This window comes from Lepus europaeus, chromosome 1, assembly GCF_033115175.1.
Source record: "Lepus europaeus isolate LE1 chromosome 1, mLepTim1.pri, whole genome shotgun sequence".
NCBI classification, from domain to species: Eukaryota; Metazoa; Chordata; class Mammalia; order Lagomorpha; family Leporidae; genus Lepus; species Lepus europaeus.
Window position 1 is genome coordinate 3,209,688 of NC_084827.1, and position 103,887 is coordinate 3,313,574.

The 103,887-nt window shown below is 48.7% G+C and overlaps 1 protein-coding gene across 6 annotated transcripts; it reads left to right on the plus strand.

Annotated features, from left to right (window-relative positions):
* The first annotated feature begins 4,780 nt into the window (after nucleotides 1-4,780).
* AGK (acylglycerol kinase) lies at nucleotides 4,781-102,824 on the plus strand. Of its 6 annotated transcripts, XR_009865543.1 has the most exons (18): nucleotides 10,452-10,812; nucleotides 10,964-11,081; nucleotides 37,848-37,887; nucleotides 41,212-41,291; nucleotides 47,444-47,519; nucleotides 55,363-55,455; nucleotides 59,753-59,785; nucleotides 60,921-61,015; nucleotides 69,893-69,962; nucleotides 77,420-77,499; nucleotides 78,430-78,507; nucleotides 84,553-84,610; nucleotides 89,167-89,314; nucleotides 89,682-89,779; nucleotides 97,375-97,445; nucleotides 99,005-99,089; nucleotides 100,078-102,164; nucleotides 102,345-102,824. XR_009865543.1 is itself a non-coding variant. In XM_062187379.1 (17 exons), exons 2-17 carry the CDS (start codon nucleotides 10,981-10,983, stop codon nucleotides 100,213-100,215), a joined length of 1,344 nt encoding a protein of 447 aa, XP_062043363.1. In that variant the 5' UTR covers nucleotides 4,781-4,828; nucleotides 10,964-10,980; the 3' UTR covers nucleotides 100,216-102,824. The 6 variants fall into 6 exon arrangements, 5 of the variants coding, with proteins under 5 accessions (XP_062043363.1, XP_062043304.1, XP_062043588.1 ...); XM_062187379.1 differs by lacking the exon at nucleotides 10,452-10,812 and adding an exon at nucleotides 4,781-4,828 and having other exon boundaries at nucleotides 100,078-102,824; XM_062187320.1 differs by having other exon boundaries at nucleotides 100,078-102,824.
* The last annotated feature ends 1,063 nt before the right edge of the window (nucleotides 102,825-103,887 follow it).

Genomic DNA, 103,887 nt, shown 5'->3' on the forward strand with positions numbered 1-103,887 from the left:
GGAGGGGGCCCGGACTGAGCTCAGGCCTCTCATTTCAGCCTTGCCCCAGCTGCTGGGGTGTTTGGGAAGTAAAGCAGCAGATGGAAGAAGTCTCCCTCACTCACTCGCTCTCAAATAAAATGCAAATGCATTTTTTTCAAAAGGGTTAAGCATACCAGTGGTGACAACTAGCTTTTTTGCCATTGATTGTCACCTGTTTCACCTCTTTTGAAAAGCAATGTCTTTATTGTATCTCTTACCCACTGAAAGTCGGTGGCTTGCAATTTATTCAGTGCCTGTAGCTTCAGGGAATGGAAAATGTGGACAATAAGAGGATCTATTATTTCCCATAACAGGAAGTCCAGCGTGTGGGGAAGCTGCAGACATAGTGCAGTCAAATCACTCGGCTTGACGACATCACCAGGGACCCAAGTTCTTTCCTTCATCGTCCTCTGTCTTCGCTCCAGGCTGGCTCCCTTCAGGATCAACAGTGACCACAGCAGTTTCAGGCATTATGGACAATATGGTCCTGTCTAGAGGGAAAGATGGGACCATTGCATTCTTTATTTTTTTTTTTACAGTTTTATTGAGATAACGCGCATACCATACAACTCTCTTGATGTCTTTGATTCACTGGTTTTGAGTATACTCATAGAGTTGTGTGACCATTACCACAGTCAATTTGAGAACATGTTCGTCAGTCCTAAAAGAATTCCCATACTATTATAGTCATTTTCCATTTCCCCTAAAACTTCCCCCAACCCCAGCCACAGGCAACCTCTAATCTACTTTCCGGCGCCATGTCTTGCTCGGTCTTGGATGTTTCATGCACATGGAGTCATAAAGTATGTAGTCTTTGGGGAACTGGCTTTATGTTTTTAGTGTTGATCACCGTTTCTTTCTTGAATCCCCTGTTTTCAGAAGGAGGTAACTTTCCCTAGAGATTTCTCAGCAGACTTCTCCTAAGGCTGTGGTCTAAACTGAGCTATCGGATCGACTCCTAACCTAAGAACTGGCAGAAGAAGAATTACTATTGGGGCCGGCACTGTGGTGCAGTGGGCTAATGCCCTGGCCTGAAGTGCCAGCATCCCATATGGGCGCTGGTTCAAGACCTGGCTGCTCCACTTTCAGTCCAGCTCTCTGCTATGGCCTGGGAAAGCAGTAGAAGATGGCCTAAGTCTTTGGGCCCCTGCACCCGCGTGGGAGACCTGGAAGAAGCTCCTGGCTCCTGGCTTCGGATCGGCGCAGTTCCAGCCATTGCAGCCAATTGGGGAGTAAACCAGTGGATGGAAGACCTCTCTCTCTCTCTGCCTCTCCTCTCTGTGTAACTCTTTCAAATAAATAAATAAATCTTAAAAAAAAAAAAAGAATTGCTATTAAGGATTATCTTAATGAGTGCCAACCGAGCCCTCGTAATGGAGGTGGGATTGACTACTTACCTGTGACGTAGGTCCAGGCAGGCAGTGGCAGGGAAGGTGAAGGGTAGATGCCTGAACAAGAGTTGGTTCCTGTTAGGAAGGGAGGGTGGGGAGTGGGTGTTGGATAAGGAAGTACAAGGTACACCATACTTTGCCAGTGCAACATAAGAGGTGCAGGTAGAGCAGACTCAACAGTGAAAGGGCCCATCCTTACCTGGTTTGCTTCTGCTCCACTCTTCCACTCCTCCTCTGTGTTTTGCACCTACAACCTACAGACTCTGGGGCAGTCTTGACTTGACAGTGAGCCACGTGTCTTGTAGGAGCCACTGCATACCCTACCCCTGCTATGGAGTCTACCATCAGGGTTAACCAAGTTGGCCAGCCGCAAGGGCCTCATGGAAGTGGCAAAGGCAGGGAGGGGTAAGCAAGAGGTGAGAACCCCCTGGTGCCCTCTTTGCAGGAAATCAAAGGACAGTTTGGCAGCCACCTTTGCTGTCCCCGCTCTGTGTCATTGACATCTGCAACTGGGAGGGAAAGTCTGAGCCTTGGGTCACCTAACTGTGAAGATGCAGTCTGAGAATTGCATCTTTGTGGCCGGCGCCGTGGCTTAACAGGCTAATCCTCCACCTTGCGGCGCCGGCACACCGGGTTCTAGTCCCGGTTGGGGCGCCGGATTCTATCCCGGTTACCCCTCTTCCAGGCCAGCTCTCTACTGTGGCCCGGGAGTGCAGTGGAGGATGGCCCAAGTCCTTGGGCCCTGCACCCGCATGGTAGACCAGGAGAAGCACCTGGCTCCTGGCTTCGGATCAGTGAGATGCGCTGGCTGCAGCGGCCATTGGAGGGTGAACCAACGGCAAAGGAAGACCTTTCTCTCTGTCTCTCTCTCTCTCACTATCCACTCTGCCTCTCAAAAAAAAAAAAAAAAATTGCATCTTTGTGTGAACGTCACAGACCTAGGTGGTGTAGCTCACTGCACTTCTAGGCCATACACGCTTTCTCTATATGGTATAGCCTTCTGCTCCCAGGACCGTGATGAACAAAACAATACGAGATCACAAGAGAAAATGAGCGATCAAGAGACACAGTGTGAGGCCGCTGCCAGCATCTACAGTAAATATCTTCTCATAAATAGAAAATCATTCTAAAATAAGTCTTTAAAAATGTTAAGTACATAAACCAGTAGTGTAGTTGTTTATTATCATGATCAAGGATTAGGTCCTGTACGTAATTTCATGTGCTATAGTTTTATGCAACTGGCAGCAAGGGAGGCTCGTCGGCACCAGCACCACCATAGATATGAGTGGTGTGTGGTGTTCTGAGGTCACAACAGCTACGTCGGTAGATGACCGGCATTTTCCAGCTTTGGTTGTGGACCGCCACCATGGATGCTGTTCTTCATTGGCAGAAATGTCGTTACACAGGAACCTGGGTCCCTGGTTATGTCGTTAAGCCAAGTGATTTGACCGCACTATATACGAGTATATATACGAGTATATATATATATCTTCTATATATGAGTATATCGTATATCAGCTGGACTGAGCTGATCTGAAGCCAGGAGCCAGGAGCTTCTTCCTGGTTTCCCACGCGGGTGCAGGGGCCCAAGCACTTGGGCCATCTTCTGCTGCTTTCCCAGGCCATAGCAGAGAGCTGGATAGGAAGAGGAGCAGCCGGGACATGAACCGGCACCCATATGGGTTGTCAGCACTGCAGGCCGAGGTTTAGCCCACTACGCCACAGTGCTGGCCCTCGTCCTACTTCTAAACAGACATCATTTCCCTCTATCATCCTCAATATCAGGCTCTGCTCTAATGGGAAGCTACAGGGATTCAAGGATGGCCTGTTGTCATTCTGGGCAGACGCCTCAGACACGGAGCTGTAGGCACGGCTTCCTGGGAGCGACTGGACACCGTCAGCAGTTACTCCTATGCCCTCACGGGAACATGGGTTTACAAGCAACTGCAGTTCATGCTTTCAGTATGCTCAAAGTGTTACCGATTTGCTTATTAATATGAATATATTAATATATATTAACATATATATTCATATTAATAAGCCGTGTGGGCTCTTGCCGCATAGTCAGACAATTCTGAATACTGGCACAAACAGACCAGGCAGCATGTTACGTTTTCAGCTTTTATTCAGTGACAGCAATGCATAGGAGAGCGAGGGCCCTGTCTAAAAGAGAAAGGGGAATCTGGCGTCACATCAAGCACCAGTGGTGGACATGCAGGCCGGAAAGCATGGAGCAGGTGGCCCCAAGGCTTGGGGGCAGCAAGGGGTGGGGCAGGGAGGGCAAAGGACAAGGCAAAGTGAAGACAGGAGAAAGGGCAAAGAGGGGCGGGCCCACCGCAGGCACTTCCCAAGGGGAGCGGTTAATTCGCCTGATCGGCAGGTGGGCATACAGGTGTGGCCAGTAGGGGCCTGAGCTCACACAGGGGGCGTGGGGAAGGCGTGCTCTTCCAGCTCTCGAGCCTAATCGACTTCATCCTCTGTGCCTGCCTACAACAAAGGCTCTGTCCTGAAGGGCATTGTCCGTCGGTGCAGCCGCAGCACCTGCCCAGGGCCTGGCACACAGGTGCCGCTCAGCAAGTGTTGAACGAAGGATGAAGGAAAGAAAGGCGCGGCCAGTTCCTGGCTTGATCCCCACGCCCACGTGGGGGCTGAGGGCAGCATTCAGGGGTCCGCACTGGCCCCGGCTTCCCTGTCGCTCTCTGGGGCTTTAGAATCTGTTCTCTGCGGCCACAGAGATGTGTCCGCTGTCAGCCAGACCACATCACACACACAGCCCAGTGCACCGCCCCATGGCGCGTGCTGTCAGGGCCAGGAATACAGCCACTCTTCCCACCCTGCTGGGTTTGCGGTCGGCCTCGACGCGGTGGCCAGGAACCGACGACCAGAGGAAAACAGGCTCGCTTACGAACAGGTGCAGGGCACGCCCGGCGGGGTCGCTCGCCAAGCCGGGGCCTATCCAGCACCTAGCGGCAAGGGCCTCCGACGGACACGGGGAGTTCGGGGTCCCTCCCGGGGGGCGGGGGGCAGGGTGCGCCCATGGGACGGAGGACCGAGCGCCGTGCACCTGCCTCCCGTGCTCGGCTGCGTTTGGGGGCCGGAAGGCTGGGGCGCGGGGCGCTCCCGCACCTGCGGCTCCTCCCGCACCTGCGGGCAGCGCGGCGCGCCTCTCCGTGCCTTCCGACCGCCTCCAGGCCCCGAAAGCAGGGTCGGCCCGGCAGGCGCTCCGGGACCAGTGCCGGGCGACTCGCGGGCGGAGGGAGGCAGCCCCCGGGGCTGGGCCCCCGCCGACCCCTTCCCCGGCGCCCGCACGCGCCGGCGCCGGAACCCGAGGGCGGCGGCCGCGGTTTCCCTCGAACGAGCGGGGGAATCTTGAGGGAGCGCACAGGAAAGGCGGGGCGAGCGCGGGCGCGGCGCCGGTGAGTGCGGCGGGGCGGCCGGGGGGCCGGGGGGGCCGGGGGAGCGGGCGTCGAGGCGGGCGGGGGGCCGGGGGGCTGAGGGTGCGGGCGGCGGGGCGGCCGGGGGGCCGGGGGGGCCGGGGGAGCGGGCGTCGAGGCGGGCGGGGGGCCGGGGGGCTGAGGGTGCGGGCGGGGGGCCGGTGAGTGCGGCGGGGCGGGCGGGGGGCCGGGGGTCTGGGGGGCGGGCGGCGGGGGGAGCGGGCGGGGAGCCGGGGGGGCCGGGGGGCCGGGGGAGCGGGCGGGGGGCCGGGCCGGGGCGGGGGCCGCGGCGGCGGAGGGGGCGCGGGCGCGCGTGTGCGGGGCTCCGGTCCCAGCGCGCCGTTCGCCTGCGGGCCGTCGGCCTGGTCAGCGGTGCGGGGTGCGGCCGGGAGCGGCCCGCCCGTGGGTGGCGGGAGGGTTCTTGCACTCCCGGCGCCTTCCTGGCTCTGGGGGAGGACCTGCCCGCGAGGGCGCTCACCCCACTTCCACTGCGGGGGCGGGGGCCTGGGAGTGGTCGCTCTCTGGAACACAGTGAAAGCTGCCCTTAAGATACGGTAACTGGATTTTAGCTGAGATGTGTAGACTGATGAGATTGGGGAGCGAACATTCCCCCGGCTACTTCGAAGGGAACATATGTATGTTATATGATGTCATGTATGTTATGTAGCCGAGGATTGCATATGGTGATGAAAACGTTTCAGGTGCGGGTGGTGGCCCCTCGCTGGTGCAGCCAGAGCAGGTGTAGGTGGTCAGAGCAGGTGTAGGTGGTCAGAGCGGGTGGTGGCCCCTCGCTGGTGCAGCCAGAGCAGGTGTAGGTGGTCAGAGCGGGTGGTGGCCCCTCACTGGTGCAGCTGACCAAGCTAGCCCTGGAATCCAGGTCCAGGCTGTGACCTGTGTTCCTTTGGCCTCGTTTTTGTAAGCCAGTAAGGACTCAGAGCGGGCTTCTAAGCAGGTTCGTCACCTCTTAGATTGTTCTCCATCTTGCTGGCATTCTTCTCATTCCATGGTCACATTGCCTGTTGTTTTTTTTTTTAATTTTCAATTTTTTAGATGTATTTATTGTTTGGAAGAGTTGACACAAAGAGAGGGAGAGCCACAGAGAGAGATCTTCCATCTGCTGGTTCACTCCCCAGGTGGCCCCAGGGACTCCCGGTTAGGCCAGGCCAAGCCCAGAGCCAGGAGCCTCCTCCAGGTCTCCCACTTGGGTGCCTTGCCTGATTGGTATCTGCGATCAAACTTGAGTTGCTTTACGAGGATGAATACCAAGTCTTCTGCTACCCGGTTCCTCCTGGCTTCAGGTGCTAAACGCTGACCTCCCGTGGGTGTGTCCATTTGGTTGCCCCTCAGACGTCAAACGCAGTGTCTCCTCCAACCTGCACACACGGTCCCCATACATGCAGTCCAGATCTAAGGGACTGAAATCATCTATTCCTGGCTCAGTTCCTCCTCACTGCTTACCATCAGTGTATCATCACGTGCTTCGAATTTCCATCAAGACCTCCAAATCCTCTCTTCATCTCTCTTGTACCTTCAGGTACCTCGAGATGACACGAATAACTTCCTAAGGGCTTTCTTGATGTTTATTTCAGCGTCTACCAGTGCACTTTCCATCCTGCTACTAAGTGATCTTTGTACAGTTCCAATGTGATTGTATTTCATCATAATAGCCAAAGTGCTTAGTACAGATTCTAGGTCTTTTCCAGTCTTCCTCCCAGCCCCTAGTTCCTTATCTGAAGGCCAGTGGTTACGGTTCTAAAAGGTCTCCCCACGGCAGTCATGGGCGTGCTTGTTGAGAACGAAGGTAACGGCTCAATTCCAGAACACGGGAGATTCTTGTGTGGAGGGGGTAATGCCCAGATGTGGGCCTTACTCTTTAGGGGCTCAGGACGTGCTGCCCCAACGTGGCGCCTTGGCATTTGAGGGAACAGCAGAGGCAGAGCTCACTCTAGGACTCTCTACGTTCCTCCCGCGCTCCTCCCCAAAGCTGGCCATCAAAGAATCCTCTGGCCGTTGTGTTAGACCCTCCTGTACCCAGAGGAAATGAATGCCCTAATCTCCGAAAACAGAAGAATCCCAACAGACCTTGCTAAGTCGCCATGTTTATTACTTTTAGGTCATAGCTTCTGTCCACTCTTCTCAAACAGCATAAAAGTACACATTTCTGTTTCCTGGAGTCTTCAGAAGTGAAGACTCCTGTGTCACGTAAAACTTACATTAACTATATTAAGCCGTCTTTTGCTGTAGGGGTCTCAGCTGTGAACCTGGTGATGGGTGAGAGAAAAGCCTCTTGCTCTTACACTGCCTCCTTGTGTGTCTGATCACGCCTTCCTGTTTGTCCTGCCCTGTGTACTGTCTTAGTCGGGGCTGCTTTAATAAAAATACCATGGGCTGGTGGCTTAAGCAGTGGCTGTTTATTTGTCCTAATTCTGGTGGTGTGAAGTCTGAAATCAGGGTGCTTGGTAATGGCTCACTCTCTCTCTTCTTGCTGTATTCTCATGAGAGAGGGTGAATGTATAGATCTAGGGATCAGGGCTTTAACAAGAACGGGGGCTGCAGCACCACCACGGCTTACTAGGCTAATCCTCCGCCTGCGGCGCCGGCACACCGGGTTTTCGTCCCGGTCGGGGCACCGGATTCTGTCCTGGTTGCCCCTCTTCCAGTCCAGCTCTCTGCTGTGGCTCAGGGAGTGCAGTGGAGGATGGCCCAAGTGCTTGGGCCCTGCACCCCATGGGAGACCAGGAGAAGCATCTGGCTCCTGGCTTCGGATCAGCGCGGTGCGCCGGCTGCAGCGGCTATTGAGGGGTGAACCAACGGCAAAGGAAGACCTTTCTCTCTGTCTCTCACTGTCCACTCTGCCTGTCAAAAAAAAAAAAAGGGGGGGGGGCACACGTATGCAGCATAGAATACATGCAGCTCCTCTTTTGCTCCTGATGACTCGGGGAAGCCGCCCCTGACCATGCACCACCCCTGATGCCCAGTCAAGGTGAGCTCTGGTTTTGTAGGCTTGCACCGAGCCCGTGTTCCCCACCTGGCATTCACCTGCCTGTGTTGCAGCTATAACTGTGACAGGGTGTGGCTCTGTCCTGGTGCCTGGCAGGTGCTTTGAAAGGCCTCTGGGATGAAGGAGTGCTTCAAAGCCAGATGGAGGGGAGTTGAAGAATTAAATGAACCTTTGGGAGCCTCGGTACCAGCCTGGCTGGCATGAAGATTCGCAGGAAGGCGGGCTCCCTGGCACTGGCTTCATTGTTGCTGGTGATACCTTGTTTTTTTTTTTTTTTTTTTTTTTTTTTAAAGAGTATTTATTGGAGAGGTAGGGTTACAGAGAGAGGGAGAGACAAGGAGAAAGGTCTTCCACAAGCTGGTTCACTCCCCAAATGGCTGCAATGGCTGGAGCAGAGCTAATCCAAAGCCAGGAGCCAGGAGCTTCTTCTGGGTCTCCCACTCAGGTGCAGAGGCCCAAGCACCTGGGCCATCTTCTACTGCTTTCCTAGGCCACAACAGAGAGCTGGATGGGAAGTGGAGCAGCTGGGACTTGAACCGGCGCCCATGTGGGATACAGGCGCCCATATGGGATGCCGGCACTGCAGGCAGAGGCTTGGCCCACTATGCCACAGTGTCGGTCCTGATGTTTCTTACCTTAAGAGGAATTTTAACCAGAGGAGGCCAAAGGAAGAATTAAGAGTGAGACCTTTTGGTGGAGGTAGCATGGTTTTTATTTTATTTGGTCTATTTACATCACATGCCGTCACAGATCTTATTTAATGTACATGTTTAGCAAATAATTACTATTCATCTTAGAAAACTCAGGAAATACATTGCAATTAAAATGTAAAATAAATAATAACATTCCATTAACTGTCCCACAGGAAATACTTTAAGATTTTTTTAAACTTGCAATCTTTTTTTTTAAAGATTTATTTATTTGAAAGACAGAGTTACAGAGAGAGGTAGAGACAGAGAGAGGTCTTCCATCTGCTGGTTCACTCCCCAGATGGCTGCAACGGCTGGAGCTGTGCCTATCCGAAGCCAGGAGCCAGGAGCTTCTTCTGGGTCTCCCATGTGGGTGTAGGGTCCCAAGGACTTGGGCCATCTTCCACTGCTTTCCCAGGCTGTAGCAGAGAGCTGGATTGGAAGAGGAGCAGCCGGGACTAGAACCGGTGCCCATATGGGATGACGGCGCTTCAGGCCAGGGTGTTAACCCACTGCGCCACAGCGCCGGTACAATCATTTTTTGAAATAAGAGTCATCTCCCTTAAAATTTTTTATTTATTCATTTGAAAGGCAGAGCAACAGAGTGATTGGTTGGTTGGTTGGTTGATTTTGTGACTGCTGGTTCTCTCTGCAGTTAGGTCTGGGCCAGGCTCCGGTAGCCGGGTAACTCCATCCTGGCCTCCCACATGCGTTGCAGGGACTCGGGCACGTGGGCCTTCATCTGCTGCCCTCACAGGCGTATTAGCAGGGAGCTGGATCAGAAGCGGAGAGGTCAGGACTTGAACTGGCACTCGGATGTGGATGCCTGCATCTCAAGTGGTGGCTCCACCCACTGTGGCACACACTGGTCCTTTTCACTCATTGTATTTTTTAAAGATTTACTTATTGGAAAGGCAGAGTGACAAGGAGGGACTCTCATCTGCTGGTTCACTGCCCAGATGGCTACAACTGTTGAGGGTAGACCAGGCTGAAGCCACCCGCCAGGAATTCTCTGGGTCTCCCATGTGGCTGTCAGGGGCCCAAGTACCTGGGCCGTCTGCTGCCTGCCCAGGGCATTAGCCGGGAGCTGGATTAGAACAGAGCAATGTCGTCCCCACTCACTTTTAACTTAGTTGAAATATTACCAGTTATGTTTATTGTCTTGTTTATTTTACTTAATATATTTGAGGTTTTTCTACATCGGTAAGAATTCTTTAAAAATTTTTAATTTGCACATAACGTACTCATTAAACAGACTCTTCTTAAGTAGCTATTACGTGTGGGATACAACGATGACCAGGACAAAGTTCCTACTCTGAGGAGTTTGCATTGCAATGAGATAATCTAATAGATTATCAACTAAATATAAATGTCATCAAATGACAAGTGTCACGAAGAAAAACAGATACTGTACACATCATCCCCCATTCGTAAAGTTGTGCTAATTTACCTTAGAGTGTGTGAGTGAGAGGCTGGCGCTGTGGTGTAGCGGGTAAAGCTGCCGCCTGCAGCGTTGGCATCCCATATGGGTGCCGGTTCGTATCCCAGCTATTCTACTTCCAATCCAGCTCTCTGCTGTGGCCTGGGAAGGCAGTGGAGGATGACCCAAGTGCTTGGGCCCCTGCACCGACATGGGAGACCAGGAGGAGGCACCTGGCTCCTGGCTTCGGATCAGCGCAGCTCCGCCAACTGGGGAGTGAACCAGGGGATGGAAGACCTCTGTCTCTGTCTCTCTCTGTCTCCCTCTCCCTCTCCCTCTCCCTCTCCCTCTCCCTCCCCCTCCCCCTCCCCCTCCCCCTCCCCCTCTCCCCTCCTCTCTCTGTGTAACTCTGACTTTCAAATAAATAAATCTTAAAAAGGGTGTGTGAGTGTTTCCCTCATTTTATTTTGCCGGCAGTAAAAACCACCTACGCAGCTTGTTCCCTAGGAGTGCTGCGAGTTCTTTGTCATCTGCATGCCTTCACCTCACCGTGTGCTCCTCCCCTGCTGCGAGTCTCCTGTGTGTGTCCCGCTCACCTCCCTGTCCAGGGCCCATCTGCTCGTCTCCCTGTCCAGGGCCCAGTGCGCGCTAGCGTTTGGATAAGCCCTTTGCGTCGCTCGTGCGTTGTAGGGCCCCTTGTTTTGCAATGGGCAGGCGTGGAAGGATGGCAGAGTGAGACTGGAAGGCAGGAACAGCAGAGGGAGCTGGGCTCCCCGTCTCCTGCCTTCCCCTCTAATGCAGTAAGGAAAGCGGATCAGACCAGGAAGAAGTGGAGTGTCGGTGGGCTGCTGTGGAGGTGAGGATGAGGAGGCCAGAGAGTGATAAGGAAGCGGAGGGGGGACGGACAGCGGGAGTGAGAGAGGATGGAGGCGTGGACCACAGAGTCCTAGCGGTGCTCTACGTGCCTTGAATATTACATTTTCTTTCTTTTTCTCCCTCTAACCTAGGAAGGCCTTAGGAGAAGATGACTGTGTTCTTTAAAACACTTCGAAATCATTGGAAGAAAACTACAGCTGGGCTGTGCCTGCTCACGTGGGGAGGCCACTGGCTCTATGGAAAACACTGGTAAGTATCTGACAGCCCCCCCACCTTCACCCCCAGCAGCAGAACTGCCAGACAGGGCCTGAGCGTCAAGTCGTGTCCAGCTGAGCTTGTCTCCGAAATGCCGCATACGAGAAACACGTTACACACGCCAAAGACAAAGGCTGCTCATTGCGAACGTTGTCTCATCGCCCCAGTATGCAGCTGTTACTCCCCTACTGCAGAGGGGCTGGGAGGAAGCTGCTGTTACTCATTTGATTACAGTTGAGATTGAGACCCCTCCTGGAGAGAGAAGTTAGCAGCAGGCAGGGACTGGGAGTCGGGTCTCCCCGGGATGTCACCGAGTCCGTCTCTCACTGCAGCCTCGTTCCCCTGCCTGGCCCGGCCCGGCCCTGCCGCGTCTCTCCCCTGTGACTGGCTCCATGCATCCTATAAGCCTAGGGTAATTGAAACGAGACAGGACTTGAGCCCTCTGTCTGAATAAGGAATTCCAAGGAATCGGGTGTTATTATTGGCCTTCCGGCAGGGAAGGAGAAGGGCCAGAGCTCCTCTTTTGGTTTAATGGGATAAGAAGATTTAAATAGAGGAACTGTTCAGAGTTACACAAATCTTTGAGACCGCCAATCACACTGCAGTCTCTCGGGGGTTAGGACTTTGTTTCAAGAGCACAGCAACACTGAACTACAGGTGTCTTAAACAGCTGTTGGGCTAACAGAACAGAGGAGCTGTGCGTTGTCTTGGGAGGCTGCACGTGGGGAGGAAGTTCAGACTGACGCTTTGTAAGCATCCTCAACTCGCCACCTTCAGAAGCGACTGCAATGCAGCCTGCTGTTTGCTGTGTGTTTGCTGTGTGTTTTGCAGCCGTGGAGAAGTTAGGACAGATTCTCTTTTCCAAGTATTTGCAACGCTAAGTAGCTTGCATCTAAAGAATAGACCCAAGAAGTTTAAAATTGTTGTGTGAGAAGAGTTTGAGCAGAGATTCTACAAATGGGGAATACAAGGCGTATATTGTTTGACTTCTCCCCAACATTTTTTAAATTTCCAATTTCACAATTCTTTTAAATTTACAAAACAGAAATTGAGTTCCCCTGTGCCCCCTCCCCGGCTTCCCCTGCTGTGAACATCTTGTATTAGTATGTTGTGTTTGGCATAATCCATAAACTACGCTGAGCTTCTGTTACTAACATCTTGTATTGCATAACTGAGTAGAACTGACACTAATGATCCCGCCCAGTTCCCCATATATTTTTTTACCCCAGCTCCCTGTCTCCCTCCTAGCCTGTCGACAGTCTGTGTCCAGGTTGAGAACCCCTCCCCTGCTGTGTGAGGGAGAACGTGGGGTGTTGTTTCTGTGTCTGGCTTGTTTCGCGCAGCCTGCTGTCTTGCAGGTGCATCAGTTTTGCTGCAGACGACAGGATTTCGTCCTTGTATGGTGGAATAGTTTTCCTTAAGCCCTCAAGGGAAGGCTGCTGCGCCGCCTCTCCACAAGTGTCCAGTCTAGGCCGTGGCCAGCGCAGCCAGGGAACTGCCCACCCACTGAGACTGGGGCGGGTTTGGGGGGCTCACTGGGTCCCCGTCCTGTGTGTTTATAGAGATACCATAATTTCTTGTGCATGTAGTCTGTAGACTTTAAACAAGGCCTGTTAGATGTCAAGCATGAACAGAAGCCTTGCTCTGAGTTTGAGCTAAGTAAGGGTGAACCGGAAGTGTGGTAGGAGCCTGGAGACCTCACTCTGCTGTCTGTACCTTTGCTTTCCGGGTTACTGCCCCACATAGAAGCCCCCGTCGTCCCCTTACCCCTCCTGTTCTCACCCCTTTCTCCTGTATGCTTGGGTACTATTAGGCGCCTTTTACTTTTAAATCATGATTAAAAGGCAATACCGGATTTGCCGTGGTAGCCATTGATAACTGTAGAGTGCCGAGGTGTTGAGGATGTTCACGTTGTTGTGTAATTGATGCCCAGAGCCTTTGTACCCACTAAGCAGGGCCCTGTTTCTCCCTGCCCCCCCCCCCCCCCAGCCCCTGGCAGCTCCGTTCCTGTCCATTTCTGTGAGTTTGCTTTATATAACCCTGAGAAGTGGAATCATACAGTATTTGGGTTTGTGACTGGCTGGTTTCACTGAGTGAAACACCCGGGTAATAGCATGTGGCAGGATTTTTTTTTTTTTTTGACAGGCAGAGTGGACAGTGAGAGAGAGAGAGAGAGAAAGGTCTTCCTTTTTGCCGTTGGTTCACCCTCCAATGGCCGCTGCGGCTGGCGCACCGTGCTGATCCGATGGCAGGAGCCAGGTGCTTCTCCTGGTCTCCCATGGGATTTTTAACATTTTTATAGTGGAATAATATTCTATTCTGTGTATATTCCATATTTTCTTTACCTGTTGGTCTGCCAGTGAACATGTGGGCTACGTCTGTGTCTAGATATTGTGGATCGTTGTATGCTTAGCTTGGGTGTGCAGATACCTGAGATCCTGCTTTCAGTGCTCTTGGATATATGCCCCGACGTGGACTGCTGAGTTATATTGAGTTCTGTTTTTAATTTTTGGGGGGCCTTCATCCTGTTCTCCATCGCAGCTGCGTTATTTTGAAATCACACCAGTAGTACACTAAGGTTTCAATTTTTGCATATTCTTACCAACACTTGTTATTTTCGTTTTTTTTTTTTTTTTTTTTCTGATAATGGCCATTCTAATGAGTTGATACCCCTTTGAGTTTTGATTTGCATTTCTCTAATTATATAATAGCGATGTTAAGTACTTTTTCCTTGGAACCTATCACTCCAATTTGCTCTTCACTTTTTTCTTTTTCTTTTTTTTTTTTTTTTTTAAGGGAAAGGGTTTATTGGGGAACACCCTACAGACCAGAGTGAAGGGGCGGCGAAGGAAAAAGAGGAGACTGTAAGAGAGACCAAGAGAGCAGGGAGCAGAGCCGAGAGAGCACGTGTTCAGGAACAGGCCCTTTTAAAACTTTGCCTGAGGGCGGGCATTAGGATGGGGGTGGAGCCTGGCTCAGGTAGCTGGGCTGTGTGGCCACCTGGCTAAAACTGCGCCAGTTTCCTAACATTCCCCCCTTTTGTTTTTTATAAAGCAGGATTTGTATGGGTTACATTAGTCCCAAAAGTCCAGGAGGGGTAGAGGGACGATGATCTGTCTTTAGAGCTACTTCCTGCTGACATGGGGTGATGAGGTACTCTTTGCTGGCATGGGGCGATGTCTCAGGCCGCTGTCTCCTGGGTGGGGAGCCGAGTATATTCCTGTAGCAGCATTTGGTTGACCACCTGGTTGTTGAAGGCCTTCGTTTGTTCCATTATAGCTTGCTGTAAACACTTAGACACTCAAAATTTGGAAGGCCGATGTGTGGATGGAGATCGCAGAGCATTCGGTGGCTTGGAAAGAGTTCCGGAGGTGTGCTTCGCGACCGGCAAAAATCCAGGACCCCAGAGCACTGGAGGATGCTGGATTACCAATATGAGGCTATCTGAGTCACGGCACCAATGTTATATCTTAATGTTAGCCGTCGCAAAGCACACCGGACACCGGAGTAAGGGAAAGGGTTTATTGGGGAATACCCTACAGACCAGAGTGAAGGGGCGGCGAAGGAAAAAGAGAAGGAGACTGTAAGAGAGAGAGGAGGGAGAAGAGAGACAAGAGGAGGAGAGAAGCCAAGAGAGCAGGGAGCGGAGCCAAGAGCTCTTCACTTTTTTCTTTTCTTTTTTTTTTTTTGTTTGGTATTTCAGATTCCTTGATTCAACACCATTATACACTCTTCAACTCCATTTTCCTATGTGGCCTTTCCTTTTTCTTTTTTTTTTTAAAGATTTATTTATTTATTTGAAAGTCAGAGTTACACAGAGAGAGAAGGAGAGGCAGAGAGAGAGAGAGAGGTCTTCCATCTGCTGGTTCACTCTCCAGATGGCTGCAATGGCTAGAGCTGCACCCATCTGAAGCCAGGAGCCAGGAGCTTCTTCTGGGTCTCCCAAGGACTTGGGCCATCTTCTACTGCTTTCTCAGGCCACAGCAGAGAGCTGGATTGGAAGTGAAGCAGCCAGGTCTTGAACCATCGCCCATATGGGATGCCGGCACTGCAGGCAGCGGCTTTACCACTGTGCCACAGTGCCGGCCCCCCTATGTGGTCTTTCCAGTCTTTCATTCAGAGCTACTTATTCAATAGATTTCCTCTCCTCCCCGCCTCCTCGTGCCGCGTTCTATCCAATCTCCATTAGAAGGGTTGTCTCCGGTTCTGCTCATCTGTGTCCTGGCCCACTCAGCCTCACACAGTCGACTCTCCTTCACACAGTTACTTGCCTTGCATTTTGGCCTTACATTCCTGTTTTTCTTTTCCTGCTTCTGGCGGTCCCTTCCTGTTTGTCACTATTGCTGCCGGCTCGGGTGTTGGAAGAGCAGTTCTTGCCCAGGGTCCCCTTCTCACGTTGTCCTCCCCATAAGATCTTAGTCTCTTACACTGTCTTCATTTACTGGCTCTGTACATCCAAATGCCAGGTTTCAGACCTCTGTATGCAGTCATGCCTTGTTATCTGAGTGGGGTTGGTTCCAGGTTCTTCCACTCTGCAGGCACCAAAATAGAGAATGCTCAGGTCTCTTGTACGAAATGGCATAATATTTGCACAAAACCTATACACTTTGATGCATTTCTCAGAACATATCCCATCATTAAGTGACCCCTGACTGTATGCAATGCTGTGATACTATGGGGCTGGCACTGTGGCATAGGGGGTAAAGCTGCCGCCTGCAGTGCTGGCATCCCATATGGGCGCTGGTTCGAGTCCCAGCTGCTCCACTTCCCACTTCCTTGGGACCCCGCATCCACGTGGGAAACCCAGAAGCTCCTGGCTCCTGGCGTTAGATTGGCGCAGCTCCGGCTGTTGGGGCCATCTTGGGAGTGAACCAGTGGATGGAAGACCTCTCCCTCTCTCTCTGCCTCTCTATAACTCTGTCTTTCAAATAAATAAATCTGGAAAAAAAAAATGCTGATGTTTGCAACCTGCCTTTGCCTCTGTACATGTGCTACACAGAGCTGGAACGGCAAAGTTGGCTGCTAAGTCGTTGTCCTTCGTTTTCCGCCGAGAGAGCAGTGAGGGTTCTCAGCCCTCAGTGATTTCTCCCTGCCTTAGCTGCACCCCTGAAGCCTGGCAGCTGGGCAGCTGAGCAAGCCTGGTGTGAGAATCCGTTGCAGGGGTGGGGTGTGGCCTGGCTGGCCAGCTCAGTGCCCCAGAGTCTGAAGAGCAGAAAGAAAAGACCGCAGGACAGACCGGTCAGTGCAGTCGCCCTCGGGATCGCAGGGGCGCTGGTCCCCGACACCAGCATCCGAGGACGCTCGAGTTCTGTGGCTGGAATGGCGCTTAGCACATCCTGCCCTGTACTTCAGATCACGACGAGGTGGAAATTACTACTGATTTTAAGAACTGAGGGCATTGGATACTTTTTTAATCTTTGCCTATAATAACTAATACAGTGTAAGTGCTATGTAAATAGTTGTTGTTTAGGGATTGATGATGAGGGGAAAAAAGTCTATATGTTCGGGAAAGATGCAGTATTTTTGCATAGTTCCCATCCTTGGTGGTTGTATCTGTGGCCATGGAACCCAGGGTCAGGGAGGGCTGATTATATGTCCAGCTGCTTGTCTACTTGGGTGCTTCACAGGTGTCTTAAACTAAGCACTCCAAATCTTCCCTGGCACACCGCTCTTTTGCAGTAATTGGTACTGCTCACCATCCAGTTCTCCAAGTCTGGAATTTGAACATCATCCTCTGTTCTTCCTGAGCCTCATTTCCACACCCGGGTCACACATGCTAAGTGACTTTTCTCCCCCCTGGGTGTTCAGTTTCTCTTGTCTGCCCCCCTGTCACCAGCTTCATCCCCATGAGCGTCCTCTCTTGCCTGGATCCTTACTCGTTGACCTCCTGTCCGTTCACCTTGCACCTGCTCTTGCCTGTCTGATCGGTTTTGCAGCCCCTTGCCAGGCTGATCTTGTACAAGGCTGGACATGTTGCTTTTGTACTGAAGTCCAGAATTCTCACACGCCCCACAGAAGTTTGGCCCCATCTGTGTGCGTCTCTAGCCTTGTCCCGTTCCACACGTTACCATGTGGAGCTCCCGGGTGTTGCACAGTGGCTGCTCTTCCTGTTACAGGATCCTTGGCCCGTGCTAGTACTCGTTGTCTCCTCCATGAATGCTCTCCGGCTCTCTCCTTGCTAGGCAGCTACCATTTCTGCAGGTCTCGAGTGTTACTTTTTCAAGGAAGTCTTCCATGTCCCCTCCAGTCTGAGTTAGGTGGTCTTCCTCCGTCTTCTCCATAGCACTGTGCACTTCTCCTGTGTAACACTCATTCCTATGTTGATGTTTGGTTCCATTGGTTTCTTCTAAGATCATAAAGGCAGGGCCCCTGTTTGTCTTGCCTGGTGTTGTCCTGAAGGCCCAGGCCATAAAAAGTAATTGATGTGTATCTTCTGTATGGAAGAAGGGATAAGAGGAGAATGAAAGCAAATATCAACTCAGAGAGCAAATATGGAGTCACTGCCTGGCCACTTCTGAACTCATAAATCCACGGTGCTGGATTCTGACTCCCTAGGTGCTAGGATACCCTGACTCCCTAGAGAAGTTACTCTTCCGTTTTCTACGGCATTTATTTTGATTATCCACGGTCTTGCTCCCTTCCTGTCTTCTCCATCCTTCTCCTTTGACAGCCTTAACCCCACTTCTAGGAGAAAATAAGAGCCGTGGGGCAGGTACCCCGGCACGCGTCAGTGCCCTCTTCCTGTCTTGAGGGTGGGGCACCGTCTCCTGTGCCGGGCCCCGCTGGCCGGCCCCACTTCCTGCCCACCAGCAGCCCCCAGCCCTCCTCTCCCCGACGCTGCTCCTCTGGTCCCTCACCTGTTTCCCGAGTTCCGTACTTTGTGCATCTTCCTCCGTTTGTCAGAATTCTCCCTGGCTTACACATGTCACTCAGCTGGCAGTGCTCCCGTGGCTCAGTTCCTCAATAGCGGAGTGTACCTGTGGCAGGCTTTCGCTCTTCTCTAGCCCAGCGAAGAGGCTGGTGGTACGGCAGCGGGCAGTGTAGGACAAAAGCTGTCCCTGGAGTCGCACAGAAGTGGTCACTTCCCAGCAGTGTGACCCCGGCCTCTGTTGGTCCTTAGTCTGTAGAATAGCGATCTTTCCTTGGGGCATTGAGGATTAAATGAAATGATAACAGTTAAAGCTGTTGGTGTGCTGTCTGCTAGACATAGAGGATCAGTGAATAGCAGTAATCGTGCGTGAATTTGGGGAAGTAGATACTCGGTGCTTTGGAAGTTACAATGCTGCTGGCGGCTGGGCAGTGAGGGGCTAGGGACGCAGCTACCGGGGAGGAAGACGGGACCTAGTAAGTTGGTGCGGTAAGATCTGGTTTTACGTTTATTTCACCTTCCGTGTGTAACAAGACGGTTGTAAGACTGACACAGCCACCGCGGAAGAGGCAGGGCGCAGGCAGGCAGAAGCAGCGAGCTGTGTGGGCTCAGAATGCTGCCTTCACCTCTGGGGACCTGTCTGGCCCTGGACTGTTGGCCTTGGTCTTGGCTGGTGGGCCCTGGCGTGACTCTCAGCCAGGCCCGTTGTCTTGGAGGTTCCGGGTGGCTCTGCTCCTGTGAGTTCCGGCCCCTGACCCCTGCTCACCCCTTTGGAAGTTCAGGGGGCCCCACTCCTGTGATTCCCGGCCCCTGGCCCCCGATCGCCTCTTCGGAGGTTGGGGGGGGCTGCTCCTGTGAGTCCCGGCCCCTGGTTCCCGCTCACCCCTTCGGAGGTTCGGGGGGGCTGTGCGCCTGTGAGTTCCAGCCCCTGATCCCTGCTCACCCCTTTGGAAGTTCAGGGGGCCCCACTCCTGTGAGTCCCGACCCCTGGCCCCCGCTCGCCTCTTCAGAGGTTGGGGGGGGGCTGCTCCTGTGAGTCCCAGCCCCTGGTTCCCGCTCACCCCTTCGGAGGTTCGGGGGGGCTGTGCTTCTGTGAGTTCCAGCCCCTGATCCCTGCTCACCCCTTTGGAAGTTCGGGGTGGCTCTGCTCCTGTGAGTCCTGGCCCCTGGTCCCCGCTTGCCTCTTCAAAGGTTGGGGGGGAGCTGCTCCTGTGAGTCCTGGCCCCTGGCCCCTGCTCACCCCTTGGGCTCAGCTTCTGACAGTCATGCCACACCCTCCCCCCCAATGTGAGCCAGGACTCCCTGTCGTCTGCTTCCCCAGAGCGTCCTGTCTCTCAGCCAGACTCCCGGTACCTTCCTGCAGATTCTTAATCTGCAAACACTGTGCATCCACCCATGTTACCCGATACAGTGACGGGCCATGGTCCTGGGCCTACTTTCATAGGCTTTTATTAATATCGGAGGTTTTCTCCCCAAACGTGAGAACGTTAACCTTGATTACTGTATGCTAGCTTTTTTCTAAGCATTGGTGCAACCACCTTTCCAATTCTGTGGTCAGAAACAATTTCCTAGGAGAGGTGAAAGTGAATGGTTATGAGTTTGCCTGAGGGATGTGTTCAGTGTCATTCAGTTTTATTGAGAACTTAGTAATAATGATAATAGCTAATATTTAGTCAGAGATTGCCATGTGCCAGACACGATTCTAACACTTTACAAGTACTTTTTTTTATTGTGGTGATAATTTGATGAGCTGGCTATCAGTCTTAACACAGCTTGAAATTCCTAGCCCTACGCAGATGAAGAAACTGAGGCCCAGCAAGATGAAGCACTGTGCCCAAGGTCACATAGCTAGCAAGCACCAGAGCCACAGTTCTAAGCCAGACATCCTGATCCTAGATAGACTAAAGGCTGCCATGTCCCAGGTGCCCCGAGAGGTACAAAGAGCTGTGAACCGAGACCACCTGAACCATAAGCCCGTGTGGTGTAAGTGGAGTCGTCGCAGTCTGGGCTCCCGGTCAGGCCTGAGTTCAAGTCTTGCTTGTGCCACTTTCTGGTTGTGTGACTTGGAGCAAGTTATTTAAGCTTGCTAAACATCTCTCCATTCAGCACATTACTGTGATGTTCAGTAGTCACAGCTCCTGGTACACACTGCAAATAACACCCAGGCAGGCATTTAGCCTAGGCCAAGCTGCCAGTCCAGCTGCCCGTGTGCATTGTTGGAGCACCAGGGTTCAGTTCCCGGCTCCGGCTCCTGACCCCAGCTTCCTGCTAATGCAGACCCTGGAGGCGATGGTGATGGCGACGACGGTGATGGCCCAAGTGATGGGTTCCTGCCATCCTTGTGGGAAACCTGGGTTAAGTTCCCTGTCCCAGTTATGACCCAGGCCATTGTGGACATTTGGAGATGGAACCAGCAGTTGGAAACTTTCTCTCTCTGCATCTTAAATTAAAACATACATTCACGCATTTCTATTAGAGATGTGTGAGGTAGTATGTGCTTGTGTCTTATTTGGAGGGTGCAAAGAAAATGTTAGAGATACCTGAAGAAAAAAAGAATTTTAAATAGCATTATTATGTACATTTTAATCAGATAAAAATCAGAATAATATTGTGGCTCCCCATGTAATGTCACCCAGCTGTGACAAATATCCACACTGCACTTTTAACTGATATTGTTGGAGGCTACTGGTTTGGAAGAGGCACTTGCAATGGGCCCAGCAGACCAAATCTGTGTAGAGTTCACTCACAGTATCAGCTTTGGTTGGTGACAGAAGGCTCTGTAGCTCTTTTTGCTGCAAACAATCAACTAAGCTGTAGCCAAATAAGTTCTGACAGTGAGATCATGTTTGGGATTTGTTTTCACACATTCCAGTAAGAGATAAAGTGGAGGACGCAGGAAAATGAGATTAGTGTCTTCAAAGGGATAAGTCCTTAGACCAAGTGAATTTGGTAGGGTTTATTTGAGCAAAGCAAAACTGATTCCTGAGTTGAGGGCTCTGAAGAGAGCCATGTCTGAGAATCTCCAGCAAAGCCACCTGACAGCACTCGCGCAGAGCAGAAGTGAGGCCTGGGAGAACTGTTTTACACGTAGTTTTGTTCAAGACAACATCAAAGCAAGCTTCCCACACTGCATTTTGTGTCTTCTGAGTCGCGTAAGCTGTGACTCCCCCCCCTTTGTAACAGTGTCCATCTGTTCTAGAAACCAGGCACACGTGTGCCCTATAACGTTTCATCGGTGGGTAGGCCCAGCAGAGTGTTAGAGCAGTGCAGAGCCATGTGCAAGCCTGAAGTGGAAAGCGAAAGAAGCAAAACTGACCTTGACGTCATTTAAAATTGTGACTATTGTTTTCATCTTGGGTTTTTTTGCATTCCTTTTTATTTTGTACAATGTATTAAAGTATTTATCTCTTACTGCATTTTGGTGTACCCTTAAGTGTCGCACCTGAGGCCTGTCAACACCAGCCATGGATTGTCCCTCCTGTGTCTTGTTGACTGGTGATTAGATCCAGATTCCAGGTCTTCTGTGGCTGTAAGGGGTCTCCTGGGAGCTTGTTAGATTGCGGACTCTCGGGCTCCATCCTGAACCTGCTGAGTCAGACCCTGTGCTCCGCTCAGATCCCCAGGTGATCTGTCTGCACATCAGCATCTGAGAAGCCCTGCGCTGGAGGCGTAGATTCCGGTGGAATTTATTGGCAGAACATTGGACACGTGGGGTGGATTTCGGCTATTGCTTTAGGAGGCACCCATGGTGTCTGGGTGTCCTGCCCCGGTGATGTTAATGTTGATGAGTGGATTCAAAGGAAGTCAGCCTCGCCCTCCACGAGTCAGGAAGGTTCGCTTCTGAGACTTGGAAAGAGCGAAATGGTTTAGAGCCTGGATCTGAACTCTGACTCGGCGCTTCCCGGGCCTCCAGCGAGTTCGTGGCTGGGCTCTGACTGCACACAGGAGACCGTGGTGCCAGCTCACTGCAGTGCCCTGCAGGGGCTCGCAGAACCGGGCCTCGTCCATTGGCTGCTCTCGGCGGAAACCAGGCTTCCCTTCTCTTGTGGCCTTGCCCGCCTCACAGCAGACGTCGTTTGAGTTGCAGAGCGAGTGGGCCAGAGTGCTCCGCGGTATTGGTGACATGAGCACAAGCGGAAACTGGAAATGCACAGTGTGTTTTTGGAGGCTGGCAAAGAATTTACCTTGGTTGTAGAGTTGCATGCTTGTTTGTAAGGCAGAGAGAGGCAGGTAGCTCCTATCCACGGTTTACTCCCCAAATGCCCCAACAGCTGGGGCTGCACCAGGTTGAACTGGGACCTGCATCCAGATCTCCCAGGTCGGTGGTGAGGACCATGTACCTACCATCGTACAGGGTGCACACTAGCATGGAAGTGGGATTGGCAGCAGAGCTGGAGCTCAGGCCCGGCACTGTGATGTGAGGTGTGCCAAACGCCCACCTCCAGTGAAGGTTTTCAAGGGGAACAGTGTGCAAAGTGGCACTTAAGAAGGATACGTTTGAAGAAGAGGATAAAGGCTGGGGCTGGTGTGGGGGTGTAACAGGTTAAGCTGCTGCCTGCAATGCTGGCATCCCATTTGGGCGCCGGTTTGAGACCTGGCTGCTCTACTTCCAATACAGCTCTCTGCTAATGCGCCTGGGAGAGCAGAGGATGGCCCAGGTCGTTGGGCCCCTGCACCTACGTGGCAGACCTGGATGAAGCTCCTAGCTTTAGCCTGGCCCAGCCCCAGCCATTGTGGCCATTTGGGGAGTGAACCAGTGGATGGAAGACCTCTCCCTCTCCCTCCCTCTCCCTCCCTCTCCCTCCCTCTCCCTCCCTCTCCCTCCCTCTCTCTCCCTTCCTCTCTCTCCGTAACTCTGCCTTCCAAATAGGTAAGATAAATCTTTTTAAAAAAGTCTAAAAACTGGGAGGGCATTTCCTTCGTTTAGGTGAAAGGCATTGCAGGCCTGACTAGTGGCTGGGATTGGAATGGGAAAACCACGTGGGTGAACCAGGTTGTGGTCGTGTGAATAACACATGAGCACGGGCACTGTGTGGGTGTCTGGTTTGGATTTTGCTGCTTAGCTGTGTGGTCTTTATGAAGGTGCTTATCCAACTTAACCTCTCAGCCTCAGTCGTCTTACCAGTATAACGAGGATAATTTTACCTGTTTGGCATGTTGTAAGGCTTGTTAAATAAACTTGAAGGAGGCTGTTGATTTGGCTTGGGCTCCTGCACTAAACACTGACAGCCCAAACCAATAGACACTGTGACCGTAGTGGCTGAGCGTTGGTGACTGCAGGAGGCCCTGCCGTCAGTTAACTGGAATCAGTTAACTAGTTAAGCTGTGGTCAGTTAGGTTCTCTGTGCTGCACTTCTGTTTTCCTACAAATGCTGTCTGATCATGTTGTTGGCTGGAGTTCTTAAAACTAGTGGCTGCTTCTCAGAATGGTTTTGTTTTGCTCAGATAAACTCCACTAAATTTAATCTAAGGAATTTTCCTTTTTTCTTGAAAAGAAAGCCGAGAGAGTTAAAGATGATCCATTTGCTGGTTCACTCCCAAATGCCCACAGCACCAGGGCTGGGCCAGGCCCTAGCCAGGAGGCTACAATTCGGTCTGCGTCTCTGCTTGGGTAGCAGGGAGCCAGGATCACCTGCTGCCTCCTAGGTTGCTCATTAGCAAGAAACTGGAATTGCAAAGGGAGCTGGGACTTCCAGGTGCCCCAGGATGGGTTGCAGGCATCTGAAGCAGGTGTTCTAGCCTCTGTGCTAAGCACCTGCCTGCCCGTAAGGGATCTTCCACTCAGCACTGAACGAGGTGGTGTAGGTCAACCGCCTGTTGCTCTGTGCCCGGACTGTGGTTTGCCGTCAGTCAGTGCTGGCTGTTATAAAACCACACGATTGGCTGGGTGTTTTCTTGGGGAAGCACAAGCCAGGAGAAGTAATGTTTTGGCTCCACCACTGGGATACTTGGTGATTTAGGAAGAGGAGAGCTGCCTGGGAGAACTGGTTTGAGGAGGGGGTGTTAGGTTCTGTTTGCCACCTGTTGAGTTTGAGCCCAGAGCAGGACAACCAGGGGCAGGTGTGTTAGATTCCAGGGGTCAGTTATGCATGAGCCACACTTGAGAGTAGACTCATATTTTTCCTTTTGGTGCAGATTATGGTTTTGTGACCTCCCAGGCTTCGGTATCTGAGGTTTCTGATAAACAGGTGTTTCACTGTGAGTCAGTTCAGATCCGCCTCTGACATCGCAGTCAGCGCACCGTGGCCCAGCTGCTTCACGGAGCTGAGGCTAGGGAAGTTTCCCCACTCGTAGCTTTTCCCATCTCAGACTTACTGACATTGGAAGGAAGCAGTTTGAGTTTGTTTTGCTGTTTTAGCCATCTTGAAGTTCATCTTTCATCAAGCGCTGATGCCAAAATTGGGGTGTTTGTGTGTGCTATTTAAATAAGCTCATTTATGGGCAATTAAGTAACACGCATGTCAGCCCAGATTTGACAAGGGAAAGGGGAATTAAAAAATAAAATGAAGTTTAATTATAGTCTCCTTCCTTTCAACTCTTCTGTTAGATTATCTAGAAAACAAATTCCTTAAAAAAAAGCTTGCATTTGCTTCCTCTCATGTCTGTGGCCTGCAGGGGGATGAGATGGAAAGGCAGAGGTATATTTAACTCCCATTTTGTTTTGCTGATTTCCTGAGATGGTCAGGGATTTTTATATCCGTGTTAGTTGTCCCAAAGACTGCAGAGAGAATAATCCCAGCTGATGATCAGCATAACTAACCCCCCCCCCCCCAGGTGGTAACTGACACCTCAGAACTCATGGTGCAGAACAGTGGAACACTGACGAGAAGAGCGACCGAGGGTTCATAGGCCAGAAGTTGTCCTTATCCTGGAGCCCAACGAGAATACCATTTTGTGCATGCTGCTTATAGAGAACAACTTGTTTGGTGGCAGGGAGATGGGGAAGAACTCTCTCATCCTGTGCTGTCTTATGAGTAGTATCATCTCCGTATAATCTGTGTTCTTTTTGTATGTACAAGGACTGGAGTGCCTTGTACATAACAGCCTAATTTATGTGCTTGTAATTGTATATGTAAATGTGTAATGGCCGATGGATTGCAAAGAACTAGTATTTTGGTTGTCACCAAAACCTTACCTGATGGTGGTCCTGTCTGGCCTTGAGCATAAACATGGCGGCCAGTCAGTAACGGGACTTTTTTCCAACGTCTGCAGAGCTTGGCCAGCACACTTTGGCCTCTGTGACCATCAGAATGCCGAGAAAGCCCAGGGCTAGAATGAGAGTGTGAAACCAGAAGAGCTGCACGTGTTAGGAAGAGGGAGACGAGGGCCTTCTCCACTGTGTTGGCTCGGTCCACAGGAGGAGGAGGGGACTGAGACCTGACCCTCAGTCAGGAGCAGTTGTGTGGGCCAGGGACAAGCCCAGATGGAGAGAAGCCCTCAGGGAGTGTCCTTGTGTTAAGTAATTTCCTGTCCTGAATTGGAGGCGGAACACAGCGTGTGGAGAAAACCCGAGACATCACAGGGGATTGACATATTCCCAAGTTGTAGCTGGTTCCATGGAAGCGTATGTGAGTGTGTGCTGGCGTGGCTGGGATCTAATGAGATGGGAAGAACTGGAGGCAAGGCCTTGCCATGGAGAGCAGAACAGATGTTTCTGGCTTGATGAATAAAGAGTGGGGTTAGACTTGGTTGGTCTTTTTTTTTTTTTTTTTTAATTTTTTAAAATATTTACTTATTTGAGAGGCAGAGTTACAGATGGAGAGAGGGAGAGGTAGGAACTTCTTCCAGGTCTCCCACGCGGGTGCAGGGACCGAAGCACTTAGGCCATCTTCACTGCTTTCCCAGGCCATAGAGAGAGCTGGATCAGAAGAGGAGCAGCTGAGACTCGAACTGGTGCCATATGGGATGATGGTGCTGCAGGCTGAAGCTTAACCTGCCACACCACAGCGCCGGCCCCTTAGTTGGCTTTTTCCTAAGACCACTTGTTGTAAAGAAAATGTGATGGTGGCAGTAGTGTGAAGATGAATTGAGGTGACCACATGGTGGCATTGGCTGGTGATGTGACGCTGCAATGGAGAGTGCTTTATGGACTGCATGTTGATCACTCTGGAACGTCTGTCGAGAGCAGATAGAAGCAGAGGATTGAGGGGGAAATTGCCAGATTATGAATCAGGAAACTTAAATTTTGGTTTTTTTTTTTTTTTTTTTGGTTTTTTTTTTTTTTGTTTGTTTGTTTGTTTTTTTTGACAGGCAGAGTGGACAGTGAGAGAGAGAGACAGAGAGAAAGGTCTACCTTTTTGCCGTTGGTTCACCCCCCAATGGCCACCGCGGCCGGCGCACCGTGCTGATCCGAAGCCAGGAGCCAGGTGCTTCCCCTGGTCTCCCATGGGGCACTTGGGCCATCCTCCTCTGCACTCCCGGGCCACAGCAGAGAGCTGGCCTGGAAGAGGGGCAACAGGGACAGAATCTGGCGCCCCGACCGGGACTAGAACCCGGTGTGCCAGCGCCACAGGTGGAGGATTAGCCTATTGAGTCGCAGCGCTGGCCAGAAAACTTAAGTTTTAATGCTACACCTTTGGACTGGCGTTGTAGTGCAGCAAGTTAAGCTGCTGTCTGCAATGCTGGCATCCCATAGTGGAGCACAGGTTTAAATCTTGGCTGCTCTGCTTCCAACTCAGCTCCCTGGAAAAGTAGTTGATGGTGACCCAATTACTTGAGCCCCTGCTACCCACGTGGGAGACTAGGGTGGAGTTCCTGACTCTTGGCTTTGGTCTGGCCCAGCCCTGGCTGTTGTGGCCATCTGGGGAGTGAACCAGCCGACAGAAGATCTCTTTCTCCATATCTCTACCTCTGTCACTTTGCCTTTTAAATAAATAAATCTTAGAAAACTTGTGTCTGAGACAAATCACGAGGCTAGAAGTTTTCTCAGACTAGATCTGTGGTTATTTTCGAGGTACTGGAAGGAGATGAGAGTACTCTGGTAAGTGAGCAGTACACAATTGTGCGGGGCTTAGACTTGAGACTTGGAACCACACATGTACTGTGTTGGGGGTGGGGTGGGGGGGCTTGCTCAGGAGAAACACTGCTCGAGTGACCTTTGTTTCTGACGCGGTTCGCCAGGTTACTTGGTTGGTGGGGATCCCGTGTGTGTGTGTGGAGGGGATTGTGCCAAGCACTGAGGAGGATGGTTCCCAACCTGAGAAGCTGAGGTCTCCAGGAAGTGGAATGTGGGCTGGGTTGTAATGTAGGGTTTGTATACATTGACAGATAAATAAATACAATACAAATGGGGGTTGCAGACCTGAAGGTTAAGCCATGGTTAGATGGTGGGCGTGTCCACACCTCTCCGGTGATCTCAAATCTTCTGTATTAAGTGGGATTAAGGCCGTCTGAGCAGGGGCGACGTTGAAATGTGAGCTGGATGAGCATTGTTTGTGGTACTTCCTTCCTCACTGCTCGGGGTAACCGATCATTCAGTGCTGGATTATTCATTCTTCCTAGGAAGGAACCTGACCGCCTGCCTCCTTTCTTCTTTCCGTTTAGCAGTTAGGTTCTTGGGAAAATGCTCTTGGCTGGCTTTGTATTATCAAAAACGTTGCTCCTTGTGTTGTTAACTGTGGCGCCCACCAGAATCCATTCCCAGGCACCATTTGACTGCACAGTTCCCGAAGGCAAGGGTGCTACACTTTTCCTAGTCCAGGCGTCACTGCCATGCACTTGTCCTTTCCCGTTGATGGTAGAATTTTTCTTTTGCTTAAATCCTGAGTCAGCAACGCGGATGACGGAATTTTAATGCCATTGATTAGCTCTGTGTATGCTTGTTTCCTCTGTTACGTGCTCCGAGGAGTTGTTAGTAGGACTGCTTTCTGCCGTCATGACAGAGGGAACTTCTTCATTGTGTTGTGCTTGGGAGAGAAGATAGACGGCGCCTCAGGAGCAGGCAGCAGAAGCCCTCAAATCCTTTAAGTCACTACGCCCTGGCTTCCTGGCACAGAGATCGCAATGCACTTGGAACTTCCTGACTGGGAGAGTGGCTCTGCTTGTGCAGGGCACACCTACTTCAGACACCAGCTGAGCTTGTTTTAGTGAGATGCTTTGGGGTGGGATCCCTGGATGACTTCAGAATGGGGACAGGTGGCCAGAAAAACAAACGCATTCTTTGGGCTATGTGGTGGGACTGAGCCCTGAGCCTGTGATTCTAGATTGGGGTGGAAAACATCTAAGTCCTGCAGAATCGTTCTGGTCTTGCCCTGCCAAGGCAACTGCTTGCAGGACTCAAATGCAAGGTGAGGTTAGAGATAAGAGTCTGTTCGTTATGCCAGTTTTCCGGCTTTGTTTCGATGATTGCCCCATCCCATCATGGAGTCCAGGGCATCATCCAGCTGGACACGTCTTAAAAATGGAGCTCATTGGCCGGCGCCGCGGCTCACTGGGCTAATCCTCTGCCTGCGGTGCTGGCTCCCCGGGTTCTAGTCCCAGTTGGGGTGCTGGAGTCTGTCCCGGTTGCTCCTCTTCCAGTCCAGCTCTCTGCTGTGGCCCGGGAGGGCAGTGGAGGATGGCCCAGGTCCTTGGGCCCTGTGCTCGCATGGGAGACCGGGAGGAAGTTCCCGGCTCCTGGCTTTGGATCAGTGCAGCGCCAGGCGTGGTGGCCATTTGGGGGGTGAACCAATGGAAGGAAGACCTCTCTCTCTGTCTCTCTCTCTCTCTCTCTAATTCTGCCTGTCAAAAAAAAAAAAAAAAAAAAAGAGCTCATTGTCAGTTGGAGTGAGGCTTTTTTGTTAGCTGGATCAAAAACCTGCCATTCTTAATCAACTTTCAGTATGCTCCCAAAATTCCTAATGCAAATATTCACAGAAGCAGGAGAAGAGAAAGTGCCTGTGTTAAGCTAAAAGTCTGAAAAGGGTATGGAAGATGACTTTATTATGCTTACATGGGTTCCCGGGTGGACTTGGTGTTAAGCAGAATGCTAGCCAGAGTTCATTCTCTAATACAGTATCCATATGGGATACTGACGCTGCTGGCTGCGCCTGTACCTCGGTGTCTCCCCTCTACCCGTGTTCTTTAGAAATACCTCCTCTGGCCTGCTGGGTGGAAAGAGCACATTTTGGATCGAGAGATCTCTTTTCCCCCAAGATGCTGGCTTCTCAAAATGAATGCATTCCTCTTGCCAACACTCAGTCAACCTCTGGTGAAATACAAGGTCAAGAAGCAAGGGCCTGATTATTTGTCCAGTAGCACCTATTTTCTGCTAACTTTACTAAAAAATCTAAACACCCACAGAATGATTACCCAGTGACTAAATGGGCCTTGGTCAGTTCAGGTGTCTCCCTGATTTCTTTGTCCCCACAGGTCACCAGATCTGATTCTTTGTGTTTCTTTTCCTAGTTTACTTCTGCTTCTTCCAAAGAAGAGTGTGCTTGTATTTGTCTCTTGACTTTTCGGGATGCTGACATTAACTACTACACTAACAGGATGTTTTTCTTTTTTTCCTCCAGTGTTTCTGCACAGATGTTTCTGTTATAGGTTGTAGTTCAGGCAGTTCGCTCAGAGATTCCAATAATTATGGGATTTTTTTTCTTCGATTATTATTTGATGCCATTTTTTAAATTCCCCACCAGTGCTAATGCATGCTAAATGTTTTAAATAACTGAGAAAAATATTGTTAGGCTGCAGGTTGTGGATAAACTCAAATTCGGTGTGAAATGTTTATAGAATGGAGGGATTAACCATCTAAACTTTCATCGATGTGTATTTTGTGATTTGTCAACACAGGGATGACCTTATTTCCTTATTCCGTCTAGTGTTAACTGGCATCTCCATGATTACTCATTATTGAATACCAGTTTCGCGTGATTTGGTGTTTTATATTTGTACTGATGACTGGTGATGTATCTGTAACTTGTATCTTTCAGTTGTATGGGGTTTTCCTTTACATGGATTGACGCTAAGGAAACAGTGTGATGTCTTTTTGGTAAACCGCCTGCTGCATCATTGTGTAACCCTTACAGTTCTTCTGACCTAAATCCTAGTTAATCAGAAAAAAAAAATCATTAGCATTTTCATTGTTTCCTTGGTATTCTCACTGGTTACACTATTTTCTCTCTCAAAATGGATGATTTTTAGGCCCCAGAGATCAAATGCTCTTCCGTAGGCTGCGTTTGCTCCTGCTTGGTCACCTGTATTTTGGGCAGAATGATCCACTTTTCCCATGTACCACGAGAGGCTCGCTGCAGTGGCCATGGTCTGAGCGGGAGGTTGGGTCGGGCGTGAGCAGGGAGGTGCTGTGTGTGTAGGGAAAGCTCTCCCCCTCTGCACTCCCCTCTCAAATTCGTTTCATCTTTGCTCCCATTTCCTTCCCATCCGGCTGCTCCATGGACAACCACTGGGCGCAACCACTGGCAACATAATGATTAATTATTCTAGGAAGCTTGGAGAAGTTGACATGGTTGTTATCAGCATCTAAACTGGAAATCTGTTTTGAGTAAAGCAAAAACTGCGTTTTCACATACTGAAGGAAGAGCTGGTGATAGAAATCGCTATACGATTTGCTTCTAGACTGTAGTGGGAAATATTCTTTTTGGGAAATGGGGTATGTCAGTGTGAGTTTTCTCTCAGTGTTAAGTTGTTATTGAAATAACTTATCTTGTTTTGCAGTCTTAAAGTAATAAATAAAGCATTTATGGCTTGGAATAAATTGAGAGCATCCTGTTACCTGACGTAGCAGCCAAGTTGGTATTCTTTTAAAGCCTCAAACAGTGACATCAGCAAATTTTTTCTTATCCAGAGGCTTCTGATTTCTTTGTCAAAGAACCCACATTTTAGGTCTGGGCAGACATTCAGGGACTTTTTTTGATATGAATACATTTTGTAGCACCTTTTTAATGTGTTTAGCTTCAGTTCTCAGGAGACAATTTGTATAATGGAAAAAATATGGGGTTAGAATTTATATACAGTATTTTTGTCTGCTTACAGGGTCTCTGGTTCATATTTGGACTTCTGGAATTAACAGAGTAACAATTAACAATCTGGAACTTTCTGAGGACCAGACTCAGTTCATCAGCCACTGGGCAGTTCTCGTAGTGCATCCTGCTGCACCAAAACGAACTTGTCGGCCTCTGTAGAGGGCCTAGTTCCCCTCCTTTCCCCCCTTCCCTCTCTTCCTCCTTTCCTCTCTTATTTGAGAAGCAGAGTTACAGAGAGAGGGAGAGACAGAGAAGTCTTCCATCTGCTGGCTCACTCCTCAAGTGGCTGCAAAGGCCGGACTGGGCTGATCCGGAGCCAGGAGCTGCTTCTGGGTCTCCCACGTGGATGTAGGGGCCCAAGCATTTGGGCCATCCTCCACGGCTTTCCCAGGTGCACTAGCAGGGAGCCGGATCAGCAGTTAAGCAGCTGAGCCTTGAACCGGTACCCGTATGGAATGCTGGCTCCACGCTAGTTCGATTTCTATAATGCGTGTGCCTATGCGCGCGCACACACACACACATCCTGGGATTTTCTTATCTGGTGACATTCCCATAATGGTTGGGCATTTTTGTCTTGTCCTGCACTGTAGCGACGCCTACGCTTGTCCTCTGGTGCTCACACTGACAAACCTGGCCAGCTGGTGTTTCAGGAGTCCCCTTCAGTTTTTGGGGAGGACAAAGTCCGGCTGTCTGAGCACTGAGTCTCCTGCTCAAACATTTGCCACTTACTTATTAAACAAGTGTTGAGTGCCCTCTGTCTGAAGAGTCAGTGCTGTGGGCTGGAAGAGAGAATGGGGAATTGTCTATGACTTCTGGCAGCTTGTAACCCAGGAGGGAAGATAAAGCAAGAATTCTAGGAATGGTTCGAGGGCCTGAGGGTATTGTATTTGGCCTGTTTTTAAGGAGAGGAATGAAATGATCACATTGGGGCAGGCAATTGGCGGAGTGATCAGATCCGCACCCCATTGTCCGGCTTCCTGTGGCTGTGCACCTTGGGAGGAGGCAGCGGTGATGGGCTGGGGACTTGGGTGGCTGCCACCCACACGGGAGATCAGCCGTGACTTCTTCCTTACTGGCTTTGCCCTCGCCCAGCCTGGCTGCCGCGGTCATTTGAGAAGTGAACCAGCCGATGGGAGAAGTCTGACTCCTCTCGGTCTCTCCCTTTACCTTTCTGCCTTTGAAATAAATAAAATTAAGGAAAAAGTGACGAAATCCTTGTTCAGTAGGCTCCACTGTGTCTATTAGCAATAGTAAAACAAGCAGTTAGAGCAGGAGCAGCATTTAGGGGAAATACGGAAAACTTGACCTCTTCCCGTTACGCAGCAGATTTTTTCTGACTTTCAAGTGAGGTGCGGTGTCAACTTACTAGAGTCATTTGGCATTCTCTGACGAACGTCCCAATATTCCTGCGCTTTTTCTCCTTCACTCTGCTTCTGTACTGTATATAATTTTATCTAGTCTGATGCTTCTCCTGCCATTTTGGCCAAGTTGACTTTCTGGGATCCCAGCCCCGTGTTTCTCACCGTGCCTTAGACCCTCTGCTTGGCCTCCCAGCTGTCCAAGCCTGTTTCCTCTTGCATCTGGGCCTCCTGCTCTGTTCCATCTCCTTAACGGCACTGCCTGCCCCCAGATTGCTCAGTGCACAATGTGGGTACCGTTTTTGATCCCTCCTTTTTTTTTAAGATTTATTTTGAAAGATAGATAGAGATCCGTCTTCCGTTCACTCCCCAGATGACTGAACAGCCAGCCCTGGGCCAAGTGGAAGCCAGGATCTTCTTCCAGGTCTCCCAAGTGTGTGGCAGGGGCCCAAGGACTTGGGCCATCTTCCACTGCTTTCCCTTTTTCCATTAGCAGGGAGCTGGATGGGAAGTGGAGTAGCTGGGACTCGAACCGGCACCCATATGGGATGCCCGCGCTACGGACAGCGACTTTACCTGCTATGCTACGACGCTGGCCCCTGATCCCTCCTTTTCCATTAATTTCCACGAGCCGTCCCTGAAGTTTATCTCCTGCTGTGTGTCCTCCTTGTTGCTCTACCGCGCTCCTGTTCCGGTCACCAGCACTGAACCGCGTGACCGAGCGAGCCTCCTTGGTCTCCCCGGACTCAGTCTTACCTTCTGACCAGTGCCTGCCTTCAGTCTGCAACCAAAGGGTCCCTGTGAAATGCACATCTGGCCACGTCAGTTCTCTTCAAACTCTGATGGCTCCTCTTGGTCCTTAGAACAAAATCCAGAATGCCCTGAGCAATGAGCAGGCCTTTGGGGCCCTGGTCTTCGCCTGGTTCTCGGAGTCTCGGGCCTGGCAGCGCCTGCACGGCTTGCGCCCCCAGCTGTCCTGAGCTGCTCATGCGCTGGCACGGGCATCCGTTTACGTGCTGTTGCCTTTGCCTGGGTTCTACTCCCTGTTTTTGCTTGGCTATGGCTTATTTCTGTGCTGGACCTCGGCGTCAGTGTCGCTGTCTGTAAGGAACGTCTCTACTTCCCTCAGAGCTTGGTTAGACACCCCTGTTGCGTGGCCTTTATGGAGCACATAGAGGTCATACTGCATAGTGATTGCTTGTTGACGTGTCGTCTTTCCCTTCTATGCTGGGAACGTCACGAGGGAGGAAAGTGGGACTTCTTCGCCGGCATATTGGCGCCTGGCGTATTACCTACCAAGAACTGGTCCTTTACTTGGCTACCAGTCCTCACCAAGAGCTGCTGTTGGCCGGTGATCCTGAGGGACCCTGCTCATTGTGCTGTGCTGGCACTTAGGTTAAATGAGTGTTTTCCTATTTTTGGGAGCTTAATCACACCTGAACTTTCAAACAACATTATCTAAATGTAAATTGTGGAAGTTATATTGGATGAGGCTAGGAAGCAATTTATAAATTTAATGTATCGTGAAGTATACCTTTGAATTGTCCACTCAGTGTTGACTGAAGTCAAGAAAAGGCATTTGGGCAGTTCCGTGGAGTCGGTCGGCAAAGGGCTGCAGCCCGGCGTCCCGGCCCGCCTTGCCCGCAGCCCGGCATCCCGGCCCGCCTTGCCCGCAGCCCGGCGTCCCGGCCTGCCTTGCCCGCAGCCCAGCTTCTCATCTCTGAGTGGTGCTGTGTATGACGTGGTGACGCCTGCCTTGCAGCGCTGTGACGGAGATGAGACGTCGATGAAACGACTGCTGTTGGGTAGTTACCGTGTGGTTTTAAGTCACCTTCAGTTCCAGCTCTGCCGCTCTCACTGAAACGCTTTGGGTTTCCTTTCTGAAATGGCTTTCCGAGCTTGCTCGGATGTCGGACAACCTCAGTGGAGACATCTTTTTTTTCTTTGAGGATGTGTTTGATGTTTAGGAACAGCCTTGTTCAAAGTAGGATCAAGATAGTTACCACTGCTTTTGATATTGAAGTGAAGTGTGATGATGAGATTTTCTTCTGTAGTATCCAACGTGGTGCGTATTCCACCTTTCTTACAGGTGGCACTAACAGTGTATTCTACTTGGCACGTTAAATTCAGAGTTAATTCTCAGACTTTGACTATGAAGAGCACTCTGACAAATCAAGCAGCGTTAAGATCTTTAGATACGTTGTCGCAGCCATCACAACTCGGCTTGTGGCAATAAAGAGTTGGGGGGGGGGGTATTTGGTGATGATGACTTAGAGGAGCCTGATGCCTTTGGATGTCTGTCTGTCCTTTGTGGAAGGGCTCTGGAACCGCATGGCAAAAATGAGGCGAGACTGGCAGGGAGGTAGAGACGGGTTTGCAGCCTTCACAGAATCTTTCAGAGCTTGTGCGGGAAAATCCAGAGTGAGTTCATAGTGTAAAGGGTTGGAGGCACAAAGTAATGTTTCCCTAGCAAACAGCAAAGCACAAGGGTGGAAGGGTGTTCCTGGGGCCGTGTAGAAGGTGGGCTGGGCATCAGCGCAGTCCAGGGAGAGCCAGTGGCCAGTGGCTGTGCCCACTCACAGTCCAGTGTGACTGGCGTTCAGTTTCGGCTCTCCTTGTATATGGACAGACGTGAAGTATTCGTAAACTACGAGGGGTTGTCAGTGTTAATTGTTTTAAACTGTCTTACTGGTTTTTACCCACATTGACCCTATTGTTTGTTGTTGCTCTAAGATGACTCACTGATGACTGATGGTGAGGGAAACGACAGCAGAGCAAGGGGCAGCAAGAGCGTGCCTGTGTTCTGGGGGAAGCGGAAGGTTGCACAGCTCTGCTTGCCGCCCGGGCGGGAGCAGAGTCTCACAGGCACTGGGACTGGGCCTTGTTGTGAGGACCCAGACCCCACCAGGCACTGATTCCCTAAAATCTCTACCGAACAACGTGGGCTTTGAGATACTGGTTCTCGTTTAACGGACGCTTATTCTTGGGCTTCAGACTTGCAGCATTGGTACTCTGCCTTGGGTAGTGGTTTCCTGTTGTGAGAGATTGCTCGATGAAACTCAGGCTTATTCTGCAGCTCGGCTAGGGGAGACAAGTCAGTGAGCAGCTCTGACTGGCTGTGGACAAAGGCAACCGGTTGTTTGTTTTCATTTATTCTCATTCAAATTTCAGTACCACAGTGGACTTTGAATAACTGAAAGTAGTGCAGAATTCAAGGTCTTTGATGTTAGAAAAAGCAAGGAAGAGAACATGGCCTTTCCTTTCTTTGAAATTTTTTCTGCTAGGTTGGTTATTGGTCATCTTTTCTAGGTATTAGTTGCTTTTTTATTTTATTTTATTTTATTTTATTTTTTTTATTTTTTGAAAGAGTTGGAGGGAGGGAGGGAGAAGTAGAGATCGTCCACCCTCTGGTTCACTCCCCTGGTGGCCACAACAGCTGGAGCTGGGCCAGCCTGGAGCTGGGGAGCTTGTTCCTGGTCTCCCACACGGGTGCAGGGCCTAAGGATTGGACCACCTTCTGCTGCTTTCCCTGGTGCGTTAGCCAGGAGCTGGATTGGAAGTGGAGCAGCCGGGTCTTGAACCGGTGCCCCCAACCCTGGCCCCATGTAGGATGCTGGCATCTCAGGCAGAGGCTTAACCTATGCCAAAACACTGACCCCTAGTTTCTTTTTTTTGACAGGCCGAGTGGTTAGTGAGAGAGAGAGAGGTCTTCCTTTTCCGTTGGTTCACCCCCTCAGTGGCCGCTGCGGCTGGTGTGCTGCGCTGATCTGAAGCCAGGAGCCAGGTGCTTCTCCTGGTCTCCCATGCGGGTGCAGGGCCCAAGGACTTGGGCCATCCTCCACGGCACTCCCGGGCCACAGCAGAGAGCTTGACTGGAAGAGGAGCAACCGGGACAGAATCCGGCACCCCGACCAGGACTAGAACCTGGTGTGCCAGCACCGCAGGCAGAGGATTAGCCTAGTGAGCCGCGGGGGTGGCCGTGACCCCTAGTTTCTTAACTGGGGTTAAGCAGGTTCAAGTTGTCAATGTGTGTAGCACTGACTCTTAATGGAGAAGATCCTGGAGCTGTCTAGGCAGTTGGCGCTATTTAAAGTCCTCTCTGGTTTAAACCTCCTTTAGAGCCCTTTTTAATTTAATTCTTACTTATTGCTGAATAAGCTAGGTACTTTGGTTACATGACCAGGAAATTTTACTTTTTCACATGGATACCTCAAGAATTCGTTTAGTCATGCTAAATCTCACATCTTTTCCATTTAATTATAGTTTGCTAACTGTATTTTTCCATTTTAGAGACTATTAAAACATTTGCATCCATTAACCAGTACAAATATGAGCATTTAAAAAAATAATTTTTAGGTCATCAAATTCTGAGAGAAGGTTTTTATTTTTGGAAGCCAAAATTTTTCCTCTTGACAAAATTTTCCATTTATTATATAACTGAGTGTTTGTGATAAAACAAGGGACTTATATAAAATAGTAGCAAAAGCGAGTAAACATCAGATTTCTGGCAAATGACCTCAGTAATTTCCATTGAATATGAATTCCATTGAATGCAGGAGGCAAATGACCTGAGTAATTTTCCCTGGTTAAGAAATTGTGGGAAGTAGGGAATGCGTGTGCGGGCGTGTGTGTGTGTGAATTTTTCATCCTTGTTTTAACAGATTCCCACAGACTTAGAGGTTCAACAGTGTCTCATCACGCACTCTGTGGGTTCGCAGCCTTGTTGGTGTTGCCCGGGACCCTACCTTCTGGGGCTCTAGGAGGCTGTCCATTCCCTGGCCTTCCTGGTTGCTGGAGCTACGCATGTCTTGATGCCTGCCCACCCTCCATTTCCAAAGCCATCAAGGCTGTGTGCTTATGACCCTTCTTTTTCTTTTTGTTTAAAGATATATTTATTTATTTGAAAGTCAGACTTACACAGAGAAGGAGAGGCAGAGAGAGAGAGGTCTTCCATCCGATGGTTTACTCACCAATTGGTCACAACGGCCGGAGCTGCGCCGATCCGAAGCCAAGAGCTTCTGGGTCTCCCGTGCAGGTGCAGGGGCCCAGGCACTTGGGCCATCCTCCACTGCTATCCCAGGCCATAGCAGAGAGCTGGGTCGGAAGTGGAGCAGCCGGGACACGAACCGGTGCCATATGGGATATCTGCACCGTAGGTGGCAGCTTTCCACACTACGCCACAGTGCCAGCCCCTTCTTTGTTTCTGGTAACATTTGGGAAGGCTGCTGTGCTTTAAGGACCCTGTGCTTAGACTGGGCCTGTCCAGAATCTAAAATAATCTCCACATCCAAGGTCCTGAATTTAATCCCAGCTGCAAAGTCCCTGTTGTGGAGTGAAGTCACGTGTCCTCTGGCGATGAGGATGTGGACGTTACAGGGGGAGGGACGCTGTCCTGCCAGCCGTAGTATGGAGATACTTGCATTTAACACAAAATTTCATCCATAGAAAGTGCCCGTGGTTTGCTACCAGGTCCGTAAGAAGCGTCCACATGGCGTCTTGAGGGAAGAGGGGTGTGGGTCAGGATCTCGATCTGTCGAGGCTCATGGCCGTTCTGCTTTGTTTCTTTCGACAGCGATAACCTGCTGAGGAGAGCAGCCTGTCAGGAAGCTCAGGTAACGCCACTCTCGGGGCAGAGTTGGGGCTCCCTTATCTCCACTGTGCAGGAGACCCAGGCTGCTCCAGGGACCTGGGCAGTGTCGTGTCCAGTGTTTTGGCTCCTCTTCCTCACAGTCGGGGGATGAATCGGCTGAGAGCCAACTCTGAGTAGAAGGGGAGGAAGCTGTCCATCTGCTGAAGAGCAGCTCTGACGCCCACCCCTTCAGACTGGGTTGCTTCTGGATCATTCCCAAGAACGCATAACTGGACTGGCTGGAGCTCTGGGAACTTGTTTCTGCAGTTGTCCTTGAAGATCTGGCTACACTGTGAATCACCACTGATCCAATACCCCCCAAGGATATCAGTTCAAAACAGGTGTTAGCGCTGAAAGTCAAATCCTCTTCAAATGGTTGATTCATAGTTTTAAATCCCATCTGTGTAGCACAACTGGCTCTTACCATGTGTACTGCTTGCCCAGCTCCATGAGGTTTACTTAAATACTCGCTTGTCTGGGAGTATATTTATAGCTGAACGGTGAATGCTTTGAACTGTAAGATCGTAGTTCTCCTCCCTTCCGGTTTGTGAGTTACACCTTGGGCTGAATGTCTGGGACTCAGTTACTGTTTGGTTATGTCAGTGAAGCTTATGACGTCAGAAGTACCACGAAAGAAACGTGAAGGTCAAAAACAGCAAAGGGATAAAGAATTTAGTCGGAGAAGTGTTTTTTTTTTTAATTTTTTTTAATAGAAAACATTTAATAAATACAGATTTCAAAAGTACAACTTGTGGATTAGTGGGTTCTTCCCCCATAACCACCCTCCCACCTGCAAACCATCCCATCTCCTACTCCCTCTCCCATCCCATTCTTCGTTAAGATTCATTTTTAATTATCTTTATATACAGATCAACTCTAAGTAAAGATTTCAACAGTTTGCACCCACACAGACACAAAGTATAAAGTACAGTTTGAAGACGATTGTTATCGTTAATTCTCATAGTACAACACTAAGGACAGAGATCCTACATGGGGAGCAAGTGCACAGTGACTCCTGTTGTTGATTTAACAAATTGACACTCCTATTTATGGCGTCAGTAATCACCTGAGGCTCTTGTCCTGAGCTGCCAAGCCTATGGAAGCCTCTTGAGTTCACAAACTCCAACCTTATTTAGACAAAGCCATAATCAAAGTGGAAGTTCTCTCCTCCCTTCAGAGAAAGTTACCTCCTCCTTTGATGGCCCCTACAAAAGTGGTTTTCAGAGTTCATGCTTGTTTCCGAAATAAATGACCATGAAGACAGATACTATTCACAAATTTAACTCTTTAAATTCATGTTTTAAGCATTTGATTTTTTTTTTTCAGTGTGTTATGATTCTAAGTTGTTTTGGAAACCAATTCAAATAAACTTAAGTAATAACTGAGGTGGTCACTGCCCCAAGCTGGCCGTTAGCAATGGAGACTCCTCTTGGGAGAAGAACTTGAGCTTTGAGTACATAAGATTCTAGGAGCTACGAAATCAGGACAAGGAGGAATAATCTAGTCGTGTAGATCTGGAATGCTGGAGAGCTTTATTAATTAAATCATTTCTGGCCACATTCAAGAAAGAGTATAAGTAAGAAAAGAACAAATTATAGTATTTGGACATTTGTTGGCAAAATGCTAAATCTAACACTGAAAACAGAAGGAAATGATAAATACCAGCACCTTTCTATATGTAATAAATGTATATTAGAAAGATTTATTTACTGGGGCCATTACTGTGACACAGGGGGGGTTAAAGCCCTGGCCTGCAGTGCTGGCATCCCATAGGGGTGCTGATTCAAGTCCTAGTTACTCCACTTCCAGTCCAGTTCCCTGCTGATGTGCCTGGGCACACAGCAGAGGATGGCCCAAGTGCTTGGGCCCTGCACCCACATGGAAGATCAGACGAAGCTTCTGGCTTCAGATTGGCTCAGCTCCAGCCATTGCAATCATTTCGGGAGTGATCCAGCAGATGGAAGACCTCTCTCTCTCCCTCTCTCTCCCTCTCTCTCCCTCTCTCTCCCTCTCTCTACCTCTCTCTACCTCTCTCCCTCTCTCTGTAACCCTTTCAAATAATAAAATCCTTTTAAAAAGATTTATTTATTTGAAAAGCAGAGTTGGAGATATCTTCATTCACTGATTCACTCCCCAAATGGTTCCAACAACTGGGGCTGGGCCAGGATGAAGCCAGGAGTCAGGAACTCTGTCCTGGTCTCCCAGGCACATTAGCGGGGAGTTGGATCAGAAGCAGAGCAGCTGGGACTCAAACCGGTGCTCATAGAATGTTGGCGTTGCAGGAGGCAGCTCAACACACTTTGCCACAAGTCTGGCCCTAGAAACGTTCTTCAAAGCAAGAAATAATCAGTCATGAGAAAGAATCTAGTGGATTGTCGGGTAGATTTAGTGAGTTATTTGATAAGCAATCTTTGCATAACTTCAGTTTTTCTCCTGACTCTCCTTTCTGGAATTCTAGAATCGTAGAACTTGCTGCCTTGGTCCAGACCTCCCCACCATCCAAGACTCTGATCTTGGCCCCTCTTGGTGCTGTCGCTCTCGTTCTCTTTGTCCACTGCATTCTCCAGTCCAAACCGAATGGCAGCTGCTCCCACTCAGCCCCCATGTTCACTCCCAGATCTAGTTCTCTGCCTCACCCTTCACTGTTCTTTAGTGCTGAGACAATGAAAGACTGAATTTTGGAGTTAGGTAAAAATTCTTGGCTTGTGACATTGAATAACTTAACTTTTGGAATCTTGGCTTTCTAATCTTAAAAATGAGATTGTTTATACTCTGTGGTTTCTGAGAACTGAGAATTGTGTGTGTAAATGCAGCTATTCGGGGCTTAGTAAATACTGCCTGCATTTCTGTGTGAGCTGCTGCTGTTCAGAGTCGCAAAGAGGAGGAGGCAAATAGAGGGCTTCATTTCTCGTTTGTATAAAGATATGAAGATGAGTTGGTAGTTTTATGAACAAGCTATACTAATAAAAGTTGAAGAAAAGGATTATACTCAGAAAACTAAAAACACTCCCTCCAGACAGCCTGTGGTGTTACAGGTTTTATGTTTATAAAAAAACCTAACCATATCTTACAGAGAAAAGAAAAAGTTCCTCCAGTAGGTGAGGCAAGGTGTTTATTCCAGTATAAAATTGAGCCTTCTGCCATTAAATAATGGTACACATTTGATGTTAATATGTGATCATAAAAGATACGGCATCCACTCTGGGGAGAAAACCAAATCTGTAGGAGTGAGTGTTTTGGAATTAAAGAATGTGTGTGATCTGAGTGAAAGGACATTTATAGAAAGCTGTTCTTTTTTCTTTTTCAGGTGTTTGGCAATCAACTCATTCCTCCCAACGCACAAGTGAAGAAGGCGACGGTCTTTCTCAATCCTGCAGCTTGCAAAGGGTAGTTCAGTCTGTGCTGTTCTGTGTTCAGCTTTTCTAAGGGGAAAAATCACAGCCCATCAAGCAGCTGGTTAGATTGTGTGGAATTGGAAGAAGTAGCTTCCGTACTCCTTTAGCACTAAGATTCATCTGTAATGTAGAAATAACACCTAATAAGAAATAACTATAAAGCTAATTGATGCTTAGCCCAGTTGTCTAATTGAAGTTTAATAAGCATTGAGAGTTAACACACTCAAGGAAGTCTTATCTGCTTGAACATAGTCCCCGTGGGAGCGGCCGCTCTGCCGTGTGGCGTAATTGTTGGTCCATTTCTGTCGGTAGGATGTTCAGAGATGGCTAGGAGCACCGGTGGCTTTGGAGGGCAGAACATTCTTCCCGGAAGGCTTGGAACCTTGAGCTGGGTCTTGGGGAAGACTCTGTCCTCCTGACTGAGGAGGTGGCCCCTGGGGCGCGAGGGCCCTGCTTGTGCCCTTGTTTTACCACAGGGCAGTCTGCGAGGAGACTGGGGGAGTAGCTGGGGTGCCGGTAGATAGTGATGGGTTCGTGGGGTTCACTGCGCCAAATGTAGCACCGAAGGGGGGAGGCTGCGGGGGTTGGGCAGCTGGGAGTTCAGTCTGTTCTCTGGCAGAACCGCGCCGGCAGTGTTAGATGACAACTCTCACTTGGAAAGGTGAATACAGAGACGCCTGATGCCCTTGGAAGAAATCACTTAAAGCTTGTTAAAAAAAAAAAAGTTGAGGAAGAAAAAAAGTGGTATCTCTTATTTTCCTTCTGTCCACAACAGCTCATGTGGGCTTTCCTGAGGATTCGTCGTGCGTCACCTAGTGACAGGGACGTCCTGAGAGGTGCATTTTTGAGCAATCTGGCTGTACATTTCATTTCGTTCATTTTGTTGTGAGGTTTCATTGAGAGCACGTACACTAACCTAGATGGTATAGCTTATTACACACCTAGGCTGTCTGGTATAGCCCATCGCTCCCAGGTTAGTGTGCTACTGAAGCAGATATAGGCAGTGTGGGAGTAGTGGTATTTGTGTATCTAAATACAGAAAAGGCGCAGTGAGTACGGTGTAGGGCCAGGCATTTCCCCTGACCGTGAGGGTGCTGGTTAGGATGCCGGCCGTGTTGCAGCAACTCGATTGTATGTCTTCCCTCAGCTCCTAACTCTGGCTTCCTGCTATTGCAGACCTTGGGAGGCCGTAGTGATGGCTTAAGTAATTGGCCATCTGCCACCCACATGGGAGACTTGGATTGCGTTCCTGGCTCTCAGCTTTAGCTTTTGCTCGGCCCCGACTGTAGCTGGCATTTGGAGAGTGAACCAGCGGATAGAACTTTCTCACTCTTGTCTCTTTGCCTCTCAAAAAATTTAGAAAATATGGCATGAAAGATGAAAAGTGGGGTCTGTGCAGTACACCTCCCACGACTGGGACTGGCCGTTGCTGTGGGCGAGTCGGGATGAGTGCCTACGATGTTATACGCTACAGTAAGAAGTGTGCGTGGGGCCACAGTGGGAGTATACAAATCTTTCTTCAGTAATCACTTTAGCTCACTGTAACTTGTATGCTTCATAAACTTTTTTTGACTTCTGTACTAACACTTAGCTTAACTTTTTAAACTCTTCTGTTAAAACTAAGACACAAACATGCTAGCTTTGGTCTGTCCGGAGTTGGCCTTGTCCGTATCACTGACTGCCACAGCTTGTCCCACTGGGAAGTCTTCAGGAGTGGTCACGTGTACAGAGCGGTCATCTCCTGTGGTGACAATGCCTTTTGTGGAACAACTGAAGAACCTGCCTGAGACTGTTCTTATAACGAACTTTTTGAATAAGGAGTACGCTCTACCATAATGACTACAGTGTAATACATAAACCAGTGGCTGAATTTTTTATTATCACTATCATGTATTTCAGGTTGAACCTCTGTAATCTGAAAATCTGAAGTCTGAAATGCTCCAAAATTTGAAACGATCTCAAAGTTTCAGATTTTTTTTAAAGAGGTGTTTATTTGAAGGGCAGAGAGAAAAGGAGAGCGAAGTCTTCCATCTGTTGGTGCACTCCCCAAATGGCCGCAATGGCTGGAGCTGAACTGATCCAAAACAAGGAGCTAGAAGCTTCTTCTGGGTCTCCCACATGGGTGGCGGGGGCCCAAGCACTCAGGCTATCTTCCATTGCTTTCCCAGGCCATTAGCAGGGAGCTGAATGAGAAGTGGAGCAGCTGGGACTTGAACTGGTACCTGTTTGGGATGCCAGTGTTGAATGCAGTGGCTTTACACCCTATACCACATCACCAGCCCAAAAAGTTTCAAATTTTATAATGTTTTCTTTTCTTTTTTAAAGATTTATTTACTTATTTGAAAATCAGAGTTAGAGACAAGGAGAGGCAGAGAGAGGGAGAGGGAGGGAGGGAGAGAGAAAGAGAGGTCTTCCATCCGCTGGTTCACTCCCCAGTTGGCCGCAACAGCCAGAGCTGCTCTGATCCAAAGCCAGGAGCCAGGTACTTCTTCCTGGTCTCCCATGTGGGTGCAGGGGCCCAAGGACTTGGACCATCTTATACTGCTCTCCCAGACCATAGCAGAGAGCTGGATCAGAAGTGGGGCAGCCGGGACTCAAACCGGCGCCCATATGGGATGCTGGCACTGCAGGCAGCGGCTTTACCCACTACGCCACGGCGCCAGCCCTGGAACATTTTCAATTTGAGATTTTTGCATTAGGATTGATCGACTGGTAAAACTTATGCAGGTATTGCAAAATCTAAAAATCTGTGGATTGAAACTTCTGACTCCACTCGCTTTGGATAAGAGATACTGAACCTGTATGTGCACAGTTGGATGTGCTATGCATTGCTATAACCAGCAGCGTAGCTTTGTTTATCTGAGTCTCCCACGTGGGTGCAGAGGTCCAAGAACTTGGGCCATTTTCTGCTGCCTTCCTGGTCACATTAGCAGGAAGCTGGGTTGGAAGCGGAGGGGCGGGACTTGAGCTGGTGCTCCCGTGTGGGATGTGGCGTTGGCAGACGATGGCTTAGCCCACTGCGACAATACTGGTCCAGATTGGATTCTGAAAGATCTCAGTAACATTAAAACGAGAACAGCGACCACAAAACTGGTTGGGAGCAGACTGTAAGGATGAGGTCAGTGTTGTCTGAGTCTGACACAGCTCTGGAGTCGGTTTCTCTCGACATTTCTTGGGAGACAGTGGGGATTCACAGACAATGAAGACAAATTATTCCTTATTTAAGGAAGTAAGTTTTCTTTATTTGAAAGGCAGAGGCAGACAGGGAGACCGATCTCCCACCTGCTGGTTGAGTTCCCCCAGATGCCTGGGCCAGACTGCAGCCAGGCGCCCAGGACGCAGCCCGAGTCTCCCTGTGGATGGCAGGGGCTGCACTACAACGTCAGCACCTGCTGTGTCTCTGGGTGCACGTAGAGGAAGCTGGATTGGGAGCAGAGCTGGGACTGCAGCCAGGGGCTCTGATGCTAACTGCTGGGTAAAGTGCTGGCCCATGCTGCAGTTCTCATCCACGGTTTCAGGCGTCTACCCAGGTTGCCTCGGTGGGCTCATGTCCCTGCTTAGTTGAATGTTTGCCCAGCTTTGTTAGAGCTGCTTCCCTCCGCCTGTGAACACAGCAGTCATAGTGCCTGTTGGTTATTGTTGGGTAATACCAGTGCCGAGCGTTACCACCAAGTAAACAAGCTTAACCCCAGAGCCAGCCAGCATCCCATATGGGTGCCAGTTCGAGTCCTGGCTGCTTCACTTCCAATCCAGCTCTCTGCTGTGGCCTGGGATAACAGTAGAAGATGGCCCCAGTCCTTGGGCCCCTGCACCCACATGGGAAACCTGGAAGAAGCTCTGGGCTCCTGGCTTCAGATTGGTGCAGTTCCGGCCATTGCGGCCAACTGGGGAGTAAACCAGCGGATGGAAGACCTCTCTGTTTCTCTCTCTCTGCCTCTCTGTAACTCTTTAAAATAAATAAATAAGAAAACAAAACAAAAGCTTAACCCCAACTGAACACCAAGATCACTGCTTAGTCCGTGCTGGCCTGTGGCAGAGGACCACAGAGAATTTGGTCTGGGGCCTGGTCTGGGAGCTGTTAGGCTGCTAACTAGCTCTGTGAAACTGTGGGAGTCATTTCTTAGATCCTTAGTTGCTCACCTCTAAAATCAGAAAGGAAATGGCAGGTACCGGATAGAATGGGTGCCTTTGCTTTAAATGAGATACTGTGAAGCCGTGATCATCATTCCCATTTCCTGGTCGGTCTTCGTGGAAGCTGCCGCTGCCCGGTCTGAGCTGTGTGGAGGACATCCTCCACTTTGCTCTCCCATCTTCCCTAAAGCTCTCCACCTCTCTGCTGGCCTCCTTAATGCCTCTTGCATGTTCTGTTCCTGTACGAGAGACCTGATAAAGTAGCAGCTTGCTAGTTTCTGATGAAGCACGGCGATTTGTTCAGACTCTGGTCTGCTGTGTTGGGCTCCCGTGTCTACGACACCTCTGCCTTTTGCGTGTTTCTGCAGTGCTTTCAGATGTCGACACGTAACTGCACTTGCACTTTCCAGGGTGGACTCTTGTTCGAGGTTGTGGTGCCTCTGTCCGAGGGCAGGCGAGGACAGCGCCCCTGGAGAATGGCCCCCTTTTCTGGAGGCAAGCCCGCCTGCTCCGCCGTGGTCTGCCACGCTTCGCGAGGCTGCAACTGCTGCACCGTGGTGGCCGTCAAGGCTCTTCCCTGACAGATGATTTATAATTTATCATGGAGCTGGTTTAAGACTACATAAGAGCTTTAAGAAATAAGATGACACTGTTTAGCATTAATTAATAATGCATGAAAGAGTAATTGTGTGGACATCTGAGAGCCTGGAAATTGCTCCAAGTACATCAAGTTTTCCTTCAGCCTTGGTGCTGTCTCACCCCTAATTATGTAATAAATAATAGATTTTTCCATCTTTTAGAGGGCGCATTGGGAATAAAAAGGATTCACCCTCGTTTTAGAGCTTTTCTGAACCTGTGGCGTTGTAGAGATGTGGATGACAACCCAAGTGTTCCACTCTTGGTCTTTGTTGGAGATGTTAGCTTTGCCTATTGGTGTGGCACATCACCTTCTCCAGGGTTTGCTTTTAGGAAATGCATCAAGGACAGGCCACTCAATTGTTACACTTCACTACCTACTAGACTTTGAGACCAGTCCCTGGGCAGGGTGGGGGAGGGAGGGCTTTATAACTTCTGCAGTCCTTGCTCCCCAGCCGTGTTCTTTAGTCCTGACCTGAACTGGACGTAGTTCCCTTCCATAAGACGTCACAGTTGGATCACTTCCTTTTCCTCAGACTGCATGTCTGCGTTTGGGACGGGGCGTTCCTTCACAGATCGTCCGTGTCCACTTGGTGTGCCACGTGGAATCCTGGGGGCTAGGGCATTCCAGCGTTAGCAAGATTGGCTGTTCTTCAGGGCCTCCTGTGCAGTTCCAAAGGCAGTCTTGGCCATGTGTGCTCCCACAGGTGGGCAGAAAGTGCCGGAGTCCGCAGAAGGACGTGGCTGTGCCTGCAGGGTGGAGACGTGCCGCTGGCCAGTCTCCTGTTGCTACATTAGGTCGTTTCTGACTCGATCTTTCCTGGCAGAAATTCTGCTTTCGTGGAAAAGATTTTTGCTGTGTATCTGGGGATTTCACTACAAGCTGTAAATTCAAGGACTGGAGAAAGCCCTAGTATTTGAAATTCTTAGAACGGATGTTTCTTGCCTCACAAGATGTTTACTGAGCTAGGGTTGAAAGCACTGTTGGATTGACTCTGTTCTCTTGGGCCGGATGAGAAATGTTACAGGAAGTCACTTCCCTTTTCCCACGAGGATACAAGTTCCACGAGGCCACGTGGTTTGGTCTGCTTTGTCACGCCGTGTCCCCAGCTCCTCCAGCCCTGTCTGTCATGCAGTAGAGGCTGTTGACAGGCATTGAGTGTGAGCTATGATACGCGAATGGGCACAAACACGCTCAGACAGGGCCAGCTCGTGGAGGGTGTGAAGGTTCTAGTCCTCAGTGCATAGAACTCATGCTCCTCATTCAGCCTCCTGCGCTTGACCATGTCACATGGTCTACCTAGAGAACATGCTTGGGCTTCTTATCCTGCCCCTGAGAACCTGTGGTAAATGCTGTGCTTTCTCTCTCGTCTGCAGCAAAGCCAGGACTCTATTTGAGAAAAATGCCGCCCCGATTTTGCATTTATCTGGCATGGACGTGACCGTCGTCAAGGTGAGAATGGCTCTGGTGGCTTGTTTTGCCCAAGCTGCCACTCCTATGACATGCGCTCTCCTCTTGACTTCATAGCAGAAGGCACTTGTTACTAAGACAGGAGCAGAAGACTTAGTGGGGTGTCCCGTTCTGAGAATTAATGAGAGCGGTTTTATTTTTTCTAAACATTGTCACATTGTCAGCTTTTTATTTTCAGAATAGGACTGGCTGAGGCCTAGAGAGCTTGATACGTGTCACCTGAGAGGCAGGCTGCAGGGGCATTCCTTGTGGAAGATGGAAGTTGTTAAACCTAAGACATCTTCTCCTGGGGTGGGTGATGTGCACTCAGTGGGCTAGGCCACCACTCGGGACACCTGCACCCCAGAGAGAGTGCAGTCTGTGTCCCAGCATCTCTGCTCCCAGTCCTTGCTGCTGGGAGGCGGCTGAAGGACTTGGACCACCGCCACCTACGTGGGAAACCCAGGTAGTGTTCTGGGATCCCGATGTAAGCCTGGCTGTTGTAGGCATTTGGGAAGTGAACCAATGGACGGAAGGTCTCTCTGTCTCTCCTGTCTCTTTGTCTCACTCCTCTTTCCAGGTGGATGAAAATAAAACTCTTATAGAAGAAGGTTTTTCCTGAAAAAACAGACCTTCGTGATTGAGTAGTAACTTTCTTGTTTCACAAATAGGTAAAAATTTTTCTCTCTGGTAAGGAGTTATCTCTGATGAGGAATTTAATATTGTAGATCTCAAGAGTTTATGAGATTAGGGGCTGGCGTTAAGGCACAGCACGTTAAGCCACTGCCTGCAACACCGGCACCTCGTTTGGGTACTGGTTTGAGTCCCAGTTGCTCCACTTCCAATTTAACTCCCTGCTAATGTGCCTGGGAAAGTAGTAGACAATGGCCCAAGTCCTCGGACCCCTGTACCCATGTAGGAGACCCAGATGAAGGGTTCTCTCTCCCTCTCCCTCTCCTCCCCCCCCTCCTCCCCCCTCTCCTCCCCCCTCTCCTCCCTCCCCTCTCTCCCCTCCCACTCTTCCCTTCACCCCCCTCCTCCTCCATGTGTTTCTAACTCTGCCTTTCAAATAAATCTTAAAAAATTATTAAGATTAGAAAAGGCAACAAAAATGAGTTAGAAGAAATTGTTTGATTTCAGTAGATGACTCAGAATACCACTTTGTTGAATTTTAATTGACTTATGTGTGGAGGTGTACACAGGAGTATGTGTTTAGTGAAATTAGAAATCCCACACTCTGTAGATTTGTCTATTGCCCAATGTAGTTTTGTCCATTTTTGCTCCTTGAGAATGTTATTAGGTACAGTAAAGTTTCAGTTTACTTGATTTTTCTTGCATTTTGACCCTATGATAGAGTGACTCTCTTTAGCATTAATACTAGCTTTTGCTGTCATTCTGTATTACCTGGTATCAGTATTAATTATATTAGCTTCTTGGCCGGTGCCATGGCTTAACAGGCTAATCCTCCGCCTTGCGGCGCCGGCACACCAGGTTCTAGTCCCGGTTGGGGCACCAGATTCTGTCCTGGTTGCTCCTCTTCCAGGCCAGCTCTCTGCTATGGCCCGGGAAGGCAGTGGAGGATGGTCCAAGTGCTTGGGCCCTGCACCCGTATGGGAGACCAGGAGAAGCACCTGGCTCCTGGCTTCAGATCAGCACGATGCGCCAGCCGCAGTGGCCATTGGAAGGTGAACCAATGGCAAAAAGGAAGACCTTCCTCTCTGTCTCTCTCATTATCCACTCTGCCTGTCAAAAAAAAAAAAAATTATATTAGCTTCTTGTGTATTTTTTGCTGTTATAATATTTTTTAAAAAGGTCTATTTGAAAGGCAGAGTGAGAGCTAGAGAGATCGCTCTTCCGTTGCTGGTTTACTCCCTAGCAGGCCACAGCAGCCAGGTCTCTGCCAGGCTGAAGCCAGGAGCCAGGAATTCTGTCCAGGTCTCTGACATAGGTGGCAGAGAACCAAGTCCTTGGGCCATCTTCTGCCTTCCCAGGCGAGCGGAAGTGGAGCAGCCAGGCCTCAAAGCGGCACTCCGGTACGGGGAGCTGGTGTCTCAAGGCGGTCTGACCTGCCGCACGGTGCGGGCCCCACCGCGGTGCTGTGATTATGCACCCCTTTTCTTTCAACGTTTTTGTGGTCTGCATATTTAAGTTGCATTATGATTAAGGCATGAGAACAGGATATTTTAAAGACTTGACACTCCCCTCGGTATCTAGCTAGGGAGTGAGATCTCTCACACACCTCTCTGTGGCCTAGGTAGAGAATGACGACTCTGAGCGCCTCTTGTGTCTTTAGGGTGCCGTTCACCTCTGCTGGCCCTGCAGTCTCCCGTAGGCGTCTTTATATGGCCGTTGTGTTCCCTGAAGCTAGTGTCATTATCTCATATACCCCTTTGTCTTTTAACAAATCAGGATACAAATTATTCTAACAAATAAGGATACTTTTCTGTATAACTTTTTCTGTATAACTGCAGTGCGTTTTTATATCCAGTGAAAGTAACAATTCTTTTATGTCCTCTTATGCTAGCTAGCCCATGTTCAAATTGTCATGTGACCCATGTATTTGCAATTTCCCCCATTTTAGATACTTATTACTTGCAAGTACTTAAGTATTATGTGTGTTACATGCACAGAAACTAGAAATTTAAAAGGATGCGGTTTCAAAGTTGGGAATAATATTTTCTTATACCTCAAACAAAACAGAATTTGTTTCCCATCTTTTCAATGAGTTTTATTTCTGAATATCAAATTTACAAAAACGTTGTAAAAATAATTCAAATTCCTGTATCTACTATATCCAAACTCCCCACTTATTAACATTTTCCATGTCTGTGCACCCTTTCTCTCTACATATATGTGTATGCATATTCACATATAATTCATACATGTATATTCACACAATATACATGTGTATGTATATTCACATACAATTCCTATATTGTATGTATGTTCACATGTGTGTTCATATTCACATATGAATAGTTTAAGACTAAGTTGAATAAATACTGTCCCCTTATCTTTACATTTCTGTATTCCTAAAACCAAGGGCTTTCTTTTACATTACTACAGAGCAGTTTTCAAAGTCAAGGTAACTTTGACATGGTATTGTTATCTAACTTGTAGATTTTATCCAATTGAACTGTTCGACTAATGCTGTTGCTAACAAAATATTTTTTCTTGTTCCACATCCAATTCAGAATTGTATGTTAGATTTAATTGTCATATAAGGGTCTATTTTTCTGCATATCTTTATGCGTTTATGTTTATCTTACTTTTAAAATATTTCAAAATATATCTTATAATTGACAAACATTGACTGTATTTAGCATGAAAATGATGTTTGGAAATATTTATACAGTGTATAATGGATAAATTATTAAGCTATTACCATATGCATTAAAAAGTTCCTTAGGACAAGTATTTGGTAGCGTGGTTAAGGTGCCGTGTGGGTGGGGGTCCCAGGTTCAGTTCCTGGCTTCTGGCCTCAGCTGTTGTGGTCCTGTGGATAGGAGCTCTAGGCCTCAGCTGTGAGACTGAACATAACTTGACAACTCAGGTTCTCCAAGAGGCAGCCATTACCCATCTTCTCCTGTCCACGGATTCAGATTCTCCGTTTCTAAATGCAGGTAAAAGCTGGGATAGGCACGATGTCCATAGTAAAAGCCTGGATAATTACGTTCGCTCCTTAACTCCTCAGCCCCAGTGTCCTCACTCCTCCTCACGCCTGCATTTCTCCTGGTGTGAGGTTTCTGATGCCGTTTTCTTTTTTATTTTTATTTTTATTTTTGACAGGCAGAGTTAGAGAGAGAGACAGAAAGATCTTCCTTTTACTATTGGTTCACCCCTCAAATGGCCGCTACGGCCCGTGTGTTGTGGCCAGCATGCTGTGCCGATCTGAAGTCAGGAGCCAGGTGCTTCCTCCTGGTCTCCCATGGGGTGCAGGGCCCAAGCACTTGGGCCATCCTCCACTGTACTCCCTGGCCACAGCAGAGAGCTGGCCTGGAAGAGGGGCAACCGGGACAGGATCGGTGCCCGGACTGGGACTAGAACCTGGTGTGCCGGCGCCGCAAGGCGGAGGATTAGCCTAGTGAGCTGCGGCGCCGGCCCTCCGATGCCATTTTCTAAGAGGACGCTGTCAGGCCTGTGAGTTTAAAAGCTGAGAGACGGTTCTAATTTTGAGAGCTCGGACATAACCCTTAACATGGCAGGCTGTGGGTTGAGCCACTGTTTGCAGTGCTGGTATTCCATATTAGCACTGGTTCAAATCCTGGCTGCTCCACTGCTGATCCAGCTCCTTGCTAATGCATCTTGAAAAGCAGCAAAGAATGGCCCACGTGCTTGGGACCCTGCACCTATGTGGGAGACCTGGAGGAAGCTCCTGGCTCCTCACTTGGACCAGCTGGGCTCTGGCCATTGTGGCCATTTTGGGAGTAAACCATCAGATGGAAGCGCTCTCTCTGTCTCTGTCCTCTCTCTCTCTCTCTCTCTCTCTAACTCTGCCTTTCTTAGGGAAGGAGAGAGAGAGGGAGATATCTTCCATCCTCTGGCTCACTCTCCAGCTGTCTGCAACAGCTGGAGGTGGGTGGATCTGCAGCCAGGAGCTCGTGGGTCTCCCAGGCAAGTGCAGGGGCCCAAGCACTTGGGCCATCTTCACTGCCCTCCCAGGTGCATTAGCAGGGAGCTGGATCAGAAGTGGAGCAGCCAAGATTCGAACTGATGCTTGTACGGGATGCTGGCGATGCAGGTGGCGACTTTACCCACTATACCACAGTGCTAGCCCCCACATTTAAAATATTTAAAAATAAATTTTAACATATAGATTCAAAAAAAAATTTCTGCGGCCGAGCAGGGTAAGAGTGGCAGGGATGCTGTTTAGTTGAGGTGCTCAGTGAAGGCTGGGCTGATCCTATGAACAGAGGCCTGAAGGAGACGAGTGAGCCATGCAGATGCTCCAAAGGGAATGCAGGCCAAAGATGCGGCACGTGCAAAGGCCCTGCTGCAGGCGTGTGCTCAGCATGTTTGGAGTGGAGTGTGCGGAATGCGGATGTGAGAGGGGTGCGGTTAGAGGAGGAGAGGCGGCAGCAGCCTGTGTCAGTTACGGATTCGGTAAATTGCCTTTCATCTCCCTCGCTTTACGTCGGATGAGGCAGAAGGGAGAGCCGTAATGAAATGTCCCTGGTTATCTGCCAGCGATTTGACCTCATTCCATTAAGCATTTCACTGTAGGCGTAGATCGTCATTCGGTAGCTAACCCACTTAACCGTCTCCTGGCGTATGGTTTCTAGGTGTTTTTATAGCCTGCCCACAGGGCTGTCATCAGGACTTGCCAGGAGGACCGGATACACTGTCTCTGGTTTGAGACCACTGATCCAGGCTCTGCCAAAGGAGGAAATGAGGACAGTCTGACACACTTTGTTCTCAGCAAACCCAGGCTGCTTGCTAGCAGCCACGCTTGTGTGTTCAGAACCAACCTGTAATCAGGGTTTTAACTTGTAGTCAAGATATTCGCAAATACGTAGCTGGTGAAGCCAGTCATTGCGTCTTTAGAATAAAAGTACAACTGTTCGTCATACAGCTCGACGGTGGAATGCTGGGGACTGCTCTCTCCTGCTCTCAGCTGTGAGTTAATGTCATGCTAGGACCCGCTGCCCAGGGTGCTGTGGTGTGTGCTCACGCCAGTGGGCTGTCCAGCCCAGGGCGGTTCTGCAGACCCAGCACAGTGGCACAACACCTGTGCTGATGACCTGCAAGCCCCTCCTGCTCATGTGGTGAGCACTCACACGACTCACGTTCGCCGTTTGATCCTCAAGGACCAGCCTGATGGAACAATGTGTATTGGAAGGTGAGGGGCAGAGGGACTGGCAGAGAGCTCCGGTGCCCTCCTCGGCTGTGCCGGCCTCTCACCAACCTGGAAGCTCCCTAGACTGTGTCTGAGGGTTTATGGAGTCCTTGTTACGTAGCCGTGGTTGAGTAAGTTAGGGGTGGCTGCCGAGCGAGCCTGACCTCAGGGCCCTCGCCCCTCTCTTGGGGAGGGGTTAGAAGTTCCAACCATCTGACCACCTTGCCGGCCCTTCTGGCCACTAGACTGCATCTTGAGACCATCGAGGGGCCCACAGGAGTCAACTCATTAACACAAGCTCTGGTATGGCTGGGACAGGCTCGCCGTGAGTACTGAGAGGCCCTCTCATCTCAGGAAAGCCCAGGAGGTTTAGGAGCTCTGGGCCAAGAACAGGGGACAGAACCCATGCAGATTTTTTATTACAGCTCTGATGCTGCAGCCCAACTGAAAGCTAATCTTTCAGATGAACAATCTGAACATTAATTAATAATCTTTGCCTATTAGTTTCTCTAGAGTACTGTCAATTAGAGGAAGTGTTTCCTATTTGAGAATTAGTTGCATCATGCCTGTTAAGATGTAGGGTTTGGTTATAGAGGTGTGCATATCACTGGCGACATACATGCTTCGTTGTAGTCTGTGTATCTGCAGTGACGTGCTCTCAATAAAAATGATACAGCTGAGGTACTGTTTTGTACTACGTAGGCCTAACTCTGTGTGTGCGATCAGAGCAACCATGATAGTCTCCTTTTATTTAGTACAGCACCAGTTATGAATATTTACCTTGCTAGATGCTTTACATACTGCTTTTGTTTGTTTTGTGTATGTGTGTGGGGAGGGGTGGTTTGTGTGTGTTTTAAAAGATTTATTTATCTCATTTGAAAAGCAGAGTTGGGGCCAACGCTATGGAGCAGTAGGTTAATCTTCTGCCTGTGGTGCCAGCATCCCATATGGGCACTGGTTCTAGTCTTGGCTGCTGCTCTTCTGATCCAGCTCTTCTATGGCCTGAGAAATCAGTAGAAGATGGCCCAAGTGCTTGGGGCCCTGCACCCGTGTGGGAGACCTGGAAGAAGCTCCTGGCTTCCACTTGGCCCAGCTCTAGCCGTTGCATCCATTTGGGGACTGAACCAGCCGATGGAAGACCTTTCTCTCTGTCTCTCCTTCTCACTGTCTGTAACTCTACGTCTCAAATAAATAAATAAATAAATAAATAAATAAATAATAAAAGGTAGAGTTATGGAGAGGGAGAGGCAGAGGTATTCCATCTGCTGGTTCCCTCCCCAAATGGCTGCAGCGGCTGGAGCTGGGCCGGGCTGCAGCCAGGAGCTTCCTCCATGTTCCCTGCCTGAGTGCAGGGCCCGAGCACCGTGGCCGTCTTCTCCTGTCCTTCCCGGAGCACTAGCAGGGAGCGGGGTCGGAAGTGGAGCAGCCGGGAACCCAATTGGCACCCATACGGGACGCTGGCTCGCAGGTGGTGGTTTAATCCACTGCATCACAGTGTCAGCCCCTACAGACGGCGTTAACAGTATGATAAGGAAGCTGTAATTACCCCCTCCCCCCAGTATATATAATTGATAAGGAAATGAAGATCCTGAGTGTTTAAGGCCATTCAGTAGCAGAGTTGAGATTTGATCTGGGTCGTGGGCTCCCAGATCTGGGCGTTTTCATTACGTCTGCTCCTTGTTTGCATACACACTGGGCTTCCTGCTTCAGCTGGAGCGCAGTGGGTGAGTGCTGTAATGGGATCGGCAGTAAACGGGAAGAGCGTCCCTTGACGAGCTGGCTGGCTGACAGGCCAGTTAGCAGGTTTGAATTTTAAAGAAAGGAGCTGACTGTATGGTTTCTGAGGTTCTCGTCTGGCTCTGAACTATAAAACTATACATAATGATATGAGCTGTTTTCATATCAATCAGTTGTGTTCAGTTTAAGAAGTCAATGTAAAACTCTTATTTTAGCCTTTGGCCTTGTGATCCGACAGTGGTGGGTTTGACCAAGGCTTCTTCTGTATTTCAGACAGATTACGAGGGACAAGCCAAGAAACTCCTGGAGCTGATGGAAAGTACAGATGTCATCATTGTCGCTGGAGGAGATGGGACCCTGCAGGAGGTATGGCTGTCTTTCTCTTTGAAGCACTTTGAAGGTGAGAAAGCTGGAAATGAAATTTAGAGCAACGAGATAAAGTAGTTACGACTTCAGGAAATGACTTCTTTGATTCTCTTAGGGCTGTTGCTCTGAGACTCGCGGAGCTTTCAACTTTCTTTGTGTACTTTTATTTCATTGCTTTTTATAAACTCTCCATGCAGCACGTGGAGGGTTTATATGTTAATCAAATTTAAGTTTAATAAAACAGACAAAACGATAGTGGGGGAGTAAGCTTGTTATGTTTTGAGGATTCATATAAAGTAGCCCTGCTTGTAATGGAATCATGGTTTTATTAGGAGGAGGATTTTTTTTAAGATTTTTTAAAAAAATTTATTTGAAAGTCAGAATTAGAGGGAGAGACAGAGACAGAGGTCTTCCATTCGTTTGTTCATTCCCCAAATGGCTGCGATGGCCAGGGCTGGGCCAGGCTGAAGCCAGGAGCCCAGCTTCAGGGTGTCCCACATGGGTTTGGGACCCAAATGCTTGGGCCATCTTCCACTGCTTTCCCAGACACGTTAGCAGGGAGCTGGCTCCAGAAGTGAAACAGCCAGGTCTTGAACTGGCATATGGGGTGCCAGCATCACAGACGGCTGCTTAATCTTCTGTGCCACAACACTGGCCCCGAGGACTAGTTAGTAAAAATTAAGCTGAAGGGGCTGGTGCCATGGCTTAGTAGGTTGACCTTCCACCTGCGGTGCATGCTTCCCATATGGGTGCCCTAGTCCCGGCTGCTCCTCTTCTGATCCAACTCTGCTATGGCCTGGGAAAGCAGTAGAAGATGGCCCAAGTGCCTGGGCCCCTGCACCCACGTGGGAGACCTGGGGGAAGCTCCTGGCTCCTGGCTTCGGGTCCACTCAGCTCTGGCCATTGTGACCATCTAGGGAGTGAACCAGTGGATGGAAGATCTCTGTCTCTCTCTGCCTCTATCTGTAACTCTGCCTTTCAAATAAATAAATAAGTCTTTAAAAAAACTAAAAATTACTCATAAGAAGATGGATTCATCCACTCACACTTCGTTTCCATCATTTATCATGTTATCGAAGTGCGACATAGTAGGACGAGGTATAAAGGTGCAGAAGTGTGCGTCTGCCTTTGTTTTAATGGTAGATGGCTTCAGTGAGGTAACACCGCACAGCTGCTGAAGTGGCCAGATCCAGGACACTGACAGTGTCAAGGGCTGGTCAGGCTGCTGGCCACAGTGCAGAACGGTAGACGGTCCGGGACAGCTGGGTGGTTTGTTGCACTGAACGGATTTTACTGTGTCATCCAGTGAGCGCACTCATTGATGTCTGCACAGAGCAGTGGAAAACCTGTGTCCACACAAAGCCCTACACACGGTGGTTTGTGACATCTTCGGTCACGATTGCCAGAACTTGGAAACAACCAGCGTGTCGTTGAGTGGTGAATGAATCAGGCGTGGTTCTTCCAGACAGCGCCGTGTTACTCAGCACTGGAAACACAGGAGCCGTCAAGCTGGGGGAGGTTCGGGGGAGCCGGTGTGCGTGTTCTAAGTGACTGAGAGAGGCTGATCCGGAAAGGCTGTTGCTGTGTGCTTCCGGCCTTTTGATGTTTGGGAGAGGGGAAGTGATGGGGACGATAGAACGTGTTTGTTGTCGGGGGTGGGGTGGTGAATGGGCAGTGAGGACAGCCGAGAGGATACTGTAACGGGGGGTGCGTGTCATCGTACGTGTGTCAGAGCCCACAGACAGAGTGAAACTGAGTGACCTGCGGACTTTGGGGGGAGTGTGCTGGTGCAGGCTCATCAGGAGAGCAAGTGTGCGTCCATTCTGGTCAGGGATGCCAGCCGCGGGAGATCAGCCGTCTGTGGCCGCAGGGGGACAGGCAGAGTCAGTTTACCTTCCTCCCAGTTCTGCTGTGAGCCTACTGTTGTTTTAAAAAATAAGTCTCACTATAAAGAAATGTTACATGCTCGAAAAGATAAATATACTTACTGATTAAATATTACACAATGCATACCGGGAACAAATGTGCACAGTTTCCCGTTACACTTTTTAAAAAATAAAACAGCAGTTGAACAACAATGGCATGCGTGTCCTTGCTGCTCTGGTCCACTGTTCCCTGCAGAGGTCCCCTTCTCACGCCGACGCGTGCTGTCGTGTGTTGGAACCCCCGGACAGCCCAGCGCAGGTGGCCTTGCCCAGTGCTCAGGGGTCCTGTGTCCCACAGTGCGCGTCGGTGTCTCCCCTCTGTTGGCCTCCTGTCTCTGATGGCTTCACTGGTGCCCAGGGATCAGAAGCCAACAGCAGACAGGGCACTGTCCTAAAAATTCTGGGAGCCTTTTAAAAAGCTGTGCTGATGACCTTGTGACTGTTTTTATGGCTTTGTAATGAAGTGTGAACAGTACTGATAACACGCCAGAAAAGAATGAAGTGGACCACTTGGTCCCCCACCTAATCCTGGAATTCAGTGAGGCAGGAAAAGACGAGAGAGATCTGCATCAACCTTTACTTTATAAGATGTTCTTAAAGATACCAGATTATGGCCGGCGCCGTGGCTTAACAGGCTAATCCTCCGCCTTGCGGCGCCGGCACACCGGGTTCTAGTCCCGGTTAGGGTGCCGGATTCTATCCCGGTTGGCCCTCTTCCAGGCCAGCTCTCTGCTATGGCCCGGGAAGGCAGTGGAGGATGGTCCAGGTGCTTGGGCCCTGCACCCACATGGGAGACCAGGAGGAGCACCTGGCTCCTGGCTTCGGATCAGCGCGACACGCCGGCCGCAGCGGCCATTGGAGGGTGAACCAATAGCAAAAAGGAAGACCTTTCTCTCTGTCTCTCTCACTATCCACTCTGCCTGTCAAAAAAAAAAAAAAAAAAAAAAGAAAAAAAAAAAAGATACCAGATTATGTTTGAGGATACTTCCAAACGTTTGTGAAAAACAGAATTAAAAGATAAGTTTATTTTGATGTAAAAGAAGTTTAAATTCATGTATCTTTTTTTCCTAAAAAGCATTTTTCATGAACTTTTTGGATATCCTATAAATGCATGGATTTCAAAATTCTCTACACCAAAATCAATTTTTTTTTTAAAGGATTTACTCATTTGAAAGGCAGAGTTACATAGAAAGAGGGAGAGATCTTGTATCTGCTGGTTCACTTCCCAAATGGCTGCAATGGCCAGAGCTGGGCCAGTTTGAAGCCAGGAGCTTCCTCTAGGTCTCCCATATCAGTGCAGGGGCCCAAATCCCTGGGCAATCCTCCACTTCCTTCCCAGGTATACCAGTAGGGAGCTGGATTAGAAGTGGAACAGCCAGGACACAAACTAGCGCCCATATGAAATGCTGGTGTCACAGGCCGTGGCTTTACCTGCTCCACCACAACACCGGCCCCCAAAATAAACTTAATTCTATTGTCCATGGACTTTTTGAAGTAGCTTCATGTTTGGTAGAATTACAGTGATATAAAAATTTGCATTGCTTTTTAAAAAAGGATTAGGGAGAAATATTCCAAAATAGAAATAAGTGATTAATATTTGTTATCTGTAGTGGATTTATGGGAACTTAATTCTTCTATTTTTTAGTTTTTATAAGAATACTATTCCTGTTGTTTTCCTACTCATAATAAGAAACATTTATTTACTGAGTACAGAATTCTCTGAGTATAGCAAGGTGGGTTTGTTTTTTCCTGTATGACTACTTCATTATATAAACTAGAGTCTCTTGTCTAATTGATATGTATTTCACATTTATGTAGAGCCTAACATATAGATACCAGTAAGGTTATGTCACATAGAACTTAAAATACAACTTTAATAGTGTGATGTAGAGTTTTTATAATTGTTGTGTCTTAGCCTTACTGTTGATCATAAGTTGAGAATACAGTTTATTTTAGCTCTGACTGTATTGGAGAATGCTGTCTGTTTTAAGATCTAATACATCATTTAAAAAACATTTCGTAAGAACTTATTTGAGAGGCCAAGAGAGAGCTCTTGTCTAGTGGTTTGCGCCCCACATACCATCAGTGGCCGTGTCTGGGCCAGGTCTCATGTGGGTGGTCAGAACCCAAACACCTGAGCCAGTACCACTGCCTCCCAGGGTGTGCATTGACTGGAACTGGGACCTAGAGTCCAGCACAGGCACTTGGTTATGGGATTCAAACGTCTTAACTACTAGGCTAAACACCCACTCCCCAGTTCATCTTGTAACATGGTTTCTAGGACCAAAACAAGGGTACGTGTTTGGTCTGAACATTGGATCCATTTCCTTTATGATGAAATACGTGCTTATAACTTTTTTTTATGTCTGCAGGTGGTTACTGGACTTCTTCGAAGAGCAGACGAGGTGAGCTGTGAAGAGAGAGTAGCTGTGCTTTAGCTTGTACTCTTTCATTCCTTTACCACTCTCTCCTTTTACCTCCGGCCACCTCCCTCGTTACGTTTCAAAGCAGGCAGAGTCGGGCTTTCTTGGATTTTAGGCCAGAAAGTACGGCTGCCTGTGTCATAAAGGTCTTCATTCGCTTTGGTAGTCCATCGTATCCAGTAACTCTTACCAACTGTTGTTGAAAATACAAAGTCTTCCTGTGCAAACAGATTGTAGCCATCCAGCAGTTATATGAATGAAATGTTTCTGCTGATGCCTACAAACATCAAACAATGGAAAAGGCAACTTTCTGATTTTCCACTTCTATAAAGTTTTAAAATTGAGAAAACAGTACTACAGATTGTTAAGGAATGTCTCACTCTGTAGTAAAAGAATAATAACCTAGGTGAAAAGGAGTTGCACCTATCTCAGAATTGTGGGAATAGGAATGATTAGAACAAACTCCCAATTGTATCTATCATTTTATTAAAATTTCTGAAGCAAGTTGGCCAGTGGTAACATTTGTTAAATGTGGTTTGTGGGCACATGGTGTTGGCAGTGTTACTTTGTGCACTTCCTACAATAGTGTAAAATATTTCATAAGTCACAGAAAAGACCCTTCTCGGCCCTTTGTGCTCCAGAGTCTTGCGGTCCCTTGCGGCCTCTGTACTGTTGTGGCACTTAACTAGCTGCTGTGCCTTCTGTTACCTGAACGTGCGCGTCGTCTGCCTCGCTGACACTGGAGATAGCTGTAAAGCGCTCGCGCCTCGCTGGGCACTGTGCACGTGGTAGACACTCCCAGTTGAACTTCATCTGCAACTGTGAAACACGGGTAACCGTGTGCAGTGATCTCGTGTCTGCAAATCCTCGTTCTGTCGACCAGTTTTCTTTCCACTACTTGTCACTAGTGGGTACTGAAACTTCCCTCTGAACTGTAGGTCACTTGTTGCATTGATTGCTGCTCACTGTGTGTTATTGGATTGCTGGGGTAGGGGTGGGGAAGCGAGCGGGAGGCAGAGCGGGCTCAGTGCTGTGTTGCGGCGGGCACACCTGCACATCGGTGTGAGGACTCACTTTGTGACTGTAATAGTACAACCTCCTCCTCCTCTCCTCCCAGGCGACCTTCAGTAAGATCCCCATTGGATTCATCCCACTGGGGCAGACCAGCAGTTTGAGTCCCACCCTCTTTGCCAAGAGTGGAAACAAAGTCCAGTAGGTGTTCAGTGTGGAGTATTAGCATTTGTGGGTGAGCAGGCCTGGGAGTGAAGAATGCGTGCATGCATGTGTGTGCATGTGCGCGTGTACATGTGTATGTATGTGTGTATGTGTGCGTGTGTGTATGTGTGCGTGTGTACACGTGCATGCACTTGAGTTCCCTGAAGCTTTACATATTTGAGAGAAGGAACTGTGTCAGAGTTCCACCTCTCCGTTCATCGGAGAGTTTCTCAGAACTCTGATAATCTGGTAGGTCCAGGTCAGGTGTGGAGATGAGTACTGCAGGTCCCGTGTCAGTTGTGAATGCCGTATCCCTGATCCAAGCTCTCTTTGTGCCTTTTCATAGTAAGATTCTTCAGGGAAGATGGATTTGCACTATTTGGTTGCTTTGAATATACGTGGTGACAAGCAGCAAGCTCCTTGTAAAGACTAAACTGGTAGCCTTGGCTTCATTACCTTGATATTGTGCTTGGCTAGAATAGTCCAGTCCTGGTGGGAATGCTAAAAGTGGTAGACAGTATGGAAGAAGCAGACAGAGAAGGTGGTGCAGCTCTGATGGTAAATTAAATCGCCGTGAGTCTCACAGTGCCGGCCGAGTTACTGCCCTTGTTCTCCGTTCTTAAAAGCATTGGTTGGGTGCCCTGAGCGCTGGTTTCTCAGGAGGGTGGGGATCTTGAATTGGAGGCCTGGCTCTCACGCTGGTCAGTGTGCAGTCCTGGGCGGATCTGAATGGTCCCCGCTAGGAAGGTGTCTTAGGGAGCAGCTGTATCGTTCCAGTGCGCCGTGAGACGCTGGAGGTGTCAACGAGTGAACGTGGTTGAATGAATCTGTTTTCTCTTCCTGATTATAACCTATCAATGCCTATATTTTAGTTATGCTGTGGAATTCCTTGATTGGGTTAGTTTTGTGAACTCATTTTTCTTGTGATTTTTGGAGTCAATTGTTATTTTTGACAATTCTGTATTTTTCATATAAGCCATGGCCCGTATATCAAATACTAGGCATGCACTTAAGATGTTTATCAGACCTTCATTCAAACTCCTCTTATACTTCAAACTTTAATTTATCTACTCACCGACCATCCTGAGGCCTAACAGGAGAGATCATTTCAGCTAACCATACTTTTTATTTTTAGTTTAGAATTTTTGAGCAGCTATATATAATGACAATGAATTACTGAAATATTTTTGCTTATCTGAAATAAATGGTCCCTGGTTTGGCTTTTGGTTACATTAGAGAGCTTATTTTTCCCTTGGGTCAGTATAGATTATTTGAACTGCTTTAGTGAACATTTTCAAAAACAAATGTCAGTAATCAGAGAGATACCATTTTCCCTGGAGCATCCCTTGCCTGTCCAAAAGCCAACTTATATGCAGTGCAGCAACTGTGAGAGCCAGAGATAGCATTCAGTTTTAGGGGAGCTGGTTTGCCTGTAATTAAACTGCTGTAGTTGCTGCTTCTATTGATAATTTAAAGATTTCTGAAACTGAATTTGTAAACATGCCACAGGGCTCTTAGGTAATCAAGTAAGCGAACCGTGGGTTCAGATTTTCTGTAGACTTCTTAACAGCGCAGGCGCCTAAGGCTGTTTACAAAGAACGAGGCTTTGCTCTTCGTACTGCTGTCAAGATTGTCGTACCGTAATTACTACAAAGGAAAAAAGAATCCTGCATTCGGAGTGTTGGGGGTAAATAATCCTTAAAGTGCTGTTCGCTGCTCCGTGTGGCTTCACTAACAGCTGTAAGTTACTGCTGGAAGTGATAAGTCTGAAGTTTTGTTCTGGTTGTCTTTTGCTAAGCAATCTAGAAAAAAACTAATGTAAAGAGCGTTTTCGAGCTGTGGTTTTCTTTTTCTAAGACCAGTCTTTCAAAGGCACTTACCAGACGTCTTGCTGTGCTGTCTGCTCTGCAGGATGAGCCGGGCCTTAGGATCCTTTCAGAAGGAACCTGTTCACACAAACAAAGTTCATCTAAACTGGTGAAGGTGCTGCTTTCTTCTAAACTACATCTTCTTTTTAACTGCTTCCTACTTCCCAGGCAGCATTTGTATTGGAGGAAAACAATGCATGCAAATTTGCTGATAAACAGAGAAAGTGTAACAGTTTGAACTTGCTAATCTTCTCTCTGTGCGCTGACAGAGCGAGTGTGAGAACCGAGAACTTGGGCGTTTGAGTGACGTGTGTGTTGTGGGGATTTTAAAGTTTCTGAAGTTCTGCCTGCCTGATTCACTGACTGGGTGTTTACATGTTAAGCCTGACCACACTGATGGCGGAGGGCCTGAGGACGACACAGCTTTTAGATGCGGGATCTCCTTTTGGGAATCCGTCGATACCCGTTTGATGTGGCCAGAGCAGCCTCACGTGAAGAGGGCCCATCTTTGGAGTTAGACCTAAAGTCGAATTTCACTCTGCCTCGTGCTTGCTCTGTCACTGTGGGGATTTAATTTAATCTCTGTGAACCTCACTTTCCTTGGCTGTGTTTATCAAATTCACGATAATTACACCAGAGAAAACTGAAAATGCTAAACGTCAGGACTGCTGGGTATCCGTAGTTATGCACGGTCAGGTACCTGGCACACTGAAGACTTCAGTTGGGAGGAACAGAAGCTGATGATACGTAGGTGAACTGTACCTTTTCTGATTCCAGATTTTGTAATTAAAACAAATGTAAACAAAACCTGAGAAGTTTCCATTCTACTGATAATTGATTCACCTAGAAAAGGTTTCTAAGAACACTTTATAGACATTCGAGTCAGGTGCCATGGAAAGATGACTTTTTCTCCCAAAGATACAGTATTGACTCGACCTGCACATCTTCTTTGAATGGCAATTACATAATTTCTAAATAACTCATATCTTATAGTATAAATTAAACTCCAGACAGAATATTTACTTTCATTTTATTAATACTAATTTTCCTAAAATAATTATATAACGACAGTAAAGGTGGTGGAATAATAACATTGCTGAATATAAGAAACATTTGAAATATTTAAGGATAAATCTAACAAAATGTGTAAGATTTTTATGCTGAAAATGTAGAACTTGAAGGCGAGAAATCAAGAAGACCAAAATAAAGGTATTGTCTGTGTTCCTGGATTGTAAGACTCAATACTAAGCTGTCAGTTCTCCAAACTGACCTGTAACGTCAGCACAACCCCAATCAGGCTTCCAGAAGGATTTTTGGTACGAATTGACAGATTGATTCCAAGATTTATGTGGAAAAATAAAGGGATTAGAACAGTCAAAAGAATTTTGGGACAGAAAGCAGTTTGAGAGCTTATCAACTTACACTGTTCTGCTCTCTGAAGAGGTAGTGTGGTGTTGGCAAAAGAGACATAAAGATGCGTGGAAGAAAAAGCCCAGAATTAGGTCCACACACGTATGGACAACTGATTTTTCAACAAAGGTGCCAAGGGAGTTCCGTGGAGAAAAGACAGTTTTTTCAAGAAGTGCTTATGGGACAGCTGGACAACCATATACAAAGAGAATAACCTTCAGCCTGTCCATCATATTGTATATAAAAATTAACATGAAATGGTTCATAGACCCTATCTTTAAATCCTAAAATGGTAAAGCTTCTAAAAGAAAACCTTCAGTGAATAGGTAAATGCAAATTAAAGTAAATCCATGAAATGCCTCTACGCATCTATTAGAATTGCTTATGGGCCGGCGCCGTGGCTCAACAGGCTAATCCTCCGCCTTGCGGCGCCGGCACACCGGGTTCTAGTCCCGGTCGGGGCACCGATCCTGTCCCGGTTGCCCCTCTTCCAGGCCAGCTCTCTGCTGTGGCCAGGGAGTGCAGTGGAGGATGGCCCAAGTGCTTGGGCCCTGCACCCCATGGGAGACCAGGAGGAGCACCTGGCTCCTGCCATCGGAACAGCGCGGTGCGCCGGCCGCAGCACGCTACCGCGGCGGCCATTGGAGGGTGAACCAACGGCAAAAGGAAGACCTTTCTCTCTGTCTCTCTCTCACTGTCCACTCTGCCTGTCAAAAATAAAAAAATAAAAAATAAAAAAAAATTGCTTATGCAAAACAAAACAAAACAAAACAAAAAAAACACCAAAACCTGAGTGCTAAGTAGACGCAGCAATTAAAACTCAGTTGAGGTACTTCAACAAGTTTGTGGGAAAACGGGATTAAGTTTATTCCTGGTACAAAAAAATTTTGGAATCCATGCCTAATTTTTTCATAGTACCATTTTCCACGAACTTTTTGAAGACCCATTATTGATTTGTGGGTGGAAAGCAAAATGTTATAGCCACTGTGGAAGAAAAGTTGACAGTTTCTTACACAATAAAACACATACTTACCATATGCACACCAGTGACATTTCTAGATGTTTCCCCAAAAGAAATGAAAATGTCCATTTAAAAATCTATATAGGAATATTTATAGTAGCTTCATTCCTAACTGGCAAAATCTGGGAACACTGCCAGTCATCTATTGACAAATTCATCAACACAAACAAATCTCAAACTCATATTAACAGAAAAAACTTGAATTTCTTGATTCTGATGTGTGACATTCTGGAAAAGTCAAAACCAGGAGCTGCTGGTCGGGGCGATGGATTGGCTACAGGGAGTCTGAGCTGTTGGAAATGTTCTGTCTTGGTCATGGTGGTGGCTGTGTGACCGCATGTGTTTGTCAAAATGTATACAACAGTGTACTTCAGCAGGGTGAATTTCACCGTGCATAAGTGATACTCCACAGGGCTGACGTTAAAAGAGAAGTCATGTGAGGAGCTTGGAAGCAGCCACTCTGCCCTAACGGCAAGTAAAAGCTGAGCAACAAGAAGACTGAGCACTGCTCTGGATCTGAAGGGGAGGGGCAGGTTCAGGGCGGACAGCTGCCCCCAGGACTAGAGACGGGCAGGAGCCATGATTTGGTGGAGACTAACGGCAGAAGCCACCGTGGGAACTGGTGCTGCCGTGGGAAAGCCTGAACTGAGCCTGGCAAACGCTGGACATCAGTACGGTCAACTCAGAATTACAGAGCTGCAGGGGACCCAGCTATTGTGAAGTGTACCTTCAGAAGCTCGCTCAGGACCCTGCAGTGAATATCAGAGAAATCTCATGCTTTTCACATAGGAAAGGAGAAGAAGGGAGCCATTTGAAGTACGCCAGAGCAGATTGGTTTTCAAAGCCTACTCTCAGGAGAAACAAGTTGACCAGAGCCTGACCTAGTGGAGCGTTTTCAGGGCTTAATTAACCTGGGTGAAGGAAAATACCTGACTCCAGTCAGTTCTAGCCATCTTGTCGCACCTAATGAGGGGGAAAAAGGAATTAAACTAGAAAGGTAACTGGAAAAATCTCTAAATCCATTGAGGTTATACAACATGCTTCTAAATGACACATAGATCAAAGGAGAAATGAAATTGCAAACAGGAAATCAATAGAAAAACAAACAAACCCAATGCTAATTATTTGAAAAGATTGATGGGATCTGTAGCCAAGCTAAGGGAAAAAAAGACACAAATTCTCAGTATTGGTAATGAAAGAGGACATCACTACAGATCTAACAGAAATTTAAAAGGATAACTTGTGGACAATTCTGCCCACAAATTCCTGGAAAGACATAATTGTCCCAGACCCACACGAGAAGTAGACAGCAGGTGAATGTATTAATAAACTGTGGTATGTGCAGACTCTGGAATGTCATTGAGCAGTGAAAAACGAGCCGGCAAGTCTGAAAATGCCTGGAGGAACAACCTTCAGTGCCTCTCACTGAGTGAAAGAAGGCTCTCTGGGAAGGCTACATCCTGTGATTCAGCTGTTTGGTATCCGAGAGGCAGAACTGTGGAGCCAGGAGAAAGGATTCGGACGACCTGTGAAAGCATCCTGTAGGATACGTCAGCGGTGGATACACTGCACACCTGCAGAACGTCTAATACCAAGAGTGACCCTGGAGTTCAGGGTGATAGTGAGGTGTTAACGTAGGTTCCTCATTGTAGCAAACGTACCAGCTGCTCTGGTGGGAGATGCTGATGGTGAGAGAAGCTGTCCGTGTGTTGGAGCAGGAGAAATGTGGGAATCTCTGTACTTTCCTTTTAGTTTGCTAAGAGAGCCTAAAACCGCTCTAAAGAAGTAAAGTAAAAAAAAAAAGTTAAAAAATCAGTTTTTTCAAACTGAAGTAATTCTGCCTTCTTAGTGTTAGTTAAGAAGGAACTATTAATTTCTTCTCAGTTTGGCTAACATCAATGTGGACTTTATGTGGCTACCCTTTTTTATAGTTCATTTCAATTATGTACTAACCCTTGTATCCCATTATTAAAGTTCATTCATATGGGATAATTTGAGTATTAGGCTAATAACTATATTACATTAAAACATCAAGTGTATATTTAAATCTTTGAGCTCTTAGGGCTAAGAAAATAAAAGTGAGAAACTGGTGACTTTGGGATGATGGTAGGGAATCGGCTTATTTTGAACACTGGTTAAAATGAATTTATCCTGACATTGTGTGACCTGTTCTTTGGGGTATCCAAATTAAGGATGGATGCAGAGACTCTTTGTAGCCAGATGAGAAATTAGAAGGGGTAGCAGAATTGAAAGGTCACTGGTTAGTAACTGTTAATACGTGTAGGCGGTGATTTTCAGAGCTTGCCACAGTCGTGTGAATTGGCCAGGGTAGTGTCTGAGCCGGCACACCACCACGTGTGGGGAGTGTTTTTCCCAAAACTCAAGAAGCCGAACTGGATACACGTTTTCTATCCTCAGTACAGATTTTCAGAAAACACAAGAAATGTAGATATGTTAATATTATGGTTGGCCGGCGCCGTGGTTAACAGGCTAATCCTCCGCCTTGCGGCGCCAGCACACTGGATTCTAGTCCTGGTCGGGGTGCCGGATTCTATCCCGGTTGTACCTCTTCCAGGCCAGTTCTCTGCTATGGCCTGGGAAGGCAGTGGAGGATGGCCCAAATGCTTGGGTCCTGCACCCGCATGGGAGACCAGGAGAAGCACCTGGCTTCGGATCAGCGAGATGTGCCGGCCGCAGCGGCCATTGGAGGGTGAACCAATGACAAAAAGGAAGACCTTTCTCTCTCTCTCTCTCTCTCTCTCTATCCACTCTGTCAAAATATATATATATATATATTATGGGATGCAGTCAGTAAAATCCAGACCCTCATAAACTCAATAAAACAAACCATCTCTTCAAGTAGGAAAAAGTAAAGGAGAGAAAATGAACCTATAGGCTTCAAGAGACTTGAGACATAAACTAAGTACAATGGATACATCTTTTTTGGATCTGACTCGAACATATGAGTTACTTGATTAAATGTAACCATTGACTGAATATCTGCTGCTATAAAGGATTTTTACTGTTGGAGGTGTGATAGTGTAACTTATGTTATTTTTAAGTGTCTTTTGAAACACACAATGAACTGTTTATGGGTGAAGGGTATCCAGGATTTACTGCAGTTGGCACAGGATGGGGGTGATAAGTAGGGAGAATGAAACGAGATGAGCTTGGTCGTGAGTTAGTAGTTGTTGAGGAGTTCGTGTTGCTGGGCTCTGTGCTATCTTATAGACTTGAAATTCTACAGCATATAGTCATTCAGATAATTGGGAGCCTATTATGTGCCGTGCACGGCTAGGCTTAATTATATTTTGCTTGATAATTAGATGTAAATTATCGCTAGCCTGGTGGAAATGTTGTCCAGAAGGAGGCAGATGAAAAAGTAAAGAATCATGAACTGTGACCCACTGTGAAGAGAAAGTGATAGTTCCCTGTAGAAAGTTAGAGAAGGGCCCACGTCTGGGCTTGCTGGCGTGGGCCTCTCTGAAGGCACACAGGCGGTAGACTTGCGGGCAGGGGTCAGGGAGAGGACATGGCCGTGTGGGTCGTGTGGGTCTGCTGCTTGTCACGGCTGTGAGAGGGTGTCTTCAACCATGTCTGATTGTTTCTTTTGACAGTGTTGCGGATTACGTGTCTAAGTTTGAACAAGTGTGAACTCCAGAATTGCGTAGTGAGCACTGTGAGTGGGTGTCAGCAGTAATGTGTTTTGATTCATCGTTACCTATAGATTTTTGATGGCTACCAAAGTACAAATAAGAACACATTTTTGTCTTTGAATAACAGAATCATCAATTAAAATGAAGCCTACTTCCTGGTAATCTTGGAAAATAAGGGAAATATATTTTGGGTTCTGGGTTATATTTTGCTAAGAAAACTACAACAAATCCTGTCATTAGTTACCCTTCTGGCTGTTAGGGTAAAAAGAAATACTGTTTTTAGAAGTGTGTCAGTTCTAAAAATGAATGGAAGATTTTTTTATTCATTTAAGTATCATTTTCCAGTGTTAAATATGCAGGCACAATGTGGAGACGCAGCAAATGTTAAATCAGTAAGTGATACCTTGTATGAACTTCTCCTCCCCAAGGCCTGCTCTCTCTGAGCCCTAGTCAGAGCCTTCTACTATAGCTGTGCCCACTAAGTTTGCAGTTTTTGAAAATATTCCTTTCCTGACAGTGCTCTGAGCAAGAGGGTGTGTGTGTGTGTGTGTGCGCGCGTGCATGTGTCTATGGCCAGGTGTGTGTGTGTGTGTCTGTGGCCAGGTGTGTGTGTGTGTGTGTCTGTGGCCAGATGTGTGTGTGTGTATGTGAGCATGTCTGTGGTCAGGTGTGTGTCTGTATGTGCGTGTGTGTGTGTGTGGGCGTGTGCGTGTGTCTATGGCCAGATGTGTGTGTGTGTGTGTGTGTGTGGCCAGGTGTGTGTGTGTGTGTGTGAGCATGTCTGTGGTCAGGTGTGTGAGTGTCTGCATGTGCGTGTGTGTGTCTGTGGCCAGGTGTGCGCGCGTGTGTGTGTGTCTGTGGCCAGGGGAGGTGTTGCTTGGTTTTCACAGTGCCTGCTTTCCTTCCCGTTCTCTTTCAGACATATCACAGATGCCACGCTTGCAATTGTGAAAGGAGAGACAGTCCCACTTGATGTGTTACAAATCAAGGTAAAGTCTTCAGAGTCTCAACAATGATCGAAGTAATACTTAGATACTATTACAGAAAATATGGCAGTTGAAATTAAAATGAAAACAGTCCACTTTCCCTTCCTATTCAAAGTCTTACCCCCAGAAAAAAATACTTTCACCTGTTAATTCTAGTTGCTATAACTAATTTACTTGTGTTACTGCTTTTTTAAAAAGTGGAAAAACATAAGTCAGAACCACCACGTTAACCATTTGAGGTGTGGGGTGTGTTGCTGTGGAGCCGGGAACGCTGCTTCTTGGTTTACCAGTTCCAGACTTTGATCCTGTGACTTCTTGATTGAGTGAAGATACTTGGAAAAGTTCATAGAAAATGTGTATTAAGAAAATGTATGCATTGGCTTCACATTTTTTGCTACCAAAATAAAGTTATCTTTTAATTCCATTTGAACCAAAATGAACTTTTAATTTCCCACAGTTTTTTTTTTTTTTTTTTTTTTGACAGGTAGAGTGGACAGTGAGAGAGAGAGACAGAGAGAAAGGTCTTCCTTTTGCCGTTGGTTCACCCTCCAATGGCCGCCGCGGTAGCGCGCTGCGGCCGGCGCACCGCGCTGTTCCGATGGCAGGAGCCAGGTGCTTCTCCTGGTCTCCCATGGGGTGCAGGACCCAAGGACTTGGGCCATCCTCCACTGCACTCCCTAGCCACAGCAGAGAGCTGGCCTGGAAGAGGGGCAACCGGGACAGGATCGGTGCCCCAACCGGGACTAGAACCCGGTGTGCCGGCGCCGCAATTTCCCACAGTTTTTGCAGTGCTCTCATAGGTAAGAATTCCTGTGCATCTCCTCCTGGTCTGTTTCGCTGTTAGTTCCTCTGTGGGTTCCTGTGAACTGTAAGGAACCATCTGCCGTGGTGGCTGCTTAGAGCAATGACAGAGCTGAATGAGTACAGACCTGGGCGGTGACCGACTTCCCCTTCGCCCCGTGCTCCCCCAGAGCTGAGACCTTTCCATGCAGCCTGTCTTCCCCAGGCTGTAGGTTGCTTCATCGGCTGACAAGCTTAAGAGAGTTACGCTTTTGTAGATTTTCTGGCTTTTTTTTTTTTTTAACCTTTTTAAAATGGGAACACTGTTCACGTAGCTTCTCCCATCCCGGGTGGGAACAGAACCTCTGTTGTTCTGTTAGGCTGTCCAATGTTTCCTTGCTGACTTGTTGATGAACTCATGGTTTTAGAAATCACTTAGTATTTACTGATTATGCTCACTGAAGGCGGTCAGAGGCAGTAAGGCCCAAGAGCAGTGAGCTTGCCCATCTCTACCGTTCGTTCCTGAGAAAAATAACCGGGACCCCTGAGGGGATGGCTTTCAGAGGCAGGGCGAGAACAAGGCGAAGAGGGGCCAGCGCTGTGGCATAGTCGGCTAAGCCTTCGCTTGCGGTGCCGGCATCCTCTGTGGGCACTCGTTGGAGTCCTGGCTGCACCACTTTGGATCCAGCTCCCTGCCATGGCCTGGGAAAGCAGCAGAAGCTGGCCCAAGCGCTTGGGCCCCTGCACCCGCATGGGAGACCCAGAAGAAACTCCTGGCTTCGAATTGGCCCAACTCTAGCTGTTGGGGCCAAAAGGGAAGTGAACCAGTGGGTGGAAGACTTTTCTCTCTGTCTCTACCTCTCAGAGAGAGAGAGAGAGAGAGAGAGAGAGAGAGAGAAAGAGGCGAAGAAGTACTCACAACCCTATGGGCATCACAGAGGCGTAGGAGCCAGCCCAGAGGTGTCCTGCTCACTGATGTTAGGAGGGTTTGAATGTCAGAAAGAATAATGCGGTGGCTATAATGCCATGAATAAAAATAAAGGGTCCCTGACTCCCCGGTAATTTATTCACAGGGTTAGCTGTGCTGCAGAACTTGTACACACAGGCACGTACGGCCACTATCAGGAAGTGTTGGCAAACCTATGTGAAGGGCACAGGTGTTCAGTGTACTGTTAAAGTATTTTTGATTTGTCCAATAACCATTCCAATTCTTGATCAGAATCTTCTCTTTAAAAATTTAATTCATAAAAAAACAATTATTTGGCTGGCGCCTCAGCTCAATAGGCTAATCCTCTGCCTGCAGCGCCGGCACCCTGGGTTCTAGTCCCAGGAGGGGCGCCGGATTCTGTCCTGGTTGCTCCTCTTCCAGTCCAGCTCTCTGCTGTGGCCCGGGAAGGCAGTGGAGGATGGCCCAAGTGCTTGGGCCCTGCACCTGTGTGGGAGACCAGGAGGAGCTCCTGGCTTCAGATCAGCGTGGTGCGCTGACTGCAGCAGCCGTTGGAGGGTGAACCAACAGAAAAAGGAAGACCTTTCTCTCTCTCTCTCACTGTCCACTCTGCCTGCCTGTCAAAACAAAACAAAACAATTCACCCCCAGCCCCCAGAAAGACCAAATTCCTAAGTAGGCAGAGCCGTGAAGTTAAATAATCCTATGGATGTTGAGCCCTGTGTACTTCGCTCATATCATATTTCCGAGAGGAGGAGTCCACCTTGTCATCATTCCAGACTTGGTCCCGGAAGGTCCTGTGTGTCGAGTTTGCTTTGAGCATATTCCCAGCTGGTGAACCCAGGAGCCCACAACCTGGCTGCCTCTTATGTTCCTTTTTTCTTCATGCAGCAATGTCAGAACTGTCCATCACAACCTCCCTGGTCATGACAAAGTGATTCAATTTCTATTTCATCTTTTAGTATATAATAAAATTGTCCTCAAAAAATGGTTCGGCTATGCTGAAAGATGTTCCAGCCTACGAAAGGTGTTATAGATGCTTATCTATGAAAATATTATTTTCAAATATTACCAAAGGAAAGCAGTTAGCATCTTAGTAATGGAGTGATTTACTGTGTCTTATACATACTTAAATTTAACTGGAATATCTTGCCTTGCTTATATTTAAATCTCTTGTCCCTCTTATCTTTTTCTTTCAAATATACTGACTTGGTGAACTGATGAAACCAGTGTTAAATTTACTACAGGCTCCGCATTTTCATGACAGCCCAGGAAACAAAACTTTGAATCCAGTCCTAGAACATGTGCCGCAGCAGCCTCTAGTTTGGTTTCTGAGGAACCCAGCTAAGTTGAATTCTTGTTCTTTTTTCCCCTCTTTCTGGAAATTGCTTTCAGAGCATGGAGAAAAGCATTGCAAGCCCAGGCCTGATGCTGCATCCTTCACCTTGTGAATGATAGCCCCAACCCCATTAAACTTGTAACACAAGATTCTCCAAAGAGAAGAGAAATTGTAACAGTGCCGTATGCTCAGCTTTTACACTGACCAGTGTTCACACCTCCAGCTCTGTATGTCAGCAGGAATATTTTGTCCTTGTAAATAGAAGACATCTGGTGATACTAGTAATTGTCCTGGAGACGGAACTAGGATCTAGGTTTACCGCCTCAGTCGGTTGCGTTTTCCACTTCACGCCTTGTCCAGGTGGTGTAACAGGTGGCACCATCCTGGGACTTTTAAAGAGCAGTTTTTCCAACAGAAATATCTGCACTGCCTAAGAGCTGGCTTTAAAGAAACTGCCAGAACAGGTTAAATTGTTTCAACTTTTTTTTTTTTTAAATCAGATGTTTAGATGCTGCCAACCCACAGCCAAATGGCCTGTGCCAGAGAGGGGGTTGGGGGGCTGGAGTAGCTCCCTCTCCCCTGTCGTTCCTGGCTAGCTCCGTGGTTTCTGTTTTTTCAGACCCTGGCTCTAACCATTCTCTTCAGAGGTGCTTGGAGCAGCTTGAGAATTCCTTCTACCTCCTCCTCTTCTCCTGATCCCGGATCCCTGAAATTCCTAGATGAGGCAGAAATTGTCTTGTCCTTCAATCTCTGCGTTGTATCCCAGCCAGCTCCTCTGCAGACCACCAGGCCCTTTTCTCTGGGGGTTTTGCTCTGTTCACACCTGTAAGTTGAGACAGCACATCTGGAAGATCTGTGTGTCTGTTTTGTTTTTTTCTTTTTTCTTAAATTTTATTTAAGTTACACAAGTTTCATGTATTTCATAAGTACAGATTGTGTTTGTTGATTGACATATTCATCTCATCATCTGATACCTGCCAGGACCTGATGTTTTGTCTCTTGGCTCCCCCTGTGTCCATCTGGCCTTGCTTGCCTTTACTGTGCTCGTGTGTACTCAGCAGAGGGACTGGTCTCTATATCACTTACTTGCATTTCACGTCTGAACTGCGACAGCCATGGTCAAGTCACTGTCTGAAGATACACAGATCGTGTACGTCTGGATGCTCACTTACTGTCCAGAGCCATTCTTACCCTCCTCAGGGAAACCTTGGGGTTACGGGCTTTTCCCTCAACCCTAACAGGAAATCCTGCAACGCTTCTCCCAGATGAAGAGAGCAAACAGTGTTTTTTTGTTGTTGTTGTGGTTTTGGTTCCCCCCCCCCCCCTCCCCCGACAGGCAGAGTTAGAGAGACAGAGAGAAAGGTCTTCCTTCTGTTGGTTCACCCCTCAAATGGCTGCTATGGCCGGCACACCGTGCTGATCCGAAGCCAGGAGCCAGGTACTTCCTCCTGGTCTCCCATGTGGGTGCAGGGCCGAAGGACTTGGGCCATCCTCCACTGCCCTCCCGGGGCACAGCAGAGAGCTAGACTGGAAGAGGAGCAACCGGGACAGAATCCAGCACCCCAATTGGGACTAGAACCCAGGGTGCCGGCGCTGCAGGCGGAGGATTAGCCAAATGAGCCGCGACACCGGCCTGAAAGCAAACAGTGTTAGAGTGGTCAGCAGGTCCCACCTGCAGCACACACTTCAAAACATCGTTTCTCAAGTAGCCGTAGTTGTGCTGAAGGGTCCTTCAGGAGGGGCTGGCCCATTAGCTCAGGAATGCTTCTTTAAAAAAATTATTTGAAAGGCAGAGAGAGGGAAGGAAGGAGAGAAGAGGAGAGGAGATCTTCCATCCACTGGTTCACTCCCCAAATGATCACAGCAGCTGGGGCCGGGCCAGCTGAAGCCAGGAGCTTCCTCCGGGTCTCCTACATGGGTGCAGAGGCCCACACGGTTGGGCCGTCTTCCTCTGTTTTCCAGGCACATTAGCAAAGAGCTGGATTGGAGCAGCTGGGACATGAACCAAAACTCATATGGGATGCCAGTGTCCTGGGTGGTGGCTTAGCCCACGGTGCCACAACACCAAACCCAGGAAAACGTATGTCTCTCCCTGTAGAAATTTATAATGCACATTGGCATATTAAAGACTTCAGAGTTTCTGTCAAGACAACTTGTTTCCGATTGGATAGCTTTGGTGTTCACTAGCTTATTTCACCATGGCATCCTCTGTGGTACCTTCTGGAGTGCTTGTTAATGTACGTTAATGTTGAAATGTTCGTCCAAGGACACAAAGTTGCCGTCAGACAGCAGGGGTAGCTTTGGGTCTGACTCACAATAATAAAAACATTTCAGCACAGTTAAGATTGCACTTCAAAGTTCTCACCACAAAAAAATAAGGGAGTTGGTGGATATGTTAATTGGCTTGATAGGATAACTTTGCATCGTGTATGTACACGAGATCATCACATTGAATCCCATAAATGTCAGTTAAGATAGTGAAAGCAAACAGGTTTCTGCTTCGTGTTGCCGTGTGCAGTGCTTGCCCTGACCCATCGTCGGTCACTGTCAGTAACCAGCAGTCACCCCTCGCTCAGTGTCTGAATTGTGTTTGATTTCCTCCCCACCCGCCGCCTGCTGTTTCTGGCCCCTGTCGGTGTGGAGGAGGAAGACTAGAGGAGAACCTTTTACTTACCAAGCAGTGCGCCCTCGCTCTTCCGGGTTCTGCGGGGATTGTTGGGGTGCCTCCCCATGACATGGTTTTCTGGCGTTGGAAGTCTTTCCTGGCTTCACTACGTTCCCAGGTTCGGTACCCGCGGTCCCTGGTCCAGATTCTGAGATGAGGCTGTCAGATGGCTCAGAGTCTGTTGCGTCTGCAGGGTCCACTTGGCACCAAGGGGACAGATGAGTCCTGGCCGTGCGGCCAGCGAGTTCCTCACATCCCGTCTCCACCCTGCCCCTCTAGTTCCTTTCTTCTTTCTATCTGTGCAAAGCAGATGCCCAACACTGGGATGAGAGGCCAGCATCTTTTTTTTTTTCTTTAAGCGTTGTTTTAAGCTTTATTTGTTTGAAAGACAGAGTTACAGGGAGAAGTAGAGACAGAGGTCTTCCGTCTGCTGGTCCACTCCCCAAATGGCCGCAATGGCTAGAGCTGAGCTGATGTGAAACCAGGAGCCTGGAGTTTATTCTGGGTCTCCCATGCAGGTGCAGGGGCCCAGGCACTTGGACCACCCTCTGCTGCTTTCCCAGGCACATGAGCAGGGAGCTGGATCGGAAGTGGAACAGCTGGGACTCGAACTGGCGCCCATATGGGATGCCAGCGCTGCAGGTTGGGACCTTAACCCACTGTGCCACAGCACCTGCCCCAAGAGAGGCCAGCGTCTTGTAGGTTTCTCCTGTTCATGATTCTCCCTCACTTGGCTTTGCAGAGTTGGAATGGGAGTACAGTGGAGTTGGAGGGCTGCACCCCTTCCACAAGGAGAAGGCTTAGAGTGTTTCTCTAGGTGAGCAACTTCCAGTGCCCAGGATTCCCATCAGTTCTTAATTTTCTGCTTATACTGGTTGTGGTGGGGCGATGACTTGGTTCTAGCAAATTAAAAAAAAAATGAGAGTGAGACAAAGAGTGCCCATCCACTGGTTTGCCACCCAAATCCAGTGGCAGCCAGCACAGAGGTGACGCTGGAGCCAGAACCTGGGAATGCAATCCAGGTCTCCCATGTAGGAGGCAGGAACCCAGGCACTCTGCTGTATTACTTGTATTTAAGTATTACTTTAAGGAAGGTTGCTTATGGAGTCCAAACTCTTAGGGGCAATGGCTTTACTGTGTATTTTTTTGTAAACTTCATTGTTATGAATTGCTTAATTCACTTATTTGCTAGAAACTTGCAGTGTTTGACCACAAAGCTTTGGGCTAAATTCACATCAGGTTTTTTATGGTGTGCTGTGACAAATACTTGACTGAATTTTCAGATATTCAGGTACAACATTCTGAAGTATCAGGAATCTGATCTCACTTGAGGGCTCTTGGCCTTCCAAAAAGAACGCTGCTTAAATCATGTTCGTGTTGGACAAGTATGAGGCACTTGAAAAAGTTCATGGGAAAGTGGAATTAAAAGACGCTTGTGTGAGGAGAGGAACGGCTGCTGACCGAGGCACTCCCTAAGTGACAGTCTGCAGGTGGCAGCGTGTTCCCTCGCAGCAGATTCACGAGAGCTAATATAAAACAACTTTCTTCTTCTTGCATGGCTTCTTCATGGCCTTCTGGGCACTCACAAGGTTCATTTCTTTAAAGTTGGAACGTACCTTTTAGAGTTCGGGTCTGACAGGAAGTAGGCCGTGAGCATTTGCTCGTGCCTGCCCTTGGAGAGTTGCCAGTTGCCGTACTTGTTAATCTAAATGAAGTGCATTTAACTTCCAGGGTGAAAAGGAACAGCCTGTGTTTGCAATGACTGGCCTGCGCTGGGGATCCTTCAGAGATGCCGCTGTGAAAGTTAGCAAGTAAAGAATGACCATCCCGATGTGTGACGATCTTTACAATGTCTTTGCTGTCCTGGTCTTTGAGGTTTTAATGTGCAGTGATCTGCTGGGGTTAAGTCTGGTGGGCCTGGAGGTGGAGTTGTGTGTGAATAACGAAGGTTGATACAGGTAGAGGTTATAGAGGTCATAGGTTCTGTACTTAAGAAGGTAGAGGTTATACCCTGGGGGAAGGCACTAGCTTGCTGGGAGTTGAGAGAGGCGTGTGGTGCTCTCTTCGGAGGGCAGCCTGCAGTTGAGTGTAGCTTAGGCTCAAGCTAGACTGAGTGGAGAATGGGATTTCCTGTCCTCCTGCTTAGCTGGGCACCAAGCAAAAGGCGTGCCTGTGCCATGGCCTTCTGCAGCTCAGACTATTCCAGAGAGGTGGTGTTTTTTTCTTTCTTTTTGAGAGACCACAGGCCGCCTCTCTTAAGGAAGGGAGGCAGGTACCTGGCTGTGTTAGGGAATAACAGACCTGTTGAGTGGCCGTCTTTTCCTGGAAAAGGGCTTACTCCTGGAGATCGATTGCTTGAAATGAAACTTGGCTTGGGAAGAGAGTGTGACCAGGTCCACTGATGTCGAGAGGTAGAACAGGGACACTGTGAGGTTCACTTCACACCTGGGGGCTGGTGTTTATGCATTACTTTTCTTACAAAATGAGGGCTTCCAGTTTTAGTATAGTTTAACTGAATTACGACTGATCTCCCACAGCTCTCAAGAAATCCCTCTACGTGTCGTGGGCCAGCCTGCCACACGGATTACAAAAATGTCTCACTTGTTGCATTTTATCATTTCTGCTAATGAAATCCCTGACAGAGGAATGTCAGAGGGAGATACTATTGTATTATATTACACACTGTATTCTTAGTTTACGTCTTTATTTTCAAATGTGCTCTGATTTGTTGATGCCACCAGTTACTCTGTGTTCGATCCACAACCTCAGATTTCAGGAGCTCACCAAGAGGAATTGTTTAGCATTCCCGGAAAAGTCTGGTGAGAACAAACTGCTTTCCAAATGCTTTAATTAATAACTAAACACAAACAGGTCAGCGTTTTAGGAGTATCTTGCCCTTTGTTTCTGAATGGTGAATTCTAACATTTTAGTGATGGGTGTAATGCCCGGCTAGTGCTATCTGCTGAGTTGCTTTGTGATAAGGAAGAAACAGTAAGGACACAAGGAATCACCTCCTTACTGGCCACGGGAAGACTACAAGCATAGTGTCAAAATGTGCTGCTGGTGGAGATGGAAGAACTGCCGACAGTATAGAAGTTAGCTGCCTGAGCTGGAGGTGTTTCTGTTTGGCTGACTGGTTTAAAAAAAACAAGCAAACTCTAAGGAAACACATATATATGGGGAAAAAATCATATGAGCAAGGATCTCATTAGTAGCATGAACTTGAATAATAATTTAGAATGGTTCTACATTGCCCATTGGATTTTTTTTTTTTTTTTAAAGGAATACAAATTTTGTAAGTACAACTTTGGGAATATATTTATTCTTCCCACCATACCTGCCCTCTCACCCACACTCCCACCCTCTCCTCTCCTCCTCCTCCTCCCTCTCCCCTTGCCAGTCCCATCCTCCATTGAGATTCATTTTCAGTTAACTTTGTGCACAGAAGACCAACTCTATACTAAGTAAAGATTCAACAATTGGCACACACACACACAAAAACTGAGAACCAGTTTTACAGTTAACTCATAATACAATTCATTGAGGACAGAGGTTCTGCTTGGAGAGTTAGTGCACAGTGACTCCTTTTAATTTAACAGTTAACATGCGTATGTATGACGTCAGTGCCCACCCAAGGCTTTTGACATGAGCTGCCAAGGCTATGAAAGCTGTCTGAGTCCACAAACTCCATCAGTATTTAGACAAAGCCATAAGCAGAGTGGAAGTTCTCTCCTCCCTTCAGAGAAAAGTACCTCCTTCTTTGATGGCCACTTCTTTCTGCTGGGGGTTCATGCGCAGAGATCCTTCATGTAGGACATTGTTTGCCCCAGTGTCTTGGCTTTCCATGCCTGAAATGCTCTCACAGGCTTTTCAGCCAGACCAGGAAGCCTTGAGGGTTGATTCCAAGGTCAGAGTGTTACTTAAAGTGATAGTCATTCTGTAAGTCTGCTGGGTGGACTGCTTTCCATGTTGGGACGTTCTCTCCTTTTTAATCCTATCTACTGTTATTACCAGACACTGATCCTATTTGTATGATCACTTTAACACTTAATATGATCACTTTAACAATTAAGATGGAATTTTTACCACCAAGCTTAACGGGATTTGGAATCCTATGACAAGTTTTTAAACTGTACCTTTAGAAGTAACTCCGTAGAAATGTATGCAGAACTATACAGCTTTACAGTTACAAACTTCCTCCTCCCTCTCTTATTCCCACTCATTTTTTACTGTGATCTATTTTAAATTGACTTTATACACATGTGATTAACTCTGTATTAAGTAAAGAGTGCAACAAATAGTACGATGAAAAAAAACTGAAACTGAAACTTGTCAAGACAAGGGTAGCTCAAGTCATTGCTTCTCGAGGGTCAGTTTCACTTCTGCAGGCTCCCTTTAGGTGCTCTGTTAGTTCTCACAGATCAGGGAGAACATACGGTGTTTGTCCCTTTGGGACCGGCTTATTTCAGTAAGTATGATGTTTTCCAGATTCGTCCATTTTGTTGCAGATGACTGGATTTCATTTTTTTTTTTTTACCACTGTGTAGTATTCCATGGTGTACGTATCCCATAATTTCTTTATCCAGTCTTCAGTTGGTGGGCACTTAGGTTGTTCCATGTCTTAGCTATTGTGAATTGAGCTGCAATAAACATGGAAGTGCAGATAATTCTTTTTACTGATTTAATTTCTGTTGGGTAAATTCCCAGGAGGGGGATTACTGAGTCATATGGTAGGTCTATATTCAGATTTCTGAGGTATTTCCAAACTCTGTTCCATAGTGGTTTTACCAGTTTACATGCCCACCAACAGTGGATTAAGGTGCCTTTTTCCCTACATCCTCGCCAGCATTTGTTGTTCGTTGGTACCTGTATGAGAGCCATTCTCACCGGGGTGAGGTGAAGCCACATTGTGATCTTGATTTGCATTCCCCTGACTGCTAGTGATCCTGAGCATTTTTTCCTGTGTCTGTTGGCCGTTTGGATTTCCTCTTTTGAAAAATGTCTGTTTAACTCCCTGGCCCATCTCTCTTTTTTTTTTTTTTTTTAAGGTTTGTTTATTTATTTGAATGTCAGAGTTAAACAGAGTGAGAATGAGAGGCAGAGAGAGAGGGAGGGAGGGAGGAAGGTCTTCGATCCGCTGGTTTACTCCCCAGTTGGCCGCAACGGCAGGAGTTGTGCTGATCCGAAGCCAGGAACTTCTTCTGGGTCTCGCATGTGGGTGCAGGAGCCCAAGGACTTGGACCGTCTTCTGCTGCTTTCCCATACCATAGCAGAGAGCTGGATCGGAAGTGGAGCATCTGAGACTTGAACTGGCACCCATATGGGATGCCGGCACTGCAGGCAGCAGCTTTACCTGCTACGCCACAGCGCCGCTTGGCCCATCTCTTAACTAGGTTGCTTGTTTTGTTGTTGTGGAGTTTCTTGATCTCTTTGTAGATTCTGGTTATTAATCCTTTATCAGTTGCATAGTTTGCACGTAATTTCTCCCATTCTGTTGGTTGCTTCTTCACTTTCCTGTTTCTTTTGCAGTACAGAAACTTTTCAATTTGATGTAATCCCAGTTGTTAATGTCGGCTTTGACTGCCTGTGCTGCTTGGGTCTTTTCCATGAACTCTCTGCCTGTGCCAGTGTCTTACAGGGTATCCCTAATGTTCTCTTCTAATTTGATGCTGTCGGGTCATAGATTTAGATCTTTAATCTGTGAGTGGATTTTTGTAAGGTAGGGGTCTTGCTTCATACTTCTGCATGTGGAAATAGTTTTCCCAGCACCATTTGTTGAAGAGACTGTCCTTGCTCCAGGGATTGGTTTTAGCTCCTTGATCACAGGTAAGTTGGTTGTAGACGCTTGGATTGATTTCTGGTGTTTCTGTTCTGTTCCATTGGTCAATCCATCTGTTTTTGTAGCAGTACCAGGCTGTTTTGATAATTAACTGTCTTGTAGTATGTCTTGAAATCTGGTATTGTGATGCATCTGGCTGTGTTTTTGTTGTGTAGGATTGCTTTAGCCATTCAAGGTCTCCTGTGCCTCCATATGAATTCCAGCATCATTTGTTCTAGATCTGAAAAGAATGTCTTTGGTATTTTGATTGGTTTTGCATTGAGTCTGTAAATTGCTTTTAGAAGAATGGACATTTGATCATATTGATTGTTCCAATCCATGAGCATGGAGAATTTTTCTTTTTCTTTTCTTTTTTTTTTTTTTTTTGTATCATCTTCTATTTCTTCTTTAATGTTTTGTAATTCTCATGGTGGAGATCTTTGACCTCCTTGGTTAAATTTATTCCAAGGTATTTGATTTTTTTTTTTTTTTTTTTTTTTTTGTAGCTATTGTGAATGGGATTGGTCTTAGAAGTTCTTTCTTGGCCGGCGCCGTGGCTCACTTGGCTAATCCTCCGCCTGCGGTGCTGGCACACTGGGTTCTAGCCCCATCGGGGTCCGGAATCTGTCCCGGTTGCCCCTCTTCCAGTCCAGCTCCCTGCTGTGGCCCGGGAGTGCAGTGGAGGATGGCCCAGGTGCTTGGGCCCTGCACCCGCATGGGAGACCAGGAGGAGGCACCTGGCTCCTGGCTTCGGATTGGTGCAGTGCGCTGACCATAGCGGCCAGTTGTGGGGGGTGAACCAACGGAAAAGGAAGACCTTTCTCTCTCTCTCTCTCTCTCGAACTCTGCTTGTAAAAAAAAAAAAAAGTTCTTTCTCAGTCGTGGCATTGTTTGTGTGTACAAAGGCTGGTTTTTTTGTGTTTTGACTATATATTCTGCTACTTTACCAAAGTCTTCCCTGAGTTCCAATAGTCTCTGAGTGGGGTCCTTTGGCTCCTCTCTATATAGAATCATGTCATCTGCAAATAGGGATAGTGTGACTGCCTCCTTCCCTATTTGTATCCCTTTGATTTCTTTTTCTTGCCTGATGGCTCTGGCTAAAACTTCCAGGACTATATTGAATAGCAATGGTGAGAGTGGGCATCCCTGGCTAGTACCAGATCTCAGTGGAAATGCTTCCAACTTTTCCCCATTCAATAGGATGCTGGCAGTGGGTTTGTCATAAACTGCCTTGATTGTGTTGAGGAGTGTTCCTTCTATACCCAATTTGTTTAGAGTTTTCATCATGAGAGGGTGTTGTATTTTATCAGATGCTTTCTCTGCATCTATTGAGAGAATCATGTGGTGTTTGTTCTGTAGTTTGTTAATGTCTTGTATCACATTGATTGTTTTGCAAACATTGAACAATCTCTGCATACCAGGGATAAATCCCACTTGGTCTGGGTGGATGATCTTTCTGATGTGCTGTTGGATTCGATTGCCTAGAATTTTGTTGAGGATTTTTGCATCTATGTTCATCTGGGAAAGTGATCTGTAGTTCTCTTTCTCTGTTGCACGTTTTTCAGGTTTAGGTACTAAGGTGATGCTGGCTTCTTAGAATTTGGGAGGATTCCCTCCCTTTCAGTTGTTTTGAATAGCTTGAGAAGAATTGGAGGTAGTTCTTTAAATATCTGGTAGAATTCAGCTTTGAAGCCATCTGGTCATGGGCGTTTCTTTATTGGGAGGGCCTTTATTACTAATTCAATTTCTGTCTTGGTTATGGGTCTGTTTAGGTTTTCTTTGTCTTCATGGCTCAATTTAGGTAGGTTGTATGTGTCCAGGAATCCACACATCTCTTGTAGGTTTCCCAGTTTGTTGCCATACAGCTCTTTCAGAATGGACTAGAAGGTCTTTACCCACTACACCACAGCATTGGCCCCCATTCACAATTTTTGACCCTTTTTAATTTCCCTTACCAATAAAGAGTCATCAGTTTATACTGTGTCATAGATAGTCACTTTCTGTTACCTCTTTTGGTCTTATTTCTTCAAATCATATGCACTCAAGGATAGGGATCTTATACTGTGAATTTCTTCTGTTTCATTCAGGTACATAGCTGGTGCTAAGTAAATACACAATGACCAGAATCACTAGTGCACAGTTAAGGTGGGGTGATTGGTAACAGAGAGAAATCTGGGAGAGGAATCTACGTATAGTAGTGTCTAATTCCAACTAAGCACCTTCCCTGTCTTCAGTATCTTTTATGTATTTAGATTTAGCAAAATTCAGAGATCCTGTTCGTTCCCATGTAGCATTTGACATCTCAGAGCTTCGTAACATGAGTGACATGAAATGGCTCTGTTGTACACATTTGGCCTGTGTGTATGAGAGGAGACGGAGGAATGGACCCAGTTAGGGAGCTCACGAGCAGCCCCTGGGTGACGCAGCCTCCGGTTACGGAGCTCACGAGCAGCCCCTGGGTGACGCAGCCTCCAGTTACGGAGCTCAGGAGCAGCCCCTGGGTGATGCAGCCTCCGGTTACGGAGCTCACGAGCAGCCCCTGGGTGACGCAGCCTCTGGTTAGGGAGCTCACGAACAGCCCCTGGGTGACGCAGCCTCCGGTTACGGAGCTCACGAGCAGCCCCTGGGTGACGCAGCCTCCAGTTAGGGAGCTCACGAGCAGCCCCTGGGTGACGCAGCCGGTGCATCCTGTGTGACTTTCCCATCCTCTTCTTGTGGCTCTGTGGAGTGAGGGGCACTCCACCATGTTCTGTGGTTGGAGGTCAGTATTATAGCAATACAGCCAATCTGAGGACTTGGGAGAGAGACTGGTTATATATCCCTTACGAACTGCAAGAATCTCTTCTGTCTCATTACATACTGTTGGGCATTGCGTTGAAATGCAAGTTAACAATTCACTCTTGTGCTAAGTTGTAATCTCTAAGCCTCCCAGAGCAGCCCCTCGCAGAAGAGGTGCAGTTCCAATGTGTTGTCTGTCATGAATGGTACTGATCACCTTGATAGTTATTCTCATATCCTAAGCTATGCTCATTTTGGTCTTTCTCAGGTACTGGTACCTCGGACCTTTAAAAATCAAAGCAGCCCACTTTCTGAGCACTCTTAAGGTAAATGCAGCTTACATGATAAAGACTTGCTCTGTGTGTGTTTTGTTGTTTCTCTGTGATGTGTTTATTTGGAATATTTTAAGGTTTCTTGCTATAGATGCACATGATATACTCCAGCACTAAAATGGGGTATTCTGGTCACATGCAAATATGGAAAACATTCCTGTTTTGAAAAGCATCAGCCCCCAACTGCCAACTCATCCCCCCCATGACCAAAACCGTATTAATTTCTCTCTCAAAACGATGTATTTATTTATTTGGTTTTATTTGGAAGGCAGAGGGAGACACATGTACACACACACACAGCTCTTCATCCATGGGTTCAGTCTCCAAATGCCTACAATAGCCATGGCTGGTCACAGGCAAAGCCAAGAGCCAGGAACTCCATCTGTGTCTTCTATCAGGGTGGCAGCAACCCTGCCCCTGGACCATCATCCACTGCCTCCCAGGCACAGTAGCAGGGAGCTGGATGGGATGCCCAGAGTAACCAGGATGGAGCTGGCACTCCGGTGTGAGATGTGGGCATCTCGAGAGGTGGCTTCACCCACTGTGCCACAGCCCCCACCCCTTGATTTCTCCTTAGCATTCCACTTTGTGCTGTTCATTCACACAGTCCGCTCAGACTCTGAGCAGAGTAACATATATCTCGTCAGTTATTTGTAACGTGTCTGTATTAGTAGCTGTAAATGGAGATTTGTATCAGAATACATCTAATTATACAGGCTCACCTGTAATATATCTCAAACTGTACTTGCTAAATGTAGATAATGGGTACTATATAGAATATTCCAATTATCAGAAAGTTCTGTTAGGCATTGCTTCTGTGTTGGTATAGAGAAAAGCCTAACAATTTATATGAATGAAAATGCTAATGAAGACTCACCTGTGACTGTGCTACATATTATGTTCAACTTTTATGCAGATCAAAGTAGTATATTCACTGTTTGTCATCTGAATGTTGGCAGATAAAGTTAGAATGTACTGAGAAGTTTGGCTCCAATGTTACTATCCAGAGTTATCAGATTTTTTTCTAATTATAAAAGTAAGATCTGTCATTATAAAACTTTTGGAATAATAGTTCCCTTTACCTGCTAAAAAATTCCAGTTTTAAAAACTCAAGTGTAGGCCGGCGCCGCGGCTCACTAGGCTAATCCTCTGCCTTGCGGCGCTGGCACACCGGGTTCTAGTCCCAGTCGGGGCGCTGGATTCTGTCCCGGTTGCCCCTCTTCCAGGCCAGCTCTCTGCTATGGCCCGGGAAGGCAGTGGAGGATGGCCCAAGTGCTTGGGCCCTGCACCCGCATGGGAGACCAGGAGAAGCACCTGGCTCCTGGCTTCGGATCAGCGCAGTGCGCTGGCCACAGCAGCCATTGGAGGGTGAACCAACGGTAAAGGAAGACCTTTCTCTCTGTCTCTCTCTCTCACTATCCACTCTGCCTGTCAAAAAAAAAAAAAAAAATTATGGAGGGGGAACAGGCAAAAGCTGGAAGCATATGGGTTTGAGAGTTTGGTGTGAGGCACTAGAGTTGTGTAACTAGAGTTTTCTGTTAGTGTGAGTATTAGAGTAAGACCGAGTGTGTGCAGAAAGACCAAGTTTTCAGTTTGGTTCATGCTGAATTTGTCAAACCCATGATACAGCAAGTGTGGGTAGAGTTATGATTCAGGCCTGGAATTCAGCAAAGAGGCCTGGGCTGAAGAAATCCATGTAGATGTCACTGAGTGTAGCTGTGGCACTGGCACTGTGGGTGCGGTAAAGTTACCACTGACAACAGCTGGCCAGGAATAGCCCTGAGGAATATGAACACTTAAAGGGCCAGAAAAGACGGCTGAGGAGTACTACGAGGACATCTAGGAGAGGGCGCTGACATAGAAGCCCACAGAAGTGAGATTCCCAGGAAGCAGCAGCAAGTGTGTAACACAGACAGGACAGTGTCCACTGACTCGGCAGCCTCCAGGCTGGTGGCTTCCAGCGTGGGGAGGCTGCAGCCATGTCTAAGACAGCGAAGGGATGTATGGGAGATGAAGTGGCGGCGGTGGCAGCGAGGGGAGGCTTCTCAGGCCAAGTTCGATTTTGTAGAGAAGGCGAAAGTTGTAAGTAGGGGTCGGTGGAGTGTTGCTTTTTTGATTGAAGAAATAGCCTTGCCTTTACACTCCTAAGCAAAAGAATAGAGTGGGAAGAGGTGAAGAGAAAGAGAGGAAAGCATGAATGATTTGGTAAGACCCATGCCAGTGGAAGTGTGTGGGATCTTAGTCCTGGGTTGTCCCAGGACAGGAAGGGACACCTCCTTCCTTGATACAGGAGAAATAAAGAATAGGTGTTACGATCTTGTTTTCATCTGCAAGTTAAGGAAGCCCCTGCTACTCTCACTGAAGTGCTGAGAATGAGGTGGGCGGGGGCTGGGGCGGGATTGGGAGAAACATGAGAGAGCAGGTTCAGGGGGATTAACAAGCAGCTCTGAAGCCCTGAGACCAGGGGTCTGTGGGGACAAGAATTTGGGTGACTGACGGATCCCTGAGCCATGACGTAGTGACAGGTAGTCTCTACCACTGGGCGTCTTGGCGAATGCATTGTGAATGAACACAAGGGCCAAGGAAGCAATAGAAAGTAATTAGCCAGGCACTGAGAAAAAGGGAATGGCCAGCGAGCAGAATTCCCAGTGGGATTAGGATCTTCAGGGGCCAAAAAGTAACATCCCTCTCCTCTGCCTTTGAATTTGGACCGAAATATGCAGTTGTTCATAGGAACCGGGCAGATGGGGATGGAAAATGTCCGTTCTATTCATGTCACAGGAGTGAGGGACACAGCTTTGACGTAGGTCACAACCTGACTTCCTGGTGCTACAGATTGGACTCGACCACTAAAGTGGCTTCTCCAGGGCAGAGGCCACTGCAGTGAGCTTCCTGTGGGAGCCGCAGCAGAGTGTAGCTCTAGGACAGCTGCTGGCAGAGGGGCGGGAGGAAGGGGCCGGGCCATGGGGCAGAGGGGCCGGAGGAAGGGGCTGGGGCAGAGGGGTGGGAGGAAGGGCTGGGGCCGGGGGAGGGGGGGCAGGGAGGAAGGGGCTGGGGCAGAGGGCCAGAGGGGCGGGAGGAAGGGGCTGGGGCAGAGGGGCGGGAGGAGGAAGGGGCCGGGGCCCTGGGGCAGAGGGGTGGGAGGATGGAGCTGGGGCAGAGGGGCAGGAGGAAGGGGCTGGGGCCGGGGGGGGGGGGGGGGGGGGGGAGGGAGCAGAGGGGCAGGAGGAAGGGGCTGAGACCATGGGGAGAGGGGCAGAAGGAAGGGGCTAGGGCCGGGGGGCAGGGAGAGAGGGGCGGGAGGAAGGGGTTGGTGCAGAGGGGCGGGAGGAAGGGGCTGAGACCATGGGGAGAGGGGCAGAAGGAAGGGGCTGGGGCTGGGGGACAGGGAGAGGGGAGGGGAGGAAGGGGCTGGGACCATGGGGCAGGGAGGAAGGGGCTGGGACCATGGGGCAGAGGGGCGGGAGGAAGGGGCCGGGGCCGTGGGGCAGAGGGGCAGGGAGGAAGGGGCTGGGACCATGGGGCAGAGGGGCAGGGAGGAAGGGGCTGGGACCATGGGGCAGAGGGGCGGGAGGAAGGGGCCGGGGCCGTGGGGCAGAGGGGCAGGGAGGAAGGGGCTGGGACCATGGGGCAGAGGGGCGGGAGGAAGGGGCCGGGGCCGTGGGGCAGAGGGGCAGGGAGGAAGGGGCTGGGACCATGGGGCAGAGGGGCGGGAGGAAGGGGCTGGGACCATGGGGAGAGGGGCAGGAGGAAGGGGCTGGGGCCGTGCCTCAGTCCTCTGGACGTGGGGAGGAGTAAGTGGTGAAGCTGAGAAGCGGGCTTCTTACTGTTTGTAATTCACGCTTGAGAAGCTTGAGAGCGAGGGAGAAGTTTACCCTGAGACACTGGGTACGCGGGATATGGGTGTGACTGCAGAGGCCATGTGACTGGAGAGTAGGAGATCAGAATTTTCACTTTTCAGGATGTCCTATTCTGCAGCAGTAAGGGCCAGGGTGTGGCCACGGGAAGGGCTGGCCTGGTGAGTTAGAGCCGTTGTCAGGGGGTGAGGCGCAGACACCATCCCGTGACTCAGGACGACACTGGACTGGGGGCTCCCAGAAGTAGAAACAAAGACTGCAACGTGAGGATGATGGGCTTTGGAGCAGAGGTGAGGCCTTGGGCCGACTTGCAAGCCTGACCCGAGCCTGGCTGGCCTCTCTTGGTGTGGGAGCAGAAGTGAAGCAGCTGTCGGGTGCAGCTGGCTGATTGCATTGTTGGGTCCCCACGGACAGAGTTTTTATGGGATGACTTTATTCAGGTTTTTTTTTTTTGACCAGTGTAAGCAGTGGTTATTGGTCCACTTGGATTTCCTGCTCTGTGGTAGAGCGGTGGTGGCAACAGCCACGGAGTCTGTGGTTTTCAGGAAGGAACTCCAGCAGGAAACACACTTGAGGAGTCCATGCACCAAGAGGTGGCTCCAGCAAGTAGAGCTAGAATAGTGATGTTTGCAGAGACAGACTCCCAGAATTAAGAACTGTGTGTGACAACAGTTGTTCTCTTCTCATTAAAAGGAGTGGCCTCAAACGCATCAAGCCTGCATCTCGTACACGGGTCCGACAGAGAGACCACCCAGTGAGCCAGAAGGGGCCCCTCCCCGGCCGTCTTTGTTCAGGAGAATATTGCGAAGGCTCGCGTCATACTGGGCACCACCTCAGGATGGTGAGCGGCGTGGTGATGGAGACGAGAGCGCCCAAAAGCAGACCCCCAAAAATCAGTCTAGAGCCTTAGCTAGCACGGAGGTGGACCCGAAGGGTCGTTGAAGGCAGCCTTGCATGTGCCACCAGGGTAGGCCCAAACGAGGCCCCAGGAATGGGCACAGGAGGCTGTGCACCCTCTCCCTGATGCTGACGCCAGCACAGCTACTTCTGGTGTGGATGTTTCCGACAGATCCCGTTTGGAGCCTGGCTCCTTACCCCTTGTGTCTAAGGAGGGGGAGGGACGGTCAGTAGAAGGGCTGGTGGAGCTGAGCGGACTGTGGCTGGTAGTGGGAGGTGAGTTGTTGATGTAAGAAGTTGACTTCCCACAGCCCTCTCCCAAGAGGTGAGCCTGCACGACTGGAAGGAAGTACAGCTGTCCACCATTGAACTGTCCATCACCACACGGAACAGTCAGCTCGACCTGACGGTGAGTGTGCTTTTGTGTTAGAAAAGCCTCTGGTGTCTGGGAAACCTGACAAAGGCTACGTGTTCTGGCCCTGATTTATTTTGACCCTGTGCAGATAGAGAGGAACGGATCAGGAGAAAGGAGTGTGTGGCTGTCAGGGAGGGCAGAGGTGCCAGGGAAGCTCAGTGGGCTCTGAGTCTGTTCTGGCCATTGCGTAGCGGCCTGGACAGATGAAAAGTTACCTACTCCTTGGGGCGGTGCTGAGGTGGAGTGGGTGAAGCCGCCACCTGCAGTGCCTTCATCGCGTGTGGGCACCAGCTCATGTCCTGGCTGCTCCACTTCTGATCCAGCTCCCTGCTGATGCACCTGGGAGAGCAGTGGAGGACGGACCAAGTGCTTGGGGCCCTGCACCCATGTGGGAGACCTGTGCCATTTGGGGAGTAAACCAGTGGGCGGAAGTGTTCGCTCTCTTTCTCTAACTCTGGATTTCAAATAAATAAAGCTTAAAAAAAAGTCACCTACTTCCATTTGTCACTGGGATAAAAAAGTATGCAAATTTTACTTATATGTCAATACTTTTTTTTTTTTTTTTAAGACTGTCCTTTTTAAAAAAAAATTTGAGACAGAGCTCCCATCTACTGGTTCAGTCCTCAAATGCTTGCAGTGAGTTCAGTCCAGGTCTCCCCTGTAGGTAGCGTGAATCAGTCACTGAAGCCAGGGTCCACCTGCTCCACTCTGGGTCCATGGCAGCAGGAAGTTGGAGTCAGGACCTGGAGCTGGAGTGAAACCAGGAGCTCTGATAAGGGATGCAGGCCAGAGACCCACCCCAGCAGCCATTATTTTTGTGTTGATATTAAATCATAGCTTCAGAGCCCGTGAAAAGAAACACACACATACACATGCCTATGTTTGTTTTCATACATGGTTTTGTCTTAGTCCTGTCTATAGACATGCATTGTACACTATGGTATCCAGTAGCCATATGCTAGCTACCTAAAACTCGGATCCTCAGTCACAGTAGCCACAGTTGGAGTGCCCACTGTCATACATGGCTGTCAATACCCTGTGTGTAAGACATTCTCTTCAGCATAGACAGCTACAGCGGATAGCGCTGCCATCGACAACACACCAAAGACAAGTTCAGATAAGGCAGGAGTTGGCAAACTGGTCTGCCACATGTTTTTGGATCGTTCATAAACTAAGAATTGATTTTCTAATTTTAAATGGCAGAAAGAAAATGAAAAGAATATTTCGTGATACAAAGAAGTCAAGTTTCAGTATCCAGAAATAAAGTTCTATTGGAACACAGCCGTGTTCATTCCAAAACAGATGCTCTGGCAGAGCTGGGGACTGTGCAGAGAGACTGTGTGGTCCAAAAGCAAAAACCGTTTACTGTTTGGCCATTTACAAAAATCTTTTTCTGACCTCATATATGGAAAACCTTAGTAAATTTATGTTAATTAGAATGCAAGTAGGAAAGTCATTCATAACTGTGGGTTAACTAATCAAGTTTTTAAATAAAGATTTTATTTTATTTTATTTGAGAGGAGAGTTACAGACAGAGGGAGATATAGAGAGAAAGGTCTTCCATCTGCTGGTTCATTCCCCAAATGGCCGCAATGGCCAGAGTTGCACTGAACCAAAGACAGGAGCCAGGAGTTTCTGCTGGGTCTCCCACACGGGTGCAGGGGCCCAAGCACTTGGGCCATCTTCCACTGCTTTCCCAGACCATAGCAGAGAGCTGGATCAGAAGAGGAGCAGCTGGGACTAGAACCTGTACCCATATGGGATGCTGGCACTGCAGGCAGAGCCTTAGCCTACTATGCCACAGCACTGGCCCCTAATTAATCAGATTTGATGAAGATCAAAATAGTATGTGCACAGTTGTCCTGGCCACTCGGAAAACTGGCAGATGGAGTTGGAATGTGGTGAGGAGTTTGATTCCAATATTAATACTCAGAACAGTGAGTTGTTTTCTGATTGTTCTCAGGAAACACATGTCCATTGCAAAGCACCTGGAAAGCATAGCTCTCCTAGGAAGAAATCCACTTGAATTAACTAAAAATAAAATAAACAAAGCTGTGAACGGGCTTGTCAGTATAAACTTGGCAGGACAAGGCCTTTTTCTTAGCATGGCATCTAAGGCAAAACGCATATTAATGCCTTTGTCTACATGTTAAAAGACACCATAAATAAACTTTTTAATGGGAAATTAGCTAACAAGTAGGATGTGATAGACTAAGAACAAATGGGTTTCCTTATAATAAAACCTTAGTGTAAACTAATAAGAAATAGGCAATGTAGTAATATAAAAAATGACAAAGGAAAGCATATAATATGCATTCACAAATGTGTGTTACCAAACCCTTTTATTTGCTGAACTTGTACATGCTAGGCACTGTCCTAAGAATTTTACGTATGTTAACTTTCCTTGTAACTGCATTATTAGATAAAACTTTTGTCTGAATTTCAAGGTAAGGACAGAAAATGTGCTCAAGGTCAAAGACATGTGAATTAGTAACTGCGGAATTGACATCCATGCTAAAAGCATGATGGACAGCACTCGCTGGAGCAAGCAGCCGCCTGCATTGCTGACGGACGTGCCACTGGGACGCCTTCTCAGCGGCAGCTGGCTTGTCCTAGGAAGTGCATTTCTAGGAATTCATCCTACAGAAGCAATCCAATGAATATATAATGCAGGCAGTCCTTTATTTCTTCCATAATGAATTTGGAAAACAGGTAAAAGTGAGATTACGAAGGTTTAGAAAAGTAGATTCTGTCCCAGAAATACTTCAAAAAGAAAGATAAAATTTCTAATTACACATTTCCCCTCACCCATTCTTTGATACTGCGTAGTTTCCGTGTTTTGCTCATGTTCTTGTCTCTGATGATTGAATACCAGTGAATGGACTGCGTTTAATGAGTACATGATTGTGGCTTGAGATTAGCTATATTGAGAATTCAGTCATTTTTATCTTTGTCCCAATTATAACCGTCTGTGATACTGTGCTGCTTATCACTGATTTTCTTCCCTCACATTTCTTTGTAAAAATAAAAGCAAATGCAATAAAATATTCAGAGAACGTGAGGCTGCATGTAACCGTCCAGAATGTTCATTTGTCATTGAAAGCAGCACATTTGGAGTCTGAAAGCAGCTTTGTGAGTGTGGGATTTGTGAAACTTGAGTCCCTTGTACAGCTGTGTTCGCAGTATTTGATAGCGAAGTATAAGGAACAAGTGAATCAGTTTAATAAACTGGTGTACTTAAGATTATAAACGAAATTCTATATTGGTTTACATGGAAAGATGCTGATCGTATATTGTCAGACTAAGAACAAAGTTACGATAATTTGTATGAAATGACTGCGTTTTTGATTTAAAAGGAAATTCTCAACCTGGCTTTTATGGATGATGGTGCTAAGGCTGCAGTTTCATGTTCTTTCCCAATAGAAAGTCAGCCGTCCAAACACCACTTCTGGAAGTGTCCAGTCTCTTCCCCCTGGTCTTCAGGAAACCTCCGTGTACGTCAGGTGTCTGTGCACACGTAGATGTCTCTAGTCTGTTGCTCTCTTTGTACTTGTACTAATGTTCTGCTTCTCTTAGGATAGTATTACATTCCTCTGTTCTGTTTTTTTTCCCTAAAGAGTCTCCTGGCTGTTCTTGGCTCTTGGACTTCTATAAACACTGTAGGATGTTTATTAGGCTCCACATAGAAGCGTTGTACTGGTCTGGATGGCATGTGTGGATAGATCAGTCCTGAGTCGTGCAGCGTGTGTCTTCACTGGTCGGCCTCAGTCTCTGTCAGCGACGTCTGGGCGTTTTCTATGTAGGATTCTGTAGGACCGGCGCCGTGGATCACTTGGTTAATCCTCTGCCTGCGATGCCAGCATCCCAAGTGGGCGCCGGGTTCTAGTTCCGGTTGCTCCTCTTCCAGTCCAGCTCTCTGCTGTGGCCCGGGAGGGCAGTAGAGGATGGCCCAAGTGCTTGGGCCCCTGTGCCCGCATGGGAGAGCAGGAGGAAGCACCTGGCTCCTGGCTTCAGATTGGTGTAGCTCGGGCCTTAGTGGCCATTTGGGGGGTGAACCAACGGAAGGAAGACCTTTCTGTCAAAAAAAAAAAAAAGAATTCTGTCTTCTGCTGGATGTATTCCTGGTAACTTTATGTACTTGAAAATAGTTTCTTCAGATGTCGTTTTCTATCTGCTGTAGTAGATAGCCATGTGATTGGTGTTTGCATTGTGCTGAATTAGCAGTCTAAATTCTTACTGTTGTTAGTTCTTTTGTGTGGATTCTGTTGGATTTCTTAGCGATTCCGTCCAGTGAGACTGCAAACAGTGCCCGGTTCTGTTTCCTCCTTTGAGTTCTCAAGCGCCTACCTTTCATCTTACTCCCGGACAGTGTTGTGTAGAGGTCATGGTGCTAAGGTCATCGTCTGCTTGATTCAAAGTTCACTGCCTCATTCTCCTTCCTCAGGCTGAAGTTGCCTTCCATTCCCGGTTTGCTAATAGTTATTATCTTTATCCTACAAATCTTTCCAGCCTCTACTGAAATGGTTCAGTTGGCCAAGATGAAGCCCCAGGTTTACCTTTGCACCTTACAGTCTGGGCAGAATCTGAAACAGTGTTGACAGACAGTGGTCTGAAATAAGCAGCGAGGGACTGACTCCAGACAAAAGGGAATCAAACAAGATGAGCCCTCTGCTGGTCCCAGCCTGCTGCTGGAGAGGCTCCAGCCTGGGGCAGCTGAAGCCCAGTGGGCCCTTCGTGACTTGAACAGCCCGTGTCTGGACTGTGGAGGAACAGTGTGTGTGTCTGTTAGTATGAGAAAGAAAAAGGGGAAAAAATTTTACAAAGTGTTGAACTCTTTACCTATAATAGAGCTAATCTTCTGTGTATAAAGTTCAGTGAAAATAGATGTTAATAAAAAACAAGAGTGGGAAGAGGAGGAGGGTATGGTGGGAAGAATTACTATGTTGCTAAGGTTGTATTGACGAAATGCACGCAAATTTTTTTTTTTTTTTTTTTTTTTTTTACTTTTTGACAGGCAGAGTGGACAGTGAGAGAGAGAGACAGAGAGAAAGGTCTTCCTTTGCCGTTGGTTCACCCTCCAATGGCCGCCGCGGTAGGCGCGCTGCGGCCGGCACACCGCGCTGATCCGATGGCAGGAGCCAGGTGCTTCTCCTGGTCTCCCATGGGGTGCAGGGGCCAAGGACTTGGGCCATCCTCCACTGCACTCCCTGGCCACAGCAGAGAGCTGGCCTGGAACAGGGGCAACCGGGACAGGATCGGTGCCCCGACCGGGACTAGAACCCGGTGTGCCGACGCAAATTTTTTAAAAAAGGCCTTTGAGAATTGAGGGTCATCGGGACAGCAGAGCACAAGAGCCGCACCAAGAGGGGAGCCGGAGATGTGCAGGTTTCCTGTGGAGTCTCCAGTGGAGGGCCTGCTGGGACAGGCCCATGGGAGAGCACCCAGGATGGAGAAGGAACTGGCAGCCCAGCCCAGAAGCTCCGTCACGTCACAGGGCCTGGGCTCACGGGTTCCAGCAGGCAGAAGGTCCTGTCAGACTTAGGGTTCTGAGCAGCCGCCTCAGTGGGTGAGACTGGCCCAAGCTAAGACTGCCTGCTGTCCCAGCTCAGCGTCTAGGACTGAGCTCCAGGGCTCCACGGAGGTGGCGGTCCTGCTGCCTGGATTTGTACGGCCTCCGAGCTAAGAATGGCTGTTACAGTTGTGGAGTTTTTAAAAAACAGGAGCATTGTCTTGTTACATGTGAAGATTATTTAGATTTAAGTGTCAGGGTGTGGAAGGCCATCTTGGACCTCAGCCACACTGCTGCTGGCGCACCTCCATGGCAGAGCCGAGCGCCCGGGACGGGGCCTCCTGGCCCTGGATGGACGAGGACCGCTTTCCCCACCTCTGCTCCCGGTGGCTGTTCCTCCTGTGCCCCGTGGACGCGCGGCCTGCGGAGGAGGTGCTTCACCGCCTCGCTGGTGTGGCTTTGGACCGACTCCTCCGGCCCCCGTCACCGGGTCACATCCCTCTTCCTGCGTTCCTGGACCTGGCCCCCTCCTGCTCCTTCCCTGCTCACTGTCCCCCGCTCCATCCCTACTCCTGCTCTGATTCCCAGCCCAGCAGTCCGAGGGATCCTAGTAAAATGAAGCCTGAATGGTGCCCCTTCCCCCCTCTGGAACCCTCCTGTGGTTCTCCATGTCACTCGGTCTAAGAGCCTGATTCTCAGAGTGGTCTACAAGGGTCTCCTGATGGAGCACCCCCTGGTCTCTGTCCCAGCACGCCATTGCAGCGGCGCTGGCTTCCTGGTTGCTCACTGCACACGTCCGGCACACTCCGCGGCAGCCCCCTTTGCAGGGATACCCCTCCCCCCGGGGCCAGCGGCTCTCCAAGTGTGGCCCCGACACCGGTAGCATCAGCCATGCCTGAAACTTGTTTGAAATGAAGTCTTGGGCTGCTCCCCGGATCTGCTGAACCAAAAACGGAGGAAGGAACCAGAGTCCGAGTTTGGTTTAGAATCAACAAGAGCAGCCCTTGGGTGATATCTGCTAAGGTCTGACCCCCGCACTGGACGCCCGCAGTGCTGAATTGCTTACCCTTTCAGGCTCAGTGGTAATCTGCCAGCTGGGCCCCTCTCCCGTCAAAGCCATCGCACACTCCTTGTTCCGGGTCCTGCTACGCTGCAATGTAATTGCCGCATACGTGCCTCCAGATAGCCTCTGTGACTTAGGATCTTGTTACAGTTGTTCACTTCCGTATTCCCTGCAGTTGAAGGTAAGTTCTTTGCAGGCAGAAATCTGTGATTTCTCTGATGTGACCCGGGCTCTTTTTGGTACGTGGTTGGTGCCCATGAAGTTGCATATGAACCCTTGAGCAGTTCCACTCTGTGTCTTGTAATTCCTAGTGAGGGGAGATGGCTGTGCTTTAGTTGCACCCTTTAGTTTTAGGCATAGGCTTTAGGCTCTCAGAAGGCTGTGGGTTTCTAGGTTACTGAGGAGTTCCGTTTGAAGCTCACAACGCATTGGTATTTATAAGAGGCTGGGTTTGTATTGCTAGCCAGACCGGTAGCAAGTTGTGAGGAGTGGTGCAAGAACCAAGTAAGTTTTCATAACCATTTCCTTGCAGCTCAGCTCTTTCTATGGTAGACATGGAGAGGTCTCAGAACATTACCATGGACTAAATGGATGCTGTTTCCAACTCTGGTTGCATACCAAGTTTGAGAGCATTCTTAAAACCCAAACAGCCGAGCTCTCCAGCCCACGCAGCTGGCGCTGGTGCCCTGTGTTCAGTGGGCACTGAGAATTGCTGGCACAGGTGGGCGGAAGGCACCCTAGGGACTTTAACAGCCACGATTATTACTGCATGGCAGAACTTCAAAAACCTCTGGGTTCTTACTTTGCGTATGTGGTACAAAATGAATCAAAGCCAGCCAGCAGAGGAGTGTGATGTAACTCTGCCTCAGTGAAGCTCGGGGAACTAAAGGACTGAAACTCCATTCTGGACTCGGCCACTAGAATGCAGCCCTGGAGTAACGCAGCTTCCCAGTGGGAAATGGGGAGACGCCGTGCGCGGGCCCGGGGCACTGACGCTCGTTTGCTTGCCTTCTGCAGAGCAAGGACGACTTCATGAACATCTGTGTGGAGCCAGACACGGTCAGCAAAGGAGACTTCATAAGCATAGGGTAGGTGGGCGGGGCCCCGGGGGAGGGCGGCTCGGGGCCTTCGGACTGTCCACAGTGCCCACCTCGCGCCCCGGCCTGTTTGGGAATTGTTTTTCCTGGGCCCCTCTCCTGTCCATTTCGGAAGATCAGAATGGAAGAGCAGTTTTTGCCTTTTAATTCAAAGTAGGAAATTCAGCGTAGCCTGGCAGCAAATCGAGAACTGTGGTTCTGGGGTCAGAGACGTGAATGCAAGTCCTGACTCTGGCCTTGGGGCTCGGGTCACTGAACTCGGGGTCCGTTTGCTCTCTGGAGTGGGGAAACAGTCGCCTCTGCTGTCTCTGGCCTGCTCTCCAGCCTCAGACAATGGGATGTGGTCATGCAGCACTTCAGTTTCCCTTACCACTCCTGTCCTGTCCGTTCACCTTGTCCTGCTCCCAGGCATAGAGGAGAAGCTGGAAGGCGTGTGGAGGGCCTGGGGCCTTTCCCAGGCTTCCCCCTTTCTCAGGACGGAATGGCCTTCCCAGGCCAGCCTGATTTGTTCAGCCCTATCTCTGCCAGAACTTCATTGGCTGCGAATACCGTAAGCCCGCACCGAGCAGCTGGGGAGTTGCCATGCCGACTGGCAGCTGCTCAGCCCCGGCTCCCTCTGCTTTGTCTCGGCGCTCCCCCTCATGCCCATGCCCACCGAGGAACTGGACGTTTCTGGGGCAGTGGCCGGGTCGCCATGGCTACGTCGTTAGCTGCAGCGGCAGCAGGAGGGCATGCGTTGGCCCCTGCGGCCTGTGTTTACTCGCTGTGTCTGGGGAGAGGCAGCACAGAGCCTGTGCCGGCTCTTGCGGTGTCAGGGAGTCTGCTCGCTCACGCTGACATCCCCACCCAGAAAACCCTCAAGTTCACGCCTGAACTTCACCGCTCGGGTCCACGGGCTTGCGAGCGCAGCAGGTCTCCTTTCGGTCCTTGAAGGGAGTGAAATCGAGTGACGCAGGCTTCCCCCACGTGTCGGACTGGAGCACTGGCGAGTTGCTTTTGGAAGCTGACACAGTTCTGTCGGTTGTCCATTAGCGATAAGTAGTGGACTGACTGACGGGGTTACCTTCCACCTCTTCCTCCTGACCACGCCTAGCCACCACAGGTACATGTGCGTGTGCACGGTAGCTGTACGCCTCAACCATTAAGTTAAAGATAGAAGTAGACTGTTAATATGAATGTAGGGAATTAGAGACCTTCTAAGACTGGTTGTTCATTTATATAAAAAATGTGTACCTTAAATTAGAATAAAAATGTTCTCCAAGTGAGAAGAATGAAATAACAGAAATTCGGTACTTTCCCTGAAGAATTTCATTCTAATTTTTGCATTTAATTTAAAATAAACAGCTCGGAGAAAGCTGCACAGTTTGCATTCTCCATCTTGAATGTGGCAGTGCTGAGCAGGACTCACTGGGAGACGGTCTGTCACAGGCCCCCACGGCTTCCAGACCGTCTGTCCCTTTACTCATAAAGAGGAGGAGAGAACCTGCTGGATCTTCGGTCTAATGTGGCTGCCATTACTGGTTTTACGCTTGCTTTTCCTGTACCCACAGAAGCAAAAAGGTGAGAGACCCCAGGCTGCATGCGGACGGCACCGAGTGTCTCCAGGCCAGCCAGTGCACCCTGCATCTGCCGGAGGTGAGGGGCAGTGGGCCCTGGGCCGCGGGTCCCCTCTCGGGGCAGCTCGTGCCTGCCAGGCTTTGTCAGCTCCTGGGGAGGGGAGGGGAGGCAGCTCTGAAGCTGAGCAAGGACCCTGTGGGCTCCAGAGCCGTGTGTCCTGGACACAGGTGCACAAACGCGTCCTAGGCTTGGGTTAGGACGCACAGAGGATTCTCTAGCTGCAAGAGCTAACAGTGCGTTTTATTTTAACGTCTTTTATTAAGGATCTGAAGTGTTTTTCATTTTGGCACTGAGTTTTTCTTTATTGGGAAATGACCCGCGTGGGAAAAGTCGGGACTCTAACCTGAATGGCGAGGGCACTGACAGCCCCGGGGAGGACCAGTGCTTCGCCACAGCTTACAGAAATGGGTTTTTACAGAGAATAAGAAGGAAAATAAATCAGTGGATTTAAAGGCTTTCACAAGAAAATTAAGCTTTCTTTTGATTTAAGGGACTCATGAACAGATGCTTCTTTCTCAAAGATGTGTGTTTTAGTAAGTGTGTGAAGGAGATATGGAAAACTTTACTGGATGGGGGGATCTGGGTCTTCCCACAACCAGTGCTGTACCCGGTGCAGTAGGCACTGAGAGTAGAGCGAGGTCTCCCATCCGCTGGTTCACTCCCCGATTGGCCACAACGGCCAGAGCTGCGCCAGTCCAAAACCAGGAGCTTCTTCCTGGTCTCCCACATGGGTGCAGGGGCCCAAAGACATGAGCCATCTTCTACTGCTTTCCCAGGCCATAGCAGAGAGCTGGATGGGAAGTGGAGCAGCCAGGACTTGAACCGGCACCCACGTGGGATGGCGGCTTTACCTGCTGCGCCACAGCGCTGGCCTGGAGATGTGTTTGAAAAGACCAGTAGGATGAATCCCCAGGGCACAGTGTCTCCCCTCATGAGCTGCGCGGCCGACATCTAAGGTGAGCAGGCGCGGGGCCGGGAGTCGTCCTGAGCGCTCTTCTCTCTACAGGGCACAGGAGGTTCTTTCAGCATCGACAGCGAGGAGTACGAAGCCATGCGTGTGGAGGTCAAGCTGCTCCCCAGGAAACTGCAGTTCTTCTGCGATCCCAGGAGGAGAGAGGAGATGCTGCAGCGGGCAGCTCAGTGAGCAGCCAGGGCGGGGGTGCCCCGAGATGCCGCGGCGGATCCCCAGGGCCTGTTCATGGCAAGTACCCCTGCGCTCCTGCTTCTGCCTTGCTGTGACCAGCGATCCGTCCTCGATGCTGGTTTTCCCTAGTCTGCCTCCAAGTGGACGGAGAGGGCTAGAACTTTCTTCCCAAAGCACAGCCGCCGTAGAGTAAGTCCTCAGTGTGCTGTCTGCCCATCCCAGGAATCCCAGGGGCAGTGCCTGCCTTCTCCGACTACCGGTTCCCGTTTCTAGGCTCTTCCATGGTGTTGCTACCGTGGGGCTATTCAGTCTTGTTCCAGTTCTGTCCTCAATCCAAAAACAATTGTGAGGCCATGTCCCTAGTCAGCCAGCGCTAAAATACTGTAGAAGGCGAGTTGTTGTTTTAAGCTGTGCTTTAACTGTTGGTCTGCATGTTGAAAACAGACTTGGGCCTCACTCCCAGGCTGAGCTATTAGGCTTGAGGTGGGCCCCAGGAATCTGCTTTGCCACGCTTGCCGGTGACTGTGACAGTGTCCCCCACCTGTCATGGGAGAATGTAGCCAGAAGCGGTGGTCACCGCCTATTCCACTCCCATCTCCTCCGAAGTATTTTGAAAAATCATGTATCCCCTCACACATCCCAGTCGACATCTGGAGTTTTTCATGGGAAGTTGCCCAAGTCTGTACTTCCTGGTGTCATGTAAATATTGGTATTTTAAAATAAAAGCTGTTACATCACTCTTTTAAACATACTCAGTGTAATTTAAATTTCACAGCAATTATTTATAAATGAACTAGTTCCTTAGTAGCTGCAATTTTTAAATTGGTTTTTCTCCTGGTGTGTGTGAATTTTATCATAATGTGATCGCTTCTGACTGCTCACCCCAGCTACTTGTCAACAAAAAACAACAATAAGCTTTTCAGTTCTTAACTCACTCCCAAGGCTGTAATAACTGTTGGTTTATAACGGATGAAAAATTTTCAAAGCTAAAAATGAACATTAGGATATTCCCTAACCAAGAATACACAGTGATTCCTAGCGGAGATGAAGTGCAATATCAGTTATATTCCTGGCTTCATTGTCACATGTCCGACTTCGCACACTAAAAATCAGTGCTCCACCACACAGAGCACTAGAACCCGCCGGTCCTTACCATCTGATGCCAGCACGGACTCTGTCCTTTGTGGAGGGCCTCGCGCCACGTGGAGGAGATGTGGCCCTTTCTTTCTGGAAGGGGAGAAGCAGGGAAGCAGAACAGGTTCATTTTCAAACAGCTCAAGTTTAAGGCAGTGTATGTGATATGTAGGTACCTCCAAAAACAATTTTGAAAGCCATGTGTAGTTTTTCCACAGTAGACATTTTTCACCTGAAAACTCTGCACTAAAACAGTTCTCATTTTTTTTTCTGTGAAGACCATTGCAAGAAGTTCCTGAATGATGATCAGAAAAAAATAAGGCTTCCTTATCTGGTATTGTAAGAAAGGAAATCCCGACCCATGGGAGGGAGAGGGGGGCATCTGCAGTAGCCGTGAAGAGGGCTTCAGGCTCCAGCTTCCTGCCCAGGTGCACCCTGGGAGGCTCTGGGTCCTTGCCACCCACTGGCTCTATCCCAGCCCTGAGCAGGCGTCCAGGACGTGAACCAGCATCTGGGTGATCACTGTGCTCGAGCAGAGGGTCCTGTGCGGGGGCTCCAGTCACAGCGGTGTGCTTGACCGGGGCCATCCACTTCGAGTGTGAACGTGCTGTTTTCTTGATCCAGATCATTTCCTGTGAGCACTCGGCTTCTCTCTCGGTCTCTGGATCCGTGTCTGCGAAAGCCCGACTGCTGAGCTGTCTGAAGGAGAACCTAGTGCCCCGCCTTCTGTTTCGTGCAAATCATCTCAGCTTTGAGTGAAATTTCTATCTTCTTTTCTTCACCCCATGGCTGATTTGCATGCAAAGTTATAATTAGTGAGTGTCCATGCCTTACACTTGCGGCTAACCCTCAGGCCCCACCACCGGAAGCAAAGGCCCAGAGTAGGAAGGTGACTTTGAACAAGGTCACCTGATCCCAGAGCCACCACCGTCAGCCATCTGGAAACCCCCCAGAAGGTTAAAGATAGAAGCTTAGTGTATAATCTGTCCACACAGGTACCTGCTCGTCCATACGTTTTACCAAAGGTCAGTGTGGGGTACTCTGAGCCACACCAGGGAGCTTCTAGAGTGCGCAACCCTGCCTCTTCTGGACGGTGCCGGTACCTGCTGACTGTCCAGACCCTGGCCGCCTCCGTCGCCAGCACGGTCCGTGGGCAGCCCCGCCGGGAGTAAACCGCGTTTCCTGGACCAGGTGAAGGACTGCAGCACACAGATTCGTGTTAAAATGCACTTTAATTGTAAAAATCGTTTTGTGTAAGTACAGTTCTACATCTACCTGTCTGCACACAATGACTCATTTACATACACAGATGTGATGCACACGGCCTCCGTACCACAGGACAGACCCAACCTTAGCTTTAGGATTGACGCTGGCTTTCATTAGGCCTTTCCAGTGACCACCACAAAACAGCCGTGTGCAGGGTTTCAGGGCAGAATTTAGAACTGTCTTGCTCATTTTGTAATATGAGGTAAACACTTAAACAAAAATAGATTCAGTTGCTCTTATTGCTATAAAATCATGCTGGGGTATTAATCAAAATAGGGTTTTACATTTAAGGCGACAGGGAGGCTATGTTGATCCTAATTTGGACAAAACAAAAATCAAGAAAACAATTTTTCCAAGGAAAAACTTCTCAGGAAAGGTTCATTTTCCAGACCTCTATGGAAATGTCGTCAACAAGCTTACTTTTCCTCTATTATCTCTCAGTCAACAAGGTCAGCCCTCCGGCTGCTTAGAGCACAGAATTCCCACCAGTCTTCACTGGGGCCTCTGGGATGTGCTAGACTCAAACTCTGTTTCCCTCCTATTGCTTAATTTACCCAGAGCATCCCCCCGTGTGGATGTTTCATTTTGCTGATCATCTCTGGCTGACTGACAGCGCCCTGTCTCACCCCTGCATCCCCCACCTTACTTAGCCGATCTACTGGTCTGCATAGGCACTCTGTAACAACATAGGTCACTCACCTCTCCTCCCGTGGGATTAAGTCCGTCCTCAGAATTTAGGGCCCATGCTATGCTGAAATTCTAGAATAAATTCCAAAAAAACTGAAAACAAGGCTTTATTTCTCCATCGTTCCCTTCCTAGATTTGTAATGTCATTCAATGGCCCCAAGATTCCAGCTCCAGAAGTGGATTGAAGTGCCAGTCAGCAAACTACCTCCAGCTCACCTCTGGTTACCCCGGAGGCCTGACAGTCTTAACGGTCACACCTCCCTCTTCTGCTCCAGAGCTCTGCTTACGGGGGCACTGGTCTGCCCGTTAGGACTGGCAGGCTTGGCCTCAGAAGAGCCCGGATATCACAGTGCAGTCTACTCACTCCAACTCAGAGTAAAACCCCTCTGGGGGCTCAGTGCTACCCAGTTACAGAGCTTTTCCTTTCCTTCTAGAGTCATGGTTTGAACGGCCCCTGCATTTAACGTCTTCATACTTGGCTCAGCACACAGAAACAGCAGTATAAAAATAAACTTCCATTGCTCGTCAGACAGACATTAACTTATTCACAGTCAGCCTTTCCCACAGCACTCCGTGCGCCAGCTG

Coding starts and splice junctions, on each gene's coding strand:
- AGK (XM_062187379.1), top strand. CDS start 10,981: ATGACTGTGTTCTTTAAAACACTTCGAAATCATTGGAAGAAAACTACA. Junction 37,888..41,211: donor CAGCCTGTCAGGAAGCTCAG/GTAACGCCACTC, acceptor TTTCTTTTTCAG/GTGTTTGGCAATCAACTCAT. Junction 41,292..47,443: donor AATCCTGCAGCTTGCAAAGG/GTAGTTCAGTCT, acceptor TCTCGTCTGCAG/CAAAGCCAGGACTCTATTTG.